Source organism: Taudactylus pleione, unplaced genomic scaffold, assembly GCF_031769625.1.
Source record: "Taudactylus pleione unplaced genomic scaffold, aTauple2 ptg000436l, whole genome shotgun sequence".
Classification (NCBI taxonomy): domain Eukaryota; kingdom Metazoa; phylum Chordata; class Amphibia; order Anura; family Myobatrachidae; genus Taudactylus; species Taudactylus pleione.
The window spans coordinates 5,623,524-5,745,419 of NW_028284838.1; the positions used below are offsets into that span (position 1 = coordinate 5,623,524).

At 43.9% G+C, this 121,896-nt stretch overlaps 1 protein-coding gene across 1 annotated transcript; it reads left to right on the plus strand.

Moving 5' to 3' along the window:
- The first annotated feature begins 33,966 nt into the window (after positions 1–33,966).
- Positions 33,967–121,091, plus strand: DHX36 (DEAH-box helicase 36). The gene is made up of 25 exons (XM_088447650.1): positions 33,967–34,361; positions 39,024–39,154; positions 42,453–42,639; positions 48,581–48,619; positions 50,032–50,202; positions 50,740–50,819; positions 62,880–62,954; positions 63,060–63,226; positions 66,483–66,564; positions 80,453–80,593; positions 81,472–81,574; positions 84,440–84,527; positions 87,732–87,787; positions 91,662–91,726; positions 92,428–92,571; positions 93,341–93,458; positions 93,546–93,644; positions 103,566–103,739; positions 104,763–104,849; positions 105,011–105,094; positions 106,880–106,979; positions 107,057–107,147; positions 109,862–109,982; positions 110,245–110,397; positions 119,852–121,091. The coding sequence occupies exons 1-25, from the start codon at positions 34,164–34,166 to the stop codon at positions 120,035–120,037; spliced, it is 2,940 nt and encodes a 979-aa protein (XP_088303776.1). The 5' UTR covers positions 33,967–34,163; the 3' UTR covers positions 120,038–121,091.
- Positions 121,092–121,896: the final 805 nt, after the last annotated feature.

The window sequence follows — 121,896 nt, forward strand, 5'->3', positions numbered from 1 at the left end:
TGTTAGTAGCAGCTGAGAGGCAGTCTCCTGATCCCTCCCTCCAGTGCCTGCCCTCCTGTGACCAGGGCAGCCAGTGAGCAGCGATATGCAGCCGGGCGCAGGGGGGCAGAGCTGGAGAGGGAGCCCAGCCGGAGCTGGGGAAGAAGGTGGGACAGTGGCACCCACCCTGTCTTGCCGATGATGCCAGAGAGGCGGCGTCGTGGGAGGTGGACCCGCGCCGATCTGGGTGATCCCTGGTGAGAGGAGGCGGCTGGCTCAGACAGCAGGCCAATGGTCTCAGTGGGACTGCTGGTGTCATGGAGCAGGCGCCGGCTACAGTTGGCCAGGAGGTGGCTGTCGGGAGTCCCCCTGTGTCGGAGGTCTGAGAGGCGGGTCCTGGGCAGGCAAATCAGCCTGAATTCAGGCTGACTGCAGAGGCTGAAGCAAGCAGCAGCTCCCACTACAAAGGACAGCCCGGAGGCTGTGTCTTTATACCGCAGGGGTGTGAGTACAAATACAAGCACCACACTCACAATAATCACCAGCTGCCCTTCATACATTACTCACAGGCTTAATTTCTGCCTAATCATATAACCCACTTACTAGCAAGCTGAGGCAACAAAGAGGAGGGACCAAAGGGGATAGATAACTCAATATCTATAACAGACTGGTGGGACTTAGGAAAAAAAGCTATTCCCTCAGGGAATACAGGAAGAATTTGCAGCCTGAGGCAGATATAAGTCAGGGGGAGTTGGTGTATGCATCTACTATCTAAAATAGTGCCAGTTACACTTATAATCCACATCACACAGCACCAAACTCGGATTTTTGTATTGGCAGGACTGCTGTATAAATATAATTATTTTGGAGTATGAATAGTTATGTTCATTGTGACTGTGATGGAATAACCCCACAGGACTATATTTGTTGATATTGCAAGGCTTATATACTTACCAAGGTACCAGCATAAGCACATTATATGGACTTAGATATATTGTGGAGGGGAGTCCAGTTATACTAATCTATGGCATGACAAAGTCTATAATACGACCAAGGAAAAGTGAAGGTTAGCTAGAGGAAAAGCCCCATAAAGGATAATTAACAAAGACAATATCTACACTTCAGAAACTGAACCGGGACTATAAACTCTGGATTGGAACTATTTATAAATATAGTCTCCTAACTAATGTTATAACATTGTTTAAGTTTAAGGGTTTTGTATATTAAGCAATGTATTGATGTAATACATGGAGTTGTGTTTATCCTCTGTATATTAACAGCAGTTTATATGCAAAGTACAAGTGAAGATCCTTTACTTATATTCCTTATAAAAGTAACTTTAATGTTTTTTAACTACTGTGTGTTTACTTACCTGGAGTGATTACGGTGGGAGATCCATTACTGCGGAATCTGTGGACATTGGTGGTAAATGTGAAGTGAAATGATACAGTATTGTATGTGATTACACATTATCTATACACCACACTATATATTCTATCACTGGGTTTTCCCTGGTGAGCCCTTTTGACATCCAAAATAATTAACCTGGGTGGAGGCACTGACAATGGGGACGTACACCACCAATAGAGGGTAAGGGTGGGTACATTAGGAGTAACAAAGGAGTTAGTAACCTGGTGACCTTTTAGTGGTAAGAAGGGGGGTTACAAATGTTTTTAAATATGAGTTTTCTTGAGACCTCTTATCTCGGTGGTGCCTCCATCAAGCTATCTTCTGTTTTCCAATGAAGGCAGTTTCACCAGGGGTCAACTTGGGGATTCCCCTATTGGCGTAGAGCATAGGTACAAGGAATCCTGTACTCTTCACTTGTCCAAATAAGATAAGACACAATGGGGCCTATTCATCAACACTAAAATAAAAATTTTAAGGACATTTTCCTTAAATAACGTTATTTTAGTATTTATGATGACACTTAGCACAGGAGATAACACTGATATCTCCTTGCTAAGTCCCCCTGCGTAAATTTCCACACTCCCCATACATTAGTATGGCATATGGAAATTATGGTATTCATCAAATTCCGAAAATTATGTATTTTCGGAATTTGATGGAGGTACTATCCGCCACTGTGAGGTGGTGAATAGCAGGTGAGACAGGTCCTCCGCAGCTCCCTCCGGTGCTCTGGTCCCTCCTCTGGCTCCGGTGGTTGCTCGGACACTGTGTTCTCCCAGCAGAAGACATCACTGCTAAACAGTACTGTGGTGTGCTGGGAGACCATGTGTCAGACCAGCAGGACGGAGCCAGAGGCTGCTGCGCGGGCAGGTAAGTGCGGGGGGGGGGGAGTGAGCATAGGGGCAGGGGGGCTTGGGGGGGCACACAAACTTACCGCCGCTGTAGGTAGTGCTGCTCATGCGCTGGGTATACGAATGTAACAGCACATGCGCAGTACTGTTTCCAGCTGCGGTAACTTAGAGTAGAGAGGGAAAAGTATCTATTTCCAGAAAAGCTGTCATCGCAAAAATGACAGCTTTTCGGAATAGATATTGATGGAGAGGAAGAATGATGAATTCCTCCGGTAATTAGGTAGAACTCCATGCAGGTTCTAAACCTAATTACATCCATCGATTTTTAAGGTATGATGAATAGGCCCCTATGACACAGATTTAGAAAATTAAATAACTATACAAGGGTGGGAATAGTTAGCTTCTCATCTGACAATATCACAAAATACATTTCACTTAAATCAATTTAATGAAGCACAAATATAAAATGCCCCCACACTCTCCCAAACAATATCACCTATCAACTATATTAATAGTTAAAACTAACTACCCTTAATCCCACATAATACTAATCCTCTCTTCAATAATCTCCAAATTACTGATGAAATCTCACTCCACTACCCAATTCTACTTTATATCCCCAATTATAATTCCATTAACAAACCCCTGAACAGACCTTAGACTCATTTACCAAAACTCCAATTGTAGCCACTATTATCATATAATCATTTGTCATTAGTATATTTGCTTCACTACTATATAACACCCTCACTCATAAATCAGAGAAATAGCATGTCTTTCATCATTATGAAATGTGACTCAGCCTTGAAAGTTCCTGTTTAAAACATAGTTAGATATAATTTATTCTATACTTCAAAAATGTGGAGAGGGCTTGGAGCCTGTTGGTACTGTATGCCATTACAATCTAAGAGCTCTTTGAGACAGGGCTGTTAATTATGGCTGTGTATGGTTGTAAAGTTGATTATGAATTTTCCATAGTAGGTGATGTGCCATGTGTGAGGTTCTTGCTGATACCGTTTAATCTTCTATACCTGTGGTTCCCAAAACTGGGTGACATGGACCCTCTTTTGCACCTGGAAACTTGCAGGGGTGCCATAAGTGTGTGGACGAGGACCAAATCAAAATATTATATATATATATATATATATATATATATATGGTCCATGTGAAAGGCAAAACCAGTGGTGGTAGCTGCCAATCATAAAATATCTGAACAAACAGAAGCGTAATCCTGTCCACCGCCACTAAAGTGAACCTAAGAATGACAAGTAAACACAATTTACTTCATTTAATAATTATGGCTGAAGTCCTCAATAATAAGTTTGTTCTGTATTGGTGATATACATACTCACACATACATTTATAGCACAATTACACTTACTTTTAGAACATACAAAACCTCCAATAAAATATGCATCACTTCACTTGTGAGCTATCAGTAATTTTGTGATTTGTGTGCACCTATTCATTCAGTTAAATCCCCATAATTTAAGACAGACATTGCTCAGCATGCCATACCTAGGACTTGACTGAATTACAGTTAGACACATGGTGCTATTGGCTCCTGCACAGGAAGTTTTATAATTCCAACTACATGAGGCTAGTTGTAAATGTCAGTTTGAAACCATTGCAGCAAAGCAGGTGTATGTAGTATGTGGTTGTTGTGTCCTGGGTAATCAGAAGCCCCACTGCGTGTGACACTGCTTGGAGATTAAAGGGAAAGCCACATTTATACTTGCTCTGGTCCTGGAGAATTTTAGAGACGTCACACATATCTTGACATTTTGCAAGAGTGGAGAGAGCTAAATAAATATGAATATATATATATTCCATAGACAAGAAACCTTACGGTTTCACATGTCCCATTAAGGCTTCTTAGACATAATTTGAAATTTCTCAAAACCTATTGAATTTCTGCCACTCAAACTTCAAAAAGCAATGAAATTACGATCATTAAGGCTGATGCCTTAATGGACGTGTTCCTTGCATATTATAGATATGGTATGCCATGACACCAGGTGGTTAACTGCAGATTCAGCACTCTCACAGAGTGAGATTACTGTCACTCACAAAATGGTGGAGCTGCTAATTCACATAATTGTGAGCTCATTTGAATACACACATGCAGTCTATGCAACTGAGGTCTGAGCAGTTATGTGGCACCCACATCTCAATCAGTGCCCACAATCTTCTCAGTCACCACAATAATCCCACTGGGTTCCAACATCCTTCTCACTCAATACATCCATCTCATTCATTATACCCATTCAGCTCCCTAATTGCTAAAACTATCATACTCTGTCTATGTATGTACTATCTTCGCCTCCATGCTGCTATAACTTCCCCAATCCCTACAGCTGTGTGTTCTCCCAACTGTGCGAGTCTGCATGCCCTCATCCACAATAATGTCTTTCCTCATGTGCACTGCTCTGTCTTCCTGCATCCGTGCCACTGGGCTTCCTTCCATCTGCACCACTGCCTTGCTCCCAGCCACTTCACTCTGTCTTCCCCTCATCTCTGCCACTCTTTCTTCCTCCATTTGCACCACTTTGTCCCCCCCAACCGTGCCACTCTGTCTTTCCCCTCCCATCTGCAGCAATTGTCTTCCCCAATCCCCACTGTTGTGTGTTCTCCCATTGTGCTAGTCTGTATTCCTCATCCACACCAACCTGTCTTTACCTATCTGCGCTGCTCTATCTTCCCGCATCCATGCTACTCTATAATCCCCATTCATATCGCTCTGTTCCCCCAAACCATGCCACTCTGTTTCCCCCCATGTGCACCAGTTTTCCAAAAATCTGCATAATTTTGCCTCGCCCCCATCTGTCCTGCTTAATATTCCCCTTCCCACGCCTTCGTGTCTGCCCCATCCACACAGCTCTGTCTTCTCCCCCCACCCACCATACTCTTATCCCATCTGCGCAGCTCTATGTTCTGCTCAGAGTTCAGTTGCATAGACTGCATGTGTGTATTTAGATAATAGTGCAGATAATTCCTTGCACCAGTGGTGTAACAAGGGTGGCACAAGCAGGGCATGTGCCCTGGGGAAAAGGCACAGGTGGGTGCTGGCTCGTCTAAAACTTCAAGTGAAAGGATATCTGCCCTCACTCCCATCCCACTCAGTGGTGGGTCCAGGAAAGTCTGTTGAGATAACTATTAACTCCTCCTCCCCACACACTTCAGGATTCCTGCAATTTACCAGCAAATCCACTGCTGCTCAGCAGCCACCTCATGGGGCCCCCAGCAGTGTTGTATATTTGCAGCATCCCGGCTAAAGCTGCAGTTCTGCTGGTAGTGAGATACACAATAAATTACACAGACAAAATGTCTTGCCTGAACTTTCCACGGCCCGAAAAGCGCTGCTTGGGATTATTAATCCAAGAATACACCTTACATTCCTGGTAATCTTTTTGCACCTTTTGTAGTTTATCTCTTTTATATTTCACCAAGTCTTTCCTGTACCCATCTACCTGTGCTGATAATTTCTCCAACCATCTTGTGTCAACATCTTCCTTCAATGTATTCAGATGTAAAGCCTCACAAGATATCTAAGAACTTGAAGGATATGGTAGTTAAGAATGATGTTACATACAGGGGCAAATCTCTAGTGGGTAATTTTTTATCCTGTAAACCAAGCTGCTACAAGTGCACAGGATGCACAACCTGTGGATATATGGAAACAGGCAGCACTTTTACACACCCGCAAACTGGTAAATGCTTGCATATACGGCATGTAGTTACATGTTCCACTACACATGTTGTATATTATATTCGTTGTCCGTGTGGTCTTCTCTACATAGGTCATCCATACGTCTGGTCCTAGAAGGAAGAAAGGTAGATCAGCCTGCGGCCAGGCATTTTAAGATCCATAAACATAACTTGGCTACATTGCAATATGAAATCATTGACTTTATTCCAAAATCCATTAGAGGTGGTATAAGAGCTAGTGCCCTATTGAGGTGTGAGGCACGATGTATTCACTATCTCAATACTGTATCCACTCATGGCCTAAATGAGAATTTCAGTTTGGATAGTTTTTTTATAGGTTTAGTTAATACACTTATCCTGATTTAGTATTTAAGTATAGGAAAGGAAAAGCTGTATCACATGTTTGTTACATTTTGTATTTTTATTTTTTTAGTATGGTGGTGGGTTACACTAGTTGCTTAGCAACCCCTGGACAGCCTGGGAACATCGGCGGGCGCGCGTCACAGGACTGTGATGTCATTGGGTCCCACAGAAGAAAAGGGTGTTCCCTCCAGCACACTGCAACAATATCAGCAAAAATACTTGAACCCTACATAATAGAAATTCAGGGGTATTAGTTGCATACATTTGCAAATATATGATTAAGTGGCGGGCCAGCATCAAGGCTCCTCTATACCGGCATCCCTAACATTCAGGGATTCACGTCTGAGGCGCAGGGCACCCCAAAAAAATCCAGCCAAGGACCATCCCCAGGGCGTCACTCGAAAAAAAAAGGAAAAAAGGTGATAGTGAAGTGTAAAGTATAGATGTGTAAAGATAATCAATAAGTGTTAATATAGAAAGAAAGAATTAAAATTACATGAATAATAAACAAATAAAAAGGTGATTTGAAAATGTATCTATGTGAGTTAAGTGGTGATGCCCTTAAGAAGCCCAGCCAAATCAACCTCGGGGGTCCCACGCCCAAATGCTCACCCCAAAATAATTAATGCTGCCTAATAGTAGCACCCACTCTGGGTCATAGAATTACATATTAATTTACTGCATAATAACAGCACATATATATATATAAGATTAGAAAAAATACACAATGTAACAGACAGCGCTGCAAATAGATTGATCACACATTTAGTTTGAATACTTCAGAAAATATTTAATAAATAAATATAAAGAAAGACAATAATAGTAAAAAATGGCCATGAAATATCTAAAAAGACAATATATTGGGGTATGCCCCTAAAATCTGTAAGTACAATCAGATATATATATAGTAATTGGCTTGATACAATTAATAGTATATTTGTTCTTATAGTCACCAATAGTATGATAACAGCGATTGTTTATCTGATAGCTCCACAATTCATAAAATACAAAAATAATAATAACAAAAAAGCCAGCATACAAGTTTAAATGACCAACATTTGCTAATATAGGCCCTCATTCAGAGCCGTACGCTCTGAGCAGAGCGCACACTCTGAATGAGGGCCGGGCTCCATTTTCATGGAGCGTCCTCCTGGACGCTCGTATAGCTGTGGGTCACCACCCACAGGCAATACGAGCGTGCTTTGTGATGGCCGCGATGGTCTTGACCATCGCGACCATCGAAACTGCGAGCCGGAGCCTGCGGTTGAGGTCTTCAACCGCAAGCTCCGGAGTGATTTTGGCTCTATCAGAGCCAAAATCACTCCCACTGACATCACTAGTGATGTCAGTGGGCCGGCTTCTGACGGGAGGCGTTCCCGTGGGAACGCCCCCGTCAGGGAGGCACGCCCCCGGCACGCCCACCAAAGGGGGCGTGCTGTCAATCAACATTGACAGCACGCCCCCTTTGATCGGACACAACGAGAGAAGGACTTTCCTTCGCTCGCCGCGTCTGGCGCATGCGCACGACGGAGCTCCCTCCGTCGTGCGCATGCTCAGTCCATAACATCGACCCACTTGCAAGCGGACAGCCGCTCGCGAGTGGGTCTGAATCAGGCCCATAGTGCTTTCTTTCAGAGGTTGTTAGGTATTTTTAGGATTGTGAAATGTTAATACTCCTTCTCCCACATGATCCACTCATTCAGTGGGGACCCACATATAATGTTATTTCCTCAGTGTTTTCACTGGCAAATGTGATGCAATATAAATCATTCCCCTTATAGGGGCAATTGACAGTCCACTCTTTCCCGTTTTTAATGGTGAGTGCACCAATAGTATACTTCCGACAGTCAAATAGTCAGCACGCCATGATGAAATAGTAACTCAGCCCTCTATTGATTTTTAGGTCAGGCAATCCATGTGGTCATACTCACTGGGAGCTTTGTGGGGGAGATTTTTAGCAATCCTTCTTTCCAGCCTTGGTGCACTTTTAGCTAAAAGTTCCTTGCTGCATGCAGCGTGAAGCACAGACACTTGTGGGTAATAAGTAACACGTTTCCCCGCCTCTCTGTGAACCTCAGCAGATTCCTCAGACAGAATAGTCCCCACATTGAGAACAGTGATTTTAAGCCCACTTAATTACCTTGATAATTGCAGGATTCAAGCCTGCCGTGTCTGATCCCATCGATCACGGATCTTAATGTTGCTACTTCTGGTTTATACATTCCAGCTGACATTATATGCGTTCCAGCGGCCATTTTGGATGACTACTTACGTTTTTTTCATGCATTCCAAATGATTTCTAATGCGTTCCAGCAGCCATTTTAAATGATCATTTGTTTATATCAATGGGATTAGCACATTCCAGTGGCCATTCTATTCATATCCTAGCAGCCTTTCAGGGATTCAATAAGTTAATTTAGCCATCCATTCTGTACTCTACTTATAAACTAGCTGCAATAGTACATATTCAACAAATATTCATCACATAATTAGAAATAAAAAATAATAAGAAGAATAAAAATAAAAACATCATATATGAAAATGAAAAAATATATTATAATAATAATAATACATAAACTGAATAATGAAAAATACTAAAGATGATACTTAATCTAAAAATTACTCTCTAAAGCAATATTGGATGAGCCTAATACATATATTTCTTGATCTCTAAACATTGGGTTTTGTGTATAGCTAAACTAGATTGCTTATTTCCAAAGAGGTCCCTTTCTAATACAGAAATACTGCTACATATTCACAACCTTAAATAGTTTATACATTATTAAGTTCAATAGAGTCATTAAGACCTCTTGGACATAGTGTTTTCAGACTATAAATCCAGAAGGCCTCTCTTCTACATAACATATTGTACCTATCTCCACCCCTTTTTGTAAATTTAACCTGTTCTATTCCCTTGATTTTGATATTGACTATACTCCCCTTTTGGCAATCAGTCATATGTCTGTAGAGTAAATTGGTTCTGGAGTTCATAAGTATATTCCTCTTGTGCTCCATGAATCTTACATGTAATGGTCTGGTGGTGCGGGCCACATATTGGGAGCCGCACCCACAGTCCATCACATAAATCAAATAGTCTGTTCTACAATTCATAAAACTCTTTATGCAGAAAACTTCTTTTGTCCTGAATGAACAGAATTGAACTGTTTTTTATTTGAACATTTGCATGTAGAGCAAGTTTTTGTTTTAAATTATCTGATTTTCTAAAGATAACATTGTTATCTAATAGTCCTGTACCTCCCAGGACATCATCTAGTTGTAAGATATGAAAATTATGTTTTATAATTTTCCTAATCATAGGAGCTTCTGCATTATATTGTGTCACAAACATTACTGTTCTATCCTTGATTTTATTATTCGTGCATGATAAGGTTATATCTTTAGTATCTAGAAGGGATGCTCTATCTAACTCAATCTGAGGAACTGTCCTTTGGGGATGTTACATTTACATTTAATGTGATGACTACTCTTGTAGTTCAAATACCTATTCTGATCCACCTTTTTGGTGCTGGTGAATTTAAGACCATAATTATTGTGATTAAGTTTATCCATAAATGTAGTTGCTGAATCCAATTCCCCATCCCAAATTAAAAATAAATTGTCGATATAATGGCCATAGAGGACCAGGCTCGCCCCACAGCTCCCCCAAATATGCTCATCCTCAAACCTCCCCATGAACAGATTGGCATAACTTGGGGCAAACCTGGTCCCCATAGCAGTGCCTCGTATCTGTAAAAATATTGTGCATTAAAAAGAAAAAAATGATGGTGTAAAATGAAGTGAATGGATGCAAGAATTATTTTTTTTAAATCATCAGTGATAGTGTCATCCCATGATAGATAATAATCAATCTTTTCTTTTTATTTGGTATAGGGATTTGGATTCAGCAACTAAATTTATGAATAAACTTAATCACAATAATTATGGTCTTAAATTCACCAGCACCATTCACGCCACATATATGACATTTTGGGATATTGCACTTTCGGTGGAGGGCAGTTGTATTACAACAAAATCTCATATCAAAAAGGTGGATCAGACTAGGTATTTGAACTACAAGAGTAGTCATTAGTGCGGGTCCCTCCGTTCCTCTTTGCCGCCGGGACCACCTCCCACGATGCTGCCTTCTCCTGCATCACCAGCAAGAGAGAGTGAGTACTGCTGTCCCACCTGCTTACCAAGCTCCGGCTGGACTCCCTCTCAGGCTCTGTCCCCCTGTGCCTGGCAACTCATCGCCGCTCACTGGCTGCCCGGATCACAGGAGGGCAGGCACTGGAGGGAGGGATCCACAGACTGGCCGGCAGAGCCACCGGCCGTTCAATTCATACAAATGAACAATGCTGCACGCAACCCTTTCTCTTGCCATGCGACCCTCTTCTTCCCGCTCTGCAGCACTCTGCCTTGCGCTGACCCATGCACACTCTGCCTATATTAGGGGTTTTAGTCAGTGTAGGCTCGTGCCATCTCTGGCACCTTCTATCAGCAGCTTGTACTGCACTGTATGTTAACCCTTACTACACAGTGACATGCCCCACATGCTAAACACTCCACCAAACACACATTTCCAGGTATTTCACAATTGAGTTACAACACAATAATATATATATATATATATACGAAATACTAAACACACACATGACATACATTTATATATATATATATATATATATATATATATATATTGTGGCAGTATCACCAGAGGTAGCACGGGTAAGCAGCAGATTCTGTTTGGTGTAATGGCTGCCGTATGACCAGAGCCCAGGTGAGGCTGCTGGTGGACACAGCCAGACAGTCCAGGTGGGGCTGCAATGTGAGTGAAGCGGACCAGGTAATCAGGATCATACCTGCAAGGAGGCAGGCAGATCCATATACCTCTGACACTGTCCTTGTGAGAGGCGCCAGCCAACAAGCTGAGAAAGCTATACCAGGCCAGGAGGCCAGTGTCCAGTCCTGCATGTGGCAGGAGGGACCACAAATCTCAGAGACTGTGAGAGAGTTTCATGCAGAGTAGCTGCTTCTATACAGAGGGTGCAAGAAGTGAGCAGTGCCCTAAGAAAGGGCTAGGTTGTTTATTATTTTATTTATGTTTCCTGATGTCCATGCTGCAGTAAAAGCACCATTTTTATTTGTTTTACTGGAATGCAATGTGTGGACTGCATCTAATCACTGCACCACTAACACCAATCTACCAAGCTAATAACTCCAAGTATCACTATATATATATATATATATATATATATATATATATATAAATATATACACATACAGTCAGGTCCATAAATATTGGGACATTGACAGAATTTTCATATTTTGGCCTCTATTCACCACCACAATGGCTTTGAAATGAAACAAACAAGATGTGATTTAACTGCAGTCTTTCAGATTTAATTTGAGGGTAATTACATCCAAATCAGGTGAACGGTGTAGGAATTACAACGGTTTCTATATGTGCCTCCCACTTTTAAAGGGGCCAAAAGTAATGGGACAAAATAAACAATCCTAAATCTAACTTTCACTTTTTAACACTTTGTTGCAAATCCTTTGCAGGCAATTACAGCCTGAAGTCTGGAACGCATAGACTTCCCCAGACGCTGGGTTTCATCCCTGGTGATGCTCTGCCAGGCCTCTACTACAAATGTCTTCAGTTCCTGCTTGTTCTTGGGGCATTTTCCCTTCAGTTTTGTCTTCATCAAGTGAAATGCATGCTCAATCGGATTCAGGTCAGGGGATTGACTTGGCCTTTGCATAACATTCCACTTTTTAGCCTTAAAAAACTCTTTGGTTGCTTTTGCAGTATGCTTTGGGTCATTGTCCATCTGCACTGTGGAGCGGCGTCCAATGAGTTCTGAAGCATTTGACTGAATATGAGCATATAATATTGGCCGAAACATTTCAGAATTAATTCTGCTGCTTTTGTCAGCAGTCACATCATCAATAAATACAAGGGAACCAGTTCCATTGGCAGCCATACATGCCCACGCCATGACACTACCACCACCATGCTTCACTGATGAGGTGGTATGTTTTGGATCATGAGCAGTTCCTTTCCTTCTCTTCTCTTCCCATCACTCTGGTACAAGTTGATCTTTGTCTCATCTGTCCATAGGATGTTGTTCCAGAACTGTAATGGCTTTTTAAGATGTTGTTTGGCAAACTCTAATCTGGTCTTCCAGGTTTTGTGGCTCACCAATGGTTTACATATTGTGGTGAACCCTCTATATTCACTCTTGTGAAGTCTTCTCTTGATTGCTGACTTTGACACATATACATCTACCTCCTGGAGTGTTCTTGATTTGGCCAACTGTTGTGAAGGGGTTTTTCTTCACCAGGGAAATAATTCTTTTGTCATCCACCACAGCTGTTTTCCGTGGTCTTCCGGGTCTTTTGGTGTTGCTGAGCTCTCTGGTGCGTTCTTTCTTTTTAAGAATGTTCCAAACAGTTGATTTGGCCACACCTAATGTTTTTGCTAACTCTATGATGGGTTTGTTTTGATTTTTCAGCCTAATGATGGCTTGCTTCACTGATAATGACAGCTCTTTGGATCTCATATTGAGAGTTGACAGCAACTGTTTCCAAATGCAAATGTCACACCTAGAATCAACTCCAAACCTTTTACCTGCTTAATTGATAATGAAATAACGAGGGAATAGCCCACACATGTCCATGAAATAGCTTTTGAGTTGATAGTCCCATTACTTTTGGCCCCTTAAAAAGTGGGAGGTACATATTGAAACTGTTGTAATTCCTACACTGTTCACCCGATTTGGATGTAATTACCCTCAAATTAAATCTGAAAGTCTGCAGTTAAAGCACATCTTGTTTGTTTCATTTCAAAACCATTGTGGTGGTGAATAGAGGCCAAAATCTGAAAATTCTGTCAATGTCCCAATATTTATGGATCTGACTGTACATATATATTATATTTCTGTAACCCTTAACCAGGGTTACTGATAGATATATAGATAGATAAATAGATATATATTAGATAGATAGATAAATAGATAGATATTAGATAGATAGATATGAGATAGATATGAGATAGATAGACAGATAGATAGATAGATAGATAGATAGATAGATAGATAGATAGATAGATAGAAAAAGAGAGGAGCATTGCACACTCACTAAGTCAATCCAAAAAGCTGGGTGCTCAATCATAAAGAATTGCATAGATAAATCCAAAAGAGGAAAGACCAGCACACCATAAATGCTGCAAAAAGTTGTATGTTTATATAAAGTGTATGTCAACTGAATCACTGATATCTATCTATCTATCTATCTATCTATATCGCAGACATGGATCTGCGATATAGACACTAGAGTTTCACCCGGTCCCATTTATTGCAAGCAGGAGAGACGTATTGTCGCTACACCACTGATCGACTCAGGTCACGCCGTCCAGCCCGAATATCTGGAGAACCGTAGGAGCCAAGTGAGACTGCCGGTGCAGTGAATAGGCTGTCTTGGAGCTTTACAAACAACCAGGTACACATTATGAGGGCAATATTGAGGCACCTAACCACCAATATACAGCACCCTGTGGTGCAAAGACGGACATTCTATTGGGGACATTTATTCCTGCATACCTTATGTACTATGGATTTGTAATTTTTGCTATTTTTACTTATTATTTTTATTTTTTTATTTATTTTTTTCTATCTGTATTCTGGAGTTATTGGAACTTTAAATATATAATAAGGAAACTTTGTACTCAAGGAGAGCACCATCTATACTTCTGGCAGATAGCATCTGCGGGACGTTACTCTTTGAGCAATATATACAAGAAATTTTCCATATCAGTCTGGTCAGATAGTCGGACGTATTCTGATACAGTGCTCTATTAATGCTGCATCATATTGTGTATTGTCATTTTATTGATATTGTATGTTTTTTATGTGATTAAACACAAGTTTAATGGTAATTCTGACTGCTATAGGATTCTTTTTTGCCATTTCACAAGTAGAATGTATTAGAGCGCAGTCCCAGTTTTTTGTATAGAGTTTACAGTCAATCTACAATCCTCCCGTCAAAGCACTGCTTCTGGGGGAGGAGAGAGTGATCACAGCAATCACGCTCCACACTGTGCTACGGGGGCGATCTCCCCAATCGCCCATCTCTGGATCTGCCATTGGCGTTGGGTCATGTGTCCCGGGATCCGGCCCCTTCATGCAGGGTTGCCCACCCTCCCGATTTTAGCGGGAGGCTCCCGATTTTCAATGAAGCCTCCCGCTGCCCCGCAAAATGTACATTAACTCCCGATTTTTTTTTTTTTTTTTAAACCCACCGGACTGCGCATGCGCGAGTCCGGGATATTCTGGGGGCGGGGCCTGTATACGGGCGTCATGACGTCACTATGCGTGATGTGTCACTTAAAGGCAAGCCACCGCGGGGGTTGCTGTGGCCGGATAGTCAGCCCAGCAGTGTGTGTTGAGAGGGAACAGGAGGGCAGACTGTTGTGGTGGCCACATCAGCGCCGCTGCACTGATCAGCCCTCTCTCTGATCAGCAACTGCTGTCACCAGACTGAAAGCGGGCCGAAGATGTCAGTCTGGTGACTGAGCCGGCCCTGCAACATGCAGCGCAGCCTCTGTGAATGCAATGTGTCACTCACTGTCAGTGTACTCCATATACTTCCTCCGAGTCCTATGCTCTAGCTGTGTCTTGCACTGTTGGGAATGTCTCCTTTCCCCGCCCCCTCCCCGAGTCCCCGCCCCTCCTGCTGTGCCTGGCATGTACTCAGCAAACAGCTTGAGGTCCCATCTGCCTGCTTCCTTCCAGTCCCCACCCCCTTCTGCTGTGCCTGGAATATTCTCAGCACTGTGAGGTTCCATCTCCCCGCCCCTTCCAGTCCCCGCCCCCTTCTGCTCTGCTCTGCTCGGACTGTCCTCCCTTGCACACAGCTTCCAGTGGGTAAGGGTCCTGGAAGACAGAGCTTATTTTATTTATTTATTACCAGTTATTTATATAGCGCACACATATTCCGCAGCGCTTTACAGAGAATATCTTACCATTCACATCTGTCCCTGCCCCAGTGGAGCTTACAATCTATGGGCCTGATTCAGAGCCGTTCGCTATTTGCGGTCGTTCGTTCATAAACAAGGGGTGGCTATTCAAATGATCAGTTCGCAAATTGCAGTCTGTTCACACCTCTAAGTCTGAATGAGCGAGCAAAACATACGCTCGTTTATTTGTTAAAAACGCCCCCTGGCCGCTCGCATCCTACGTCATGTCCGCTATTTATTAGATTAATCGAGTACATCGACCAGCGTATGAACTGCTCGCTATTCTTGTGGTTGGTTTTTGCTACCACAATCTTGCGAGCAGTTCTGGCTATAAAATAACCCAGTGACGTGGTCAATGACGCTGCTGTATTAATTATGCACACCCATAAAACGCCCGTTTTGACCTTTAAGCACGCCTGCGTTCGGATCTCCACTCCCCATTTTCAAGCACCTTCCCCTGTTACCACCCACATACGCCTCATTCTGTCACTCAAAATAGCAGGCATTCGCTATATTGCGAGCACATGAATTTCAGCCGCACTGACTGGTTCGCGCATGCGTATAACGATCCGTACGCATGCGCAGATGTGCGAACATCGCTCGGAACGAGCGTACTGCCGCTAGCGAGTGGCTCTGAATGAGGGCCTATATTCCCTACCACATGCTCACAGACATACACACTATGGTCAATTTTGTGGGGAGCCAATTAACCTACCAGTATATTTTTGGAATGTGGGAGGAAACCGGAGTACCCGGAGGAAACCCACGCAAGCACAGGGAGAATATACAAACTCCGCACAGTTAGGGCCGTACCAAAGGATGGCTATGTATTCATGCTATGGGGTAAGGTGGGTTAGGAGGTGTAAATTATTAGGGGGGGTGAGGTGGGTTAGGAGGTGTAAATTATTAGGGGGGTGAGGTGGGTTAGGAGGTGTAAATTATTAGGGGGGGTGAGGTGGATTAGGAGGTAGAATTTATTAGGGGGGGTGAGGTGGGTTAGGAGGTATAATTTATTAAGGGGGGTGAGGTGGGTTAGGAGGTATAATTTATTAGGGGGGTGAGGTGGGTTAGGAGGTGTAAATTATTAGGGGGGGTGAGGTGGGTTAGGAGGTATAATTTACTAGGGTGGGCGAGGTGGGTTAGGAGGTATAATTTACTAGGGGGGGTGAGGTGGGTTAGGAGGTATAATTTACTCGGGGGGGTGAGGTGGATTAGGAGGTGTAAATTTTTGTGGGGGGTGAGGTGGGTTGTAGTATTGTATCTGGTCTAGTGCAGTAGTATTATGTGTGGTGGAGTATATTAATAGTACAGGTTGCATACTATGTTCTTTTAGGATATATTGAATTTATTTGGCGATATATATAGATATAGTTATGATGAGATGATGGCAATTGGGCAGGGAGATGGAGTTTAGAGAGAGGGATGTCTGGGTGGGGACTATGTGGGGGGAATGATTAATGATTAGAAAAGAGATGATCTGTCTGTGGTGGGAGGGGGGTTCTGCTGAACTAGGGAGAGATGATCTGTCTGTGGGGCGGGGTTATTTTGTGCTAAGGGCCTGCTGGGGACTATGCTCTGAGGGGGTCTTTGGTGAGGAGGGCTGTGCTGTAAAGGGGGCTGTCATATGTTTGCGACTGTCCTGAGGAGGGCTATGGTGTGAAGGGCTGAGCTGTGGAGGGCAGTGCTATGATGGGGACTGTGATGAGTGGGGCTGTGGTGTGAAGGGCTGCGATGAGGGGGGCTGCGGTGTGGAGGACTGTGCTATGAGGAGGGCTGTGGTGTGAAGGGCTGTTCTGAAGGGGGCTGTGAGGAGTGCTGTGAGGGGAGAGGGTTTTACTGTGCTGCGGGAGGATGCTGTGATGCGGGGAGAGGTTTGACACTGGGGGCACAGAGGAGATGGTGCTGGGGCAAAAAGGAGATGGCCTTGGGGGGAAAAGAGGAGCTGGACAGTGGGATGTATTGGAGAGACCCAGGAGGATGGTATTGGAGAGTGACAGGGGGGTGGTGCTGGAGAGATACAGGGAGATGGTACTGGCGAGAACCTCTGTTGCATGTTGATGACATTGGCTTTATTCCTACGCTAACAGGCAGCTTCCGGACCATGTGATCTCCTGCATGAATAGTGAATACTGACACAAGACGCTACCTGTCCAGGGAGGATACATTTCTTCAGAGGTTCCTTGTTGCAGAGAAATCATATAGGTAAGAGAATACATATACACATGCTGTGTTTATTCACTGGAGAGAGGAGCTGGGGGCATATCCATCAGCTCCCGGAGCAGTAGGCATGCCCCCAGAATGATGAAAAAAAAGAGAAGTAGCTTGCGGGTGTAGCATTTCACACGCGGCCATATCTCTTGCCGCAAGGCCACACCCACTTTTTCAGGTGCACATCTTCGGTGCACTCATGGGGCCACTTTCAGGATTTTTTCCAGGGCCACTTTAAATTCTCAATCCGCCCCTGACCACAGCGCATGGTCCGCCTCCTACCTTTCCTCCCTGGGGCTTCTCGCAGTTCAGCAGAAGTGCTGCGGGACCCGCTCCTCCTCCATGGCAGCCACACAGCAGTGAGCCTGTGCTGCTCACAAACTGAAGCACATGACCTAGCCAGCACAGAGCACCACACATATCAGGGCTGGCTGTCCGATATTGCTTCACAGCAGCTGGCATCTCCCAAGGGACCAGCCAACCTACCACCGGGCTCAAAGTGGGCTGCACATATCAGCCCTCTTCTTCCTGCTGACTTGCTCCTTGTCTGAGTCACTGCCTGTGCCATCTCCCCTCACAACACTGCCCCGGCTCCCTGCACAGTTTTTACAGGAGGAGAACAAAAGGTACCATGGGGGCACTATGTGTATTGGGGGGATTACATTGGGGCACTGTGTGTACTGGGGGGTAATATGGGGGCACTGTGTGTACTGGGGGGTAATATGGGCCACTGTGTAATGAGGGTACTGTGTGTTCTGGGGGTAATATGGAGGTGCTCCATGTACAGGGGGTAATATGGAGGTGCTCCATGTACAGGGGGTAATATGGGCCACTATGTGTACTGGGGGGAGCAATTTGGGGAACTGTCTACAGGGGGTAATATGGGACATTGTGTGTACTGAGGGGTAATATGGGGCACTGTGTGTACTGAGGGTAATATGGAGCACTGTGTGTACTGAGGGTAATATGGAGCACTGTGTACTGGGTGGTAATATGGAGGTGCTCTGTGTACTGGGGGGTAATATGGGATACTGTGTATACTAAGGATACTATGGGGACACTGTGTGTACTGGGGGGTACTATGGGGGCATTGCAACCATATGTAAAAGGAATAACACATGATACATGATTGCCGGCTTTGACTATACAACCTCTGATAGTAGACTACCCATAGAAAAACTAGCTCTGGTGGTATGTTGCTCTTAGTACTATAGTTTTCACCTGCCACTGAAGGACACGCCCCTTAGTGACAATAGACACGCCCAGAGGTGAAGCTAGACACACCTTTTGGGCCGAACATGACACGCCCCCTCATCGCCGTGCCGCACTTCGCGCGGCACATTATCCTGCCACCTAAAATCTCCCTGAAACTAGTTTTCAAAAGTAGGCAAGTATGCCTTCATGCCTACGCCTGCTGATTACTCCAGCAGAGGGGGAAACAAACGAGTGGTCGTGGAGCATTTATTCCTCTGCCTCCCACAGCTGTACCATGTACTGTATATGCAGAGCACGGCTGCAGGCTGCCCTGAAACATCAAAATCATACCGGCCTGGGGGCAGATGGCACCCTGCCCCCCAGCGAAGCCCGCCCCTGTGCCTGTGTGTGCCCAGGCCTAAACTCACATATGCTAAGGTGCAGTGTTTACTGCTATTAAAAAGCCACACTGCTTTATCAAAAATACCTGCCTGTGTGGAATACTTATTTCAAGTACCCATTTTACAATATATATGTACATACATATATACAGTATATCTATCTATTGTGACACATAGCAATGAAAATTCATCTTTCTGAAAGGAATAGTGTAGAAAGGCAAAATTGTATGTGTGGCCGCACACAGGGATGGTTCTAGGGGCGGGCTAACAGGGCCACCGCCTGGAGCGCTGGCCCCTAGAGGGTGCTGCTGAGTCCTCCCCATCCCCATCACCTTCCTCCCTAAGCAGCTCCCCCAGCAATCACCACGGGCAGCAGCATCTTCTCCTCCAATCAGCAGCTCCTATCTAGTTAGGTCTGTCTCTGTCATATATATTTTTGTTAAATGGAATGTTCGGCACTGAGCCTTTTCAATCATAAATTGATATTACATTGTGGTGCTTTAAGATAGTGTCCTTTCAATCCATGCTGTGAAGAAAGGTACGTAAAAGGTACATTAACATGCTTTGTTTCTTAAATTTTTACAATTTTGGCTGCTGCTCCTACCTGCACATTATGCCACACACATGTAATGCCCTTTATAATACATTATGTGTGTCGTATAATGTGTTAGAAAGGACATTACTGCGTGTGGCATAATCTATTATAAATGGCTTACATGTATGTGGCATGAATAGCGAGCAGTTCATTCGCCTTTCGATGTACTCGATTAATCTAATAAATAGCGGAGATGACGTATGATGCAAGCGGCCAGGGGGCGTTTTTTACAAAAAAACATCCGCATGTTTTGTTCGCTCGTTCAGACATAGAGGCGTCAACAGACCGCAAAGAGCAAATGGTCAATTTAAATAGCCAGCCCCTTTTTCTGGACGAGCGAGCGCAAATAGCGTCCGGCTCTGAATCAGGCCCTGTATCCGTGTTGGAAATTGGAAGCTGAACTGCCACATGTTAGTGCCGCCCACTGTGTTGCTTAGCTTAGTCAGCCAGCTAGCTGGATGCAACCTTTTGGCCTTAACTAGATGAAAAAAATTATATTGTGAGGTGGTCAAAATTGATTGGAAATGACTGGAAATAAATGTTATTGAGGTTAATAATACTGTAGGAACAAAAACAAGCCCATTTTATGTGATTTTAGCTGTTTTTATGGTATTTTAAGAAAAAATCCAGATCCAAAACCAAACCGAAAAACATAAAACCAAGTAAAAATCCCAAACCAGATTCAGATCCAAAACCAGGGGAGATCCAGATCCAAAACCAAAACACAAGGGTCAGCGCACATCTCTAATGTTGATTAGTGTGATAGCATATTAGGGGCGATGGGCAATGACATAAGTCCTAGAACTTTTCTTTCTTTTGCAAGGTCCTAGGTTTGGGGATGTAAAAGTGTATCCTATATTTTTATAATCAGTATATGGGTTTGTCTCTCTTATAAAACCTATAAATTATAAAACTGATTAAACAACAATTTGTTTGTGTATTATACAGAAGAGGAGGGTAGACTATTAATAATTAGTTTATTCCACCTCAAATTAGCCTAACATGCTAGCCATGCCCTCTTTGGTGAAATTCAATTTAAGGGCTCTATTTATTAACATTATTTTTACTAAAAAAAAGTGAAAAAGGGTGTTCTCACACCCTTTTCACATTATTTTAGTATTACCTATAGTTATTACAGTGCAATTGGAGTAGAATTTGTAAAAATTCTACTCCAACCCTTAATTATCACTTATTTTTAGTAAGCAGATCGCATTTCCCATAATTGTAATGGGAAATGTGATCTGGCCAAAGTTACTAAAAATAAATTGTGAAAAAATATCGGGGAAAGCCCTGTGATAATAACGCCACCTGGAGGTTATCAGACTCCTGCTCTGCTCTAAAAGGCAGAGCAGAGCCCGAAGTCGGCCCCAGTGATCAGCTGTGTGGTCTAAACAGACCGCAAGCTGATACACTGCTCCGGTGATCGCCTGCCTCTGGTCAGCTGGTCTCCCATCCTGCACTAGGGCCCGGTCGTTACCTGACTGGCTCCCAGTGCAGGATGGGATGTCAGCTGACTGGAGCCACGGAGGACATCACCAGAGCACCGATCACCGGAGGTAAGTGTAATTAAGGGAGGTGGGGGTAGCGGGGGGGTGTCGCAATTGAGGGGGTGGGGCTTAGCGGCGGGGCTTAGAGGCGGGGGTGGTAGCAGCGGCGGCCGGCGCATGCGTGGGCACTTGTCACTGTATTTTTTGTGAAAATACCGTGATAAATGTGTGGAGGGGATTCACAGGGACAGAGCTTTATCGCATTTTCATTCAATTATTCACACTTACTAGTCCTGGGTTAGCAAACATTACTGACCATACAAGCACACTGGGCTTGATTCAGAGCTGGATGCAATTGCAGCCGCGACTGCATCTTTATGCAATTGCCACAGCCGATGGCCTTCCTACTCTTTAGATTTGCGCTTATACCTCCTACTTTTATATAAATCAAACATGTTTGCCCCTGACTGCGCCAATAGGAGAAAAATAAAACACAATGGCTACCACCAAAAAAAAGAAAACATATATGGGCCTCATTTACCAACGAGTTTTATCACTCAATACAAGTGATAAAACTTGCTGTGTATGACAATGGCGCTCCAGCCAATCAGCTCCCAACTGTAGTCTGTTTGAAAAATTACAGTTGGGAGCTGATTGGCTGGAGCACCATTTATCATACACAGCGAGTTTTCCCTGTGTGCTTTCCCCTACCCTCCATCCCACATAGTGCTTTCCCCTACCCTCCATCCCACATAGTGCTTTCCCCTACCCTCCATCCCACATAGTGCTATCCCGTCTCCCATTCAACAAAGTGCTTTCCCAGCCAGTGGCGTAACTTCATCCCAGTTGCCAGGAGTCAAGATAAGTGTTGGTGCCCCCCCCCCCCCCAAAAAAAAGAAAACTTCAAAGTGCTACTGGGGAAAAAAAATTATAAATAAAACTCTCTCTCGTCTGACTATGGCCTCCAATGTGAGCAATCTAGTGTCTCTATACTGTACACAAGCACCGTCATCAACACACCCATACCACGTTACATCTGCCTCTGCTTAGCCAACCCCCTGTAGCTGCCTAGTAATGTAAAAAAACACATTTTTAGTATACTGCATTTGCCTGTACTGCAACGCTGCACGAAGCATGCACGGTGCAACTCAACCGCATTCGCAGCCGAAAAACATTGTACAAGAAAAAAATAAACACATTGGCCCTCCACAGGAGATAAAACATATACATTAGCCCCCACAGAAAAAAGAAACACATTGGCTATCACAGAAAACAATAAAACACATTGGCCCCCACAGAAAATAATTGCTTTGGCCCCCACAAGCAAAAAAATAAAACACGTTGGCCCCCACAGGAAAAAAACAAAAAACAAACACATTGACACATTGACCAAAACAGGAAATAAAAAATGCTCCCACAGGAAAATATAAAAGACATTAGCCCCCACAGGAAAATATAAAAGACAGCCCAGGAAAATATAAAAGACATTAGCCCCCACAGGAAAATATAAAAGACAGCCCCCCCAGGAACATATATAAAATACATTAGCCCCCACTGGAAAATATAAAAGACAATAGCCCCCACAGAAAAAAAAATGAAACAAGCAAATTGGCCTGGATAGTGTGGATAACTTATGTCCCTGGGTTGGGGGGCTGTGTCTTGGGGGTCGAGGGGAGGTAGGGTAGGGAGTGTATGTCCCTAGCTATTGGGGTGGGGGGGTCGTAGGGTGGATAGTGTATGTAACCAGGGCTGGGGGTGTGGTGATCAGAGTACGTCTCTGGGGGCCAGGGAGGGGGAGGGTACTGTATGTCACTGGGCTGGAGGGTACTGTATATATAGGGGGCTGGGGGTAGGACGGGTTACAGGTATGTTTTGTAGGCGGGGCTAGTGGCTAGGGTGGGCCAGGGGGTAGGGTTGGTTAGCCTATTACCCCCCAAAAGAGCCAGCACTTGGTGCAAAAGCTCCATACACTCCGAGGCCGCTGGGGGCAGGATGGGAGTAGTAGTGAGAAGCAGGGGGCAGGATGGGAGGAGTAGTGGGAAGCAGGGGGCAGGATAGGAGTAGTAGTGAGAAGCAGGGGGCAGGATAGGAGGAGTAGTGGGAAGCAGGTGGCAGGATAGTAGTAGTGAGAAGCAGGGGGCAGGATGGGAGGAGTAGTGGCAAGCAGGGGGGCAGGATGTGAGGAGTAGTGAGAAGCAGGGGGAAGAATGGGAGGAGTAGTGGGAAACACGGCGTCAGGATAGGAGGAGTAGTGGGAAGTAGGGGTTCAGGATAGGAGGAGTAGTGGGAAGCACTGCAGGGGGCAGGATAAGAGAAGTAGTGGGAAGCACTGCAGGGGGCAGGATAGGAGGAATAGTAGGAAGCACTGCAGGGGACAGGATAGGAGGAGTAGTGGGAAGCACTGCAGGAGGCAGGTTAGGAGGAGTAGTGGGAAACACTGCAGGGGGCAGGATGGGAGGAGTAGTGGGAGCACTGCAGGGGGCAGGATAGGAGGAGTAGTGGGAAGTAGGGGTTCAGGATAGGAGGAGTAGTGGGAAGCACTGCAGGGGGCAGGATAAGAGAAGTAGTGGGAAGCACTGCAGGGGGCAGGATAGGAGGAATAGTGGGAAGCACTACAGGGGGCAGGATAGGAGGAGTAGTGGGAAGCACTGCAGGGGGCAGGATGGGAGGAGTAGTGGGAAGCACTGCAGGGGACAGGATAGGAGGAGTAGTGGGAAGCACTGCAGGGGGCAGGATAGGAGAAGTAGTGGGAAGCACTGCAGGGGGCAGGATAGGAGAAGTAGTGGGAAGCACTGCAGGGGACAGGATTGGAGGAGTAGTGGGAAGCACTGCAGGAGGCAGGATAGGAGAAGTGGGAAGCAGGGGACAGGAGTAGTAGTGAGAAGGGACTCACCGGGAAGAAGTCTTCTATGCAGATCCCGGGTCCTGGCCAGTGGTTCACTGCTCTCTTCCTGGGGAGAACTGAGTGCAGGGCAGCAGCTGGGAGACTGCACCAACCGCCAGGGACTGGTTAATGTGCTGAGTTCAGGGCAGCAGCAGGGAGACTGCGCCGACCACCAGGGACTGGCTGCTGACACCACGTGCCACTACTCTGTATTTGGCCGGTGTCGCGCTGGTGCACAGTCACATCACGGGAAGGGGAGGGAGAGGTGACACAGAGGCAGGGGGTGGAAATTGCCTGTCAGAGGAGGCTGTGGGAGGGGACACAGGAGCCGGGAGTTACCAGTATGCGTTCCGCAGCGGAACGCATATTCTGGTAGCGCAGCAGCCGGCCCTTGTACTGCAGACACATGAACCTGCCAGGGCTGACAGGCAGTGTCAACCGGTCCGGCAGATTCATGATCGGCACTGAGCTCAGCCTTGGTGGCACCTCTGTGACAGCACTGCCAGCAGGACATGGAACTGGGGACAATGGCTCAGCGGAGGTGCCCCCTTCAGGGCTGGCGCCCGGCGGCAGCTGACTCCATTGTCTCCCACAGTTCTGCCACTGTTCCCAGCCCCCATCCTACATAGTGCTTCCCCCATCCCACATAGTGTTTCCCCCATTCCACAGAGTGCTTATCTCAATCCACAGTACTTTCCTCTCCCCCACATAGAGCTTTCCCCTGCGCTCCATCCCGCATAGTACTTTCCCCATCCCACAGAGGGCCTCATTCAGAGGCAGTCGTAGGATGCAAGCGGTCGTTCTGAAACAGGGTGGCCGCTTGCATCCTGAACGGCCGCCTCCATGTCGGTCGTTAGGCTGTGGGTTAACACCCACAGCTCTAACGACTACTAAAGGTGATGGTCAAGACCATCGCGACCATCGGGGCTTACGACGAGACCCTAAGGTAGGGTCTTGTCAACCTTAAGCCCCAGGGAGCTTCCTGCTCTGTTTGAGCAGGAAGCTCCCCACTGATATCACTGATGATGTCAGTGGGGCCGCCCCCAAACGGTAAGCGTTCCGACAGGAACGCATCCGTTGTGTATATACTAAAAATACAACACTTTGAATGGAGATACAGCCACCTGTGATATAGGTATTATATTGTAGTTAATCAGGCATGCATGTAACTGCTAGGCCTTGATTCAGTCCAGGTTTTCAGGATTTACCTGTTTAACTAATAATATGCTCTGGAGAGATTTATTGATATACATGTAACTGTTTAACCATAATATGCTCTCTAGAGATTTACTGATGTTTATGTATCAGGTATGCATGTAATTGTTATGCTTTGATTCAGTCCAGGTTTTCAGGATTTACCTGTTTAACTTAAATGTGCTCTTTTTGTGATTTACTGATATTTATATAAAAGAGACACATATAAACCGCACGGCCCTAAATTGCCTCAGCACCGTTTGGGAAGACTAATTTGTCTCAATTTATACTGTCAATTATCTCTTTCTATTTTGAGTGCTCATTAATATTGTCGCCTATTTATTAATTATTAAAATTTTTTGTATGTAATTATTATATTTTACATATTTAAGGGAATATTTGGTTATAAATACCTTTAGTCAATCTTTTTTCCCCCCCCTCCCCTTTTTGATTAATACTATATAACAATAAAGGTTAAGTTTTAAACTATTCATTCATCTATCTTACTATACTTTACCTAATTTAATCAAGAGTGCCCCAGACAAAGGAATTTCTTTTTGGCTTTAGCTAGAGTTTTCTGTGTTCATTTTATTGTGTTTAAAGGAGTTGTGCTTTTAGGGTTATGTAGGATTTAGATACAGTTGCTGCCAGATAATAAAGTATTAGAATTTCACTAATTTATGAAATAATCTCAGCACTGGGATAGATTGAATTATAGAGTAAAAAGTTATTTAAGTAGATGTATAGAATAAAAAAGTGATTTGAATAGATGTAGAGTATAATGCAATGTTTATCAAAATTCAAATAATTTTACATTTAAAACAAGTTAAATACTGTATATAAAACAAAGACAAACAGTGAAAATTCAGAAGTTGAATTAAGTTATTGTTTAGATAAAGTCCTTTTCAGCCAGTGAATCTGGTATGCACGTTGAAAATGGCAGATGGGTTTGATCTGAGTCGCACGCAAAGTGGTCATGATGGCGATCTTTAACACTGTGCATGCAGCGTACATAGGGCCTGATTCAGAGCCGCTCGTTCGCTCTGAGCGATGTTCGCGCAACTGCGCATGCGTATGGGTGGTAATACGCATGCGCGAACCAGTCATTGCGGTCGGAAATTGTGTGCTCGCAAAATAGCGAATGCCTGCTAATTTGAGTGACAGAATGAGGCGTTTGTCGGTGGTAACGGGAAGGTGCTTGAAAACGGGGAATGGAGATCCGAACGCAGGCGTGCCAAACGGTCAAAACGGGCGTTTTAAGGGTGTGCATAATTAACAAAGCAGCGTCATCGACCACGTCACTTGGTTGTCTCTTAGCCTGAACTGCTCGCATGATTGCGGTAGGAAAATGCTACCACAAGCACTGCGAGCAGTTCATACGCCTTTCGATGTACTCGATTAATCTAATAATAAGCGGAGATGACGTAGAATGCGAGCGGCCAGGAAGCGTTTTTTAAAAAATAGCGAGCACATATTTCGTTTGCTCTTTCAGATGTAGAGGCGTCAACAGGCCGCAAAGAGCGAGCGCTCAATTTAAATAGCCGGCCCCTTTTTCTGAACGAGCGAGCACAAATAGCGTCCGGCTCTGAATCAGGCCCATAGCACCTGATTCAGAGCCGGACGCTCTGACAAGAGCGCTCGCTCTGAATCAGGGCCCTCCTACCTAAAATTGGAGCGGCCTCCTGGCCGCTCGCATAGCTGTGGGTGACCACCCACAGCTTATGCGAGCGGCCAAAAAGATGGTCGCGATGGTCAAGACCATCGCGACTATCGGGCTTGCGACGAGACCCTGCGGTAGGGTCTCGCTGCCGCAAGCCCAGGAGTACTTTTGGCTCTATCAGAGCCAAAAGCACTCCCACTGACATCACTAGTGATGTCAGTGGGGCCGGCCCCAGACGGTAGGCGTTCCCATGGGACCGCCTCCGCCTGGGCAGCAACGCCCCCGGCACACCCACCAAAGTGGGCGTGCTGTCACTCACCATCGACAGTACGCCCCCTTTGGTGCGAGACCCAACGTGGCCGTTGCTATGCGGGTCTTGCGCATGCGCACGACGGAGCTCCCTCCGTCGTTCGCATGCGCGCTAGGGCACCATCGACCCGCTTGCGAGCGCTCAGCGCTCGCGAGCGGGTCTGAATCAGGCCCATACTTTGCAGATCAGCGACCCTATTCAGAGCAGCATTGATGGGAAAATGGGCTGCAACTGGGCATTTGCACATACAGTAGTATAAAGTGAAAGTGGGCATGTAGGCAACTTGATTCTGTTTTGTGCATATGTAAAGATCTGTTCACCAACAAGTGGACTGACTACATCAATCGGAAGAACTGGTAACAGGTGGATTGTAGTACAACACCTATTTACTATTTATTTGGCCTACAGTAAGGAGTGCCTGAGCCTGTAGCTAAGGAAGTCAGGGCCTGATTCAGCAAGGAATGCAAGTGTGCGCACACACACAACTGTCCACTGCGAGAATATGCTAATGAATGCATACGCACGGCAATCACAGCAGAATAAGCAGACGCCCAGCACTACATAATACCACCCACTTCCCTTTACTTGCGTCCTCTATACCTGGCAAGACAGCGGAAACATTGGTAACATCGAGAACCATCGGACCCATACACACAATAGTGGTTGACTTAACATGCTGCAGAATTTTGGCCGCTTCCTGTGTACAGCTTACGGTATGGTTGCGTATGCACGCCCCTATAACGTTGTTCCAATGCACAGGCACGCCTGTGTTCGCCTGACCACCCCCCGTCACCACCCACAAACGTCACATCCTGTCAATCAATATCGGAGGGGTCTGCGTGTAGTCTGCGTACCCTAACCCGATCGCACTGGCTACTTTGCGCACACGCAGTGCAATGCATGCGCAGTGCGAAAACATCAGCCAAATGCGTGCGTTCTCTCTTTTGTGTTCCTTGTGAGTCAGGCCCTCAGTCTGCTCAAATGTAACAGACTGTGACTTACCACTGTATTGGTTAGCAATGGACATTTGACTTGGGTAACTGTGTTTGGACTCCCCACTCCTTCATGGGCCTAAGTTAGAGATTTATGTAAATGTGATATTTCCATAAATTTCCAATGTTTGCAGAACTGTGCATGCACAGGAGCCGCACTGTGCAAGTGCCGATCTGTTTCTATGACATTGGCCTGGAGGCAGCACAGAGGGCTGGCTGGAAACCTTAAGGGTCAGCAGCTGGCTTCCTCCTCAGGTAACGACTGATATATAAATTGATGTGGACAAAGGCCCTGATTCAGAGCCGGACGCTCTGACAGAGTGCTCGCTCTGAATCAGGGCCGTCCTTCTGAATTTTTAGAGTGGCCTCCTGGCCGCTCCTATAGCTGTGGGTGACCACCCACAGCTATAGCGAGCGGCCAGGAAGATGGTTGCAATGGTCGAGACCATCGGGCTTGCGACAAGACCCTTGCGGTAGGGTCTCGTTGCTGCAAGCCATGGAGTGCTTTTGGCTCTATCAGAGCCGAAAGCACTCCCACTGACATCACTTGTGATGTCAGTGGGGCCGGCCCCAGACGGTAGGCGTTCCCATGGGAACGCCTCCGTCTGGCCAGCCACGCCCCCAGCACGCCCACCAAAGGGGGTGTGCTGTCACTCACCATCGACAGCACGCCCCCTTTGTAGCGAGACCCATTGCGACGGCTTGCCCGTCGCTATCCGGGTCTCGCGCATGCACATGACAGAGCCGCCTCCGTCGTACGCATGCGCACTGGGCCAACATCGACCAGCTTGCGAGCGCTCGCGAGCGGGTGTGAATTAGGCCCAAGGTCCAAATATGTAAGGGCTGGTTAACAGCCAATGGAGGCAATATAGGACTGGGATACATGAACTTGACTGCAGAACTGTGTTTCACGATAACTCTTTACAGCATTACACTTAAAAATGATGGCTGCATATTGGAACCTTCCGATATATTCTTGGAGTGATATTTTTTAACACCTTTGTAAAAAGGAGCAGATTCAAAGATGACTGTCTCGATTTATCGGTTAGACACACCAACAAGGAACGTTTTATATATTCAGTGTTATTTTGTTCTAATAGCAACGTATATGTGAGATGTTCTTAGATCCAAATTACTCTGCATGTAATAGTTTTATTGGCAGGGAAACTAGAAGCAGACATTTCCCACACTCACTGGAGGTGTTATCATAACGCAATTTGTCATTGAGCATTTAGGGCCCGATTCTGAGTAAAATGTAGTCACGGGGGTCCTTGGATTTTTTGCCACGTAAGTGTTTGCGACTTTATGCTAATGCTGCTGCAAATCAACCGTGCGTCTGAATGTGCAAGGACTGAGATGCCCAAACACAGCATCTATAGACAGTGCATTACCATCTAGTGCATCTTTAGAAGAACTATCAGTCGCACCATCGAAACTTACACCAGCCCTATGGTACAGTAGGTGCAGTTTCTCTGTCTGAATATGGCCTCCTATGTGAGCAGCTATGCATCTCTGTATGCAATCGCTTTCAGTGACACACCTATGACACTCCCATAAGATGCAACATCTCCGCTTGTCTTTTTAGCTACACACATTACCGCCCAGGAACCCCCTTAGATTTCTGCTACTGTGCATCTAAATTTATGTTGCGACTCTGTACAAACAAAATTAGGACGCACAGTTCCGGATTAACAATCGGGCGGGTTGAGCTTCAGCTCCAGGCCCCCAATGAAAATACTCCCAAAGTACAAGGAAGAACCACTGAGACAGGAAAAAAAATTTCCTGTCACCACCAGTGGCCGTCCGACTCGGGCCCTGCACAATCAAATCCCTCCTCAAATCACCTCCAGCCCCGCCCCCCCGCCGGCACAGGACAACCAACTTCTTTGTCCCTTGAGTCCTGGGCCGCCATAAAATGAATTCAAAGGGCAGCACAGTGGAAGGCTTCACATGCTCTCCCTGTGCCGCGTAGCGTGTCTCCTCTACATGTGCTGACGGCACATCGATGTTGCCAGGAACATGGCCCTACATGAGGCCTGCCATTGACACTGTGGCTGACTGAGAAGGTACCCTTGGATCCTCCTTACTATCAGAGCACCGTGGCTGTACTGCCAGCAGCAACTGACCTGATCTCCCTGGCAGTGGAGAGAAGACCCTTGGAAATTTTGAAGAGAAGTTAGGACAGCGGAAGACAGTAGAGAAGCAGGTAAGTAAACTTGGGGTGGAGAGAGCAAAACATATGAGGAGGACAGGGTGGGGAGACAGTATTGGACACAGATGAGAAGGAGGAGGGGCTGGGTGAACAGAGTAATGGACAACAGATGAGGAAGAGGAAGAGGAGGGGGACAGAGTAATGGACACGGAGGAGGGGGACAGAGTAATGGACACAGAGGAGGAGGGGTGTCAGAGTCATGGACACAGAGGGGGATGGGTGGACAGAGTAATGGACACAGATGAGGAGGAGTAGGAGGCGGGACAGAGTAATGGACAAAGAGGAGGAGAAGCAGGGGGGGGCATAATAATGGACACGGAGGAGGGGAGGCCAGAGTAATGAACACAGAGGAGGAGGAGGAGGGGGGACAGAGTAATGGACACAGATGAGGAGGAAGAGGGACACAGAGTAATGGACACGGATGAGGAGGAAGAGGGACAGAGTAATGGACACAGAGGAGGAGGAGGGGGGGCAGAGAAATGGACATAGATGAGAAGGAGGAGGGGGGACAGAGAAATGGACACAGATGAGGAGGAGGGGGACAGAGTAATGGACACAGATGAGGAGGAGGGGGACAGAGGAGTAATGGATAGAGGAGAAGGGAAGGACAGAGTAATGGACAGATGAGGAGGAGGAGGGGGTCAGAGTAATGGATACGGAGGAGGAGGAGAGGACAGAGTAATGGACACAGATGAGGTGACGACGATGACAGAGTAATGGATATAGAGGAGGGGGGGAAAGAGTAATGGACACAGAGAGGAGGAGGAAGGAAGGGAACTCAATAATGGACACAGTGATGATAGGGGGGCAGGGTAACGGACAGCTGAGGAGGAGGGAGGATGAGAACTCTATAATGGACACAGATGAGGAGCAGGAGGGGGGGAGAGAACACTGTAATGGAAACAGATGAGGAGGGGGAACAAAATAATGTAAACAGAGGAGGAGAAGGGAGAAGAGCACAATGATCGACATACAGATGAGAGAGGGAAGAGCACAGTGCAGAAAATACAGATGAGGGGGTAGCATAATATGGAATATATACACGGAATGGGACAAGCTTGGTGCACACATAGAGGTATGGGGCTGAGAACAATACATAACATATAGACAAAAAGGGGCACACATATAGACAAAGTCAGGACGTGATGGAGAGTATGAAGTATTTCTGTGTCCATTATGTGGGCAGGGCATGATGTGAGTGAGAGGTATTTGTGTGTCAGTTATTGGATCAGAGTGTGGCAGTGAGAAGAAATACAGAGGGTGAAATATGGGGTCAGGGGGTGATGGTGAGTGAGGTTTTTCAGTGGATTAGGGAGTGGTAGTGGCTGTTGTGTGGGGTCAGCAAGTGAGGGGTATTTCAGTGTTTGATAGATGGTATCTGGGAGTACTAGTAGGTATGAGCATACATGCCTACTCTCCCAGGAATCGCGGGAGGCTCACGATTTTTCGGGTAACCCTTCGCACCCCCGGAAGAGTAGGCATATCTCACGCATCCCGCCCACTTCCTAGTGAAGTGGGCAGGATGGGGAGATTTTACCTGGAATTTTTTGGGTCCGTAGGGAAGGGGTGGGGGTAAATTACGTAAATTGTGTAATTTAGCCCCGCCCCCTCCTCATGGACCCGCAAATCGTGAGTGTTTTCTATAAAGGGTGCAGGGCCTAATGGAGTCTATCGTCTGGCCCCGCCCCGCAAAGAGGAGAGCAGCAGGTCTCCTCCTGCTGCTCCTGGAAAGCTGCAGAGAAATGTCGGTAAGTATGGGTATGAGGTTTTGTAAACAGTTTTGTTTATAGGCAAAAGGTACTTTGGTGGGTGGTGAGTGAGGTAGTGACTTACAGGCAGCAATACTTAAGGTGTGTATCCACTACGCGACATTACTGGGCGATTGCACGATTACGACATCATAATTGTGCAATCGCTCAGTAATCGGCTGCAAATCGGGCATTTAACTGTCAAAAACGAACAGCTTTTGACATCTATCATCGCCCGAACATGCTGGTCAACCTGTCCGGGGATGATTGATGTGCCTACACTGAACGACTGAATGTTCAGTGTAGGCACATCACAGACCGTGAAACGACTGCATGATTACAATGTCGTAATCGTGCTGTCGTTTCACGGTCTGGTAGTGGATACGCACCTTTACACATGTGCCTGCACAAAGGCGGTGCAATATGTGCTCCACAACCATAGGTAACTATCGGCCTACCAAAATGTGTGTGGGGTCAGGGACAAACACAGTATACAAAGAGGTGAGCTAGACTGAGGTACTAGCCCTGTACAGACACACCCCTACAGCTATGGTCACGCCCCCTGCTACACACAATAGGCCCTTCATAAATTTCAGCTCCAGGCCCAAGCGGACCTTTATCTGGCACTGAAGACGCGTACGCAATGCAACTCAGACGAATGTGCAGATGGAAAAGGTTGCTCCATTGCGTACATCACCGCTACTAATAAAGATGTTATGAGCAATCTGCCTCCGACGCTCAGCAGCTATAATCACATAACTGAAGTGTTTCACCACACTGCTGCATCCGACTCGGAATCAAACTCTTATTGTATAATTTGAATGCATTGTAGGGGTCAGGAACTAAACTGACAGGTTACAGTCCCTTTAGGGGACCATTGTACCACTATTAATGCAAGTGACCACCATAACAGTAAATATACATCTGCTTAGAGATAGAATTTCCACCTGTCCATGTTGAATAAGTACCTATATAAATATATGTTAGCAATATTAATACTGTGGCTGGTCTTATTGTTTTATTAAGCAAGCATTTATATGTTTCTTTCATTAATCGTCCTATGACTTGTGGGGCTTGTGATGTAACTTTTTTCCATGTGTTTAAAATATTAATGGTTGCCAACCATAAACTAATGCTGTCATTGTAAAAATAAATATTTTTGTTTTGTTCGTTCTAGGTTCTTCTCATTGGAGTCGCATCAATATAAGGCTATATGCCATGTCCTACTTTTTTATTAAGAGTAAATGTTATTGTACATTTAAAATATTTTCTTTTTTGTTACTATTGATTCTACTCATAACATAAACATCAGTGTTGTTGCAAACATTTTGACCTCCTTTGTTTTCATTTTTTTATACATTTTAAATTCTGTATAGTGAAGATGTTGGATGTCAGTAAAGTTGTAAAGAGATCAATAAATATTTCCAAGGTTTGTCAACACGGACCTATATTCAGTGGTCATGTAATGTCAAGTCCTAGTCCACAGCATAAACACAAATAACAAGAAAGAAGGAAGCTTACATCTAGCACAGCGTTGTCTATAGCAGACAGATGTGCTAACCAACAAAATGTCCGCTATATTGTTTTTCCCTTCCTGGCGACACTTCGGCGAAGCATAGTAGAATGTGTGTGCTATATGCACATTTGACACCCGTAGCTACTTCCTGTATCCAGCTTGGGAACCATTTTATTGTTGCTATTTGTATTTCAATAGTTGATTTCTGGTCTCCGGAAAAATGGACGCCATTCAAAATCTATTAACGTTTACGGAGAGGCTAAAAAAATGGTCATACTAGCGTGCGGCAACGTTATGTGCTCAGATCAGTTGTCGGTTGCTGCAGGTCTGAGTCTTGTGGTGGAGTCAGCCCGGTAACGGTGCTGCTGAGACTTACCTGGAGCGGTACTATAGCAAGCTAGTTTTACTAAATCACCATCTTCAGAGCTGGGAATGAGCTATGAGCAGCGGAGAGGATGGGGCCGAGGTCGTGGGGGCCGGGGCTCCTCATCCCATCATGAAGGAGGCTCTTCCAGGGAGAGTGATGGAGGTACTCGGGAACGGCCGCCACCTCACCTGCGGGGCCGGGAGATAGGCCTGTGGTATGCTCGGAAAGGGGGCCAGAGGAGCAAGGACAAAGAGAGGATGGAGGTAGGCCTGACTAGCTGCTGGGCTCAACATGATCCACAGCTGTCACCACCAGCTTTAGAGTACCACCCTTCATGTGCTCATAGTATTGACAAGAGTAAGCACACAATGGACCTATCTATCTATCCATCCAGGATTTCAGGGAGATTGTGAAAGTAGCATTAGTGTACAGTGGGCGTGTACTGCTCACCTGAGAAGAGTGCCTTAAAATTGATTTACATCCTAATGTGAATGAGCCCCAAAGCAGTTAGTAAGATCTATTTGTTGATGGAAACACAGTGATATTGTTCAGAACCACTCTTAGGTGTGTGGTCGCGCTGTGATATATGTGCGCCTTGGTGTGCGTTGTGTCGCTCAACCACCCAGTGTGTGTGTGAGAATGTGACTGCAAACCCAAGAGTGGTATAATTATATCTTAATTATAAAATGGCACCTGCTCCAGCCAATCAGCTCCCAACTGTCAACTGTTAGAAAAATGACAGTTGGGAGCTGATTGGCTGGAGCACCATTTATCATACACAGGGAAATGTATCACTCGTTTTGGTGATAAAGCTTGTTGGTAAATGGGGGCCATAGTTCTACATGGAGATGATGTAGTGTGCAACAGATACAGATTGGGAGGAAAAAATAGTTCAGAATAGGTTGTTTAATTTCAATTATTTTTAATGAATACATTTTTAACTGGACATTAGTATAAGTGAATAAAACAACAGTTGATTTTATTTCTGTCAGAAATGTGTATGGGGCATATTCAATTAGAAGCGAAAAGTCCCGTACTTTTCACATGCCGGACTTTCGCCGACTTCGCTAGTTCTCCATGCGGAAAAGTATTGCGCTTATCCCCGTATTCAATTCCAAATCAGCGAAAACAGAACCCAGCAAATTCGGAACCAGCGAAAAAGTGGTGTCAGTTTTGGGGAAATCATCCAGACACCCCCCAAAAGATGCACTGACATTGGGGATCATGCTAGATATTCCCGAATGCTGAAGGTATTTGGGGTACTTAAGTGATCTCAATAGCTGTTAATTAGTGTCTTTGCAGAAGTGGTGAAGAAAAGCATTTAGCAATTTTTTACCTGAAAATAAGTAGTGCCAGCAAATTTGGGGTACACAAAAATGGGTGCTAGCATATTTTAAAGTTCCTAAAGTGAAGTATTAAAAACCGTAAAAAAATCCACCTGCCGCAAACAGCTGTAATCTTAAAAATACCTGGTATACTTTGGGACCCCCCTGGAGTCTATTTCGCTAGTTTTTAAGTTTGTCCCTTTTTTTTTTTCACCCCCAAAATAAAGGTACTTTTTTGGGGTAAGTTTTTTTTTTTTTTCTTTACTTTTTTTGACACAGTTTATCTTTGGGGGCCTGTCCCCAAAGGTAAAGGTAAGGGGGCCTGTGCAGGGTGGTTCCCGCAAATTTGCACCCCAAAACCCCAATTCTGCACTTTTTTCCGACAGCTTTCATAGGAAATTCTTTTTTGCCTATTCCAATGCATTGACTTTTTCCGCACCTGCGAAATGTCTGTGGAATTGAATATGGGGAAAAAATTTTCGCCTGGCGAACTGACGTCACCGGTGAAACTTTTGGCGCAGAAACTGACTTTTCGCACCTAATTGAATACCCCCCTATGTCTGTCAGGGAGGCAGTGATGTGCTGCTGCTGTCAGTGAGGCAGTGATGTGCTGCTGCTGTCAGGGAGGCAGTGACGTGGTGGTGCTGCAGTCAAGGGAGGCAGTGACGTGCTGGTGTTGCAGTCAAGGGAGGCAGTGACGTGCTGGTGTTGCAGTCAAGGGAGGCAGTGACGTGCTGGTGTTGCAGTCAAGGGAGGCAGTGACGTGCTGGTGTTGCAGTCAAGGGAGGCAGTGACGTGCTGGTGTTGCAGTCAAGGGAGGCAGTGACGTGCTGGTGTTGCAGTCAAGGGAGGCAGTGACGTGCTGGTGTTGCAGTCAAGGGAGGCAGTGACGTGTTGGTGCTGCAGTCAGGGGGGCAGTGACGTGCTGGTGCTGCAGTCAGGGGGGCAGTGACGTGCTGGTGCTGCAGTCAGGGGGGCAGTGACGTGCTGGTGCTGCAGTCAGGGGGGCAGTGACGTGCTGGTGCTGCAGTCAGGGGGGCAGTGACGTGCTGGTGCTGCAGTCAGGGGGGCAGTGACGTGCTGGTGCTGCAGTCAGGGGGGCAGTGACGTGCTGGTGCTGCAGTCAGGGGGGCAGTGACGTGCTGGTGCTGCAGTCAGGGGGGCAGTGACGTGCTGGTGCTGCAGTCAGGGGGGCAGTGACGTGCTGGTGCTGCAGTCAGGGGGGCAGTGACGTGCTGGTGCTGCAGTCAGGGGGGCAGTGACGTGCTGGTGCTGCAGTCAGGGGGGCAGTGACGTGCTGGTGCTGCAGTCAGGGGGGCAGTGACGTGCTGGTGCTGCAGTCAGGGGGGCAGTGACGTGCTGGTGCTGCAGTCAGGGGGGCAGTGACGTGCTGGTGCTGCAGTCAGGGGGGCAGTGACGTGCTGGTGCTGCAGTCAGGGGGGCAGTGACGTGCTGGTGCTGCAGTCAGGGGGGCAGTGACGTGCTGGTGCTGCAGTCAGGGGGGCAGTGACGTGCTGGTGCTGTCAGGGGGGCAGTGACGTGCTGGTGCTGTCAGGGAGGCAGTGACGTGCTGGTGCTGTCAGGGAGGCAGTGACGTGCTGGTGCTGTCAGGGAGGCAGTGACGTGCTGGTGGTGTCAGGGAGGCAGTGACGTGGTGGTGCTGTCAGGGAGGCAGTGACGTGCTGGTGGTGTCAGGGAGGCAGTGACGTGGTGGTGCTGTCAGGGGGGCAGTGACGTGGTGGTGCTGCTGTCAGTGAGGCAGTGATGATCAGTGTCTCTGTGAATGATGCTATTGTGGAGTGACAGTTGGAAGTAGTTCAGTTGTGCGGTTATGCTGGGAGGTGTGCTGTCATTGGAAACTAATGCATGGTCATGTGATTTAGTATGTCCAATCATGTTAATGGGATTTCTATCATTATAACTCCCAACCCTATACTTGCACTGAATGCCTATTCTGTACATTATCAGAGGAAAACACTGACAAAGATACCGCCTGGCCAACAGAATAGGTGCACAATATACTGTACACATGGTGTATTAAAAGTTAGATTAAAATGTGGCATTGTGTTTGTATGTTTTTGTTTTTTTTATGTTTGCATACATGCCCATCCCTGTTATCAAAACTACTTACATTATTTTGAAGAACTCATTAAATTTGTAACTTTAATTTTTGGGTGCTGTTTTCAAGGTCTTAAGAGCAACATTTATAAAACTAATGTGGTTGGTGTAATTGTGTTTTCAACTTTGTTTAGAGCTATGTGGGAAAATTCAGGAAATGTATGTAATAATTTTATGACAATGCAATTCTTAAATTTTCCAGAGTTTTTCTTGCTGAAAATATTCCTGTACAATCATCATAGTTAAATTGCTGTGCTGTAAAAGTTCTATGTCGCTCCTGATTTCTACTTCATTTGCAAAACCTCAGTGGCCGCGATTCAATTCAAAGCGATGATACCCCCGGGAGGGAGCACCTGGAGCTATTTAATTCAGCTCGATGTTTGGTCCGACTAAAGTATATTTTCTTGCACCCCCCTGAGGGTTCGAGGAGAAATCTGACAAAGGTGCCGGCCACGAGGCTGTTTTCCGGCTTAGCGCGGCGCTAACAGCCTCGCGGCCAGAACTTTAGTCGGAGAATGCTAGTTCTTGCAACTAAACACCCAGGTTAAGTCACAAGAACTGGCGTTCTCCGATTTAACAGCGTGCTGAATTGAATAGCGACCTCCCGGGGCTATTCGGCATTGCGCTGGATTGAATCGTGGCCAATGTGAGGAAAACTGGGGGAAATAAATATACAACTGTAATTGGAAAACTAATCCTATTTACATATTAAGTACATGTTTGTACATGTTTGAATCTGACTTTTAAAAGTTCACTCTGTGATGTTAAAATAATTTCACATTTAAAAGATGCATTCTGCTTTATACTGTCACTGATTCATTGTTTTACACCATGGAGTTCTCCCATTCCATCCTGCCATCTAAAAATGCTGCCTATGGCCAGTTTCAGACTAAACGGTTTTACCCGGACGGCAAAAAAATACTTTTTTTTGCCGTACAGTATTTTTAGTCAAGCATGTAAATACATGGATGCTTTCAGACGGCACGAACACGGCACGGTCGCCGTGTTACAGCCGTTAATAACCACTGACAAGGACGGCTGCCATCCGCAGTTTCAGTGTTAAATATTAAAAAGAAATTCAAACTCTCGGCAAAAACATCGCACACGGCACAAAACCATTGTGTGTAAAAGGGACAGATCTACAGGAAAAAAAAACATACATTTTTTTGCCGTCTGGATAAAGCTGTTTAGTCTGAACTAACCCCAAAAAAGCTACAAGTAAAATTGGGGTGTAATTATAAAAATGACATTGTATTGACAAAGATGTGGCATTGCTATTGATGTGTTAATTTATATTCTAATCTAAATATTTCCATTAATTAGATATAATTTGTCTCCTTTTTCAATAAAGTTATAGATCTCTGTTAAATGTGCTCACAGGCAATAAAAGTGACAGTGTATGTATGTAGTATTGTTCATTCTTCTGAAAAACATGATACATTGTAAAAAATGGTAACTTGGTAATGTGAATATTATTTCCAGAGAGCTGTTGTCCGGATGGATGAATCCAGAGAACAGCAGATCACACGGCTCCTGAAATCTGCACAGACACAAAATAAAACTGTGAAGCAGACATTTTCGGATGTGTCCTGGTGGGACGCTGAGAATAACAGGTACATTTACTATCTTTTACTCCTCCGTTCATCTTTATATTGAAGCTGCAAGCTTTGGGCTTGATTCAGAGACTGTTTTGTACACATTGCAGCTGCGAAAATATGTTAATGGTTTCAGTGCTTACCCAAACACAAGGACGCCCACTGCTGCCTTCTCATACGCGTACGTCGTCGCTTATGTGCGTAAATATCGGCAACATCAACACACATCGAGCAGCCATCTTGCCCAGGTCAGACCTGCTGCAGCCTTGGTAGCTCTCCGGACAAGCAGAGCTGCGTATGCTAACATAGTGGCTAATTTATGCACGCCCATGGAACAGCGTTCAAACGGACAGAAACCTGCATCTTTCAGATGACCCCCGTCACCACCCCCAAACGCTGACAACCTGTCACTCACTCTCCGATGGATCTCTATGTGCGTCCGTAGTCGCAATGCGATTGCTGCGCACACGCCGTGTGGCTTAAACCCATGTACGATGGCAAACAATCGATCGATCGAAATGCGTAATTGCCATTACGTCCAGCTCTGAATCAGGCCCTTTGTTCATAACCAATTAATTTTAAAATCTCTTCCAACCAAGTGATAAGAGATTGTAATCATTGTCACATCTAAAGCTAGGCACACACCTGACAGATCAGAGGAATTTTTTTTGAGCATCTGATTTTCTGTATACATACTACACAATAATGGTTTCTATAAGAAAAATACATTTCCCTAGAAAAGATCGTTGAGGTGATGGTTTTTACATGCACTTTGTCCTACGATGTCTGTGCACACTGCATTTGCTGCATAGCATCTGCTCATTGGGGCAGACGAATGTCGTGCAGTACTCCTTATGTCGGAAGGCGATCTGGCAGTTTTACGAACGACAATTAGCTCTGTGTGCTTTGTACACGCTGGGCCTGATTCAGCTTGGATCGCAGTTGCTAATACGCACGCAATCGGCGATTGTTACATTCTGCACATGCATACACATTGCAATACAGCACGCGTGCGCAAACCGGCTGCTGCTGCGGGGACTGCGATCGCATATGCTATGCAGACCCATCGCAGAGTGATTGACACGAAGTGCCGTCTGTGGGTGGTAATGGGGGGGGATCGGGCATGCGTTCACACGCCGTTGCAGGGGCATGCAGAAATTAGACACTGCGATCCCATATGCAGTGAGAGGTCTCATAAGCGTGCATGGATGCTAGCAATTTCTGAGTAAGGTCAATTCTTGTACAGGTGTGCGTATGGGTCTGATACTCTATTGTACCAATGGTTTTGCTATACTGCTAAGTATTACGGATGTGCGTATGTTAAAGTGGGCGTCCTTATGTGGTGCTAAGTTTGCATTCCGATCGCAGTGGTTTGACTTGCTATTGCAGTTGAACTGCATGCGTACACAGTATTGCGATCGTTATTGAGTCAGGCCCACTGTGGAATAATCGGACCGAACTGCTGAGAATTGGCTGATTGGGCCGGACTATTGCAGTCTTCACATAGAGGATGTTTACTTTTGAAATATGTAATTTTGTAACACTTCATAAATGAACTCGCAAATATGAATATATAGCTGTCAGGGCCGTAGAGAGGATGATGGGTCCGGGTAATAGGGGAGGCGTGACCAAATCCTGGTGTCATGACCACGTCCGTTTGAAAGTACAAAGAATTAATGAAAATTATTGTGTGTAGAGGATGGTGACAGTCTTCTCCCAACTAGCCCAGGCCCCTTAAACAATCCCAGGCATGGGTAAATTGGTACTTGCTTTCCCCCTGTCAAAACTCCTGATAGCCAGATAGTTTCAGAAGAGGTCTAGTTTTCCCACAGCCTTCAAATCTTTAAACCCATATCTACTCATACCTACAGTATGCTACCTGCAATACTCACTCACACAGTAATCACCACTCTGTATTTCAGCTGTGTCCTCATTTTGTTTTATGTATGTCCTGTTGTACAGCACTGTGGAGCATTGCGGCGACTTATAGAACAATCACAATTAATTTAGCAGCCTGCATTCACTACATTCTTATATAAATGTGATATTCATTACTTATTTCTTAGGGAATGGTTTCTGTTGAGCCAAAAGGTGTGATAATCTCCAAGGATAACTTTAGCTGTTTACTTCTATTTGGGGGTTCTTTATTGGTCAATTACAATGTCTGACCTGTGTCTATATGCACAACCTGGCCTGTGTCTATATGCACAACCTGGCCTGTTTCTATATGCACAACCTGGCCTGTTTCTATATGCACAACCTGGCCTGTGTCTATATGCACAACCTGACCTGTGTCTATATGCACAACCTGACCTGTGTCTATATGCACAACCTGACCTGTGTCTAGATGCACAACCTGACCTGTGTCTAGATGCACAACCTGACCTGTGTCTAGATGCACAACCTGACCTGTGTCTATATGCACAACCTGGCCTGTGTCTATATGCACAACCTGGCCTGTGTCTATATGCACAACCTGGCCTGTGTCTATATGCACAACCTGACCTGTGTCTAGATGCACAACCTGACCTGTGTCTAGATGCACAACCTGACCTGTGTCTAGATGCACAACCTGACCTGTGTCTAGATGCACAACCTGACCTGTGTCTAGATGCACAACCTGACCTGTGTCTAGATGCACAACCTGACCTGTGTCTAGATGCACAACCTGACCTGTGTCTAGATGCACAACCTGACCTGTGTCTAGATGCACAACCTGACCTGTGTCTAGATGCACAACCTGACCTGTGTCTAGATGCACAACCTGACCTGTGTCTAGATGCACAACCTGACCTGTGTCTAGATGCACAACCTGACCTGTGTCTAGATGCACAACCTGACCTGTGTCTAGATGCACAACCTGACCTGTGTCTAGATGCACAACCTGACCTGTGTCTAGATGCACAACCTGGCCTGTTTCTATATGCACAACCTGACCTGTGTCTATATGCACAACCTGACCTGTGTCTAGATGCACAACCTGACCTGTGTCTAGATGCACAACCTGACCTGTGTCTAGATGCACAACCTGACCTGTGTCTAGATGCACAACCTGACCTGTGTCTAGATGCACAACCTGACCTGTGTCTAGATGCACAACCTGACCTGTGTCTAGATGCACAACCTGACCTGTGTCTAGATGCACAACCTGACCTGTGTCTAGATGCACAACCTGACCTGTGTCTAGATGCACAACCTGGCCTGTGTCTATATGCACAACCTGGCCTGTGTCTATATGCACAACCTGTTTTTTTGTAGAACCACCATTTTACATAGAAGTGGAAAGATGCTCATGTTTGGACATTAATGTTTTTAGAAACAGCTGTACTCCTCAAATGAAAGAGACGGCAGGCACTGAGAGAGATGCCTGGGATGATGATGATGATGAAGATTATGTGTCAGAGTGTGTTCTTCAAGAAAATAAAGCAAACGCATACTTGGATCAAAAACTTAAAGAAGAACTGCTGTCAGAAAAGACAGATTATCGATACACTGAAATGCAGGTACCTATTTTGATGCTATATAATACATTACTCGATGCTCATGTGTTATCTGTTCATAGGTGTAAAAGTAGACAATGGTTACATTATTCCAGCTAATGCCAGTTCTGAGAGTCCCTAAAGTGGATCATGTGCATTGTGCTTTGTATATAGAGAGCAGAGGCTCTGAGTCAGGGCGGCATTATTTTTTTTTTGGTGTTGACCTCCTGGCCGCTCGCTAAGCTGTCGGTGACCACCCACAATTTTTGCGAGCGGCTAGATGATGGACGCGACCATCGGGCTTGCAACGAGACCCTTGTGGTAGGGTCTCATTCCCGCAAGCCCCAGTGAGCTTCCGGCTCTAATCCGTCGGGAACGCCTCTGTTTGGCAAGCCACCCCCCACACCCGCCTACCAAACGGGGCGAGCTGTCGATCAACATCGACAGCCTCTCTGGGGCTCGCACATGCCGCATGTGCGCACTGCACGGCCATCAACCCGGTTGCGAGTGGGTCTGCATCAGGCCCAGAGACCGTGTTTAGAATCTGTTAAATCGGGTACTATTACTTTGTTGTAGCATTTATTGCAGCCGACAACTGACTGACTGATCCAAGTCAGCATTTGAGATATAGGAAGACTATCATAGATATGTGACCGCTGTTAGGGGTTTATTTACTGAAGCACCGTACATCCTAGACGATAAATTGAACGTTATCGTTCATCGCATTCAATATCGTCCACTGTGTATGCAAAATATCGTTAATGATGTGCACTCCCGTGGATTAACTATGTCTTTCTTCGCCTGTACTTACAGGGCAAACTCACAATATCGTCAGGTTCTGCAAGTCCAGGGATGAGGGAGGGTGCCGTCACTGAATGATATCGTTCAGTGTATGCTCTATGTCGTTAACGACAGTGCAGGGGAAACACTTAACGATATCGTTCATGAAGCATATCGATGTAAAACCCGACACCTTTGTTCATATTCATGCCTGATATTTAAAAGGCAGTGCATTTACTAGCGAGACATGGCTAGTAAAAACACTGACCCTTTTAAATATCGGGCACGAACATGAACAAAAGTGTTGGGTTTTACAACCCAACATTAGTAAATAAACCCCTTAGTATCCATCTCCTAATAGGTATTCTGCATAAACAGACACAGGTTAACACACACATTATTTATTACCAGTTATTTATATAGCGCACACATATCCCACAGTGCTTTACAGAGAATATTTCGCCATTCACATCAGTCCTTGCCCCAGTGGAGCTTACAATCTATGGGCCTGATTCAGACCCACTCGCGAGCGGCTGTCCGCTCGCAAGTGGGTCGATGTTCTGGACTGAGCATGCGCACGACGGAGGGAGCTCCGTCGTGCGCATGCGCCAGACGCGACGAGCGAAGGAAAGTCCTTCGCTCGTTGTGTCCGATCAAAGGGGGCGTGCTGTCAATGTTGATTGACAGCACGCCCCCTTTGGTAGGCGTGCCGGGGGCGTGCCTCCCTGACGGGGGCGTTCCCACGGGAACGCCTCCCGTCAAAAGTCGGCCCACTGACATCACTAGTGATGTCAGTGGGAGTGATTTTGGCTCTGATAGAGCCAAAATCACTCCGGAGCTTGCGGTTGAAAACCTCAACCGCAGGCTCCGGCTCGCAATTTCGATGGTCGCGATGGTCTCGACCATCACGGCCATCAAAATGCACGCTCGTATAGCCTGTGGGTGGTGACCCACAGCTATACGAGCGTCCAGAAGGACGCTCCATTTTCATGGAGGCCGGCCCTCATTCAGAGCGTGCGCTCTGCTCAGAGCGTACGGCTCTGAATGAGGGCCTATATTCCCACACTCTCACACAAACACACACACACACACTCACACACTCTGTCTCTCTCCCAGTATATTTTTGGAGTGTGGGAGGAAACCGGAGTACCTGGAGGAAACCCACGCAAAAACAGCAAGAATATACAAACTCCACACACAGATGGATTATGACCCTATGTGGCTATAGCCATGATACTGGTTTGGAGTTGGTAATCCGAGACTCTGAGCCCACGGGGGCCATAGGTAGCAGCTTCTGTTACTAGATCTGGCTATGGGTTGACATCATGAAAGTATAACATAATACGGTTCATAATCAGTTTAAGCATTTTGTTTTGTCTGATTTAAGGCTATCCACCCCACCTATCAAAGGGAGCTTCGCATTGCCAAACAAACATACTTCCAGTCTTCCATCTCTGCTCAAGCTTCTAATCCAAAACTAATTTTTAATGCATTTAAATCTCTTCTCACCCCTCCCTCACCAAACCCCCTTGCTAGTATGAGTGTCCAAGACCATTCTTCCCACTTAAAGTGCAAGATTGATAAGATCTGACATGGTATGGTCTCCTCTTCCCCATCCAGCAACGTGCTCAGTTCCTACCCTGAATTCCCCAACACCTTGATGAAGCATTTACTGGTTTCTTCTTTCTTCTCTTCTACCTCTTCTCTTGATCCTGTACCCACACAAATCAGTAGAGCCATGTCTCCTGTGCTCATCCCTATCTTAACTCAAATTTGCAATATCTCCCTCTCTACAGTATATTTTCACTATTACTCAAGTCTACAGTGATTACTCCTATTTTGAAAAAAACACAATTCTGACCCCAGTAACAGAGCTTTTCTGTAAGAGCTGCAGTGTGCACGTCTGGAACAACCAGAGGACGCTCCGGGCAGTGCTGCAGCAGCAATTCTGACTGCGTCCTGCTATCCAGATGCAGGGTGAGTGGCAGTGCCAACCAGAGAGATTTGCATAGTGGCACTGCCCGCACACCCCCATGGCCCTGTCTAACCCAAACACTCTCTTATAACTATTTCATATCTTGGTTCCATTGTTCCTGCAAGCTAGTTGAGAGGCTTGTCTTCAGTCTCACGCTTTCTTCCCACACAACCTATTGGATCCTCATCAGTCCAACTTTCGTTCCCAACACTCCACACATGCTGCACTGACTAAGAACTAAGGTGGTGTATGATTGATACCTGCTAAGTCTAAGTGCATTACTCTCTTCTAATTCTTCTGGATCTCCCTGTTGCATTTGATACTGTTGACCACTCTATTCTCCTACAAATGTTTTAAATTTCTAGGTCTTAAGGACACAGTACGTACTATCCTGGTTCTTTTCCTAGTTACTGAATCCCTCTTTGTGTTTGCTTTTCTGGATCCACTTCCTCTATCAATCCTCAATCCTTGGTCCTTTACTTTTCTCTACCTATACCACCTATTTTGGATTTCAGTTTCATCTGTATGATCCGTATCATCTTTACCTATCCTTTCCAGATCTCTCACCATTGTGTTAACCTGCGTTATTGATAGTCTCCCTGCCATTTCATCTTGAATGTCATCTCATTGCCTGAAACTCAGGCCCTGATTCAGAGCCGGACGTTCTGACAGAGCGCTCGCTCTGAATCAGGGCCGTCCTACTTTTTGGAGCGGCCTCCTGGCCGCTCGCATAGCTGTGGGTGACCACCCACAGCTATAGCGAGTGGCCAAAATGATGGTCGCGATTGTCAAGACCATCGCCACCAAAGGGCTTGCGACGAGACCCTTGCGGTAGGGTCTCGCTGCCGCAAGCCCTGGAGTGCTTTTGGCTCTATCAGAGCCAAAAGCACTCCCACTGGCATCACTAGTGATGTCAGTGGGGCCGGCCCCGGACGGTAGGCGTTCCCACGGGAACGCCACCGTCTGGGCAGCCACGCCCCCGGCACGCCCACCAAAGGGGGCGTTCTGTCAATCACCATCAACAGCACACCCCTTTTGGTGCGAGACCCTTAACGACGGCTTGGCTGTCGTTATTCGGATCTCGCGCATGCGCATGACTGAGCCGCCTCCGTCATGCGCATGCGCACTTGGGCAACATCGACCCACTTGCGAGCACTCCTGAATCAGGCCCTCAGTCTTTCAACAACCAGCTAATATTCTCACAGGCTAATAGTAATTACTGACTTGACATCTCTATTTCTGTTAACAACACAACAATAAAACCTACCTCTCAAGCTCGTTGCCTACTGTAGTTGTCATCCTTGAGTTTGAACTGTCCTTGCCCCTAATATTCAATCTGTATCCAAATAATGTTGCATACATCTAAGAAACATATCCAAAATATGCACATATCTCTCACAAGACATTGAAATGGTTAAATTCATTCTCCTTACTGTTCTTTGAAAAAAAGACTTTAATCAGTACAGTGGCTAGACTGATATAACTCGCAAAACGTTGATTCTATTGCTCTGCTCTCAGTCCTTACATTTGTTGTCTGTACTGTCCTCATACACCTATCCTTTTTGCGCCTATTATGTAAGATGTCTGGTGCAATTTTGTACTGCTTACTTTTCCCTCAATTTTGCGGATTAGTTTTTTTCAGTCAGTCGTACCAGACCGGTTTTGCGATCTTACACAGACTGCATACTTTTTTCCTAAATTTGTCTTATTTTTTTTTTTTGTCAACTTTGCAGCTTCGTTTGCAAAAAGTGTACTAGGTATGTAGGATTAATGTATTTATTGCAAAGGAGATGGTAGAAAATAGCAGATAAAGCATAACGATGAATGGAGCTGGTCAATCGTGTCTGACCTGTTGTTTTTGCCAGATTAACCTAGATTACACGAACATACATCTCTTTGCTTAACTCAAAATATCTTCCAATTCGACCCCTCTGCTCTGCGCAAGATCTATGTCTCTCATCCACACTCATTACCTGCTTTTATTCACGTCTACAGTGCTTTTTTTCGCGCTGCACCCACTCTGTGGACTGCCGTCCCTCGCACAACAAGACTTTCATCTATCCTCCAAAGTTTTAAGCATTCCCTGAAAACTCACCTCTGCAGGAAAGCTTACCAAATTCCAGAACCAATCTAAGCTATCATACCCAATTATCCCCCATCTACACAGTCCACGCATAACTTTGTATATGTTCCCTTTCTACACTTGTATGACCAACTGATCTCAGGTCAACACTGCTGTGTGAATGGATCATACAGCCCACCAAGAACCTCTGCAGTCTTGCCAGACCAAATTGCAGTATGCAATACTATCCTCATATAGCCTATAGATTTGTAAACTTGCAAACAGGGCCCTCTTACCTCTTTGGGGTCAATCCAGTTTGGTGCGAGTTTATTTCATGAAACTCAACAACTTCGCACAAATGCGCACACCCGAGAATTCTACAATCCAATTAGAAATGCCTATTTGCGGTACTCGCAGTGGAGGTTTGCGAATTGACTGCCAAAAGTGATGTGAGAGAAGTGCATGAAAGAGTTGGGAGACCATCCTGGACCCCCCCAAACTGTATAATTTTGTTAGCTAGTCCGTGTAGAAGGCTGTTTGTGGGCATTAGGAAAGTACTGAAGGTTTTATAATGGTGTCAAATGGCTGATTTGTGTTTTTTTTTTAAAAATGCAAAATTTGATAAAAAATAAACTTTTCATTTAATCTCAAATTAATTAAGGAAAAAATGCATAAAAAAGTTGGAAAAAAGGTGATTTTGGGATACTTTTCAGGCACTGTAAAAAAAATTAAAACCAATTAATTATTAAATTGAAAAAAATACTGTAATTAAAGTTGGAGTGCTTAAACTAATGAAAAACTTGATTTGGGGATAATTTGAGGCCATTTTTTTTTAAATCAAAATATGACATGTAATTATTGGACTAATTAATGTAATTGGAAACTTCCAATTGCCTAGTTGGTCATGAGGGGGAAATGTCCAAGCACAGTGCCCTGACATTTTAACCTTAAAAATAAAGATTTTCCTTTCCATCTCTCACCCAATTGTAAATATATAAATAAATGTTAATAACTAAATACATTGTATACAGTTCCCAGTTAAAGTGTTGCTGTTGCTATACCTACATTGGAGAAATGCATCCCATTTTTAATCTTGTGCCACCTATCAATGTCTTTTTAGTGATTTTAATTTTTCTTTGTGCTTCCAGCGATTTCGTAGAAAGTTGCCTTCTTACAGTATGAAAGAGGTAAGCAGATATGTGTAATGAAGTATGGTTAGTTTTATCGGTTTTCTTTATTGCTGCACATCAGAGTTTAAACCCTTTCGTGGTCACGACATAGGATTTACATCATGACCTGCCCTGCACTTAGGGCCAGATTCTGAGTCGCACACAAGATCAAATGTGGCCAGAACTAGTGATATTTTTTGTGTGAAAACTCCTACACATCTGTAAGTATTTACATACAAGTCTGAACCAGTACGTATCTCAGCAGTCTTTCTGCAGTAGCTGAGTAGGGGTCAACTGGGCAGCAACGGGGCGTTCACATGTAGGAGAAACATTCTGTGGGTGGGTGTGTCATGGGTATGTAGATAGAGTTACAACCTATACTGTCTAGTGTGTATGTACTGTACACACCTGCACCTAGCACGAAGAAGGTGTAACAGCTAATGATAGTGATGATGGCTGCATTCACGGGTGGAGGACTCTGGTGTAGTGATCACATAGATGCATATGACTCAGAATACGGGCATATAGTCGCATTAGCGTTTTGGTTGCAGTGAGCGTTTGGAATTGTTTGCGTTTTATGGGAAACAGAATCAGGCCATTAGTGACTGTGTAAATTCTTGCTGGCATCTGCTTCCCCTGCGCTGTAAGGCACTAAGCTGTAATGCCGACAGTCGGGATGCCGTCTGTAACAATACCGACAGCGGCATCCTGATGGTTGGTATCCAGACAGGGGTCGAGTAAGTATACTTACCCTCCCCCTTTTCCCCCCTTCTCACCAGTAACTCTCCCCTCTTGTAGCCTAACCCTCCCCCTCTTCGTGCCTTAACCTAACCCCCCCAAAAAATCTAACCACGCTAATAGACCTAATACCCCCCCCCCTGTGGCTAACACTACAGGCACCCTGGCTTAACTTCGTTCTGCACGCGTCCTCCTGGATTCTGGCATCGGGATTAAGATAGGCATCGGTGTTTCGACGCCTGTCTTATCTCACTTGTCAGGATTCCAGTTTTGGGATAGAGATGGTCTTTTAACTACATCCCCTTGGGCAGTGCCCAGGAGGACTCATCTGTCTAGTCCTATTCAACAGAGTAGGCCACTGTTACTCAGGTCAGGATGGATGGAAGCCGCCCCCTGCATTATAAGTGGCAATACATATGGCTCCTGACTTCAGGATAGCCAGAGGGAATCACCTTATTTGATAACTTAAGTACTTCTTTACTATATTGCTTTTACAATACTTGTTGAACTTCTGTACTTACTAATCAGTAACACTAATATGTTTGGCAAACTGTCTTTCAAAGCCAAGAGGATGGTAATCCGGATAGTTTTAAAGTATAAAAAAAAAAGTTAAAAAGATGAATAGATTAGGGAAAAAAATGTGTATTATAATCATTACAAATAGCTTGGTGTTTTTAATGTTTCAATTTCAGGAGATAATTAAAATGATAAATTCCAACCAAGTGCTGGTCATTAGTGGCGAGACTGGCTGTGGGAAGACTACACAAGTAACACAGTTTATTCTGGATGACTATATCACCAGGGGAAAAGGGTCGAGCTGTCACATTGTGTGTACTCAGCCTAGAAGGATTAGTGCCATTTCGGTAAGATATAGCATTAATATTAAATACAAACAATATTTTTTTTTACATGTTGTTTTAGTTAAGACTCTGACATAGACTAAATGTTACAGTGCATTGAAAGCAGATTATTGCTTGTATAGTTTAGTCTGTTGTTTGGTATACATTTGTTAGACTGCTCATAATTACACTTAATCATTTTAAGATTTTGGAACACAGACTGCATGCTAAAAATCCTTTTACTATCTTAATGAGCCTCACAGCCTGATTATTTAACTTATACTGGTCTAAATCCTTACATTCGGGGTTACTAATTACCGCTTTAAGCCTTATGACATATTTTAACCTCCATTTGCTGCTAATGATGCTTGCAACTCATTAAATACTTCAACACTGTGTGATTGTGATCCTGGAAATGTTATTAAAGATTAGCACAGTATTTAAAAATATTGCTTACTTTTTTATTTTTTATACTTGTCATCATTGCAAAATATCTTTCATAGGTAATGTTTATTTCGGTAATACCTTAAAGTTGTTAGCAAATGCAATTTATACCCGTAGGTAGCAGAACGTGTGGCTGCAGAGCGATCTGAACCATGCGGGAAAGGATACAGCACTGGTTATCAAATCCGTCTTGAAAGGTATGCCATGTAATTCACTAGCAACAGCCTTGTCTGTGCCTGCTGCAGATGTAATTAACACCTTGTAGAAATCACTTTTGAAATCTAAGCACTAATTATGTAAGTATGCTCCTAACTTTCAACCTGTATGATCTTAGGAAAGTGAGGAAGGAATATACACAAACAACCGTGTATACAAATATATTATGTGCAAACTGTTACATGCATCACACACCAGTATAAAAATACAGGCAACTCCTATCTCTATCCAGAAGGCAATGAATCATATAAAAGTATTAACGGCAAACCCAAAAGTTTTCATTAATACTAAAAGATTTTTTTTAACACTTAGGAGAAGCAGCAATGCTTGACAGGCGTGACACCAGTGGGCACTGCCACTAAATGTAAGGGGATGCAGCCGCCAGTCTCAATACCGACATTGAAATCCCGACAAGGGACTTAAGGTAGGCGTCGAAATACCGACGCCTATCTTAATCCCAACGCCGAAAGATGCCAGCCAGGACGAGGTAAGTCCGGGGCGTCCTTAGCGTTAGCTGCGGGGGGAAGGTTAGGTTTAGGGAGCGTAGCGGGGTTAGGTTTTGGGGGGGGGGGTGAGTTAGGTTTAGGCAACCCCAGGGGAAGGTTAGGGTTAGGCACTACTAAGGGAGGGTTAGGGGGGGGAGAGGGGTAGGAATAGGGTACTTACCTGCCCTGTCGGAATTTTCTCCCTTTGGGCTGCCGGCGTCGGGACTTCATACCCATTCCAATGTAAGTCATGGTCCCCCTGGAACAACCGCTCAGTGATTTCTCTTCACCCTTCACTCCCAATTGATCCTGGCTTGTCTTTGGCTTAAAAAAAAAGGGGGGAGTACATAGTGTGTTACATATATTAGAGCTGACATCATGTTTTTTTATGAGCTTATGATCACCAAAAGGATGTTTTTGCACCAAGACAGTAGCATGGTGATGAATTTGGTTTGAATCCAACATTGGAGTCAGTCTATAGATAAATATTGTGAGTTTTCATTTAGCACTAAGTCAAAGTGGACAGTCATGGAAACTGTGTGCAACTCAGTTACATAATGGAAGCTATGTAAGGGCAGTGGTAAGACCCTAAGCTGAGACCAGCAGTGCTGCTCCTCAGGCAATTGTGATCAATATAAGGAGCTAAAATAAAAAAGTACTCTATAGAACGAATGTTCTAGCATCCAATGTGCCTGAACAATATGGCTGGAGAGTGAGAAGTGCTGATTGCACATAGACATTTCCACTCCCCCTCACCTTCCAGCTAGACTCAATAGCAATTAGGGAGGATATTTTACTGCACACAGATGTCCTGACATTTTCCTTTAGAATATTCTGATATAATTCAGATTTCATTGTCCCATCAATGATGTCAAGTCATCCTGGGCCAGATGCAGCAGAACAGGCCCAAATAGTGATACCACCACCACCGTGTTTCAAAGATGGTATGTGGTTTTTATTCTGAAATGCAGTGTACCCCTTTCTCCAAACATAACGCTTCTCATTTAAACCAAAAAGCTCTATTTTGGACTTCTCTGTCCACAAAACATTGTTCCAATTGTCTTCTGGCTTGTCCAGGTGATGTGTAGCAAACTGCAGACGGGCGGCAATGTTCTTTTTGGAGAGCAGCGACTTTCTCCTTGCAATCCTGCCATGCACACCATTGTTGTTCAGTGTGTTCCTGATGGTGGACTCATGAACTTTAACATTAGCTAATGTGAGAGAGGCCTTCAGTTGCTTAGAGGTTACCTTGGGTTCCTTTATGACCTTGCGTACTATTAGACACCTTGCTCTTGGCATGATCTTTGTTGGTCGACCTCTCCTAGGAAGGGTAGTAATGGTCTTGAATTTCCTCCATTTGTACACAATCTGTCTGACTGTTGATTGGTGGAGTCCAAACTCTTTAGAAACTAGGAGGAGAAAAAAAGGGGGATCAGTGCTTAGAGGTACTGAATAAGTACATTTAAATATATAGATGATAAAATATATATTTTATTAAAAGATATCCACTAATCAGAATAAATATAGTGGAATTTTGATGATTCAGTAAACTATAAAGGGAGATCAATGTTAAGAAGACACATAAAGGAGGCAAAAGAGTTCAGCAGTCATATGTGATCCTCCTAATCCATCACATAAGACTGATGAACTCTTTTGCCTTCTATATGTATCTTCTTAACATCGATCCTAGCTTTGTCAGTTTACAACATTGACACATAATATCCCTATGTGTTTTGCAACATATGTTTCTGTTTTTAATGGTGTCATTTTTCTGTGTCTAATTTGCTAAAAGTATTATATGATAAACGTTTCTCTCTGTTAGTGTGTTATACTTCTACCTCTAAGCGCTGATCCCCCTTTTTTTCTCCTCCTAGTTTCTATGCTCTAACACACAGAGCCCACATCTCTCTTAAAAAGGGTAGTAGCAGCTGTGAGGTGTTTCATAGTTTTTTGGCTGGAAAAATAGCGCCTAAAATTGTACACACTTGTGTACACTACTTTTCCAAACTCTTCAGAGATGGATTTGTAACCTTTTCCAGCCTGATGAGCATCAACAACCGTTCTTTGGAGGTCCTCCGAAGTCTCCTTTGTTCGTGGTATGATACACTTCCACAAACATGTGTTGTGAACATCAGACTTTGATGGAATGGGTATGTAATGCCAGCTGTCAGGATACCTCCTGTCAGAATACCGACACCGGAATACTTCCTTTCTCCCCTCCCCCCTTACTTTGTTCGGGCAGACTTCCTTTGGCGTTCCAGCGTCGGGTCTAACATCTTACATCCCTTGTTGGGATTCCGATGTCAGTATTGAGACATAACTACATCCCGACTTTGATAGATCCCTGTTCTTTAAAATGACAGGTTGTCCACTCACACCTGATTTGTCATGCCATAGATTGAAAATTCCTGACTCTCTAATTTCACCTTCAAAATATCTGCTAAGCCTAAAGGTTCACATACTTTTGTCACTCAGAGATATGATATTGGATAATTTTCCTCAAAAAATGAGCATGTTTAATTTTTTTTGTCTAATTTGTTTGGTTTGGTTGCCTTTATCTACTTTTAGGACTTATGTGAAAATCTGAGGTAGTTTTAGGCCAAATGTCAGGAGAAATATAGAAAATTCTGAAGGGTTCACAAACTTTCAAGTACCACTGAATATATGCTTTCACACAGTGTTAATACATAGTTTACAATCTGCGCTATTTTTTTCTATTCCCATGGTGCCTCTCAAATGTCGTGTTTATCACATGAAACCGTTGTAGGCTCTGCAATGTAGTCAATTACTGTAGTCTAGAAAGAAAGGTCATTTTTTATACAGTATATTCTGTAAGTACAGGATGCTGTGTATTTGGGCCACTCTCCCCAAATCCTTAGTAAGGTGCTGTGTCTTATAGGAATAGTTTGTATGTTGTAAAATTTGTAAGGGATGATTTACAGGTAATATCAGAATTGAATGTACCATAATATACTGTATTTAGGGCTTTGTTGAGTTGACCTTTAAGGCCTGATAAAGCAGCTAAAGATGAGTAAATTAGGGAAAATATGCAGAAGAGAAGTTATAGGGTAAGAGAGTTGCATCATTTGCATGAAGGGGCTGATACAGCGTAGAATGTAACTCGGTTTTGCGGACATGTCTTATGTGTCTTTGCACTGTGGGTATTGTGGACCTGAGCGCATGCAACTGAGCGTTGTTGAGGCGTACACAAATCAGTCACATCTCCACTGCGGCTGAAGTTGCGCAATTGTGATGGAGAATTTGGATTTACTGTAGGCTAAAGTTAGCAAGGGCATGTCGGGAAATTGCGGGTTATGCAGAGTTGTGCGTATACATAGTTACACCTGTTTCTGAACGCATCTTTTGTGCCAGTTATATGGCTGGTGCAAGAGCGCACTAATGATGATGTAACCAAGTGTATGGATATGGGTAGTCTGGCTGCATAACTCTATATACGGGCAGATATCCGCGTTTAATTCCATGCACGCAATGTAGGGGTAAATACTACCAACTTGTGTTCAGCTCTGCATTAGCCCCAAAGTGTTGTGTTGTATTACTAGTTACCCACTGTCAGTACTGACATTTTCTCTAATGTGACTAGCTAGAAGCTCGTAGATAAAGTGAAAAGTAAAAGTTAAAGCGGTCACCCTTGTCTTATTATTTTTTTGTTAATGTAATATTAGGTGGGAGCTTGATCCTGGCTACAGGGGTACATTAACGGTTTTACCCTGGCAACAATATGGGCCACAATTACATTTATATATATATTTCTAATAGTAGCACCTCACTTTACATAGTCTAATGAAAGTAACATGCTGGGAATGTGAGATCAGGAGTGTGTGATAAATTTCATATTTGACACTTGTACACAGTATCTATCTTGGTCTGAGTCTGTATATGCAGCTGCACCGTTTTTTTCCCACGCCAAGGTCTGTTGTGCTTCAGTTACAGACTTGGCCGCACACAGATATACAGATGGGGAGTTGAATTTGCTGTGGTAATTTACCGCTGGCTAATTGATCCCCGGGGCCATTCAATTAGACCCGAAGGCAGCCTACAGGCTGCACTTAATGCGTATTTCTTTTTGGGTCTGAGCAGACTTCTAAAGATATACGCAATAATTGGCCTGTTATTGGGTGCAAACAGTGGGTTAACACGTAGGTCCAGGATCTTTTCCGGGATTCTATGTGTTAACGCCCCATAACAGATAATTTATTGGGTGAGAAAAAAGGGGTGTAATTAAATAGGCGTTAAAGCCTGAGGTTAACACCTTTTTTCCCCCTCGATAAATTATTGGGGCTAATTGAATTCCTGCCACAGTGTCGCATATCAAATTAATCAGTGTAGTCTTGTGAAGTGATTTGTCACATCTGATTTCAACTAAGACACATTATAGACCAAAACAAAACCCACAAAAAAAGACGCTCAGCTCAAGTCGATTTGCACGGGACCTGGCAGTACTCGCATCGCATGATGTATTGAGGCTAGGTGTATGTGAAGAGTTGGGAACAGGATCCTGGTGGTTCAGGATGCAGACGGTCAGAATACCGACAGCAGCATCCCAGCCTTCCCCCTAACTCTCCGCTTAGTGCCTAACCCTAACACTCAGTCGGGATTCTGGAGCTGGGATTCAGATTGCCTTTGGGATTCTGGCACAGAAATCTGACTGCTGGCATCCTGACAGGCTGCCGACTACATCCACGTATGAGAACACATCTGTATATTCTTCACTTTGAAAAAACTGATAGTTAGGGACTAGTATTCTGACAATTGTGCTTTCTTCTTCGGGGTCCATGGGGTCCACAGCAAATACGTTGGGGTATGTGGCTGGAGTGATCCAGGCACCCAACAGTTAAAACAAGCTCTCAGCTCCCCCCTGGATGCACTGGGGCCTCCCCACATATACCCCGTCCCGGCTACAGGCAGTCAGTTGTTCTGTTGGGTGTGAGAAGGCACCTTATTGACGGTGGGACTGCTGGAGCAGTCCCAAGACAAGTGTTTTTTCTTTTTAATAGCAAGCGACGCGTGCTGTGGATTGGCAGAAGCAGCTAAGTGTCTGGTAGACGCCCGCATCGCTGTTTCATCTATCATCGCTGGCGCCGCAACAATGGTGACAGAACCAATGATTTTGGCAGGGCATAGGGCCCTGGATTGCAACCGGGCTGCATGGGGATGCAGGCAAGGTGGTTCTGGCGGCCGCGGACCCTGGAACCATGTGTTGGACCATCCTCCGACAGTGGAGACTGGACGGGGAAAACGTTGCAGTGAGGAGCCAGCTAGACTGCCTCCCACAAGAGGCCACCGGGACTTGAGGGATTCCTGACAGTCGGGTTTGGCGGCGGCCATGTCAGTGAGCCGCGTGAATCCACGCAGCATAGGGGAGGTTTGCTTTCCCTAGCGGCCCCTCCCACCACCCTCATGCTTGTCCTCCCTCTATATGAATCGAGCCAGAGTCCACTTTCCGGTGCTCTCGTTGGCTGTTCACTTAGAAGGTTGGGTCAGTCTCCCTGTATACCTCTCCCTGGGGATCAAGTTATACAGTGCTTTAATAACCTACTTGGCTGAAGCTGTTTGTAGTTGAATAAGAGCTTTAGAATGCATATACTCATATAAAGGGATATATTATGCATTGCATATGACTTATGAAATCTGCTGTGAGGTTATAACTGCCAGTTATTTATAACAGTCACTGCTGTTTTTTCCCCATTAACCCTCTGCTACAGGTGTGTGGGGATTGTTGGGTGTGGAACACTGTCACATGAGTACTCTGATCTTGGAATAATTAGAAAATCTGGTTATGTCCAAAGAATCTGAAAGGCAGGTGGCTGAAGCCCCTGTGCTGGTGTCTTGTATAGCCTGCAAAGCGGGGTTATCACCACAGAACTTTGTACAAAATGGATTGTGTGGTCACTGTGTTAAAGAGTCACATCAGTCAAATCTACCAGCTTCTGGGCAGGAACCCCCTTGGGCTTCTTTTTCCCAGATTATGGCAAGGGTTGCAGACCGATTGGCAGCCCCGGGGCCGGCCCCAATGTGGAAATACCCTCAGCAGTTGCAACCTGCTATGTTTATGCCCCCTATGCTTCCATCCTGGTTTGACATGTATGGTCACTCGGGTCAGAGCATGGCTTCATCCTCAACAGCTTTTCAGCAGCCGCTGCAAGTAGCCAGATTGGTACGGCCGAAGACCAGAAGTCGTTCGGCCTCTCACATAGGCCAGCCCACAGACTCTGATACATCATCTGAGGAGGATGAGGAGGCACAATGCTCCTCTCATGAATCTCTCTCGGGAGAAGAGGGGGATAATTTTTCAGCAGCGGATGTCCCTTTTCAATTTAGGACAGTCAAAGCTGTACTGAACATAGCTAGTGGAGAGCCACTACAAAAGAAGGCTCCACTATTTAACGCCAGAAAATGGTAGAAGCGGAATTTCCTAAATCTGAGTACCTCTCGGAGCTTATGAGGGAAGCATGGAGTTTTCTGGATAGGAAATTCCATCTTGTAAAAAAGGTTGCGGCCTTATACCCCTTTCCGGCAGAAGAGTGTGCCAAATGGTAAACTCCGCTGTCGGTGGTCGCGCATGTGGCACATCTGGTAAGGAGTGCCACATTGCCCATACCATCTGCATCCTCGCTTAAAGGTTCCACGGATAGGAGACTTGAGGCCTGTCTCAAGACTATCTTTTCCCTGTCAGGGGCAGCCACTCGCCCGGATATGGCTATGGCCTGGGTTTCCAAAGCCATTGAGGAATGGATGAGGGCATTGGAGGTTTCTCTGCCAGAAGTTTCCAAGGAGTAGTTGGAAATTATGTCCTATATCAAGGAGGCAGAGTCCTATTTGGGAGAGGCGGCATTGGATGCTGGTATATTATCTTCCAGAGCCTCGGCTGTCTCGATTGTGGCACGCAGAGCCCTTTGGTTAAGGGACTGGAAAGCGGATGCAGGTTCCAAGAAAGCACTGGAATCCCTTCCGTTTTCGGGAGGCATTCTGTTTGGTACAGGACTGGAGAAGATTGTGGCTACTGAAGCAGCTTCTAAAGCGGCAGGTCTACCTTCGGTATCTACTACCAGGCCTAGGCGGTTGTCCTTTTGAGCCTCTCGGCCGCAAGGAAAAGCTAGGGGGCAGTCGTTTTCCAGGGCCAGTTCTCAGAGGAAACCACCCTGGCCAACCAGAGGTCCGGCCTCCAGGGCCCAGGACAAACCTGCAGCCTGATGGGGCGGGCCTCCCCCTGGGGGATCCCAGGGTAGGAGGCCGACTTTTTCAGTTTTCGGGCGCCTGGCAGCTCATGACAAGAGACGCCAGGGTTCTCCCAGGGGGTACGCCCTTACGTTCTGGAGAAGTCCCCCACAGAGGTTTTTCTGCACAACTCCAGCAGTGGGTTCTGCAAAAGCCTTTGCCCTCCAGCAGGCTGTACGCTCCCTGCTGGTGTCAGGGGTAATAGTCCCAGTTCCAGTGAATCAACTGGGCAGGGGTTATTATTCCAACCTATTTTTGATTCAAAAGCCGAATGGGGCGTATCGGCCTATTTTGAATCTGAAGGGGCTCAAAACTTTTATCTGGGTACCCAGGTTTCGTATGGAGACCCTGCAGTCCAATTTGTTGGCAATGGAACCGGGGGATTTTATTGTGTCCCTGGATATTCAGGATGCATACCTTCATGTGCCCATTACACCGTCCCACCAACGGTTTCTGCGATTCGCAGTGCTTCAGGAGCATTTCCAGTTTCAGGCGCTGCCTTTTGGTTTGTCAACAGCCACCCCGGGTGTTTACCAAAATCATGGCGGTAATAATGGTCTGTCTAAAGCGCCAGGGCGTCAGGATTCTGCCATACTTGGACAACCTCCTGTTGTTGGCGCAGTCTCCGCAGGTGTTGCAGCATCATCTAAGACTGAGGATTGCCTGTCTGCGTAGACACGGCTGGATCATAAATTGGAAGAAGTTGCCGCTGCTTCCAGTACAGCGGATGGTACATTTGGGGGCACGTTTGGACTCCTTGGCGCAGAGAATATATCTACCACAGGACAAGATTGCGGATGCGCAACCGGTCAGTGTCTGTGCAGGCAGCAATGCAGGTGCTGGGGTCCATGGTATCCACTTTCAGCATGGTGGAATATGCCTAATTCCACTCCAGACCATTGCAGGGGTTGATCCTCTCGCGTTGGAACGAGGAGTACCGCTCAATAAGGTCACAGAGGATCCGTCTCTCACCAGAGGTGCGATTGTCCCTGTCATGGTGGTTGCAAACAGGCCGTCTCAACAAGGGTCGTCCGTTTGGGTTCCAGATTGGGTACTCCTCACGACCGATGCCAGTCTCCACGGATGGGGGTGCGGTGACAGGATGGCACACATGTCAAGGAAGATGGACTATAGCGGAAAGTCTTCTGTCTATAACTGTCCTGGAACTAAGAGCAGTATTCAGAGCGTTGGCTCAAGGAACACTGAAAGGCAGGCCTGTCCAGGTACAATACGACACGGTGGCCTACCTCAACCATCAGGGAGGCACGCAGAGTTGGGCGACCATGGCAGAGGTATCAAACATTCTGGTCTGGGCAGAATGTCACATCCTGGTGTTATCAGCGGTTTTCGTACCAGTTTTAAATTGGGAAGCGGACTTCCTGAGTCGGCAGGATATACACGCCGGAGAGTGGGCTCTTCATCAACAGGTGTTTCAGGACTTGGTGGACAGATGGGGTCTTCCAGAGGTAGACCTCATTGCCTCAAGGCACAACCACAGACTTCCCAGGTACGGGTCCAGAACCAGGGATCCTGCGGCTGAGTTTGTGGACACTCTGGCGGTAAGGTGGAATTTCAGGCTGGCGTATGTTTCCCCCGTTTTCCCTTCTTCCAAGGGTCATCAGGAAGATCAAGCCGGAAAGTTGTACAGTAATACTGATAGCTCCTGCTTGGCCCAGACACCAATCACCAATCTACAGAGTCTCTCCGTGGATATTCCGTGGCCTCTTCTGCTAAATGCCGGACCTGTTAATACAGGGTCCCTGCTTGGATCCAGATCTCCCTCATCTGTCTTTGACGGCATGGCCCTTGAGGCCTCAGTCTTAAAGGCAAAAGGGTTTTCCGATTCTGTAATACAGACTATGTTGAGGGCACGAAAACCTTCCTCTGCCTGCATTTATTACAGGGTATGGCACTCGTTTTTTCAGTGGTGTGAACTGAGAAATATGACCCTAAAGTGTTTAAGGTCTCGCGGGTGCTTTCGTTTCCTCAGGCTGGATTAGAGGGCGGTCTCCGGCTGGCCACCCTAAGGGTGCAGGCTTCTGCACGTTCGGTATGGTTTCAGTGGAAGGTTGCCCTGCTGCCTGATGTGAGGACATTTTTTCAGGGTGTTCTGAGGGTTCAGCCTCCTTTTGTCCCCCCCGGTAGCCCCGTGGGATTTGACGTTAGTTCTCAGAGCTTTACAGGCTCCCTCATTCGAACCCCTGAAATCGGTAGACCTTAAGTGGTTGACTGCAAAGACAGTCTTTTCTTCTTGCTATCGCCTCGGCCCGTAGGGTTCCTGATTTGGCAGCCTTTTCTTTTCGCTCTCCTTTGTTGATATTCCATCAGGATAGAGCTGTTCTTCGTACTAGGGTGGGGTACCTTCCTAAAGTAGTAACCCATTTTCATGTAAATGAAGAAATTGTGGTCCCAGCTTTTCAGTCTTCAGGCCTCTCTATGGGTGAGGCTTTTTTGGACGTTGTCCGTGCGCTACGTATTTACGGGGATCACACCAACTCCATTAGGAAGTCTGATTCTCTTTTTGTATTTTATGGCTGTCATAAGCGTGGCTGGCCGGACAATAAGCAGACTCTGGCCAGATGGCTTCGTATGACGATTTCTTAGGCATTCACTCAAGCTGATTTGGTTGTGCCAAACTCAGTAACGGCACATTCTACTCGGTCGGTGGTTCCTTCGTGGGCGGCTCGTCGAGGTGCCGCGGCTGAACAGTTGTGCAAGGCAGCCACGTGGTCTTCCATCTACACCTTTTGTCAAATTCTATTCGTTTGACACTTTTGCCTCTCAGAATGCTTCCTTCGGGCGTAGGGTTCTCCTTTCTAATGAAACATAGGAGCGTAGGGTTCTCCTTTCTAATGAAACACAGGGACATCCCCAACATTTTTGCTATGGACCCCGAAGAAGAAAATAAGAGTTATGGTATAACATACCTTCATTAAATCTTTTTCTTCGAGGTCCATGGGGTCCACAGGACACCCACCCTAACGCACCTGGTGTTATTGGGTAATCATTTGTATCTCTGTGATTTCCCTCTTAGATGACAGAGTGGTTCTGGAGTACGATTTTCCTTCCTTCTTATCTTTTCCTTCTCTGGCTTGGGCTTGACAACAAACTGACTGCCTGTTACCGGGGAGGGTATATGTGAGGAGGACCCAGTGCATCCTTGGGGGAGCTGAGAGCTTGTTTTAACTGTTGGGTGCCTGGATCACTCCAGCCACATACCTCAATGTATTTGCTGTGGACCCCATGGACCTCGAAGAAAAAGAGTTAACGCAGGTATGTTATACCATAACTCTTATTTTTTGGGTCTGTTAAATATAGTTTAGGTTAAAGAAAAATTCCACAAATATGTTATATTTTTTTTAGTTTGCTGAACAGCTAAAGAGAACACTGATCAACACTCATTTTATTGGCAATTCTTTTAAAGCAATTTTGGGGTAACTGTACAGCTAATTCAGAATATGACACTGGCTTTGCTAGATTGGATGTAATTATGAGCTACACAGACCAGAAACAAGAAAAACACATTAGACAACTGTCACCTGACTGCTGATTGGGTGGCTGATCGCTTATATACAGAAGGGGGAACATTCTAGAATAATCACAGAGTGAACACCTAGAATATTCTCGTTTCTCACCTTCTAGAATGTTCCGATTTAGATTCCCATATACACTCTCTATGGCTATGTTCCCGATTACTTGAGGGTATCCATTATCTCAAGAAGTAGAGCCAATGTTTCATTTTTTAATTCAGCAACCCCAAAATACCCTAAATTCTTTCAAGTATCATTGGCCACTAAACTAATTTTTTTTTATATTTTGGGCTGTGTAATAGATCTTAAAACACTACTGAAGGAAGCACTATCTAACAGAAAAATATTTCTTGAACTTTGATATACTAATAGAAACAAGTTTTCTTTGTTCCTGGCTTCATTAGCAAATGGCAAACATGCTGAAATTTCACTGGTGACAAAGGGTAAAATATAGCTTTGTTGGTGAAGAGGTTAATCTGATTTAACACCCGTCATGTTACTGTGATCAGGACAAACCTGAGTGGTCTTCCGGTATTTGAAGATTGCAATGTTTCTGTCTCTAAAGAACGTCAGTGCCGCTTACCTTATAGCAATATTTTTCTGTAGGAGTGATACGTGATATTAATAAGGGAACAGCAGTTCTTCACAATGCGTTCACTTCTAAAATGAGCCTTACTGGTGTCTCTACTGACAGTTACAATTTTCCTTGTACTTAGTGCATGTAGTTGCCATGTTACTTATATAACATAATACATTTTCTCACATATTTCATAATTATTTTGTATTTTAGTCAGTTGCCACGGAAACAAGGCTCTATTTTGTACTGCACAACCGGCATAGTACTACAGTGGCTTCAGTCAGACCAGTAAGTGCACAAAGTGATGTGTATGGATTTTCAACAATAAATTCAGGGTAATAAATACCTTTCAAACCAATGTTGTTGTTTTTTTTTTTTTTTTTATCATTCCAGACAATTGGCCGATGTTAGTCACATTGTTATAGATGAAATCCACGAGCGAAACCTGCAGTCTGATGTCCTCATGGCGATTGTAAAAGACCTTGTGAAATCTCGATCTGAGCTGAAGGTCATATTGATGAGCGCCACTCTGAATGCAGAGAAGTTTTCTCAGTATTTCGGTTAGTTTCATTTTGTACCATAGTGAAGCTCTTATGGCACTGCACAGTATGTACATTGGATTTAATAGATAATGGGATCCCCCATACTTTGAAACCCCAATAGGGATTATTCAGTTGTTTTCACCGGCGGCTCTGACTAATGGGAGCTCGACGAAGCAATTCAATTGTTGCTCCATTTTGGCCTATTGGTAGATGGCGCCAGCATTTCTAAGGTGGCAAACAGAAATGTGATAAGTCAGGACTTTAGACAAGTACAGCCGTTTTACGTGGATAAACCCAGTCTAATTGGGCATGACAAGCGTGATAATTAATGTGTCCCAAAAAATTGAAATGCTACATTGGGCGCCCATTATTTAGCGCGGCTATAAAAACAATTGAATCGCCCCAATATGTCGCAGAAGGTAAATTTAATAAAAAGGTCCACTTGGAATATTATCACCTATACAGATTATGTATAAAATTTACAAAACCTTTAACAATGACACTTGGCTTTCTTTACACTACCAGGGGTATTCAATTTGGAGCGAAAATTTCGGAATCGGCATTAAATTACCGCCGATGACGTCATTTTCGCCGATTTCAATTATCCCTGTATTCAATTTCAAAGATTTTTGAAATTGGGGTTTAGGGGTGCTTAAAAAATGTAGCCTGCACCCCTGGGAATGACATTTATAAAATAACTGTGTCAAAAAAAGTTTACAAAAACAATAGGGACACCCCAAAAAAATTATTTAAAAAATTTGGGGTGAAAAAAAAAAAAAGTGTTTAAAAATAGGGAAATAGGTTCAGGGCTATTCTGCAAATATGCGGCAGGTGTTTTCTAGAATAGATTATTAGCGGCAGGTGCATTTTTGCAGAATTTAAAAAAAAAACACTTTAGGGACTTAAAAATATGCTAGTACCCATTTTCATGTACCCCAAATTTGATGGAACCACTAAAAAAAACGAAAAAAAAAAATAACCTAAGTGCTCTTCTGCATCACTTCTTCAATGTCGGGAAAAAAAACACCTGCCGCGGCTATTTAAAACCCCGACTTTCATTTGCAGGCTAAAACGGAGGTACCCATAGTGATCCCCCATGTTTTGACAGCTTTAGGGGGGTCCTACAATTTATTCAAGTTAATTCCCATTTTTTTCGCCGATCCTATTTTGCCGGCTCCCGTTTTCGCAGTTTTTTAAATTGAATACGGGGATAAAGCGGGCGCAGCGCCCGATACTTTATCCCAGGAAAATCAGCGATGTGAAGCGAAAAGTCCAGCACGTATTTTTCGCTCCAAATTGAATACCCCTGTACGTCATATTTTCCACACAGCAGCAATTATTTCTTGTTTTCCTCCCCTTGTTTTTCAGAACATTGGGATTAAAATATTCTGTACTATTTAATTTGATGTGTTCAGGTCTTGGTCAGTTTATTATTAAACAAATTCATTTGCATATCAAATTCTGTATCTGTCACCATTATTTAAGTAGTGCAGGGGTCAGGGAACTTTTTTACCTTTTTACCCCAAAATATATTTAGATACGCCGACATTACCCCCTTGATTTGAAAGGAAGGCAATTCTATAGTAGTGCCCCCATATAATGCCCCTGTAGCAGTGCCCCCATAGTTATGCCCCTGTAGCAGTGCCCCCATAGTTATGCCCCTGTAGCAGTGCCCCCATAGTTATGCCCCTGTAGTGCCGCTTGTACAAAAAAAGAAAAACACTTACCTTAATCCCCGCTCCTGCATCCGCCACTGTCCTGTCCGCCCGGCTGCTCCTCGGAACTATGGGAGAGATGTCATGACGTCTCTCCCATAGTGCGCATGGGGAGAGCCGGAAGCTGAAGTTCAGAAGAGAACTCCAGCCTCTGGCTAACGCGGTGCACGGAAGGAGCCGGGCGCCTGCTGGTAATAACATCTCAGCGGGCGTCCGTCTTAGAGCCTCCCTGCAGCGCCGGGCTGGAGGTCACTGGCGCCGGGTGCAGCGGCGCACCCGGTTCACGGGCGCCTCCAACCCTGCATTCATTACCCCCAGGAATTTCAGCTTTACCCCATTTGGGGTAATTTACCCCTGTTCCCCAACCACTGAAGTAGTGTCTTTAATACAGAGGTTTCCAAACTCTGCTATTACAGTCCAGGTTTTAAGGATATCCATGCTAGAGCCCAGATGGGTAAATCAATTTGAATAAGGTACCAATTAAGTCACCTGTGCTCAAGCTTGGATATTCTTAAAACATGGTCTATAGTAGCAGAGTTTGGGAACTTCTGTGTTAATATATTAAAAATGGTGCAATTGCTCATGCATTTTTGTGTGAGCAATATTATTTGTAAACTTACACCAGAAGGATGGAAGCTTGTAAAAAATATATATATATATATATATATATATATATATATATATATATATATATATATATATATATATATATATATATATATATATATATATATATATATATATATACGGAATAAAGGCGGCACTCAGAGGCTTCAATATGAAGTGAAACAAGTACCCACTACGGAGTAACTTTAATGTGACAACATCACAGCATCAACGTTGTTTTGAGAAAGGGGACACGATCCCCGAAACGTTGATGCTGTGATGTTGTCACATTAAAGTTACTCCGTAGTGGGTACTTGTTTCACTTCATATTGAAGCCTCTGAGTGCCGCCTTTATTCCGTACATGCATTTGGGAACCTTTCCCCTTTGAAAGGCATCGGAGCCATTTACAGCTGAGAGGACTGGTGAGTGCCGGGTCACAGTTGGATATATATATATATCTATCTTATTGTGTGTTCCTATGCCTTGGAGAGGCTTCATTCACAGTGCCATGCTTTGTAATACAATGCAGACTTTGTCTATTTCCATGATGCCTTCATTACAGGCTGACCCTGCCGGCATCTATGGATGATGTATCATTATAACTGCTGAGCAACAAATATGAGAGCTTACACAATTTTATTTTGTATCAGATTTCTATTTTCTTACTGATCATATGTTAACAATGAAGGCCTGACAAACCTATTTCTAAATGCCATACATTATATAGATGAACTGCCTTATGCACATGCTGCTAAAGAGGATGTAAACATGTCACAGAAGGTGAATTTAATAAAAAGTTTCACTTGGAGTATTATGGCTTATACAGATCATCCTAAAAACATGCTGACTTCTCATACTTGCTGTGATTTAATATGCATCATTAGTCTCTGACTCATAATACAACTACTAACTGGATATTCTATTTCATTAACTATGACCCTTCTCCATGCAGACCACTGTCCTATGCTGCATATTCCAGGATTTACATACCCTGTTAAAGAATTTCTCTTGGAGGATATTATCGAAATGTTAAAGTATGTATGTTTCTGTTTTTTTTATTTCCTACATCATGTTAGAAGAGTAAATTAAAAGATGAAAGCTATAAAACAAATGATTGTTACCTAAGATAAAAAAGTGTGTGTGTGTGTTTAAAATATATCACACCTGGAGCTATTAAATTAATTAGCATTTTTCCCGCACGGTATGCCATGGGTTAATGTGCGCTAACCCATAGTTTCTGTGCAAAGTGCTGGAATCTATGGGTTTTTCCAGCACGTTAAATGCTGAAGCCTGAGGAAGTCTCCTGAGGCTGCAAAGACAAATGCACCCATTGGGGCTTAGCACAATTCCCCCAATACTGTATATAAGAGAAACTTCTAAAGCTGCCCTATAGAGCATAAACAGACAACATGGGTGGGATAAAGTGACTGCCATAGAGTATTCAAGGTACAGGAATGAAGTAATGTGCTTATTTCCGTTTCTCTCCATGGCAACCATCCACAAGTGGCATGTACCAAAGCAATATATGTTACAGAGGATGGGTTTACATATAAGAAACAGTAGAAGTGCAAATAATTGCAACAAAAAATACTTTATTGAATATATGTTAATGTATATTCTGTCCAAACTGCGCATGCGCAGAAGATTATCAATGGCTGCATATTTGCTCATTAATATCTGTTATCGCTGCAGTGATATCCGACAAATTCACAGGGCAAGTTACCTTTACAGTCATCCCTGGACACCGTGCCTGATATCATGTCTTCATGGCAATGACTGTGCCCATTGATTGTACCCTCGTAGTGACGAACGACTGAACATCTGGTCCTGACCTGGTTTATTATTGCTTATGCACTGCCATTGGGCGCACGTTACCAGTTCTGTCGGTAGATATCTGAAGATTCCTCTATGGCAGTGGTCTCCAACCTGGTAGCTCGCGGTCTTAATTTTGGTAGCTCACCTAGCTGCAGCACTGCCGAGTAAACTAGGAGAATGTGACCTCTGATGTGTGCTCCTCTGTGACGTCCACGCCATGGGTGGAACCACAGGGAAGCATGTCAGGTGATTGCAGCATCCTCTACAGCAATCACCTGACATGCTTCCCCGTGGTTCCACCCACAGCATCTACGCTATGGCGGAGCAAGTGACCCCCGCCCTGCCGGAAACTACACAACAGCCCTGCCTATATCTTTTGCTTTTCTACTGCACGTACCTCCTTGGAGCCAGTAATTAACAGTGAAATGTTTTATTTACAGACCACAACAATATCACTGTAATAATTAAATGCATTGTTATTTTCTATGAAAGTTTGTTCATTTTCACTAAATGACCTTCAATTGTATGGTTACTAGGCAGATTTCTTTTTTCTACAATTTTAGTAGCTCTTCAGGAGATTTTGTTTTTCTAAAGTAGCTCACACCTCAATTACGGTGGGCGACCACTGCTCTATGGTGATACTGTAGCTGCTGTCATCTGAAGATGACTCTAGTGATCAGATTCAAGCATCAAAAAAGCTAAAATTTTGGGAGCTTAATAATAAAGGTGCCAACACACATAGCGATATTTTACACGATCTGGCCGATTCCGACACATTGGAACGACAGATTGTGTAAAATATGGCCAAATCGTCAGGAAATCGTGAGTCCCCAGTCACGATCATGATGCGATGCGCGTCGCATCTTCAGTTCTGTCGTGCAGTAGGGCAGATCTGACAATCTAGGACGCGATGCACTGTAAAAAGTCTGACTGCAGGAGAGATCGTTTGAAGATTGGACACCAAATCGTGTGGAGATCGTGTGCAGAGCTGCCGGGGAGAGTTTTAAGGGAAATCGTACACATCGGCTGATCGTGGGCAGATCGGTATGTGTGTGGGCACCTTAAATTGCTCAACAATGAGATATATCTAGTAAATTTACCCAATTCTAAACCAGTACCGTAATCATGGGGAAACAGAGAGTACCATATTACTTTGGCTTCGTAAATAAACCCCATAGTCTAGTAAAGGTTATGAAAAGATGACCATTCTTCTACATTGCATAAATTGCTGGAACCTGGGCCGAGGAGGTTGCCAAAGCCCTTGTAGAATGCACCTTTAATACTTTTATCACTTAAGTCCATTCCCCTTGTAGGTCTGAAGAAAGACATCTTTGATCCAACGTGTCTGTTTTGCTGAAGCCCGTCTTTTATGATATCCTACAGGAAGCACAAACCATTAATCTGCTTTCCTGCTTACATTTGTTCTGGAAAGATATACAAGATTGCTCTAACAAAATCGAGATTATGCAATCGTTTCTCTTTATTGTTTCAGTTGTGGACCCAGTGAATGAAATGAAGTAGGATTAGATTATAATACCACATTGTCCATCCACATGTTTAGGAAAGATTCTTTACATCTAAGAGCATGTAGTTCTGCCACTCAACCTTATTGTAACTAGGGATAACACTTTAAATGGGGTTGGGTATGGGATGCTGACACTCGGGATCCTGGCTGTCAAAATCCTGACAGAGTTAGGATGCCGACACCTGTCGGTCAGTATCCTAACCCTCCCTCTCTCCCTGACCCTCCCTCCCTGGTGCCTAAACCTAACCTCCCCCCAGTGCCTAAAACTAACCTCCTCTTCTCTTCACCATAGCCCTAACCCCCTCCCTTGTGCCTACCCTGCTAACCCTGCTCCTAACCCCGCTACTTCCGGATGGCGGCACCGAGATTCTGACAGGTGTCGGGATTCTGGCGTCTGTATTCTAAGTGCCAGCATCCCATGTGCCAGGATAGTGACCGCATCCCCGTTAAAACATCTACTACTAGATTTAGGTCCTATGGCGTCACAATAGGCTTCATGCAAGGCCAAATTCTTTAAGTGCAATTTAGGTTTTTTCACCTGCAAATTGTTTGTTTTCTAGTGCACGTGCATGTCCATGCGGTTTTTATAGTGCATATTTCTACTTCAGGGTCCATAGGGTATCCACAGGATACCTTGGGGTATAGGTGATGACGTCAGTCTTCAGGCACCACAGAGTTAAAGTTTTCAGCCTCCCAGGATGCATCTGGGTCCCTCTCCTATACCCCAGGCCAAGGCATCCCAGTTTCGTCGGTGCCTGGCCGGAGTCGGAGGCACTGTGCAGAGGGAGGCTATGAAGAGCCCCTGAAGTTTCTTTTAAAGGCAGCGCTGGCTGCACATCTGGGAGTACAGCATGGACAGTCAGTACTGACGTCCATGCCGTCTCCCCTACACCCCGCCGGTACCAGAACGCCGGTACTGATCCGGGGATGCTGGTAGACATCTGGGGTCACGGCTAGCGGTGCCCCCAGATGTCTTGGACCATGGCCGGATCCCAGGGGATAGCAGGTAAGCAGCGGGGTCCCGCGGTGGGTCCCCGCTGGTCACATGGTCCTGAGTCCCCAGGCAGGGGGCTCCCTGGGGACTGGCTGCAGCGTGGAGCCAGGCGACCAACCTGCGCTTCCACTACCCCCTGGGACAGCGGGCCGCTGCTGCGCTGCATGCGCTGCGGCGTCCCAGGGGTTAAATGCATGCCAGGGGAGCGCGCTTTCCCTGTCTCACAGCCGGCGCCTCCCTGCTGCACACAGCCTCTCTGCTCTGTCTGATTGGCCATAGTGTGTCAGCGCTCCTCCCCCAGGCCGGCCTCCTTCATCCTCTGCTCCTCGGTGGCCATCTTTGAAGCATGGTGAACGCTGCTGGAAGCCTGTGAGCGGTGGCATTGTGGTCTGGGTCCCCCAGCATACCTCTCCTCTGTTTGTCACAGGTCAGTGTATGCAGCGCTGAGTCCTACCAGCCTGAGGGTCTGAGTAGTTGAGAACCAGCGCTAATAGTGCAGGGATTTGTTTCTTCTGCATTGTATGTGACTAATCTGCTAGCCTGCTGTCTGTACTTTCACTTTCTACTGTCAGCCTTATTACTATCCCTGATCTTGCTCTGCTCAAAGCCCTTGCGGTGCGCGGTGTGCAGGTTGTTATTCACACTATACCAATACGTATAGGTGTGAGTGTCACATACTTACCATCATGTCTGAGACTGACTTTCCTCTCCAGCTCATGTGTACTAAATGTAAGGTACCAATAGCGGAGGGGGAGGGTAACGCGGAGGGGTTATGTCCCCAGTGCCTGGCACTGTCACGGCCAATTATGGTCACGGTCCCGGTACAGGAACCTCCCTGGGCTTGCTTCGCTAAGGCGCTTACAACCCTTGTGGGCCAGCTAGCTCCGCCACCTGCGTTTACCCAGACGGGTTTGTCCCAGCGGTCAGTGGTGTCCGTCACCCATGCGGGAGTTCCCAAGACAATTGATGGTACCCCACAGTCTCCCTGTCCCTTCCCAGGTTTCTCCGGAGCCTGCGTGGGTTAATACTCTAACTACATCGGTCAGCATTTGTCCGATGTTTTACAGGGGGAGTCTGTGTTGCGGCCTCATAAACGGCCGGTGGCGTCTTTATCTGCTCCTTATGGGGATGACGATGAGACGTCAGATGATGGGGAGATTCTGGATCTATCTGACCAAGGACCTCTCCGTACCAAAGAGCCAGACGCTAAGTCCAAGGTGTATATCCCTGGTCTTATTCGAGCGGTCCGCTCGGCTTTAGTTATTGAGGATATTGATCCTTCGGTGGCCACATTCATATATGCCTTTTTAAGGATATTAAGGGTGAGGCTACAGTGTTCCTCTTTCTGATCAATTAGTGGATCATTTAGAGGAGGCGTGGAAAAGTCCAGGTAAACGGTTTCAGCCCCAGAGGCGCTTAGCCGTGGCTTATCCGTTTGCGGTCTATTATTTTTCTAAGTGGGAATCCCCTACGCAAGTGGATTCACATGTCACACGCCTAGTCAAAAGTGCCACGTTGCCTATGCCTTCGATGTCATCCTTGAAGGATGTCACTGACCGCAAGGTGGAGATCTGCCTCAAATCCGTTTATTCCCTTGCAGGGAAGCATCCAGACCGGCTCTGGCCGTGTGTTGGGTAGCCAGAGCTATGGAGTGCTGGGCGGATAATTTGGAGGCGTCTTTGGACTCTGACTGTTCGGCTGAACAGACCGAGTTGGTGGGCAATCTCCGAGACTCGGCCACTTACATTAATGAAGCGGCCTTAGATATTTGTATGCTCACCTCTAGGATCTCCTCTGCAGCCGTGGCTGCTCGTCGCACCTTATGGTTGCGTTCTTGGAAAGCGGACGCGGATTCCAAAAAGGGATTAGAAGGTCTGGACAGGTACTATTTGGTCCAGATCTGGACAAAATAGTAGCTACATTGGCAGCAGCAAAATCTGCAGGTCTTCCGTCTGCTATGATTACTTCTAGTGCTGGTGGGTCGTCCTTTCGGCCTCACAGGGCCCAAGGTAGGCCTAAAGTACAGTCCTTTCCACGGCAGGCTGGGACCAAGAAATTGTCCAAGCCCAAGAAACAGGTCTGGAGTACCAGAAGTCCGGCTCCTAGGTCAGATAACAAACCTGCGGCCTGACGGTCCAGGCCTCCCTTTGGGGGACCCCAAAGTGGGGGGGCGCCTGCTTTAGTTCGCCCAGTGCTGGTCGAGGACTACGACAGACACTTGGGTTCAGGAGGTGGTCTCTCACGGGTATGCCCTCTCTTTTCGGCACAGGCCTCCATCCCGGTTCTTTACCACAGGCCTTCCGCTAGACCGGAGCAAAGCCTCTGAACTGCAGAAGGTTTTGCACACTATGCTCCAGGCCGGAGTTTCAGTGCATGTTCCAATTTCCCAGAGGGGCCTGGGTTTCTATTCCGTTCTATTTTTGGTGCAGAAACCCAATGGGTCTTACCGTTCAATACTCCTAAAGGCCCTCAACAAGTCCTTGAGGGTGCCTCTGTTTCGGATGGAGACCCTGCGGTCCATTATTCTGGCACTGGAACCTGGGGACTACATGGTGTCATTGGACATCCAGGACGCTTTCCTGCATGTCCCTATTCTTTTGCGCCATCAGCAGTTCCTCAGATTGGCAACGAACATTTCCAGTTCCGGGCACTGCCTTTTGGCCTGGTGACTGCTCCACGGGTATTCACCAAGGTCATGGCGGCTCTCCTGCGGACGCAGGGAGTCCGACTGTTGCCTTATCTGGACGACCTCCTGTTGATAGCGGGGTCTCCAGAGCTGCTTTTACACCATCTGGATCTGACGATTGCGGTACTGCAACGTCATGGCTGGTTGACAAACTGGCAGAGGTCCACTCTCACCCGTCTCAGAGGATCCTGCACCTCGGGGCCTTATTGGACTCCAGGCAGCAGTGGATCTTTGTGATGGAGGAAAAGATCCTTGCTTTGTAGTTGAGGGTGCGCAGTTGTCTTCAGTGTCGTCGAGTGTCGATACACTCGGCAATGAGGTTATTGGGCTCAATGGTGTCGGTATTCGACATGGTGGAGTACGCCCAATTTCTCTCCAGTCCTCTGCTGCTATTGATCCGGTCCTGATGGAATGGATTGCCTCAGTGTCTCAAGTCCCAGACGATGGGGCTCACTCCGGACGTTCGCCTGTCTCTAACCTGGTGTTTGCAGACGACCCACCTCAATCTCCCAGCATTATCAGCAGTGTTCATCCCGGGAGTCCTCAACTGGGAAGCGGATTTTCGCAGCAGGCAGGACGTGCATCCGGGAGAGTGGTCGTTACACCAGGACGTCTTTCAGAGTTTGGTGGACAAGCGGGGTCTTCCAGAGATAGACCTCATGGCGTCCCGGCACAACAACAAGTTGCCGGTGTACGGTGTCTCGAACAAGAGACGAAAAGGCGTCTCTGGTGTATGCCCTGTCCGTCCAGTAGACGTTCCAGTTTGCCTATCTTTTCCCTCTGTTTTCCCTTCTTCCGCAGGTAATACGGAAATTCAAATCAAGAAGGAGGTACGCTACTGTTGATAGCTCCCGAGTGGCCCAGACGGCACTGGTTCTCCGACCTCCAGAGTCTGTCAGTAGACGTTCCTCTGAGGTTATCATTACGACCGAATCTGCTGTCACAGGGTCCTGACTCTGTGTGGCTGTTGAAACGGTCATGCTAAGGTCCAGAGGGTTTTTCTGGCTCCGTCGTGCAAACCATACTAAGAGCTCGTAAACCTTCCTCGGCAAGAATCTACCATCGTGTGTGGCATACTTTCTTCCGGTAGTGTAGACCTACAGGGTATTCCCTTAGGGAGTTCCGCCTGTCTAGGTTGTTGGCTTTCCTACAGGCTGGACTGGATCATGGGCTTCGCCTGGCTTCTCTGAAAGTGCAGATGTCTGCCCTGTCAGTCTGGTTTCATCGTAGGATTGCTGCGCTCTCTGATGTGCACACCTTTATGCGAGGTGTTCCTCGCATTCAGCCACCTTTTGTTCCACCGGTGGCGCCTTGGAATTGGGCTGTGGTCCTGAGAGTTCTCCAGGGACCGCCGTTTGAACCACTGGACTCAGTGGACTTTAAATAGCTTACAGCTAAAACCATATTCCTTCTGGCCATTGCCTCGGCCAGAAGGGTTTCTGATTTAGGGGTTCTCTCTTGTAGACCCCCTTTTCTGATTTTTCATAGGAATAGGGCGGTGCTTCGCACTCGTCCGGGATTCCTTCCCGAAGTGGTATCCAGTTTTCACATCAGTGAAGAAATTGTTGTGCCGGCTTTCAATTCACCTGGACTTTCAGTGGGTGATGCCATTTGGGATGTTGTGCGGGCATTGAGAATTTATGTTGACCGCACTTCTTCTTTTAGGAAGTCGGACCCCTTGTTTGTCCTCTATGGCTTCCGTAAAAAGGGTTGGCCTGCTTCAAAGTAGACTTTGGCAGGCTGGATTCGTATGGCAATTTCAGAAGCTTATCTTCATGAAGGTCTTCCAGTTCCCTCCTTGGTGAGGGCTCATTCCACTAGGTCTGTGGGTCCTTCGTGGGCAGCTAGACGTGGTGCCTCTGCAGTTCAGTTCTGCAAGGCTGCTACGTTGTCTTCTGTCCATACCTTTGTGAGGTATTACGCTTTTGACACCTTTGCCTCTCAGGATGCTTCCTTCGGGCGACGGATTCTCCTCTCAGCACAGGAGCATCCCCACCCTTAAAGGATACTGCTTTGGGACATCCCCAAGGTATCCTGTGGATACCCTATGGACCCTGAAGTAGAAAATATGAGATATGGTAAGAACTTACCCTTGTTATCTCTATTTCTACGAAGTCCATAGGGTTCCACAGGACTCCCGCCCTGTCGCACCTGTACTGCAGATGGGCTTTATTCTGGTCACCGGTTTTTCCGTCTCCCTATGGTGAGAATGTGATTCTTGTGAGTGTCCAGATTTTTTCTTCTCTCTCTTTCTTCTCCTCCTCCGGCCTATGGCTTATGACGTAACTGAGATGCCTTGGCCCGGGGGCGGGGTATAGGAGAGGTACCCAGATGCATCCTGGGAGGCTGAAAACTTTAACTCTGTGGTGCCTGAAGACTGACGTCATCACCTATACCCCAAGGTATCCTGTGGAACCCTATGGACTTCGTAGAAATAGAGATAACAAGGGTAAGTTCTTACCATATCACATATTTTTCCCTTTCTTCTGATTTCCATGCGACCGGAATAGAATTTGGTTTCTTTTGTGTTTGGGATGTCGCCATTAACTCTATTTGCAGAATTTTGTACTAGAAATGTAAAACCTTCCTTATGCAAGGGCCATTCTCCTAGATATAGTAATCCTACTTTCCTTGCCTGCTTAGTGTGATGCCATGGGGCAGTTCTGCTGGGTTGGCCTGGGGGGTCCCATGCCCTATATTTGTTCCATAGGAGTGTTAGGGACCTGCCTGATAGAGGTCACCTGGACGCGGTGGGCAGGCCCATAATTATGGCCATTATTATGCAAAGAACCTCTTTGATGCTATTTAGCAGTATTATTATTAGCTTCAGCATGGTTAGAATGTGCACTTGCATTTGTCTCTTTATGCTTGCAGCACTACAAGTCTCAGCAGGCAGCACCTCACATTGTGCTTAGGGTGTGCAATCTAGGGCCCCTCCTCCTATGTATTCTGCTGCTTGCATTGCTAAGAGATTATTTTCTGCCTAAGATATAATCATTGATACTTCCACTATCATAGTCCTGCTATTTGTTATTGGAAGCAGCCACTGTGCAGTTGTCAGATGAATATTCGAGATATTTGTGTTGAGGTTAGAAATGCTGAAATGCCTGCCATACTGCCCTCATCTCCAGAATGTTTGCATATATAGATGCTGTCATTCTGTATCCACACACCTTGTCCCACTTCTGTATGCAGATGAGAACACAGAGTTTGTGGCTGTCACACCCTATTTTGGTTCTGAAAAGGAGACTCCTCATTTTTTTTTATCTTGTTTTTTTATCCAATGAATATTTATAATAAAATGACTACTGTTAACATTTTTGTCCCATTTAGTCTCACAATAACACACTTCTGCAGTCTCCCAACACTTCTATTATTTCTCATACTTACTTATCACATACCACCGTACATTGAAACCACAGACACTCCTGATAACCAAATAACATCACATCATGGATGTTATTTACTCAATCGCACGAAGATATGTGTTGCATATTGAATTAATCAGTACAGTCTAGTGAAGTGGATTGTCGCATTAGATTGTGAATAAGACACATTTTTTGCAAAAGAGAAGTGAAAAATATGCTCTGCACAGGCCAAGTCGCTCGGGACCTGGCTGGCAGAGAAGGGTTGTCTGGGGCGACTGCAGCAATAGTGTATGAGGACACATCTGTAGAAAGCAAAAGCAATCATATCCCAAATAGTACAATAGTAAAAAATTAATTTAAAAAGGGTAATGCTAAGGATAATTTCACCTCATATCCCCTCAACAGGTCATGTTTTGTGCATTTCTATAATCATGCATAGCTGAGTTAATCTATTTTGCTGGGTCAGTAATTATCCCACCTGCTTCCACAGATAGAAATCCTCAATACATGACCTGTTGGGGATACAGGTTGAGTCTCCCATATCTAAATATTCCAAAATATGGAATATTTTTAGCATGACTGAGAAAGTGAAACCTTTGCTTTCTGATGGTTCAATAACAAAATTATTAAATATATAGTATAAAGTAACCTTCAGGATGTGTGTATAAGATGTAGATGAAACCTAAATGAATTTCATGTATGTACACAAACTTTTTTTGATGCACAAAATTATTAAAAATATTGTATAAAAATTACCTTCAGGTTGTGTGTATAAGGTGTATATAATACATAAATGCATCCTGTGTTTAGATTTGGGTCCCATTCCCAAGGTATCTCATTATGGTATGTAATTATTCCAAAATAAGGAATATTCCGATATCCAAAATACACCCGGTCCCAAGCATTTTGGATATGGGAGACTCAACCTGAACTTGAAAGTTGGAGTTAAGAACCAGTGATCTATATAATAAAATCAAATGCTGTTAAACATTATGTCAACATGTTGGTGCGCACATCAGACTTAATGTGCACAGCACACATCTACCACTGAGTCTTATTAAAAATAGAATAAAAAAAAAAAACATCCTTACACTCTGAGCTCCCTGCAACCCTGCCCTCACTCTCCCTATAACAAATACAAAACAATTACACTAGCCCTCTATGAACACAATACAGGCATGCACATTAGGTCTGCCGTGCACATGCATATGACACACAGCGTTTATCTGATGCTGTATGGGCCCCTTGGGATTTCAAAACAAGTAGTTTTGACCGGTGTCTACCAAGAGCACCAAGTCTATTTTTAAGTTATACCTATGCTTTGCCATCTGAATATGCTTGTAGCCATCTAAAATTCTTTTAGGTGTTTATAACATGTCCTTCAATAGTTGGCAAAGAGATGATTATGGAAAATGTGTTCTGTTTTATGGTAAATGGTTAATCTCCAGCAATTTTTGAAAGATTGGGGCAGATGTATTAACCGCCGAAGCGGCATCAGAGGCGAAGCAGGAAGCGTTATAGCTGCACAATAAGTGTTCAGTTTTTCACCAAACAGAAAATATCTAACAAATGGAAGTTAGAGAATTCTTTGGGTGTGGAACTGCTACCCATAGCCGCTACCATAAAACTCTCTTGGCCACCGATGCTAGAGACCTGTCTTAAATGAGAAAGAAATTACATGTAACGAAGTTTCATACAAAATTTCAATACCTTTTTTTTTTCTTTTCGTATTATCTCCATATTTTCTCATTTAATGACTGTTAATTTTGTCTTGTATATGCCCTGTATATAGGCTTGCCATATCATCCTTTTAATTCGAGACTCATGTGAGTTTCATAGATTCTGTGGCTGATTGACTTCAAGCCTCCATTTCACCTGTGGTTTAATCAGCCACAGAACCTGTGTAATTCACATGTGACCCGAATTAAAGGGATGATTTGCCAAGCCTAACTATACAAAATCTTCATCCAACTTTGAGCGCTCTAGAAGCTGACGTTACAGTTGCCTAAAGCCGGGTACACACTAGATGACCAGTGCAGATGCGAGGGACGACATATCGTGCGGTCCAAACACACCACATGTTTTGGTGAACGTCCGCATATGTCACTCCCCCGCTGCATCCAAATGCATTGGATAGTCAGTCACATCTTCAGATTGAGCAGCAAAGTACAGCAGTTCTGAAGACGCATCTGACGACACGGGAGCGTGCATAGTGCGTATACACTGAAGATTTGATGTTCTAATCCATTGGAAAACTGCAAATTGTTTTAAAAATCGTCTAATGTTCTATCCATGGTGTCCTTAAGTGAAACTCCTATTAAATCTGTCCTGCCAAGCTGTCTGTTGTAGTAGACAGACTGGCCAAATTTGCTTTCATTTTGGGCATTAAGATGCTTCTAACTTCTAAAAGGAATACATAAATTACCTTCTATCCATTTAATCCCATTCTTTATTAATTAGATATTTATCCTCCTGATGGACATTAAAACACTCTGATTTTCCTGTTGGTCCCTATAATATGGATCTTAGATGAAGCCCCAGCTTCAGAAGCTTTCTACTGTTCATTGTTTGAATAGGCATTTCAGTATTAAATAATTTTTTTTATTTTCCCCCAATTCCTCCTGAGTTCTCAGGAAGTCAAGTTCCACTGGAGATTCCACTTACACACCACCAAATAAATGACCAGGTAGTGTATTCTCTTTATATACACTTACTGATCTGGGTTTGTATATTCACTAATTCACTGTTCTTCCTAGAGATATACTTCTGTTGTATTGAAGACAGTACCAGGGAAAATTGGGTCTTTTATCGGTCTGGGTTTCTTTTGGCTTGGTAATACTGTTGGCACCTATTGGCCCCACATAACTGACTGTTAACGCTTTATTACCTATTCTGCAAATATTGTGATGTATTTTACAAGATCTTTTCCCTCCCGCAGGCTTCACAAGAGTACTGAGAGGAAGAATATATTAACTAAACTAACTATATTAAAAGTAGAGGCGAGTAGTTTGGTGTTGGTTCGCATCTTCCCGCCAAGCTCAGATTTCAGAACACGGGAAAACATCATCTCTGTCCCATGAAAGATGACATTTTGCCTTAATCTGAGATCGCACTTAGCGAGAGGATCTGAGCCAAAACCTCAGCATGGACTTGGCTAGTACCAGGGCATTTAGACACTGGGTCAAGGTTCTACAAGTGAAGCATTCACTTTTAATGCCACATTTCTTAGCTTCAGTGTGTTATATAGTCCTACCCTACTCTCCATCACGGTGGTGTGACCCAGGAGTTACCTCATATGTGGACTGGAGACCTCTTGGTGTGTTTCCTAAAACTAGAAGAAGAGGTCTTCTAGTTTTAGAGCTCACGCTTGCTAAATCAAAAATAAGCAAATAGCGCTTTTCCAGTGAAACACCACTATGATCTGCTGGAACTCTGTCAGGGTTGACACAAAAATAACAATCAGGGGAGGTCCTTACATGTGGTATCTCATTCTAGAAGGTATCCTTGTCACCTATCTCCTCTTTCCTTATCTTTTTCTTTCTCTCCTTTTTCTGATGTGCATAATACTGCAGTTATTTTGCTGGGCTATGTGGGACAACATGATAGACTACGGTTCAGGTTTATTTTTTATCATTATGTTGTACTTATGATGTTGCTTTCAATATTGTTATAATACGGTTTGTCAAATGCTTTATCTTGCAGATGTTTACTCTATTGTACTGAAACCAGTTATCCATGGTTATCAATGACTTTGTTTTTCTCAATGAGTTTATTTTTAATTCTTGATGTGATTTCACCATTTTGTTTTACTATGTGACAATCTTTCAATAAAATATATTTTTGTACCCACACCAATCTTGCTTCATTCAGCTGAGGGAAGGGAAAAAGACACCAAATGGAAGGCACCACACCATATACCTTCAGGGGTATTCTTCTTCCTATCTCTGCCCAGCTGACTACGGTGTTAAATTGACTACACACGGTCAGATCTGTCAGATGAATGATTTGAACGATTTTACCAAAGATTTGAAAGTTTTTTGACTGTATTAAAATGATTGGAATCGTCCAAGTCTGACCGCAAACACATCAGATGTCAGATATTGTTATCTGACCATCGGGAAGGCGCATCATTCAAATCGTTCATCTGATAGATCTGACAGATATGTCAGATTTTCCTTCAGATATGAACGATTGAACGATTTTTTAAATCGTTATCGTTCAGATCTGAAGAAAAATCTGACCTTGTGTATGCACCATTAAAGGGATATGTGGATGGCTGCCATGGATTGAAAATATTTTGACATGTATCATTGATATGTTTATCTTTTGCCCATCTCTGACAATACTTCCGTTTGGAATAACTAATGACCCACTTTACCAGTTTACTTTATACGGAGAATAAAAAGTGGATATTGGAAATACTGGTACTTGACTGATTGCATCCACCTTTGCTTTTAGGGAAAAATCAAAGTATAATTTTAATTAGATGAGATGTGTGTATGTATATATATATATATATTTTTTTTCCCTTAAGATATTCCCCTAAGGACAGAGACTGCCGGCCACAGTGGAAGAAGAGGTTTATGCAAGGACACATGATTCGTCCAGAAAAAGCAGAAAAGGAGGAATTGTACAGAGAACGGTGGCCAGAATTTGTACGGAGGCTTCAGGAAAGGTGAGTGATAGATTCTTGTTTTTTACCAAACGTATTAATGATTTTTATGGGCAAATTGTAATAAATGAAGCTTTGATAGACCAGCAAAAGGACACACACACTGTTACAACTTTGCAACAATATTTGTATATTTTATTATCATGTAAATTTTTAATAGCAGGTAAATTTCCTGTTGTGGTGATATTAGTTCAGATTTGTTCACAATACAGGTTGAGTCACCCATATCCAAATATTCCGAAATACGGAATTATTTTGGCATGACTGAGATAGTGAAACCTTTGATTTTTGATGGTTCAATGTACACAAACTTTGTCTAAGGCACAAAATTATTAAAAATATTGTATAAAATTACCTTCAGGCTGTGTGTATAAGGTGTATATGAAACATAAATGAATTTAATTTCTGTACACAAACTTTTCTTGAGCCACAAAATTTCTTAAAATATTGTATAAAATTACCTGCAGGCTGTGTATATAAGGTGTATATAACACACAAATGCATTCTGTGTGTATATTGGGGTCTCATTTCCAAGATATTTCATTATGATATGCAAATATTCCAAACTACTGAATATTCCGTTATCCAAAATACCCCTGGTGCCAAGCATTTTGGATATGGGAGACTCAACCTGTATTACGTTTGTTTCCTTCTTAATTCAATCTATTTAGTAAATGTGTGAAAAATATCTGTATTTCACTTTGAGAATATTCAGATCAGGACTTGCATGGGAAATAAATTCCATTTTCTAAAAAATAAAAGTATTGCATCGTTAGAATCTCATAGCTATTTTTTATTTTTAATGATGTTATATTACCTTTATTTTAACAAAGAAACGGCTATGTGTTTAACTGTGAACATTTTCTTTTTATTGACTCCAGGTACTCCGAAACTACTATGAATGCTCTGGAATGTATAGACGATGAGAAGGTTGATCTCCATCTGATTTTAGAGCTTATAAAATATATTGTTCTGAAGGGGGAGGTGAGTATTGTGGTTAAATACAGTGTTTACACTCTGGATGATTAAGTTATAATACATATTGGACAATTAAACACACATTTCTATACAATGTAATTTTATAACTAGTGAGTGATGTCAGAACTTACCGTTTATAAAATTATTTTACACGTAAATACCTTTACTGCACACTTGATGCGGTGCTCCTAATATCTTAGAGAATTTGGCTTGGTATTTTTAGCCTTTTTATATAAAGCCCCTGCATTTTCCACAATGCTTTTTGTTCTTAGATTAACAATTACCTTTATGTGTTATGTTCTCGACTGCATTACCATTTCATTGTGTGACTATTTCAGAGTCTTTTCACATGAGCTCAAGGTTTTCTTTTTTTCTTCTTAAACCACAAAAAAAAGGTTTGGCACTTGCTGACTATATATGTCATGTTGATTGAATATTGACTTTGTAACCAGTAAAGACATGATACCCAAAAGAGAGAGAATAAACTTGAAGTGGGTGGTGTTTTAAAGTATTATATAGTTTTAAAAAGTCACAGAACTCATGGGTTACGTAAAATCTACAGAACGTGATGCATTGTACCCTGCATTATTTCTATAAATACATTTGATCAGAATTTCAGTGAGCGTTCAGGTTAGAAATAGTGATTAGCTATCCTTCGGTGTACAAGATCACTACTTGGTCCAATGGAGAAAGTGAACTCATAGAGATCACTATCCCTTATGCCACAATTGGTCACTGGTGATGTGAACACTAGTATTTCCTGTATGAAAGAAATTAACTGGATATAGTAAGAGCTACTAGCGTAAGAGCTTGTGTGTGTATATACTCTATTATAGATTTCGATGTTTGACTTCTAAATCTGTGGTATTGCATATTAACGGAAAAAAAGGGAAACCGTTACAGTGATAATAAAATGGACACCTTTTTACTGTCAATTATGACATAAAAAAATATATACCAACTGTCCAATTTGGACCACTCTATCTTATGGTTGTGCATGTTTTAGCCAAGAAATTTTTTTTTTTTTTTATCATGATCTAAGACAAATTAAAAAAAAAAAAAAAAAAAAAAAATACAGTGCCTTGCAAAAGTATTCAGCCCTTTTGCATGTTTTGTTGCCTCACAACCTGGAAATAAAATGGATTGTTTGAAGGTGTGCATCATTTCATTCACAGAACATGCCTACAACTGTGAAGTGTTTTTTTTATATTGTGAATCAAACAACATTTAGGACAACATAACAGAAAACTTCAGCGTGCATAACTATTCACCCCCTTAAAGTCAGTACTTTTGTCGAGCCACCTTTTGCGGCAATTACAGCTGCAAGTCGCTTTGGATAAGTCTCTATGAGCTCGCCACATATTGCTACTGGCATTCCTCAAGGCAAAACTGCTCCAGATCCTTCATGTTGGATGGTTTCCGCTTGTGAACAGCAATCTTCAAGTCTGACCACAGATTCTCAATTGGATTGAGATCTGGGCTTTGACTAGGCCATTCCAACATATTTAAATGTTTCCCCTTAAACCACTCGAGTGTTGCTTTAGCAGTATGCTTCGGGTCATTGTCCTGCTGGAAGGCGAACCTCTGTCCCAGTCTCAAATCACAGGCAGACTGAAATAGGATTTGCTGAAGAATATCCCTGTATTTAGCACCATCCATCTTTCCCTCGACTCAAATCCATTTCCCAGTCCCTGCTGCTGAAAAACATCCACACAGCATGATGCTGCCACCACCATGTTTCACTGCGGGGATGGTGTTCTTTGGGTGATGGGATGTGTTGGGTTTGCGCCAGACAGCGTTTTCCTTGGTGGCCAAAAAATTTAATTTGTCTCATCTGACCAGAGCACCTTCCTCCATACATTTGGGGAGTCGCCCACATGCCTTTTGGCAAACTCAAATCGTGTCTTCTTATTTTTATCGCTAAGTAATGGCTTTTTTCTGGCCACTCTTCCATGAAGCCCAGCTCTATGGAGTGTACGGCTTATTGTGGTCACATGCACAGATACACCAGTCTCTGCTGTGGAACTCTGCAGCTCCTTCAGGGTTAGCTTTGCTCTCTGTGCTGCCTCTCTGATAAATGCCCTCCTTGCCCGGTCTGTGAGTTTTGGTGGGCGGCCGTCTCTTGGCAGGTTTGTTGTGGTACCATGTTCTTTCCATTTGATGATGATGGATTTGATGGTGCTCCGGGGGATCATCAAAGATTTGGATATTTTTTTATAACCCAAACCAGAATTGTACTTCTCAACAACTTTGTCCCTGACTTGTTTGGAGAGCTCCTTGGTCTTCATGGTGTGATTCCTCTTGCTTAGTGGTGCCGCTGGTTCAAATCCCGACAGTGTCAGCCGACAGGAGGAAATCCCGACAGTGGCAGGTAAGTCGCCTATCCCTCCCCTCCACCCAACCCTAACCCTCCCTTAGGGGTGCCTAACCCTAACCTTGCCCCAGCGGCGCCTATCCCCCCTTCCCCTAGCCTAACCCTCACCGGGGGGTGCCTAAACCTAACCCCCCCCCCCCCGCGGCTAAGTGCTAGGGATGGCTGGACTCGCCTCGATTGGTCCGACGTCCTACGGCACTCCAGCATCAGGTTGAAGATAGGCATCGGTATTTCGATGCCTACCTTCTGTCCCTTGCCGGTCTTCTGGTGTCGGCATATAGACCAGCTGCATTTAGTCCGCTGGTCTATTAACTACATCCCATGTTACTAATGACCTCACTTTTCAGAAGGTTTCACTTATCTTTTTTTCAATCACAAAAGAGTTCTATAATATAGAATAGTTGGCATACATTGGGAAATGCTATTACTCACGTCTTTTAAGCTTCTTTTTGGTAAGGCTTTAGAGTAACCATTGTGATTTTGTTTTTCTGTGTTAGGATGGTGCAATCCTAGTGTTCCTTCCAGGCTGGGATAATATTAGCACCTTACATGACTTACTGATGTCACAGGTCATGTTTAAATCAGGTAAGGATCATTGCTTTCATATGCAGGGGCTTATGCAAACTCTTTTCAAATGTGTTTTGTGAAAATATGAAGGATGACAAATGTAGAAACCAGCACTTTTTCCTTTGTTAATAAAAAGAAAAGTCTGAAGATACTGCTGGTTACTGGGTGCAATTCCATTATTATTTATTGTTAATTATGACACTGCGCTAAGTAAACTAAAAAAACATGAATAAAATCTGCTCCCTGTCAGGTGAAACAATGAGGCTCAAATCTGGTAATACAATACAACTTTACTGGTTTAACTTACACATAATACATTACATCAAGGAATAGAAAAATGTCAATAAATGCATATCAATATTTTTACTTACAATAATAACTAATTTGCTCAGTAGACTGAGTGCCTCATTCAGAGGAGGTCGGAGGATGCAAGCGGTCGCTCAGAAACTGTTTCGGTCGTTAGGCTGTGGGTTTACACCCACAGCTCTAACGACCGCTAGGGTGATGGTCGCGATGGTCAGAGACCATCGCGACCATCGGGGCTTACGACGAGACCCTAGGGTAGGGTCTCACTTGTCGTAAGCCCCGGGGAGCTTCTGGCTCTGTCAGAGCCGGAAGCTCTCCACTGACATCACTAGTGATGTCAGTGGGGCCTCCCCCAAACGGCAGGCGTTCCCATGGGAACGCCTCCATTTGGGCTGCCACCCCCCCCGGCCCGCCTTCCAAATGGGGCGAGCTGTCAATCAACATCGACAGCTCGCCCCCTTTGGAAAGAGACCCGCTACGACCGGCGCTGTCGGTCGTAGCGGGTCTCACGCATGCGCACGAAGGAGCCGGCTCCCTCGTGCGCATGCGCGCTTGACAAACATCGAGCCGGCCGTGCGGTCGTAGACCGTACGGCCGCCTCTGAATGAAGGCCTGAATCCCTAGAGGTGAAACATGAAAAGATGTCCTATAAATTGTAATCATCTGTCTTCAGATGGGTCCACATACATCTAGCCTCTTGGCGCATTAAATAGCCCCTCTAGTATTGCCATGTTGTGGCGTGACTTAGTAGCGCCGAGTGTCTTTGTGCGTCTTTTTACTTTCAAATGCGTCTTATTCGCACAACGATGTGAATAGATAGCACAAACTGCTTCTGCTGATTCAAATAATAAGCAGCATGCCTATGTTCTCAGCTGCAGTATTTGGTTGCTCTTCTCTAAACTGAATGTTATCCATTTTTCAATTTGCAGATAACTGCGTGGCTTATATATGCATGTGAACAAAACGCACCAAACAGTACAAACAATACAATACATTTTTTTGATGGCGCAGCTCTATTCCTGCGTGGACTGGAGCCACTGGGCTGCCTTATATATGCACATGAACAAAGCGCACCAAACAGTACAAACAATAAAGTGATTTAATTTATTTTATAGCGCAGCTCTATTCCTGCGTGGATGGGAGCCACAGGGCTTATATATGCACATGAACAAAGCGCACCAAACAGGACAAACAATACAATAAATGTTTTTGATGGCGCAGCTCTATTCCTGCGTGGATGGGAGCCACTGGGCTGCCTTATATATGCACATGAACAAAGCGCACCAAACAGTACAAACAATAAAGTGATTTAATTTATTTTATAGCGCAGCTCTATTCCTGCATGGATGGGAGCCACAGGGCTTATATATGCACATGAACAAAACGCACCAAACAGGACAAACAATACAATAAATGTTTTTGATGGCGCAGCTCTATTCCTGCGTGGACTGGAGCCACTGGGCTGCCTTATATATGCACATGAACAAAGCGCACCAAACAGTACAAACAATAAAGTGATTTAATTTATTTTATAGCGCAGCTCTATTCCTGCGTGGATGGGAGCCACAGGGCTTATATATGCACGTGAACAAAGCGCACCACACAGGACAAACAATACAATTGTTTATAAAAAAATTTGATGGCGCAGCTTTATTCAAACTGTGTGGAGTAGAGTCACAGTGCTTATATATGCACATGAATGTCTTACTGATGGACACAGCACAGCCAATACAGCAGAGGACAGCACAGCGTACAGCAGCGTGCACCCCCTATACACATTGTCTAAGCAGCACGGCCACTAGTGAGTCTGGCCACAGCCTATGCAGCAGAGTTCAGCGCGGCATACATCACGTGTTCCGTCCGCAGCACCTTATATAGAATCCAAAACCAGCGTGAATCCAACGCTGCGAGAATGATGTTTTGCCTCAAAGTGAAATCCAAGTCAGACGGGAAGACCCGAGCCGCCGCTTGGATTGACTCTGATTTCTTATGTTCGGGTGGATTTGGATTCCAAGCAATTCGAACCGCTCATCTCTAATCAAAATTCCTTGCTCCTTTTGAATGTCCCACTGATTTACCAGCCTAGTGAGCGACAATCTGCATGCTGGATGTGTACAGCTGTAGCTTTCTGGACACAGACAACTCACAAGTAGTCCCGGCGCCAGAATCCGTGCTGGTTGCCAATTGTATTTAATTACTATTTGAGCCTCTTTGTTTCACCTGACAGGGAGCAGACTTTATTCATTTTTTTTGTTAGTTAACTTAGCACAGTGTCTCCTTGATCTTGGTTGTTTATATTTTTGTCATAAGATGAGCATGCAATGTTGGTCACTAAACCTTAAATCCCTACTTGGATATGTGGCATTATCTATTAGTGTGTGTATGTCAGTGCATAACATGTACCCGAGTCAGCGACGTATCTATTGCCTGAGATCTCTCCCTCCCTTGCTTACCTATACCTTGTATACTTAAAATATCTTTTTTTTTTTTTTTTTACCCTCCTATTATGCCACTTCCAGCTTCTATTCCTAACTGGTTGGCCAGCCCTCCTGGCATGTCTTCAGTGATATGCCTGGGTATATTTATGTGTGTGTGGTTGGCTGATTTTAGTATTTGATTGTGTTTTTCAAATACTCCTGTGGTAACTATGACACAACACATACAGTATAATATAAATTTTAACATGTTCATCATTGTGATAAGCATGCCGAGGATGTGTGTTGTGGCATGGATTGAAAGTGTATCGGAAAAGAGTTCAGCATGTTATAGAATTCTACTGTTCTATAATCTCTGCATTATTATAACATATAAACTTCTGTTTCCTAGTCACTTTTAACCAATCCTTATTAAAGGAATGTGTCTCTCTGTTGGTGAGGAGTTTTGCATTTGGATAATTATTTGTTTTGTTTTCTTTAGAATGGTTCATTATTATCCCTTTGCATTCATTGATGCCAACTGTAAATCAGACAGAGGTATGTTACTACAGTACTTTACATCTAGAGAAGCTATAGCCTATAGGCAGGGCAGTTTATAGGGTCTGAGGCTCCCAGTGCAAGCAGTCAAATGCACCCCCCCCCCCCTGCACACACACCAAGAAGCAGTAAAATTGCGGAGTGGGTGTGGTCTCATTGTGAGGGGGTGTGGTATCACAGTAAGGGAGCGTCTCGAAAGACCACAGAATGTCAGCCGCTGTGACTACAGGGCCCAGGGGTGGTTAACCTGTCAGAGGCAAAGCGCTGAAAAATATATGTAGCTAAATTAAAGACTGACAGCAGGCGCGCGGTCAAAAAATGGGGTGTGGCCTAGCTGTCACAAGCCCACGACGCATTTGCTTGTGCATGCCTTTGGTGTGACATTTGCAGGAGTATGACCTTGTATCACTCCCGTTTATAGTCACGTTGGGGGCGAGCCCAGCACACTGAAAATACAAGCCAGGTCCACATAAAATACACTGAAAAAGCCACTTCAGGATTACACTGCAACAAACCACTTCCACATAAAATATTTTGGAAAAGCCAGAGCCACATAAACTACGTTTTAAAGCCATATTCACCTCAAATACATTATTAAATCCATAACCACATAAAATACATTTTGAGATCCAGAACCACATAAAACACATTGAAAAAACAAGATTCACATAATACACACTTCATTCCAGCCCCCTTCCTTGCATTCCAGCCCGACAGGTCTTAGGCTTCCCCCACACTGGCTCTCAGGCAGAAGTGCCCATTATGCAGTGCCCCCTGTAAATGTCCCCATATGCAGTGTCCCCTGTATTTGTGCCCCTTATGCAGTGCCCCCTATATTTATGCCCCTTATGCAGTGCCCACAGTGGTAGTGCAACTTATGCAGAGCCCACAGTAGTGGTGCCCCTATGCCATGCCCCCATTAGTAGTGCCCCCTGTAGTCATGCCCCCTGTAGTAATGTCCCCAGTTGTATTGCCCCCCAATAGTAATGCCCCCTGTATAAATTCCCCAGTACTAGTGCCCCCAATAGTAATGCTCCCTCTGTAGTAGTGCCCCAAGTAGTAAAGCCCCAAGTAGTAGTGCCCCCGGTAGTGGTGCCTTCTAAGCAATGCCCCCAGTAGTAGTGCCCCCCTTGTAATGTTCCCAGTAGTAGTGCCCGGGTGCCCCCAGTAGTAGTGCCTCCCCCAGTAGAAATGTCCCCCTTGTAATGTCCCCAATAGTAGTGCCCGGGTGCCCCCAGTAGTGGTGCCTCCCCCAGTAGAAGTGCCCCCAGAGTAATTTCTCTAGTAGTAGTGCCCGGGTGCCCCCAGTAGTGGTGCCTCCCCCAGTAGAAGTGCCCCCAGAGTAATTTCTCTAGTAGTAGTGCCCGGGTGCCCCCAGTAGTGGTGCTTACCCCAGTAGAAATGCCCCCGTTGTAATGTCCACAGTAGTGGTGGCCCCAGAGTAATGTCCCCAGTAGTAGTGCCCAGGTGCCCCCAGTGGTAGTGCCTCCCCCAGTAGACGTGCCCCCCCAAGTATTGTCCCTAGTAAATGCCGCCTGCACAAAAAAAAATAATACACTAATACTTACCTTAAGCCCCGCTCCGTCGTCCGCTCCGCTCGTCCTCTGCACTATGGGAAAGATGTCATGACGTCTCTCCCATAGTGCACACTGCAGGAGCCAGAAGCCGGAGCCCACGAGTGAGCTCCAGCCTCCGTCTCCGGCTGCTCTGCGTTGAGGGGGCTGGACGCTCGGGCGCCCGCTGGTAACTGAATCTCAGCGGGCGCACGGAAGTTCACAGGCAGGGGTCGGAGGGGGCGCGCCCCGTGCCATTGCATGGGTCGCCTGCCCCTAGAAACGGCCCTGCCTATAGGCCCTCATTCATCTGCGACTGTTCGCTACGTTCCTGCGATGCTGGGTTGGAGGATCGGTGAAATTAAGTTGGATTTCACAGATTTGCCGATCACAATAAAAGTATGATTGTGATTTGCAAATCTGTGAAATTTAACACATATAATTTCACCGATCCTCTGATGGATTGTGGAATATCGATAGCCGCCGGCCTGCATTTCCAACCGGTGGATTGGTGTTTCCTATCCCATCGCAGGATCGCGAGACCTGTCGATAGACGTCTGGAGACCATTTGGTTGATCAAATGTCTTCCTGTTAGCCTGAAACGTTTTTACTTTTGTTTAGCCTCCCTGAAAAGACGAGATTATAATCAAAGTTGCTGGGGTTTTTCTGTGCTTTCTGTATTCCTATGTACACTTTGGTCTGCTTTGCACGTTTTTATGCATATTACAAGATAATGTTGCCCTGGTAATGTTACCTATAACAGCAATCGCTGTTAATGAGAAATTATAATGTTAATTTTTTTTCTTAAGTTTTCTCTGAGTAACTGTCATAATTATCTATTTGGACAACTTGGAGTTATTAACAGGCTTATATGTACAGGACAAGGACATGGTTTATAGACATAGTTGCATAACACAAGCAGCAGGACATTAGCAACCAAGTGTTAGGTACCGTTGTGGGGAGTTAGGAGTAAATGATACTATACGTAGGGGGAGGAAAAGCACATGAGGGACGAGGGCCCTGCTCATGAGAGCTTACATTCTAAAGGGGAGGGGCAGACAGACAGGGGCGACACAGATGGGGTAGATAGTGAGGAAGGAGCATGGAGCAGTGGGTTAGGATATATGCTGCGGAATGTGTGTGTATAAGATGACCTGATATGTCAAAATTAAGTCCTTCATTCATATATCTCTATGCCAACAAATAGATTTTGATTATGTGTTATTTACATGAGAGATGTACAAAATAAAGTTGTAGCACCTTAATAATTGTGTTACATTGTAGCATCTAAATACAGTACATCCAGATAAAAATGCATATATTATGGGACTGTCCCGCCATCCTAATACAGTAGTGACTACTTTAGTCCCAGCTGCTGGTTGCTATGCCATGCTCCTGTGAGTAGGTGCATCTCACATGCTAGACCCACCCACAAATGGGTGCAGCCATGCCCAACATGTTGTGGTCCCACAGGTGGTTGTTGTACCCGGGCCCAGAATTTGTCTTGGCAGCCCTGGAGGTGACAGGCAGAACCAGGAGGGCATAGGGCTTAGTGGTGGCGTAGCAAGGCCATGGAGGGAGGGAGGTGGTGGAGAGTGGAGGAACAGGAAAGGCGGGGGATAGAAGTAGAGGGTTGGAAAGCAGACTTAGGAGAGAAAATAGGGGGAACAGGAAGCATAGGAGACAAGAGGGGGAGGATAGGGATGGATAATGTAGAGGATTATGTGGACACTGCTTGTGTTATGCAGCTATGTCTATAAACCATGTCCTTGTCCTGTATTGTATGGCTAATAACTGTTTTTCTTGTGTGCTCATTTATGTACTGTGTAAGGCACTGCAGAACCTTTGTGGCGCCATATAAACAAAGGATGATAATAATAATAATATTATAATACCATGATTATGATTGTATATTGGTAGATGCAAGGATATATAGACTTGCGATATCGTCCCTTTAATTCGGGACACGTGAATTACACAAGTTCGGAGGCTGAATAAAACCAGGTGGAATGGAGATTTGAAGTCAGCCAGCCACAGAACTATGGCTTCAGTTTTTGCGCTGTCTTAAAAATTGTGACAAGCATGTATATAGCCATACACAGATAAACCTGTGCATGTTGTTACTGGCACAATTGTGTAGAGGTTTATAATTTTATTGTTTTGTTTTGGTTATTTTTCTTAATGGATTGTAAGTAAATGGTTTGCAAAAAAAAAAAGGCATCCTCAGGACAAGGATGAGACAAAAGAAAATGATTTGTGGAGACAATTTATTTATTTTTATATAAACTAATAACACTAATAGTAATAACTTTCATTATTAGGTTTTTAAAACACCACCTCCTGGAGTACGGAAAATTATAATTGCCACCAACATTGCAGAAACAAGGTAAGCATGATGCTGGCAGTGTATATGTCAGTGTATACTGTATATTAGGAGAGGGACATCATGACCCTACAGGATTCCATATCTGGGGGCCCATTTATCAACGAGTCTTATAATACACAAGTTTTAAAACTCGTTACGTATGATAGATGATGCTCAAACCAACTGTCATTTTTCAAACAGATGACGGGAGCTGATTGGCTTATGTTTAAAACTCTGCTTATGATAAAACTTGTTGATAAATGAGCCCCATAGTCTTATGCAGCAAGTAATATATTATCTTTTGACCTAATCTGCCTTTTTTGAGCTGGTCCTGAAACTGGCTTACATAAAGTACCATGTTGTAGAAGTAGTAAGTACAGATAGATGTTACAAAATGGCTTTAGTTCAATCAGGACTTCCGACCATTCACCTTTATTGTTTCATGACAAATAACTAACTGTTCTGCATTGCTTGATACACGCCCTTTCATATAGAATAGTATGTTCTGATCACTTCAGACACATGTCTAAAGTGAAATTGCAGTAGAGTGACAGGTGCAGTCGTTACCGTGGGATTTGTTTTTGGTTTGGAGGGGTCACTGTGGCCCAGTTTAGCCAGTGTTTAATTATTTATATTATAAAACCACAAACCGTACTCTCCTAAATAAGTGCAAGCTCACCTTTTAGATAACTGTAGGCTTTTGATGGTTCATTTTGTTTTAGTATCACCATAGACGACGTGGTTCATGTGATAGATGGAGGAAAAATAAAGGAGACCCACTATGACACCCAAAATAATATCAGCACCATGACTGCAGAATGGGTCAGCCATGCTAATGCCAAGCAGAGGAAGGGACGTGCTGGCAGGTGAGGAATGCTGGATAACTCTGCTCCGTATTACTTAACTTGAATGTAGACTTTGACCTACTGTAGGCCAAGGTGACGCTGGCTACGTTGTTACATGTATTTTGAACAAAGGTCTACAGAAGAAATGGAGAGACTGAGATGAAAGATGTAAGACCAGTGACTCACGATTCACAGCCATTTCTCTTAGAGCTCATTGGGGGGCAAAGCACCGAGGGCGCTGAGAAGATAGACACACAGTAAAACATGCTCTTCCCCTGACGTGACGCTGGTTCAATCAGTTTTATATTAATACCTTAAAATAAACCACATAACGCAAAGTATGCAAGTTGTTAAAAAACGGAAACAATCAACTATGTGAGCATAGGCCGTAAAGAAGGGGATGGAAATGAGATCTGATTTCTCCAATGAATTAGATAGAAAAAGTATTATGCAGAGTTTCATTAGGTGCATTTTCTTTGCACCACCTGGATTGAGAGAAAATAAACATCTAGTTGCTGTTGGCAACACCAATTTTTTTCTTTTCATAAATTTATATAGATGTACCCAGGTGACCTGCTATAGTATCTTGCTAGTGACTCTGCTTGAGAGTCAGGCTACTGTACATGCTACTCTGTGCTCACATCTGGTGTATTCCCCAATACGCCAAAGCTCTAGGGCCCCATCTGAAATGACATCATATGTACAAAAAGTTGCATTGTAGTAAGACAGAAGAAATTACACAGAGTTTTGGTTTAGACCCCTACTACAATAAAGTACTATTTTCTTGCAGAGTAAAGCCAGGGTACTGCTACCACCTATATAACAGCCTGAGGGATAGTCTGCTGGATGATTACCAGCTACCAGAAATTGTCAGGACACCGCTGGAAGAGCTCTGTCTGCATATCAAGGTATTTTAGTTTAGACTTCTCACGGTTTTTTTTTTTTTTTTTAAATGATCGGCCTGAATAATCTTGTACTGTGTATTCTCACTCTAGATCTTAAAGCTTGGATGTATTGGCTCTTTCCTTAGAAAGCTAATGGACCCACCATCACGGGAAGCAATATGCCTGGCAATAAATCATCTTACGGAACTGGTATGTACTGATAATTATACACTCAGTCCATATACGTACATGCACCATGGGAAATACACAAAGTGTATTACTACTATGGGGAGAATTCAGTTAGCCGCTGTAAATTACCACAGCTAATTAATCCCCAGGGGACTATTCAAGTAAATTCGATTTTTTTTTGCATCTGCCTTGGAAAAAATTCCCAATAAGCAGCTCCGTTTTCTCGATCATGCCCGTGAAAACACATAGAATCCATGATAAGGTCACGGACCTATGTGCATTCGCTCAGATAATTTTTTGGGCGAATAAAACTGGTTCTTATTGAGTTGTCTGAAGACAAAAACTTGTGGTAAGTCCCGTTTATTTGTCCGAAAATTTTTCGGAGCAGATTGAATTCCCCCCCTAAATCTATTACATTGTAATGGAATACAATTGTACATTGCAAATAAATGCTGTAGTGCATGAACTGCCATATTATAACTTTTGGTGCCTAGAAGAGGGTAAACATGAGATGCTTGCTTTTGAAATTTCTAAATTTCAACATTAAATAATTAGTATTTGGAACTCACAGGAGGAGAAGGAAGGAAATTGTGAGGGTTATTTTGTAAAAATCTACTTTTATAGTTGTGAGATTTGTGTACTTTCAAAACCATAGGAAGGGGGGCGTGGCCAGGAGGTCAAGAGCAGAGGACGTGACATGGGAGAGCTCTGGCTAGTTACCGCTAATTGGCGGGGTTGCATTGTGCCCAGCGGGTCTTATTGCAGTGGTTTCAGGCAGGGCAGACCCCCTGCACCTGCTGTTACCTCCAGAGCCCACAGCGGAGTCCGGGTCCGGCACTTGCGATCGGGACCTTGTTCCCAGGTGGAAGCCGCGGCCTAAATTTAGTGGTTGGAGCCGCTTGGCAGTCACGTGGGCGATCGCGCGGAGGCGGAAAGGCCGGCGCTTTACAAGAGAGGTATAGTACCACACAACATAGCTTACCTGTCTCAGGCTGTGGAGGCTGGAGCTGAGCAAACAGAGGCAGCATAATAAGAGGGGAGTGAGGAGGGAGATCAGCAGGCTTATATGTCTGTAAGTGTAGGCGGCCATCTTGGGAGATCAGCTATACTGCACTCTATTCAAGCTCTCCCAGCTCGTGGCTTCTGGCCTGAATGAGGGGACATTATTATTTCTTCTCCTTTCTGGAAGACTACCGGAGGTTATACAGAAAGACTGTCAGAAGTGTCTGAGTGTCCCATATTTCATGAAGCGGTGCTGTCCACTGTTTTGAGGATATGTAGCTGTCTGTTCCACACATGTCTCCAGTGGCATGTTAAATTACCTAACCTACTGATAGAAATTGGAGCCTTTCGTGATATCTGTGACTCACCTCTATTGATCGTGCAGTAACATAATAGTGCCTTGAGAGCTATGGCCCCTAAAAGGCCGAAGGTAACCAAGCCTGCACCCGGGTGGCCTTCTTCAAACCGTCACCAGAGTCGGTCAAGACCGGGAGCACTGGTGTTTCCGTTACTCAGAAGAGCTCACTTTTACCTCAAAATATGGCTGCTGCTGGTTCATCTCTCTCACCTGAATCTCCACAGTTACTTGTCAGTGATAATGAGGCGCTGACGGTTGGCACTATGAAAGCACTACTGTCTCAGTTTAAGGTAGATGTGGCAGCTGAGTGCCATTCCAGGCTACAGCCTTGTCAGCAATCTATAGATGACCTGTGGGGACGAACGGATCACCTTGAGACGAAGATGGGCGAAATGGTGGGTTCACACAATGATTTGATTAATATGCATGACGCCCTTCAAAGCGAAGTGACAGCTCTTTGGGATAAAATCGGTGATTTAGAGGATAGATCATGCCGAAACAACCTCCAACTACGCGGTGTGCCAGAGAATATCTCAAACAGTAGTTTCAATTACTTTGCGGTAACTCTCTTCAAAAAGTTGCTTCCTGAAGTACAGTCCTCGGACCTCATTATCGATTGCATCCATAGACTTTCCTCCGGAAGGAGTTCCTAGAGATGTGCTAATGAGGATGCACTATTATCATATAAAGGAAGCCTTACTAAAAGTGTCCCACCCGACTCAAGAGTTTGCGAGTTTATTGGGAGATCTTCAGCCGTTTGGCGATCTTTCTTAGGCTACATTAGCCAAGAGGTGCTCCCTCCAACCCATCATGTCTTCGCTGACGAAGGCTGGTATACTGTATTGCTGGGGCTTCCCTACGAAGCTATTGATATCACGCAACGGCTCCATGACCGTTATCACCACTTTGGAGGAAGGCGAGAAGATCCTATCTGAGTGGAATGTTTCTGGGACTTCTTCGAGATCGTCGCCTGTCCATGGAATCCAGCAGGACTGGTCCACGATGGGTTAAGAGTCTCTTTGTTTTTTTATTATTTATTTTCTTTTTTCTCTAGAGAGCAGGTCTGAGAGCATCTAATCTGTTCTGAGTCCTTATTATTTGAATGGCATTTCTAGATATTAAATATATCTTATGATTGTAAGGATAACGTTAATTAAATGTGCTGCTATACAGCTATTACATGAGTGTCTGGCTCTCTAGGTAGGTTTAATGGTTGAATAAGTTAATACTTTGTCCCTTGTGTTTGACTTTTTGGGTCATAATTTGGATCAAAATGTATGTGTTAGATTATGGTAATTTTACTTATTTGTTAAACATTTATATTAAAGTGTGTGGCAGCTGGGGACCTCTCTCCTCTCAGCATAACCCCACGGTGTTGCCATGGTTCGGCAGCCCCATGTGGCTTCAAGAGAAGCCATATCTGTTATTTCTGTGTGTTTTGTTTTTTACTTTTTTCCCTGTATCTTTTTTTTCTTATTATTATCTCCCTGGATGGTTGGGTGCCACAATTACCATGCAATAGTCATATGTTTCTCAGAGTTCATGCAAAGGGAAAAAGGTAAGGGGAAACTTTAAGCACTGGTACCAAAATAGCTCTATAAATATAAGATAAAGGCAGATATGACTCCACTTATTGGGAAAATCACTAAAGGGATTGTATATCCACGAGGTGTAGAGAAAAGGAGGTGCACCCTTGAGAGTAAAATATAGCTATAGGGAGAAAAGAAAAGTACTCCCTTGTGTAGGGCCACAATATCCGCCTGTATAAGTTAAAACGTAACTTTTAATATATAATGTATCGTAAGACAAGGACTAACAAAACTTTAACAATATAAAACAAATATAGAATAGATATCCATTGTGTACAGGAGAGGGTAGTCAATGACCATCCTGTGTGAAATTATAAAATAGTACAACAATTAGGTAATAATTGAAAACATTTACAGCATGAAGAAATGGATTATTATAAACAGACAATAAAGATAGTCATTAATATATGCTGTTATCATCGCTGTATGCAATTTACTAGGTGAATATATATGTATGAAAAATACAAAAATAAAGCAACAGATAATTTCTGGAATAAGGACTGGACCAAACTACCGCCGTATTGGTATTGATGACCAGACAATGGTGTACTGGGTCCAGATGTAGTATCAGCGTTATATATCAAGATACATTCTATCAGAAATACTGATGATATAAGCTAATACTAATGAGCATGTAACACACAAGTAAATAGAAAGATGGTTTATGTCAAGCACAATAAATCTGATTAACAAGCACCGAATCTCTCACTGTAAATGAGAACAAAATGTGAACAAATCTTATGCATGCATATATGTGCACACTGTGTGGAATAAATGTAGAACCATCACATAGGTCTAAACAGTATTGACCTTTAGTATGCAAAACAAATATACAATCGTTGGTAAGACACTAAATATCAATCACTGCAAACAAAGCAAAATACTGGTGACCAGATATTATGTGTGCAGTTGTACACACCGTGTGAGGTTAAAAAATGGAAATCCGCACATGGGTCTAGATGCTAATGACCCCTAAAAGCAAAGTGCATATCAAACAATTAGTGAAAAAGTCAAATAACGGACCACATGAGTGGTTAGTACAGTATCTATCACATGTGAAATATAAATAAATAAAGGTAAAGGTACCTTTCACTTTAAGGTAAGCGGATGAGTGGCTTCTGTATCCCATGTACCTAAGTATTGAATGGGATATGAGCGGACTCTCCACATGTACCATGAGGGTATGAAATAGTGTGATGGTAGATAAACGCTAATTCCCTTGTATGTCCACCCAGGCTAGATATATTATTGCCAGTATAATGGTGGAATACCGGGAGAGTGAGAAATATCCAGAAACAATGTCAGTGACAGTGAGTAAAGGCAGTGTTTAGAACCAACTCCGTTGGATCTGAAAGATAAAGATAAATGGTTGCTGTAGAGTATTGGTGACTAATTGTCTGATATGCACTTTGCTCTAAGGGGTCATTAGCATCTAGACCCATGTGCGGTTTTCCATTTTTTAACCTCGCACGGTGTGCACAACTGCACACATAATATCTGGTCACCAGTATTTTGCTTTGTTTGCAGTGATTGATATTTAGTGTCTTACCAACGATTGTATATTTGTTTTGCATACTAAAGGTCAATACTGTTTAGACCTATGTGATGGTTCTACATTTTTTCCACACAGTGTGCACATATATGCATGCATAAGATTTGTTCACATTTTGTTCTCATTTACAGTGAGAGATTCGGTGCTTGTTAATCAGATTTATTGTGCTTGACATAAACCATCTTTCTATTTACTTGTGTGTTACATGCTCATTAGTATTAGCTTATATCATCAGTATTTCTGATAGAATGTATCTTGATATATAACGCTGATACTACATCTGGACCCAGTACACCATTGTCTGGTCATCAATACCAATACGGCGGTAGTTTGGTCCAGTCCTTATTCCAGAAATTATCTGTTGCTTTATTTTTGTATTTTTCATACATATATATTCACCTATTAAATTGCATACAGCGATGATAACAGCATATATTAATGACTATCTTTATAGTCTGTTTATAATAATCCATTTCTTCATGCTGTAAATGTTTTCAATTATTACCTAATTGTTGTACTATTCTATAATTTCACACAGGATGGTCATTGACTACCATCTCCTGTACATAATGGATATCTATTCTATATTTGTTTTAGATTGTTAAAGTCTCGTTAGTCCTTGTCTTACGATACATTATATATTAAAAGTTAAGTTTTAACTTATACAGGCGGATATTGTGCGCCTAAACAAGGGAGTACTGTTCTTTTCTCCCTATGTTTCTCAGAGTTCGTCAGCAGCTTTTTCTAGGTAAAAGAATGTATGCCATATTTATTATTCTATGGTTAATATTGTCTCCTTAAATGCAAAGGGACTTAATGTCCCTCACAAAAGGAGACTTGCATTGAGGTATTTCTCAAAAATCAAGGCACATATTGTAGCGGTGCAAGAAACCCACTTTCAAAGCTCTGCCTCTCCCACATTTCCAAATGATAAATTTCCTCATTGTTATACCGCCAGTGGCCCTGCTAAAAAAGCTGGAGTGGCTATTCTTATTTCTAAACAGTGTAATTTTGTTCTTTCAGAGCAATTTTCAGACAAAAGTGGAAGGTTTCTGATTTTAGTAGGTAATTTAAAAGGGGTTAACGTGACACTGGTCTCTTTGTATGCTCCAAATACTCGACAATTATCTTTTTGCAGGAAATTTTGTGCCTCACTTCAAAAACATAGTAAAGGTGCGGTGATGATTTTAGGGGATTTTAATATGGTCCTTGACCCACTAATTGACAGGTTTAGAGTCACCCCGACTCGGGCAGGACAGTCCACTGAGTATGCTGGAGGTTTTCGCCAACTATTGGCGGAATACGAACTGTATGATATCTGGAGAGTTAAGCATCCACTGGAGAGGGAATACTAATTTTTCTCTCATGTGCACAACTCTTATTCCAGAATTGATTTAGTTCTTTCTGACAAGTTTTCATTGCAGTCCGTTAGTAATGTTGATATCTTGCCTATGTCTTGGTCGCATCACCCCCCCATTTTTGTTACCTGGAATATCACAAATAGAAGGGTGCCCCCTAGCCCCTGGAGATTAGGAAAATACACGTTCTCTCAGCCGGAGGCTCAGCAGCAGATACAGCAAACTATTTTGGGTTTCTTGGGGGATAATGAGCCTGAGGAAACTTCGATATTCAATTTTTGGTGCACTATGAAAGCTGTGGTACGGGGATCGGCTATACAGATATCAGCCAGATTCAAAAGGGCATATAGACTTAGATGGCCGGAGCTGGAAGGAAACATGAACAGAATTGAAGCAGCCCACAAACTACATCCCGTCAGATTTTTCTTCAGATCTGAACGATAACTATTTTAAAAATCGTTCATATCTGAAAGAAAAATCTGACATGTGCGCAACGATGAACGATTCGCGTACCCGTTTGTCAGATAACGATGATATCTGACATCTGATGTGTTTGCAGTCAGTTTGGGATGATTTCCATTCATTTTAATGCAGTCAAAAGTCGTTCAATCGTTTGCAAATCGTTCATCTGACATATCTGACCGTGTGTATGCACCTTAATAGAGATTTATATAAGGAATTACTTGCAGCTCGAGAGAAGGTTAACATTATGTCAATGCAGGAAGTCCACCAAAATATTGCTAGCCTCAATCAAAAGTTTTCTTTTTATGGGAATCGAGCTTCTAGATTGTTGGCTCGTAAACTAAGAGGAAGGAGGGCAAGAGAACGAGTACAGAATATTACCACTTTTGGGGGGGGGGGGAGATAAAACATCAGACCCATTGGAAATAGCTAATACCTTCGCAGAATATTATTCCAGACTCAACAATCTGGGGGAGGACCCACTCACACCTCACACTCACACCATAGTATCGATTCTTGAAATATATTAAATGATCTACCCTGGATTTGGAGACTTGCTCGACCCTGGGGGCCCCATGGTCAGTCGAGGAGGTGGAAAAAGCTATTGACAGTATGCCTATGGATAAGGCTCCTGGGCCTGATGGCTACCCCTCCATTTTCTATACAACTTTCAAACCGGATTTTGCGCCAGTCTTGACGTCTGTGTTCAGTGAGGCCACAAAGAGAGGACAATTCCCTAAGGAGATGCTGGAGGTGCAGATTATTGCTTTGCCAAAACCAGGCAAATACCCTGCTGAGGTCCAGAATTACTTATCAATTGCTCTGCTGAACACGGACGTCAAGCTGTTCGCTAAGTTAATTGCCCTAAGACTTTGCCCCTTACTGTCCTCTTTGATAAATTCAGATCAGGTGAGGTTTGTCTTGGGGTGACAAGCACCAGACAATACCCGTCGTGTAATTAATATTATAGAAAGCTGTGAGCGTACGGGGGATCCGCTGCTAATTCTTTCCTTAGATGCCGAGAAGGCCTTTGACAGGCTACATTGGGGATACCTTCAGGCAGTCCTTAGTCGTTTTGGGTTCGGTGGAAAGATCTTAAACTCCATTATGGCTTTGTATTCCGTTCCATCTGCTAGATTATTTATCAACGGATGCTTATCTGCTTTCAATATTTCCAATGGCACCAGGCAGGGGTGCCCACTCTACCTTTGATTTTTGCATTGGCTGTTGAGCCTCTGGCTGAGAGGATTAGAGTGGAGGAATCATTTAGGGGTCCCAAAGTAGATGATACTAATTACAAGATTTGTTTATTTGCAGACAATATTCTGCTGAGCCTGTTTAGTCCACAGGATTCTCTCCCCGCTCTTCATCATATATTAGATTCCTATTCCAAGGTTTCCTTTTACAAACTAAATACCAATAAAACTGAAGCCCTTCCATTAAATATCTCTAGTGACATATTAGAGAATCTTAAGAGATCATATAATTACTTGTGGCAATCATGTTCACTTCAGTATTTAGGGGTTCAATCAGCCAGGGAAAAGACTTACGTGAGTGCAATTATGGTCCTCTGCTTAAAACGATTGAAAGTTTTACAAAGGACTGGATGGCACATGAAGTCTTCTGGCTGGGAAGGATAAGCGGCCTTCAAAATGGTTCTATTGCCAAAGCTCTTATATCTATTCCGAACAGTTCCTAGGATGATCCCGAAGAAGTTTTATAACAAATTCTATAAGATTGTGGTTCAGTATGTATGGAAGGGAGGTAGGCCAAGGATAGCGCGGGGTACATTATCATTACCTAAATTCGATGGTGGTGTGGCATTTCCTGACCTGGAAAAATATCAACTTTCATGTCTTTTGAGTCAGATAGGGAACTGTTTTGAGAAAGATATCCCCAAGCCGTGGGTGGTTTGGGAGAAAGATGTGGTGAAACCCTTTCCCCTCCCTGATCTACTGTGGTTACCGGTCCATATGCTCCCCCTGGGTGTATCACTCCCCGGTTCAGTCAAAGCAACTTTAATAGCGTGGTACAAAGTGGTAGCTGCTGGAAAGGACATTATATTACCAGCCCCAGCTCTTTTCCTCTCTAGTATAGCAAATCTAATTGGGGATTTACGATTACGTTCTTAGGTGACAGGTGGTATCTGCTCACTAGGTGATCTTGTAGATGAAACCGGAGTGGTTCCCTTTTCCATCCTTCAAAGTAAACACAATTTCCCTGGGAAGGATTTTTATAAGTATTTACAGGTGCGACACTGGATTCAGAGTTTCTTTCCTTCCTCTGAGATTCGTCCAACTATGCCTGAATATATATCTGCACGTTTTCAGTCCTCTAAGCTTAAGGGAGGAATTTCTTGGTGGTATCTTTCTCAGATTAGGCAAGGCAAGAAGGGTAAATTATTGTGTCAAAAGAAGTGGGAGGAGGACCTTTCTAGGACAATAGCGGAGGAGAAATGGGAGATTATATTTCGTACATGTTTTAAAATGTCCCGATGCATTATTCACTCGGAAAAGTTAATTCACTGAGCATACTTTACGCCTGAAAAGCAGCATAAAATTTGTCCCTCTGTATCTAAACAGTGTTTGAAGAGCTGTGGCTGTGTGGGTAGTACCTTTCATGTTTTTTGGTCTTGCCCAATACTGCAATCAATGTGGACTGAGGTCTTTACTTTGATTGGAAATGTTACTGGGGTGGACCTATCTGTAGATCCATATACTGCTCTTTTCCATTCTTACCCTGGTTATATACTAATCGCTTTCAAGGCTGCTATTACATCATCCTCAGTTCCTAGTTTAACAGTTATTATGCAAAAGGTCCAGAGGCACTGTGATTTTGAGACCATGGAATGCAAATACTCTACATCTGCTAATCTCCCCACATGAAATGGTTTAAGTGGAATGAGTATACAATAAAGAAAAATGGTTCTACTACGACAGTCGAGAACACTGGTCCCACCCTCCTTTTCCTTAAGCCACCATTTTCTGGTGTTTAATATCTTGCCTATAAACAGGTTTACCTATTTGCTGCGACAGGATGTCTAACTGTATTAGAAATGTATTACAGACTAAGATTATGTCTTATATAATTGTACACCCATTCCTTCCCTTTTTTTGTTGTGTTTTCATATTTTACTTATGTTTCTAACTGTAATTTGTTTTATGATGAAAATTTCAATAAAAATTTGAAAAAAAAAAAAAAACATAGGAAGAAATAAATTTCCCGCACAGAAATCAACCGCTTATTTGTCTTTTAATGGTGATAGGGGTATTCATTTTATTTGTATACCTGTGTTGGTTATATTCTGGTCCTATTTGAATCCTAGCAAAATAGATTGGAATGCTACTGATGACCCTCAAGTAAAATCCTGAAAAATACAATGAGAAGAGAGGGTTCCTTACTCAGTGCACATGTGTTATTTTTTGTGGGGCAGTCCCAATGTTTGGAAGTTTAAAGAGGGATGGCCCTCAAAGGGGTGTAGCTGCAAAATGGGTGTAATCTTGGTGGACAGATGTGGTTTCGGTGAATCCATGGCAGTTATTCACATTTTCACTTTGAAAACGATTGCTGCATTAGGTGATAATGCAACAGAGTAACAATATTAATTCCATTCTCTTGCAGAATGCTCTAGATAGGCGGGAAGAACTGACGCCACTTGGCTTTCACTTGGCGCGCTTACCTGTTGAGCCACACATTGGCAAAATGATTCTATTTGGAGCCCTTTTCTGTTGTTTGGATCCAGTCTTAACAATTGCTGCAAGTCTCAGCTTTAAAGACCCATTTATTATCCCTTTGGTAAGTTATCACATAAATATGAAGCTCTGTGTTTTTGTTTGGTTTACCTGTTATGTTTTCCTGTTTAACCTGTTAACTGCCGCTGCGATGGTAGGAATGGTCGCTCTTTCTCATTAAGGGGTTAATATTTAGGGGAATGGAACGTCCGTACCTCAGGAACTGAATTTGTCTGCTCAGTATGTCTGCATGAAGAGTACCCAGTGTTCCTGTAGTGTTACCTGTGTAAATGCTAGTGTGTCAGGGACCGGGTATTTACAATGCTCTGTACATGTGGCACTAACAAGAAGATCTATCCCTAGGCTGATATATGCCAACACACAAAGTGCTGGCATTACACCACCCTTTCATCAGGCAGTGGGCAGCAATACTGCTAGGTTCTGTTTTCTCCCATCTAGCAGCCATATTGGATACTAATAAAACAAAGACTATGCTTACATAGCTTTACAATTCTTTTATTTTATGCAACAGAACTATAGGCACTGCTGGAGATATGTATCCTACACGCAATACTTTGGACATTTGCTTGTTTTAAGAAGTGGTTAGTTGACATAGGAGATTATAGGATGTAGCTGGTTTTACTAGGTTCCATACACTAAACAGTTAAAAAAAATGTCATGTAATGTTACAAATCTGAAATCTGTGTTTGACCTATAGCTTTGCCCTAATTTGGTATGTCGTCACAGAAATACAGTTTAAGCAGTGCACTATCACCCATATACCAGAATACGTTTTTAGTTGTGTTCAGTGCACACGGATTGATCGCGAGGATCTAGAGAAACCAGGACAAGAAAACCTAACAGGACGTGATCTGCAGCTGTCTATGTGCATGATACCGTGCGTTCCACCACTTGTCTGGAAAGCACACAACTCCAGCAAATGAAGGACAAACCATTCAACCACAATTTATCTAATATGCTTGTGCAAATAGCTTAATGCTTGTGCAATAGCTTTAATTTTTAATCACTTTTTTTACCTTCTATGGATAGCAATTGTTCTCACTATTACTGTATTTCTTCTTTCTAGGGTAAGGAGAAATTGGCAGATGCAAGAAGAAAGGAATTGTCCAGGAATACTAAAAGTGACCATCTAACAGTTGTCAATGCACTCTCGGTGAGAAGTGGCCTAGTTATTGTTTTTATGTTACTGGGCAGTTTGATTTGTCAGTATAATAGTTTTGTGACCACATCCATTTGTTAATATACCACTTAATTCATGGGCTACCTTTTTCATGTTTATCTCAATGTGATGTTCATGCTTGTCTGCTTTCTTAGGGCTGGGAGGATTCGAAGCGGTGCGGAGTTAGAGCAGAGAGGGACTACTGTTGGGGCAACTTTCTGTCATCTAATACACTAAAGGTAATGTCTCCAGTATGCCTGCCCTAATATTGGCATAAAAGTATTTTCTTTCTGCTCCTATCTATGCCATCTAATTAAAAAATTACATCATCCATGAAAAATCTCTTCGCAGCTGTATATCCCAATAACCACCTTCTCCTCCACTCACAAACCCACCCTCAGATGAGGTTTCATACTCTTGCCCTCCTTTTTCCATTACACTTGTCCTCTCAATCCTGGTTCATTTCATCTCTTCCCCGTACTTCATCCAATACTTTCCATCACCTATCTCCTATCTTTAAGGTGTCCCTCTCCACTGGCACTTTCCCTTCCATCTTCAAACATCCTATCCTCAAGAAACAATCTTTCGACCCATCCTCTTCCTCCAGCTACTGCTCCATTTATTTCCTCCTCTCTGCTTCATACTAGTTGAGCTGCTTGTATACAACCTCTTGTCCCACTTTCTTTTTACTTGCTCTCTTCTTGACCCTCTGCAGTCGTACTTCCACCCAATCCATTTCACTAAAACTGTCCTCACTAAAGTGAGCAGTGTATCTAATTGGCTAAGTTGAAGGGTAATTTCTCTCCCCCTTTCTCCAAGTCCGCTGCCTACATATCAGTCCTTGACTCTGCCCTCCCCTGCTCTGCACACATCCAGGCCATTGTGTTGTCTTTTCAGCCTCCTCCTTCAAAACATTGACAGGATTCACTGCTTTCTCTTTCCTCAATGCTGTGGGACACTGGACCAGGGGGTTGTAGCTGGGAATGAGGGAGCTGGCACTTAACTAGTTAAACTGTAGCTTGATGTCAGTGTAGTTTAAGTGCCTGTGGAGTTAGGCACGATTTGGAGGACTGGCATTTGTAACGACCGGCACCTGCCAGGGTGTCGGCTCATTTTACTTGGACGGTGGCGACCTCCTGGGCGGCGCGCCATGGGGCCTCGGCTGAACAGATCTGTCGCGCAGCTACCTGGCTCTCTGTCCACACGTTCGCTCAGTTTTACAAGTTTTATGTTTTTGCCTCCGGCGATGCCCACTTTGGGCGCACAGTTCTGTGGTCAGGCGGCCTGAGCGTTCCCTCCCCTGGGGGCGGCTGTTGAACGTCCCATGGTCCAGTGTCCCCCAGCATTGATGAAAGAGAAAAGAGGATTTTTGGGTACTTACCGTTGAATCCTTTTCTCTGAGTCATGCTGGGGAACACTGCGTTCCCTCCCTCACGCTCAGTCGTGTTGCATTGTGTTGTTTTGACTGGTTGGTCCATGCGGTTCTGTTTTTTTATTTTGGTAATAACAGTTTCACTGGGTTACTGCTTCCCCTTACCAGGCACTTTTGAAGACGTTGTACTGACATCATGGGTTTGCAGAGGGGAGGAGCTTAAGGTTAAAGCTACAGTTTAACTAGTTAAGTGCCAGCTCCTGCATTCCCAGCTACAACGCCATGGTCCAGTGTCCCCCAGCATGACTCGGAGAAAATGATTCAACAGTAAGTACCCAAAAATCCTCTTCTCTCTCATATTACTAAACCATTATCTCATCTTGACTACAGCAGCCTTCTACTATCTGGCTTTCCCCTGTCTCTCTGCCCACTGCTATCCGACTATCTCCTCTTGTCAAAGCGTTGCCCTTTTTCTCTACACCGTAAATCGAACATCTGCTCTTTTTTTAATATGTAATTTGTAACTCTGACAATATGGTGAAGTTTTATGGTGCTTATAAATAAATGCTGATGTCTGTCAGTGGCACATGATTCCTTACACGTTGCTCCAGTTCTAAGCTCCTTTCCTCTTGCTGTGTGATTTGTTCCTCAGATGCTGAGTGACATGAAAGGGCAGTTTGCGGAGCATCTGCTAGGAGCAGGCTTTGTGAGCAGCAGGAACCCAAAGGACACCAAATCTAATATTAATTCAGGTACATTTCAATGCCACATGGCGACTTGTTTTATTATTGTTACTGTTGCTATGTTTAAATATTTGTTCTCTTTGTAGATAATGAAAAGCTCATTAAGGCTGTAATTTGTGCCGGGTTGTATCCAAAAGTGGCGAAAATTCGACCTAGCTTCAGTAAAAGAAGGCAGACGTAAGTAGTGTAGCTTTAATGCCATTTCTCATGTATGCGTCCATTTCACAACGCAATTCTTCATTGTCTAACACTTATTGCGCTTTGTATGTGGTGCAGCAGCATGATAATACTGTGTGACATTAGCATTAAGTACACTTTATGCTGCTGGTTTGTTGACCAGGGCTACCTGTGCCTTATAATTGTGGTCAGCATATTCTGACAGTAAAGTATGTAACTTGTATTTGAAAACTGGATGTAACACAAACCCTAATGTTGTGTAGTATTATTCATAGTCTTATGGAGGTCGCCACCGCCTGAGTAGAATATGCAAATTGATCCCCCGGGGCTATTCAGTTAGCCCAGAAGTGCAGCTCTTATCAGAGATTATTTTTCACCACTGCACAAGCAGTGAAACAAAAATCCTAGATAACTAGGTGGTTAACGGGCGCCGTAACGTAGGAATTCATTAACTTTTCATGTATTCTGTGTGTTAATGACAGTTAACACGTCAATCTAATGGGTGTTAACAAAGGCATCGGGTGAAAAAGGGGATCTAATTGAATAGTCTTGGGCGATAAAGCAGAGACTAACCTCCTTTTTTCTGTCGTGAAAACTTATCGGATGTAACTGTATTCCTCCCTTGGTCTGTACTGGCTTGAAGTCAGTGGGCGCAATTCAATTTGCGGTGGTGGGATGCATGCTGCCAGGGTTTGACCGTTTCTCTGGGACGTAGTGACCGCCAACATGACAGATTGTCCCTCGCCCACCCATGTGCACTCAGATTCACTCCCAAAAAAAGTAAAAATAAAAAAAGGCCTTCATAATGTCACATGAGTATTCTAAATGAGACATAACACTTACATTGGATGACTTACTGACACATGTTCTACACACAAAGGGTTATAATGGCTATTGTTTGTGCATTTTCCTTTATTCGCCCATTACCGGGATCCTTCTACTTAACAGGATGAGCATACATTGTGTATTTCTTGGCATTTCTGATAAATGGGTCACTTGGCTATGGTAATAAATATACACATGCTGGGGGGTTTACTGGTTACATGCATCTACTTTATGTTGTTTCTGCAAAGCTCTATCCTGCACATTTGCCACTTGCCACACTTTCTACTCCAACTCAGCACCAAATCTTTCATAAAAAATTTATAAATGCCATAATACATTTTTTTTTTTTTTTTTGTATTCGTTTATTGAATAGAATTGACCGTACAATAGAATAAGATTATACAGAACATTGAACTGTAATTCAACATTGTTAAATAGTTACGTATAATTAGTAACAACAACTACTAGAGTATACAACAATTCGTCGTTCTCAAAAATCAATCATAAGTAATTTCTGAGAAAGGTTAGGGATAGGGTGAAAGGAAATTGGGTGGGGAAAGTAAATAAAAAAAAAAAAAGGGGATGAGGGGATCTAGCAATGAGAAAATAGGAAATAAATTGGTAGGGGACGATCCGGGGTGGTAGATGGGGATCATGAAAAAGAGAGAGAAGAAAAAAAAGAAAAGGGATTTTAGGTGGAGTTACCCAAGACCAGGGAGAGGGGAGTTTTGATAAGAGTACCAAGGACGCCAAATCAAGTGGAACTTCCGAACATTGTTATTCCTTAAACTGGTAATGTATTCCATTTTTGCTATAACCCAAATTCTATGTACGAGTTCCTGTTTGGAAGGGGTGTTGGATTATTTCCAGTGCGGGCAATTTGATATTTTGCCGCACAGGTTATATGAAGTGCCAATTTATTTGTGGTATTGGAAAAATCGTCGATTGGGGCGCACAGCAGAAAATTCGCTGGGGTGTATGAGAGTGGGGTAGAAATAATTTGGGTTAGAAGTGTACGGACTATGTTCTAGAACGGGATGATTAAAGGGCATGTCCACCATGTATGTAAGAAAGATCCAAGTTGGCCACAGCCTCTCCAGCAAAGAGCCGAAGAGCTAGGGTAGATTTGCTGTAGGTGCTCTGGCACTAGGTACCACCTCGTATACAGTCATAAGATTTAGTAATTGATACTCCTAAATATTTGAGAGAGTCTCGTTTCCAGATAAAGTAAAAATTTTATTTTAATAGAGATTTTGTATTTTTGGTGAGGTAGAGGGGGAGAGCTTCTGATTTGGTGTGGTTAACCTTGTATCCGGAGAGTTCGCCATATATAGAAAGCTCGCAAAATAAATTAGGAAGGGACGTGAGTGGTTTGGTCAGCGTGAAGAGTATGTCGTCCGCGAATAGGGAGAGGGTGTATTGGGTGTGTTTGAACTTGATGCGAGTTGGAAAGCAGGCCCCCTGCCGAAACCGCCGCAGAAGGGTTAAAATATAAAGCTTGTATAGCTTGCAGGAATTTACCACGTATTCCATATTGGCGTAATGTGTGGAACATAAAGGGCCAAGAGACCCTCTCTAAGGCTTTCTCTGCGTCCAGAGCAAGCACCAGAGAGGGGAGTTTGTGAGTGTTAACATAATGAATTAGATCAGTTGTGCATCTAGTATTATCTAGTGCCTGTCTGGACGGGACAAAACCCACTTGGTCAGGGTGAATTAAGGAGGGGAGAAGGGGGTTCAGTCTATTTGTAATTACTTTGACGAACAACTTTAGGTCTGTGTTAAGCAATGAAATGGGTCGATAATTTTGCACCAAAAGAGGGTCTTTGTTGGGCTTGCCATAATACATTTTTATGACCATTCCTAATAATTAATGTATTTTTTTCTTTTAGAGCAAAGGTTTATACAAAATCGGATGGCAAGGTCAACATTCACCCCAAGTCTGTCAATGTGGAAGAGACTGAATTTCATTACACCTGGCTGGTCTACCACCTGAAGATGAAAACCAGTAGTGTAAGGGTTTCTTCTAGTTCCTTCAAGCAGGATTTAATATGGGGTTTGTGTTAAAGGACCTTACCTAGATGTTGGGATGACTAATTATATATATTACTTTAGAAAATGTATGTCTGTTAGAACTTCAGTATACATGTTTGGATGCAGTAATGTTTACACCCTAGAAAGAATGATTCTTGCAACGATGATGATCTAGTCCTAGATTCACTAATCTGGAGTAATTTTGACAACATTTTTCTCGCTTGTGCCCATAATTGTACAGATTTACCTATATGACTGTACTGAAGTCTCTCCATACTCGCTCCTTTTCTTCGGGGGAGATATTTCCATTCAGAAAGATAAAGAACAGGACACTATTGCTGTGGACGAATGGATTGTCTTTCAGTCGCCTGCACGGATTGCACACCTAGTTAAGGTAATACCACAGCAAAAATAAATTCTTGCATAATAAAAATGTATATAACCATTGGCGAAGTTTACCTAGGCGTTGTAGCCCCCCCCCCCCCCTGTCAAATCCACCACTCCTCTGTGAGCTCCCAGTCTCCGGTCCCACTTAGCAGCAGCGGTTCCCACCTTCCTCCTGTGGCTGCTGTAATAAAACAGAAGTGGCTTTCCATTGGTAGCGCTTTCTACTAATCACACTTCAGACAGACAGCCTTATGGGACTGCCATTAGCAGAGGGAATACTTCCAATGGGAAGCATCTTCTGCTTTTATTATAGCAGCCCTATTCGGCTTCTAGGGATTGCAGCCCCTGGCAGCGAATGCTGATTTTACTGCACATGTGCAAGACCTTGTGTGGGGTTAAACTGAACACAATAGAAGTATACCACTGCCCGCACTGTGCCAGAAAATGTGTTACATGGGAGTGGTCATAAGAAATTGCTCCCTACGTCTTTCTGCAGGCCTCTACTCTGCTGATTATTTCCCATGAGCAGTAAAATGACGCTGAGATTGTATTGATGTCACTGTGGTTCATTTTTAGTTTTATTTTTTATAACCAGTTTTATTGAAGCATCAAGTGTGTTAGAAGTATACTGTACTTTATTATAGTATACTGTACTTTATTATAGTATACTGTACTTTATTATAGTATACTGTACTTTATTATAGTATACTGTACTTTATTAATGAAATTATGGTTTCATTGCTTTTTTTTCTCAGGCATTTATTTCCTACTGATTTCCTTTTTTAAAAGCAACATTTTAGATGTTGCTTTAAAACAATTGTTTTTATAAACAAGCCTTATTTAAATACTTTACCATTAGGGCACAAATTCCTTTCTTCTCTGCAACCGCTTTATCATGTAGCTTGGCTAGTTTGGCTTTTGCAGGATGGGTTGTGGTAAGGGTTCATATTAAATTCCTTAAAGTTTCAGATCTCTTGGTCCCCAAAGCTGCCTATATACGAGGTGGGGATGCACTATGGGAAAGGAGGCAGTGTGATGTTCTGTGCAATGTTCTGCTGGAAAACCTAGGGTCCTGGCATTCATTTGGATGTTACTTTGAAACATATCCATACTTAAACGTTGTTGCAGACCAAGTAACTCCCTTTATGGCAATGGTAGTCCCTTTCAGGATAATGCACCCTGCCACACTTCAAAAATTATTCAGGTATGGTTTGAGGAACAAGACCAAGAGTTTAAGGTATTGACTTGGCCTCCAAATTTCCCAGATCTCAATCCAGTTGAGAATCTGCGGGATGTGCGGACAAAAAAAAAGGCCGAGCCATGGAGGCCCCACCTCGCAGCTTATAGGCCTTTAAAGGATCTGCTGCTATCGTTTTGGTGTCAGATATCACAGGACACCTTCAGAGGTCTTGTGGAGTCTCGACGAGTCAGAGCTGTTTTAGCAGCTCAAGGAGGACCTACACAATATTAAACAGGTGGTTTTAATGTTATGGCTGATGGGTGAATATAGTCTGTGGGGGCAGGCAATCCTGGTGACCTGGGGATGTCAGCTGGACTGCTGTTAGAGCCTATGGGGAAATACACTAACATTCTAACAGCAGTCAAGGTGACATCCCCATACAGATGTGTCCACATACATCTGTCTTCCATGTGCTGCGAGTCACGTTACACATAAGGTGTGAGAGCCGCGTAACTCTGTAGCGCCGAGCATCTTTTCATGCAACTTTTTCACTTCAAATGCTTCTTTTTCTTTTACAGCAGCTGTGACACTGTAACGTAGCATTTCGTATGCAGATACACCCGCAGTTGCACATAGATTAGGCATGCCACATATCATTTAATCAGCAGGAGCTGCTTGTGTATTCTATATGCATCACTGTGCGAATAAGACACATTTGAAGGTAAAAATCCGCATATTGTGACTAGAAGGCCTGTTTAATGCAGAAGGAGGCTAGATGTACATTACCACTCCAACAGCAGTCCTGGTGTCACCCCCATACATTACCACTCCAACGGCAGTCCTGGTGTCACCCCCATACATTACCACTCCAACGGCAGTCCTGGTGTCACCCCCATACATTACCACTCCAACGGCAGTCCTGGTGTCACCCCCATACATTACCACTCCAACGGCAGTCCTGGTGTCACCCCCATACATTACCACTCCAACGGCAGTCCTGGTGTCACCCCCATACATTACCACTCCAACGGCAGTCCTGGTGTCACCCCCATACATTACCACTCCAACGGCAGTCCTGGTGTCACCCCCATACATTACCACTCCAACGGCAGTCCTGGTGTCACCCCCATACATTACCACTCCAACGGCAGTCCTGGTGTCACCCCCATACATTACCACTCCAACGGCAGTCCTGGTGTCACCCCCATACATTACCACTCCAACGGCAGTCCTGGTGTCACCCCCATACATTACCACTCCAACGGCAGTCCTGGTGTCACCCCCATACATTACCACTCCAACGGCAGTCCTGGTGTCACCCCCATACATTACCACTCCAATGGCAGTCCTGGTGTCACCCCCATACATTACCACTCCAACGGCAGTCCTGGTGTCACCCCCATACATTACCACTCCAACGGCAGTCCTGGTGTCACCCCCATACATTACCACTCCAACGGCAGTCCTGGTGTCACCCCCATACATTACCACTCCAACGGCAGTCCTGGTGTCACCCCCATACATTACCACTCCAACGGCAGTCCTGGTGTCACCCCCATACATTACCACTCCAACGGCAGTCCTGGTGTCACCCCCATACATTACCACTCCAACGGCAGTCCTGGTGTCACCCCCATACATTACCACTCCAACGGCAGTCCTGGTGTCACCCCCATACATTACCACTCCAACGGCAGTCCTGGTGTCACCCCCATACATTACCACTCCAACGGCAGTCCTGGTGTCACCCCCATACATTACCACTCCAACGGCAGTCCTGGTGTCACCCCCATACATTACCACTCCAACGGCAGTCCTGGTGTCACCCCCATACATTACCACTCCAACGGCTGTCCTGGTGTCACCCCCATACATTACCACTCCAACGGCTGTCCTGGTGTCACCCCCATAGATTGTCATTCTAACAGCAGACCTAGGTGTCACCCCCATAGATTGTCATTCTAACAGCAGACCTAGGTGACACTTCCACACATTCTCATTCTAACAGCAGTCATGGTGGCACCCCCATACATTACCACTCCAACGGCAGTCCTGGTGTCACCCCCATACATTACCACTCCAACGGCTGTCCTGGTGTCACCCCCATAGATTGTCATTCTAACAGCAGACCTAGGTGTCACCCCCATAGATTGTCATTCTAACAGCAGACCTAGGTGACACTTCCACACATTATCATTCTAACAGCAGTCATGGTGGCACCCCCATACATTACCACTCCAACAGCAGTCATGGTGGCACCCCCATACATTACCACTCCAACAGCAGTCATGGTGGCACCCCCATACACTAACATTCTCTCAGCTGTCCTGGTGACCTGTTTCCCCATACACTTAACATTCTTAAAGCAGTCGTAGTAGCACCCCTATACATAAAGTCCTGGTGACATAATCCTACATTATCATTCTAACAACAGTCCTGGTGATATCCCCATACATTATCATCCTAACATTATCATACTCCCATACATTAACATTCTAACAGCAGTCCTGGATGACACCACTATAGTTAGTATTTTTTTTTTTTTATTCATTATTCCTCTGTTTTTGAAATTACATAAAACCTTACATTCCAGTGAGAGCGAGAATCAGTAAGGTTGAAAGGCTATTCAATTAAATAGCCTTTTTCCAACACCAAAAATTTGGGATTCATGAACGGAAACACACTGATTCTGCGTAAACTGCGGACTCAGTGTGTACTTTCCCCGTGTGCGAGCCCGACTTAGCCCGTTTTTTCCGTGGACTTTACCTCACAGTTCAGTCCGACTGAGGGGACTCATGCGCGAGGAAGTCCCCACTGATTGAATAGCGCTGCAGCTGCAAATAGCCGCAGGGTTTAATTGCATACCCACCCGTAGAGTGCCATTCTTACGGCATTCTGGGACGCGATTTCAGCAGCGATGTCGGGTGGTCACATACCGCAACATCGCTGCCTGGGGGCCGGGGGACGGATCTCCTCTGAAATCAACGGTGTATGCAGCAGACCGTGGGATGCGACCGTGTCAGCAAAAGCCCAGCTGGCCGCGGTCACATACTATGCCAGTTAAGTGGTTAAGCAAAGGTTACATGGAAACTGATGTTTAGGAGTTAAAACAAAATCTTATACAAACAGGATATTACATTTACATTTGTCACTGTATAGGATCAATTACTTTTACTCATACAAGTTAATTCATACAAGTTCATATACATTATATATATGACCATATATGACTAGGCTTAGACGTCTGGGATTCAGTTGAACATATGACAGATGTGCCAATAATAAGAGTAATACCTGCATTACATACTCGCAAAACACATGTATTTATAGTAAAGCAACACCTTATAGATTGTATATATGTCCCTCAATGCAGCATCCTGCTTACATTTTGGGACCAATCAGGTTTTTGCTACAGATGCTTTAAAACGCAAGTCCCAGATCAGCAATCCTCTGCCGAACACCATTTTGCCGGTAAAATACCTCGTGGGGTGTTCATTCCTACCACACATCTACTGTAAGTTATCAGACTGTCGTCATGCATCACTAACTCCTGTGCTGCTGAGCTGGTCACATTCCAACATCAATAGTAACATTCGGACCCATAGATGATATACTTTGAATTTCCATAACTTATTTCTCATCACCCAGCAAATACAGTCTACCCACAATGGCAGAATTATTACTACTTTTGTTGAAATTACAAGAAAGTGAATGAAAAGAAACCATAATGCATTTTTTTATAAAATAAAAAGATGTGTGTGAATGAGGAGCATGGCAGCCCATCCAGACTGACCATTTTGTAAAATAGACCACCTCAATGAGGGGGCCCCTGTGTTTTAATGATGTCAGGATGAGGGGGGGGATATCTGGGCATTAGATCCCCCTCCTTCCCTGAACTTTCTGTCTGGTGATCACCAGAAAATAACTGCTAAGGCTGATCTCCCCTCTTTCAAACAAGGATGTGCTGGATGGGAAGATCGGGCATGTTCAGCGCATTCACCAAAATATACCTGGCAAATCGTAAAATCTGAAGACATACAAACAAACCAATTATATTCACTCATCTTTTTCCTAACATCTCTATGACCGTAAAATTAGGGTTCATATAGTAGTTACTGAACATCTAAAAGTTTTATACGGAAGTAGTGTGCTCCAATAAATCAGGCTTCTCAGTAAAAGGGCACAGGTACTGGACCAAGTGGCTACTCCATTAGGGGGCAGTTATTATAATAGCAAGGTCTCTGAAATGCGTGCTTAGTAGGGACACCTATGACCAGTGTACTAGAGATTAAACCCAGTGAGATGAACCAGACTGGATTCTGCTCTCTCTGGTATGAAAGAGGCCATTTCTTTTCCAGTATTTGTCATTTGGTATTTTGTGACGTAATATACGTAGTGAGTTTATCTATAGGCCAACCAGTGACTTTATGGGTTTGTTGTATAGTAGGATATAAGGATTACTATGGATGTGCTCAAAGTTCAACCCCTTTCCCATAAATGTATCATTTTCATGCATTAACATAAAATGTGTAAATACCTTATACATTTACTCAGCTCTGTCTTCATTGGAGATTTGGGGAAACACAGTATAAAGTATGCATGGAACAAGGTGCCAACACCCCGTTCTGTAATGCTGGCCACAGACATAGCGATGTGTTCTCGATCCGACATCGTGCACGATTTCCCTTGAAAACTCTCCTCGGCAGCTCTACACATGATTTGGTGTTTGCAGTGTCCAATCTTCACACGATCTATCGTGCAGCCAGACATTTCTCCAGTGCATTTGTATCCCAGATTGGCAGATCTGCCCTACAGCACGGCAGATCTGAAGATGCGATGTACGATCAGCGGGGATGCGCATCGCATCGTGAGTGGGGGACTCACGATTTTCTCACGATTTGGCCATATTTTACATGATCTGTCGTTCCAATGTGTCGGAATCGTCCAGATCGGGTCAAATATCGCTATGTGTTTGGCCAGCATAAGAGTGTTTTCTAATTGCTCCATTTATAATAGATTTAGTTGCCCTCGTTTTTCTTATGCCTGCCCAATCCTCACTGCACAGTGATACTACCAAGTACCAATGCAGCTTCATGTGTTTCTAGGCTGTCAGGGTCTGGAAATGAGCTCTGTATAATAAAGCACTATGGTTGTCCTGACACTGACATGTGCAGTTGGAGGGGGGGGAGTGCGCTTTAACGCCATCAACTCCCGCAAAGGATGGATGGGATAGAGCATAGCAGATAACTCAGGGTAAGGAACATTAATCCAGGAGTGGACCTGACATTTGATGGGTTCAAAACTGGTTGTGTTATATGAAAGTGAGATTGCACCTTTCTATTTACAGATTAGGTGCAGAGATGTTAAAATTGTGGCAAATGTCTCCTCTTAGCCAGTTTTAAGTGAGAATTATGTTTTTTTTTATTTGCATGTATAGAAACTATAGTTTTAATGCACTGATGCAAATAATGTTGGCATTAAGGGACCTATGTATCAATCTGTTACATAAAATTATGCAGAAACTGCAGTTTCTGCATAATTGTATGTATTGTTCCTATGTACTAAAAACACAATGCAGGAGATTACACAGAAATTTCCAGCAAAGTGCTAATTAGCACTGTAGATCGCAGTACCCATTATTATCAATGGGGACTACGATCTGACCCCTATGTACTAAATTCCCAAAAGCAAGGCTTTGGGAGTTTAGCCCTGGTAGTTTACATCATCTTCAGATGGTCTAAACTACTGTAAGCCTATGGAGACTCCAGGTGCAGGAAAGAGATCTGTCTATCTCTTCCCTGCATTCCCCGGCCGGCTCTGGAAGCTGACACTGTGTGCATCCGCAGTGTTGGCTTCCCCCGGGGAAGTCTTTCACTTCTGTTAAAGATTTCCACAATTTGCCAGGGATACCGCAACCACTGTCCCTGTGAGTTACCCTTGAAACATAGCAGGGATAATTTCATTATAAATGAAAATATCCCCTGCAAGATAGATACATAATAATCGCTTCAGTACCGTGATTATTAGTCTAATATATGAAGGGAGTACTCAAAACCAATCCTAGGCCCCTTTGCGAGGGTTGCCTGAGGGAACTTAGAGTGTCTGTCTACACCTGTGGATAGGAGGGGGACAGGTATTCAGATAGAGATTCATCTTATACATTGAGAGAGTGCACTTTATCCTAGGTGCTATGTAATATGAGGCTGGTCTGTGTTTCCAGTGTAGATGGTAGATGATCCTCTTATGAACCAGTATTTCAATATTGACTTCAACATTTTTATAGGGGATATTTGTGGCCATCTAGCACTTGCCCATTTGGGCTGATTCTCCTAGATGCTTGCGTCACTTCTACAAGGTTGTATCATTACTTTTGGGACTGCTATCGAATAATAAGATTTGGGTGCAAATTAAACAATCTCTGGATCTAATTCTCTACCCCAGTGTGTGGAATAGGTGGTGCTAGATGGAACCGATATTAGAATGACCCATGGGAGTAGAAAGCGTCTCATCACCATTTCAGCACTGGCAAAGTAATGTATCTTACATTGCCGCCTTCTTTAAGTCTTTTTATGGAGAAACTTTTGTATGTGTTCAACGTTGGCTAGCCTGAGGCTTCTAAGCCTTCTATTCTAAGTCAGTGAAGGTCTTATTCCCACTATGACTAAGGCCACTTATTTGTAATACGCGGTGTGGTATGAGACATGGATACTATTTATGGCTCTCCAATACATTTGTGTGGAGGAATATATTCCTGTACCTTGGAATCCCTTTGTTATTGAGGTCTTCTTCTCCTCTGGCTCTTTACTTACACTCCCTCTTATTACTTTTCATTTGTGACATTATTACATTTTCTTGTCTCCCCCCATTGGTTACAACTTGTCTTCTCTTTTTCCCTATGTTTCCCTCCTTCTCCCCTTTTTCATACAATATAATTCTTTCTATTTGCGGTTCTATTTTTAGAAAAAAGTACAGTAGTTACTGATTTGTTTATTATCACTGACTGTATCATGTACCCTTTATTATGCTTACATCCTTGTTTATTATTTGTATTTTTTTTTTCTTTAACCAAAAACATTTTGTCCATTTGGTGACCTAATTTTAGCCACTAGGGGTTCAATGCATGGTGCAAAAATGAATGGCGATAGAAGCCCTGCCTAATGCTATTTTCCAACTTGGACAAAACTGATGTGATCCCATTTGTCATGAATGAGGATAAAAGGTTGAAGTATAGCACTGTTATAGCTTTAGTGCTTTTAGCATAAAGGGCCAAGCTAATCAAATATGTATCCAATGAAAGAATTACAGAGGGCAATTAAAATAAGCTGATGTTATGAATGAGATATATACTGTAGATATGCCAGTGTTGTCTTAAGAAGGTTGTGGATGGTGGAGATGTTGTCATCGGTGTTAAGGAGGTAAATGTGTCTAATTAATGCAATTCAATGGAGTTTATTAGGTTTAGAGATTACAATTATTTTTTAATGTGCTATCACAGTGAAATCATTTCCCATGCAAATTGTTAAATACCAGCACTCAGTGAGGGGTTGAGTGCTCTAAAGTTTGTAGTACAGTAACTGTTAGAACTAGGATGGCCTTTGTAGTTTAAGAGCTTTCATTACTGAAATGTCAGAACTCTGTTTGCGTAGGGAGTTTACACAAGACTAGAATCTAATGAATGTGCAGCAAAGCTATGTTATCCCAAGGCAGATTGTAATGAATGTTTTATAGCGGTTCATAAAAAGCTTTGAAAATATAACTTTGACCGGGATCATGATCCAGATTGTCTCTTCCATATCTCTTTAAAAAATTTTATGTTCCTGTTCTAGAACATAAGTGATACAACAGTGAATTAGTAATATCAAATGTTTTGTATTTTGTGCTGGGAAGCAAAGTTTTGTATCTAATTACCACTTTGTGAGCTTCCAGGAGGTTTAGAATTTTAGATTGATTGTAAAAATAATCTCATATGTGATTTGTAATTAATTACTGAAAGGGACGTTTAAAGAAAAAAAATAATTTAGTCTTAGCAACTACAGAAGGTCCAATGAGGCCATAACCATGACAAGTGGTTGGATGAAGGGTTTACCCAGTTTGCCAATGTGAGAAGAGTCTCTGGATTGAGTGGCTACATCCGATGACTGAAATCCTGGGAAGGGATCAGAGGTTATCAAAGAGACCAGCCTCTGCCAGGTCTTGAACCATCAATTTTAAAGATAAAGAATGAGAGAACAATAATAGGAACATGTTAATTTATTCATTTGCCCTGTTGTTTATATTGTAGGATTTGAAGGCAGAGCTTGATGCCCTCTTACAACATAAGATTGAAAATCCTCAGCCTGTGGACTGGAATGAAACCAAATCACAAGACTGTGCTGTGCTCTCCGCTATCATTGATCTGATAACCACACAAGAGAGTGGAGAAGCCAAGAACTTTGCCCCCCGATTCCAGGGTGGATATTCTAGGTGACACTGCCAGGTTTATTGCTGCAAGAAAAGAAAGACTGACTTGCAAACCTAGATCTAATTTGTATGAACCAGTAGGCAAGCATCTCCTGAGAGAGTCTCTCTATTCTACCGAATGTGAGCGCTTAGTATTGCCGCTAGTGAGACCGTGAACCTATTGCATTGTGTAAATGTAAATACGTAAACTGTAACACATTTCCAGGCTGAACCATTATTGGTTTGTGTGATGCTTTCCATGATTATTTTGTACTACACTATGAAATGGCATTACTTTACTAAAAAGTATGCTTGACTGTAATCCAAGTGCCAGTAGAAATGTTTTAAGCAGATGTTAAATAGAAGAGGACCTAACAGGATTTTGTTTTTTTTAAATGTTTTGTTTGATTTTTGAATAGCAGCTGTAATCCTTCGCAAAGGTTAGTTTGGTGGGTACTATATATGTGTAAAGTTATATTATTTATGTTTAAATGAAATCTATTGCCAAGAAGGCTCTCCCTGATCACTAAAGTTGACCAGTAAATGTATCTAACCATTAGATATGACTGTAACCCCTACCCTATATCGAACTATTGGCTAGAGATACTCTCTAGTAAAGTGCACCTAACAAAAACCTTTTGCATCTGATTGTCCATCTGGTGGACTGATGTAATCTGCAACCTACCTCCAAAACCACATCGCTTGTCATAAATGTCATCAGGTTTCAAAGGGCCGACACATTCAATAGTCAATTCAAACCCGTCAGCCAGATGACACTGATAGAGTTGGGTGGAGATTATACACGTCCACTTCCAAAAAAATAGAGAGAATACCACACAAATGTCTCTGGTCACTCCACTTAGTATATTTGCATGTTCTGCCCCTAAAAAACACATCCACAAAGTTAAACTTTTCCTTTTACATGTCTTTGAAAAAGCTATACGGAACAATGAAAATGTATTGTAGGTAAAATCTATAGCAGATCCCAAACTTTCTCTTTTTCATGATATTTGTTAACTTAATGAATACGCTGCAATATCTTCTGTTTTCTGTAGCCAATAAACAACATATTTTCAACTTTGTATGAATATGATCAGTAACATTTTGTAGAATCTCTTTCTAGAGGACCAGTAGCCTATGACTCTCAATTTTCATAGAGCTTTACCAAAATCCCTAGATGGATAACCAGCTTTCCAGATCACCCCCACTTCCCCGTATAGTGCCCATTCTGAGGATGACTATGACACAATTTACATCACCATGTCCTCGCACTCCGGCATCCCCTGGGCTGTATAAAAAGTCAGCAAGTATGGACCATGGGTCATGAAGTTGCTGTATTGTAAATTTTGAAAGTAAAGAATATACAATACAGGAAAATAAATACAAGGGCATTCACCAGCAATTGATGGTACATATAAAGACAGCCTTGCCCCAAAATGCTTAGACTCTAATTACGTCAATGATAAACAAATAGAGATAAAAGTCCATAATAAAGTGTATATGTCAACCGGGATATCAACAGTCAACATGACAACAAAAGTGACCTGTCTGCACAATGTAAAATGCTTTGCTTTAAATAATTTTGTAATCTAGAATTGTGACTCATAAGCTCTAGGCAGTCTAGCCATACAGAAGAGCTGCCGTAAATATTCCGAAATTTACCACAGCAGGAAAATCTCTTGGCTGAGTGAAACGCTACCGTTCTGCTCATCTACAGTATAGGGGACCACCTCATAAACTAGTCAATCACTTCAGTGCACGGAAACATAAGATGTTTTTAAATGTACTCACAAAATGTTTTGAAAGCATACTAAAAAATTCTATATAGGTTTAAATATGTATAAAGGCAAGGTTAGAACATCATACATCCCAACTGTCCTCCTTTTG

Coding starts and splice junctions, on each gene's coding strand:
- DHX36 (XM_088447650.1), top strand. CDS start 34,164: ATGAGCTATGAGCAGCGGAGAGGATGGGGCCGAGGTCGTGGGGGCCGG. Junction 66,565..80,452: donor GATATTATCGAAATGTTAAA/GTATGTATGTTT, acceptor TTTTCCCTTAAG/ATATTCCCCTAAGGACAGAG. Junction 106,980..107,056: donor CAAATCTAATATTAATTCAG/GTACATTTCAAT, acceptor TTCTCTTTGTAG/ATAATGAAAAGCTCATTAAG.